Genomic DNA, 121,896 nt, shown 5'->3' on the forward strand with positions numbered 1-121,896 from the left:
TAACGAATTTTGTATTTTACAGAGTCTCGTTTTTGGAATAGTCATTTTATTTTAATTTCTTGTATTGATGATATGTATTGTCTTAATTTTTAATGTATTCATTCCATTTATTATACACTATACATATATTATAGTATACATAAATGAATTGGGATGCTATTGTTAGAATTCCTATGTGTTTAATGTGATTTCTAAGGGATTTTCTACGATGCAGTTCGTCATACTCTCCAAAATGTTACTGCTTCTAGCGGCGACGTAGGACGGGTCACTCCCTTCCCTAAAATATGGTCGAGCGCTACCTGTGGTGTCGGGTTGGTCCTGTTACCAGAAACATCATGCCAATTAAAGGTCCTATCAGATTGCAAATTACTAGTTTAAAAAAATTAAAAATTTAAGTACTGTTAATACTGTCAACGATAGTAGCAGGCAGAAGACAGTATGCTCTAACAGTTATTTATTACATATTGCTTAAAGTGGGCCGGTGAAGAGGAGAACGCACCGCCCAGCGGCGAGGAGGCGAGCGCCCTGGCGGCCGCCGTGCGCGTGCTCAGCGAGCTGGTGGCGCGGCGCCGCCTGGCGCAGCACGCGCTGCTCGGGGCCGCGCTGCGCCTGCGCCTCGAGCACCCCGCGCCCGCAGCCGCACCCACCGCCGGGGCGACGCCCGCGCCCGCTGCTGCGCCCGCCGCGACTGGCGCCCTGTACGCGCTGGCGGTCGTCGCGGCAGCCGTGCTGCTGGCGGCCGGGGCGGGCGCAGCGCTGCTGCTGCGAAGACGTCGCGCGGCCGCCGCGGCTGCCGCTGAGTCCTCGCGGCGCCACGACGAGGAGAAGTCCAACAACCTGCAGAACGAGGAGAACCTGCGCCGCTACGCCAACCCGCTGCGCGAGGAGCGCGCCGCGCGAGACGACGGCGAGGAGCTGCCCCGCGCGCACACGCTGTACAAGGCGCAGAACGCGGACGCGCGCAACAACACGCCGCCGCGCGACAAGGAGCTCACGAAGCGCGCGCTGCCGCCGCCCGAGCCGCCGCCCGCGCGGCGCCCGCCGCCCGAGCGGCTCACCGTGCTAGTGTAGTAGTGTAGCACGCGACCCGCCCCACGCTACACGCCTGCGGATCTCAGCTCTAATTTTCGCAAACCTTAATTTATTATATTAACTTGAAGTTTCTGTAAATATGTATGTAATTTTGTAAATAATGTTAATGAAGAATAGTTCGTTTATTAATATTAATATGATTTTGAAGAAGAGAATAATTAATGTGTTATGATTTTGTTTTGTTCAGGAGTGCATCGATGCAGTGAGTTTTTGTATAAATGGTTGTAAAAAATTTAAGAATGAAAAGTGATAATAATGTTTTAATAAAAAATTGTGAAATATTTATTTTTATTTTTATCCGCTCCGAGACCCAGCAAAAAGTGGCGTAATTGCAACAAAAAGGAAGTCAAATATGGTCTTGGACCACACAAGCATAAGCCAAAACAATTAATAATATACCTACAAAGAAGGAAAATAGAAAATAAGGAATATTGTTCCTCTTTGAGTAATTATATGGCCGTTTTCAATATCGTATGTCTAATTAAGGATATATTACTATCACCGTTTAATGACAAGATCTTATCCATCCATAGTTATGTCCAATATAGTTATATTATTAGTTGCTATCTGTCAATAGGTTATTGAAATGTAAGTAAGCGTAAAAGGACAGATTTGTCTACCTCTAGTAAGTTAAACTAAGGATTAATAGGTTATTGAAAACTGTCGTTAATCTAAATATTTCGACAGTCTAGTGATCCACTATAACAAGTAAATTATCTCAATACACTCTCAGATTATGGAATACTTCCAGGTCATCAGGTTGTGAACTAGGGAAAATTCATATTTGGATCATATTATGTTAAAAATAAATAAACAAAAAGTCTCGGCTTTTATCGTCCATATTACATACAACTACAACAGACCACTACACTACATTTTTATGCCTGTCTAAAATTAAACATTTTGTGAGAGCCAATAAGATAAAAACTACAATAGACTATGAAAAGGCTCGAAGTTATTGAAAAGACTTAGGATTACTTGAATTATTTAACTGCACTGATCCGAATGTGTTGAGTGAGCAGCTATTGCAAAAATTATCAGATTCTATAAAAAATAATATTGTAACAGTAAAAATACCAAAGAGCAAACGTATTATTAAGCCGTGGATTAATCCCGGTATTCTTAGATGTATATAAATAACAGAAATAAATTACAAATGCAGTCAAAACATGAGCCTCATAACGAAATTTTAAAAATAGCATAGTAGATACAGAAACTATGTAAATAACTTAATAAAAAAACTAAAAAGGCAATACCAAAGAGATCTCATCGCAAAATCTGTCGCTAACAATAAATTACTCTGGAGAAATATAAAAAACATCACATACTCAAGTCAAACTAAATCTAAGAACACAGAGTTACTAAACACCAAGTCTTCACCATATGAATCAGATAATTTCGTAAACAAGTTCTTTGCAGACATTGGTAAGCAACTTGCAGAACATATAGATCTTTCGCCATCGTACTTCTTGAAATAGACCTTAACGAAGTAGATATTGTATTAAAGAGTCTTAAAACGAACTACTGTTCGAGGAGTACTCTCCTGGGTGGGATGGGATCCCAACTAAGTATTTAAAGTATGTAAAGAATGATATTGTACCAATTATAACCCATCTTGTAAATCTTTGCTTTAGTAAGGGAATCTTCCCTGCCTCATTAAAACAGTCAATTATTACCCCAGTATACAAGAATGGGGACTGAAATGACGTTAATAATTAATTACAGACCAATATCTATCTTGCCTTGCATTAATTTAATATAATATCTCCTTCGCAATTTGGTTTCAGAAAAGGTATATCCACAGAAGACGCTGTAACTGAGCTATCTTCATTAGTAACCGAACATCTTGATCAAAATTCAAAATGTATAACTATATTTCTAGACTTAAAAAAAGCCTTTGACACGGTTTCTGTGAACATATTCCCTATTCTTGTGAACAAGCTGGAAAATATTGGAATCAGAGGTATGCCATTAACTCTTATTAAAGATTATCTTTCTCAAAGAAAACAAAAAGTCAAATTAGAACAGTATTCCAGCGAAGCTACAGAGGTTACATATGGTGTACCTCAGGGTAGCATATTAGGCCCTACTTTATTCCTAATATATATAAACGAAATGTGCAATCTTAAAATCGATAATGCTAAAATTTTCTGGTACGCTGATGATACAGCCGTTGTCTTTTCTGGAAGTGCCTGGGTAGATGTAAAAAATAGCGCTGAAAAAGGAATGGCTCAAATATCTGCTTGGCTGAAGTATAATTTACTCTCATTAAATACTTCTAAAACAAATTATATATATAATTATATATTTATAATAACAGTCAGCCCGATGGCAACTTTACTCTGAAAGTTCATGACTGTAAACTTAGCAAACATAATAACTGTAACTGTCCCCAAATCAATAAAGTAGACAATTTCCAATATCTAGGAGTCATACTGGATCAGGGGCTCTCCTGGTATCATTCATCATATATCCGGTTTGATTTGATCAACTGGCTGAAAGAGTCAGAAAATTAATCTGGGTTTTTCGCTCGCTGAGGTACGTGGTCCCAAAGAATGACAAATCTGAGAACGATAGTGATTCCTCTAACACTCTGCTAAAGAGGATATATACTGCACTAGTTGAATCCATCCTAACCTACTGCATTCCAGTATGGGGAGGTGCTGCAAAAACAAAGTTTTTAGACTTTGAGCGCTCGCAACGAGCATTGATTAAGGCGATGTATTTCAAAAGTTACAGATATTCTACAGAACAACTTTACCTTGAGTGCGGTTTACTCTCTGTGAGGAAACTGTTTCTGAAATATGATTTACTCAAAAAACCTAAAGACGTACCATATCTCATCAATAAAAAACAAAGTAGGAGGCAACCCAACGTAACTATAGTGCCTCGAACCAAAACTAAGTTTTCTAGCGCACAATACAATAGTTTCTCAGCTCAAATTTAAAATAAAATAAATAAGAAGCTACATATCCACTCAAAACAATATTACGACTGTAAAAAAATCGTAGAGAAGTGGTTAAAGTCTCTCGACTATGAGGCAGCGGAGATTTTACTCAAAGAACTTAAATAATGTACAGAATATTATAATTTATCTAACTCGCACTTAACATATACACACATGCACACAAAACTCACACATAGGTACATACATTTATCATTTATGTTTATAATAATAAAAAATGACTTACATGTTCTTTAAGAATTAAAAATTGTAATTGTAAATCTATGTCGCTGTAATTGTTAAGGTGTTCAAAAATAACTTTCCAAATATTTAAATTGTTAATTTATATTCATTTCATAACCTTATTATATTTATTTCATAACTTTATTATTATTCCACCACCATATCAATAAAACTTTTGTTAAAAATAACACATTGCTGAAATGGAAGAGCGGAGACACCTGGTACAGGCATTATTTGCCTAAAAGGTGACTCCGACCACTAGCTGCTGTAAACTATGTTTTTAAGAGAAATAAATTATTATTATTATATTATTATAACACAAAGAAAATAAAAATCATGATACTCTCTGTCCTATTCGGGGATATGAGGTTCAAAGTCAAAGTCAAAAAAAAATTATTCACTGTAAAACTTTATAAGTTATTTAGTGCAAGACAGGATGAAGTACAAAAGTAACAATAGCATTCAAATGAGTATAACAATATTCATTAACAAAATTTAGAACATTAATTCCAACTATCTTTATCATTCAAATAATATTTCACATTATAATAGGCCTTAGATGTTAATTTATTTTTACGACACATTTAAATTTTTAATATGTAATATTTTAATTTCATTTGGGAGTTATTATAAAATATAACACAATCCACTTTAAAAGATTTAGTAATTTTACGGAGCCTAGTAGATGGAATTGCGAGTTTATATTTGTTTCAAGTATTGACACTGTGTACATCACTATTCTTTTTAAATTGGGTAATATTTTTATGAACGTATAGGAGGTTCTCATATATGCACTGGCAGTGTACTGTCATAATATTTATTTCACTAAACTTTTCTCTCAATGAATCCCTTGAACGCATTTTATAGACTGCTCGAATTGCTCTTTTCTGCAGCACAAATATGTTTTCAATATCTGCAGCCCTACCCCACAATATAATTCCGTAAGACATGACACTATGAAAGTAACTGAAATATACAAGTCTAGCCGTTTCAACATCTGTCACCTGCCTAATTTTTTTTATCGCAAATACTGCAGAGCTAAGTCGATTACATAAGATTTTTATATGAGGAGTAGTGTAGTGTGTGTGTCCCCAGTGTAGCTTAAAGTCTAATGTAATGCCTAGGAATGCTGTCGTTTCTACTACATCAAGTTTTGTCATTATTAATTTTTATAGGTTTTGGTTGGTGCTTTATATTTGGAAGTGTAAACCTTACACATTTTGTTTTCCTTTCCTTTAAAAGTAAGTTATTAACATTAAACCAATTTACTACTTCAGCAATGTCGTCGTCAACCTGACAGAAATTTTTTTGCTGGCGTTTTATTTTAAATAACAAAGATGTGTCGTCAGCAAACAGTATAATATCATGTTTATTTTGAATAAGGTATGGTAAATCATTGACGTAAACCAGGAACAAAAAAGGACCCAAGATTGAGCCCTGCGATACACCCATCGATATGATAGAACCAGTTGATCTTTTTCCATTAATGTCTACCCTTTGAATCCTATTACGCAAGTACGATTTTATTAAATCTAGTGAAACATCTCTAACCCCATAGTGGTGAAAGTTTTGAAGTAAGGTTTCATGATGGACGCAGTCGAATGCCTTGGATAAATCACAAAACACTCCTAACGCATCACATGAATCCTCCCAAGCATCCAAAATATTTCTTATTAACTCGATACTAGCATCTGTGGTTGAAAAACCATGAGTAAAACCATATTGTTTATTATGCATGAGGTTATAACTGTAAAAATGGTTAATTAATTGCGTTAACATATTTTTTTCGAATCTCTCTAAAGGTTGGTAGTACTGATATGGGTCTAAAATTGGTGCGGTCAGCTTTATCTCCCGACCTAAATAGAGGAGTGATCTTGCTCTGTTTCATTTGGTTTGGAAATATACCGCAATCTACACACTTATTGAAAATAAAAGCTAAGTCTGTGGCTACAATTTCTATTACAGATTTCACTACGTTAACAGAGATCTTTAGTTTTCTTAACGCTAATTAGTCTAAACGTTTTAATAATCTCTATGCGATCAACATGCTGTTGTCGGCCATATTATATTTCGGTGTACGAGTATTTATTCGCGCGAACATTGGCCGAAATGGAGAGAGCCTCGGCAAACTATTATTAAGTTACAAGAACTGCTAGAATGTCAATTAAAGAGTGTAAAAAGAAAACTAGCGTAGGTGTTCAGCTTGGGGTAGGGAGTGGGAGGCTCCTTTGCACATGATGCCGGCTAGATTTTGGGTACCACAACGGCGCCTATTTCTGAAATGAAGCAGTAATGTGTAAACATTACTGTGTTTCGGCCTGAAGGGCGTCGTAGCTAGTGAAATTACTGGGCAAATGAAACTTAACATCTTGTCGCATCGAGAATGCTCGAGGAAGGAATCCCCGACTGTGGCAGAACTGGTATCCTTCTGGGGTAAAATCTCTTAAAGGACCGCTTTCATCTTATTGTGGTGGAGGGAGGCTGGGCATCGATTCTCGATATTAAACTACGTGAAACATGGCTATAATAGGCCGCTACTAGTGTAGTAATAACCCGGACAGTCAGGCCTGTTCATGATGTTGTCATAGGACGGCTGCACCACTGTCCCACATCGAATAGTTCTTGGTCGCCATTTACGACACCATTGGACCTGAAATTGCCCTATTTATTTTACGCCCGGGGGTAACACAGGGCATTCAATAATGGTTTCAAATGAAAAGTACAAATAAATTATAATTAATTTTTTTTATTTCCTTCAAATATTTATTTTAATTCTGTATATACATTACATTATTCATATTATGTAAATAATAATTACATTATAATCTATATTTTAACAATAACACATTTTATTGTCATTATTGGAACTAGTCTCAAAGTCATGACGTGGGTTCTGATTATTATTATATACTTTAGGAATATAGGGAGGAACTTTTCAACTATAGGAATGCAACACTTCAAATACAACAAAAACATATTATTCCAATTTCCGATGCCCATTAGCACTAAACACTATTTGAAGCCCACGTCGTAACTACCTGGAAACACCACATGTGTGGTGTGCAGCATGTGGAAATCACCTTTGGACACTATGTAGTAACACCAAACATCTAGATGGTTATGATGATATTTAAGTCTCTTACATTATTACACAATAAAAGCTAACAAAAATAGGTATATTTCTTGTAAAAAAACACGAGCGGCCTTTGCTTGTGGTTGCGAGTTCACACGCACACTGTGGTAGTGTGAGTGTCTCTAGCCGGCGGGCAAGCCAGCCGCGGCGCTCGTCACCTCTGCTTGTTAACGCGACACTGAGGCGAAGCGTGTGCTGAGACGCAGGTCCACACAGCACAGGGCAGAGTAGATTTCGTAATATCTGTACGTACTAAGAGCTACGTACGGCGCAGACATGTGTCTGTCCTGCTCTGCGTCTCGTTGCAGCGCCGGCACAGATTTCTGCGCGATGCGTGCATGTTTTTACCGCTAATCCTTAATTTTGTTGCAATTACAGATCATTTAATTGAATTGGTGCGTTGTCAACCTTATTTCTATGATTCTAACCATCCAGAATATTCAAAAAAGATATTTAAAGAGTTATTATGGGTAATTAATTATAGCCAAGAAATAACGTTTTATTAATCATTATTTGCCAAGTAGTACATAATACATTGGATTTTTGTTTAACTTGAACTTTATGTCGTTGCGAACAGGTATAACAGAGCCTTTACAAACTGTACAATCTCTGAACCTCCCAACTTGGACTCGCCGTAAACACGATCGACAAATGTTATAGGAACTTCGCCGATCGTGAAGTTGAGCTGTCTTCCCCTGAAACAAACACAACCGACCAATTGAAATATATGATCAAGCACCACAGAAGACATTTTTTTTATGAAAATAAGGAACGAGACGAGCAGGACGTTCAGCTGATGGTAACTGATACACCCTGCCCATCACAATGCAGTGCCGCTCAGGATTCTTGAAAAAACCTAAATATTCTGAGCGGCACTAAAACTGCGCTACTCACATTGAGACATAAGATGTTAAGTCTCATTTGCCCAGTAATTTCAGTAGCTACGGGGCCCTTCAGACCGAAACACAGTAATGCTTACACATTACTGCTTCAAGGTAGAAATAGGCGCCGTTGTGGTACCCATAATGTAGCCGGCATCCTATGCAAAGGAGCCTCCCACTGGTAGGAAATTTGTGACAACAAGTAGCACTGGTACTATATTTTATTATGAGGATTTATAGGGCCACTGCCTGTGTGTTTATTGAAGTTGAATGTTTAACAATAATAAATTTACTTTAGATAATACTACTACTGCCTAATGCCCAACGTCCCGTTAACTAATACTCTACCCCAGAAAGAGTGAGAAACTAAAATATGTGAGAGATTATCAATCCTCAGACGTGGAAGAGAAATATTGCAATGTCTACTATATGTGGGTGGTGTGAAAAGTTTCCGACCTAACAAACACACAAGACATTTTTTCTGATTTCATTTTGAGGTTTCCGTAGCCAGATAGCAAAAAACGGAACCCTTATGGATTCGTCATGTCTGTATATCTGTCCGTCTGTATGTCACAACCACTTTCTCCAAAACTATAAGAACTGTACTATTGAAACTTGGTAAGAAGATGTTGTTCTGTGAACCGCATTAAGATTTTTTTATTTAACTATTTTAATTTTATTTATATTATTGCCTTTCAAAAATAACATATTTAATGACAGCTCGATAATCGATTTTGTCCATTTTCGCTAAAACAATCACATCAACTCCCTCAAACAACTATTAGGTAATCCAAAATGGCTGAAACTATGGTGAGCAGGTAACTGATCAAGAAATGAACAATAAAATTCACTAGTTTTTATGTACGAGTGCTGCCATCTTCATGTTGTGGTCAGAATCTTTTCAGACCAAGCTAAAAGAAATTGTATAAAGATATTGGAACCTTATAATCATCTCCATTTGGAACACGTAGCCTTTAGAAACACAGCTATCAACCAACTTTTGTAGTACATCTTTCTTGTATAATCTGTAAACAAAATAGACTTTAATATTAAGTTTACATCTTCATCTCGGGCTGCAGCAGGCATGTTACCTTTCATATATTATAAATAAAAGTAGATTTATAGCAAAATACTAAAACACCACACATAATTTTATCAAAAAAAAATTAAAAAATAAAACAGTGAACAAAATAAAAAAAACAGCACTATATTATATAATGGAAAAGAAGTAAAAACATTGTGCGGGCCGTGATTTATTTATTATATTTATTTATGAGGCACATCAACAGCATACAAATTAATACATTTGCAAATATAAACTTTACATTATTTACAATTTGAATATACAGACCGTACACCTATAAGTGTTTCATAACTAAGTACAAATGAAAGTTAACTAAGTTAAAATTAATTTAAGTTACTAGGTATAAAGTGCCAAACTATAAATTAATAGTTTGACTAAAAAGTATGTTAGTATTTTATTTTTAAGTGAGCCAAGAGAATATATAGAATACATATGAGTGTTTCCTAACAAGCATGTTATTATTGTTCACCAGCTCTGATAAAATAAAATCATATTAAGACTTTATACTTAATTAAATTATTATACATATATTATAAATGGGAATAGGTACTGTATAATATATAACTGTAATATAATTTATAAATATAATATAATGCATACTATAAAAATAAATATTACCTATTTTGCTTCATGGTAACAATGCATACATTATTGTATAAATACTCCAAAATATTTTTCTTTTATTAAAATCTAAAACTTAATATTTTTAATATTTCTAATTGGTGTAGGTCAATTAATTAAGCACTTGGTGTCTAGGCACTGCCAATATCTGCGAGGCAGATCTGGTTTTTATTTTCATTGCTTTACTTGAATAGACCATATACCGAATTGAAACGGTTCGGTTTCAATAAATCTAAATAAGGAATCTCAAATAGTACATGGTTCATCAGGTTTCTTCAGTGAGCTCCTATGACATGAGTTTGTTGTGTACAGAGCTCTTTTCAAATTTTCAAAACTCTAATATAAATATTAACAAATATAGGCAATTATGGTTAATCTACATTCACTGACATATTGAGTGAAGACCAACATACTAACCTAAATGATCCTGTTAAATCTGAGACACCAGGTCTTAGCAGCAGTTGAGTTATAAAATTGGCACCTCTTGATATTAGCTTTCTTTTGAAGTCCCAACCATACACCCCTCCACCACCAACATAACGAGTGCCAGTTACAATATCATAATCTTTGCTTTTTTGTTTCTCAATAAATTGTGGAATAAATTTAGGCTAGAAATAAAATTAACATTGCTAAGTGTTATACAAAATAGAGGGAAATATAAAATGAACAATTGTAGTACTAAATTTATTATATGGCTAATGTATATTTGAAAAGAACAATTCTCAACTACGCTAGTTGAGCAGATCCCCAGAGTATGAAAAGGCATCCGAAATACATTTGACAATAAAGAATACTGTTCATTTGTATTTCTGGATATTAAACAGGCATTTGACTGAGTTAAGCTTATGGGCTTGCTAATAAATATATAAGATCAAAACACTCCTAACGTGGTAGGAGTCCTTTGATATTCCTGTCAAATGGGCAGTCGAGGGCTAGCTATCTTCAAGCAATCCAAAATCTATGCTTGTATTTTACAAATTATTATCCAAGTCGGTTGAAATAAATGATTTTTATTTTAAATACAAGCACGATTTCAGAAATGCCATCCAGCCCGCTCGACTTACTTCCTCTCGCAACTCAAGATAAGAACCTGTCTGTCCACATTATGCCACTAAAGAACTCTTTCGTATTTTGGCCACATAATACGAAGGGGTAATGAGAGCCTGGAGAAATTGATCGTAGTTGGGAACATAAATGGCAAGTGAGCTCGCAGCTGATCTCCTACCAAATAGACTTCAGGTCCCTGAGGTTTAGCTCCATTGCCAAGGCCATGATGTACAGAAGCTGATGGAAACAAATAGTTCACTCCAAGTGTGGACCACTTGTTGATGTTGTTGTTGACCACGATCCTCAGTCTTGAGGGAAGTCTTGAGAGAGAGAATAACTTTAAAACAAATGAGAGTATATGTCATGTGTGTTAACACTTGCATTGGCGACAGTACTAAAGCACATGCATGTGTTGTTGCAATGCTGGTAAGAGGAGCAAACACATTCACATAAGATCTTATGAAGGTAAGTTTATAGAACCAATAATATGCCTCACAAATCAATTAACATTTTTTACACAAAATGAATTATAGTACATAATTGGTTAATAATTTATACCACAACTGTTGTTTTAACAAATAAGACTACTCACATGATGGCTAAGATCTGCATCCATAATTATGATATAGTTTCCTGTAGCATGTTTTATTCCATGTATATAAGCCGTACCAAGACCTAATTTTTTCTCACGGGGACGAAGAACTATTCTATAGGAACCATAGATTTTCTGTAACTGTTTTGCTACATCAAGAGTACCATCAGGACTGCCGTCATCGATTATCACCACTTCGTAGTCAATTCCACTATAATAACACACATTGTTAAAATGAAACATGAAACCATGTATGCGAAAAAGAAAATACATGAGGTATCTAAATTACCTTCCATCCAAATAATTAATAATAAGCCAAATAATTATGGGTAAATTCTCTCTTTCATTATACGTCGGTAATAATATTGAATATTTATCACTTCTTGTTATTTCAGAATCAAGAGAACTCCCCGTCATGGCAATAAAATATTTTTGCTAATATTAACAAATAGATGAATCATGAAGAAATTAAATTGATTTTGAAAGTTGGCCCAGGCTCGAATCAAAAAATATCTCTCGACAAAAATATCAGCAAATAACCAACAACATCACAAACAGGGGTGGGACCAAAGAGTATAATAATATATAGGGAAAAGAGAGCCCTCTCTACGCATTATGAGCTGTCTATTTGAAAACTAGCGCCATCTGGAAATTGGCACCGAAAATAACTATATATAAGCTCAAAATTATAAAATTAATTTTTAATGTTGTGACGCAATTAAATAACTAACTCTACTTTGAAATGTAGGTATTGCAATTTTTTACCATGTTGAAATAAAAAGCAATGTTTGCATATTATTTTTTATTTTTATAATGTTTATGTTTATCATAATATTGTTAGGCAGCTGTTTTTATTTCGTCTTCACCCACATATGTTAATTTTCCGGACAAAATTCGATTGATTGATCTGCACCAACTACCTATACAAAATAACATTTATAGTTGTGTTATTAAAATATTGCTTTAACTTTTCTCTATGTGTGGTGCAGTTAAAAGGATAATCTACCATCACATCTGCTATTTATATATTATGCTTTTTTATATATTTTTTGGGTATATCTGTTTTTAAGAACCCAGTTATTATATTTTGAATGTCATGGAAGCAATTTTCTCATTCTTGATTTGGTTAACATAATCATTTTTTATTATTGAATTCTTTTGCTTTTATATAATCATTGTTATTTCTATCATATTTGGGTTTTTTGATGCTTGCAACTGCATACTTAAAAATAATTGAGCTGGTTTCTTAAATTTCATAGCAAAATGTTGAAATACATTGCTGCTGGACAAATCTTCAGCACCTTTTAACCTTGCTTTGAAAGATTGTCCTTTTTTCGCAAGCACGATATTTCTGCTTGAAGATGCTTGATCTTTGTGCGCTGTGGAGCCATTAGATCTGTGAAAGAATGTTTCATTTACAAATTGTATAGTAGATTCAGTCTTAAAGTCTATATATGTATATATGTATATATATATATATATATAAATGAATTGCTGTTCGTTAGTCTTGCTAAAACTCGAGAATGGCTGGATCGATTTGGCTAATTTTGGTCTTGAATTTTTTGTGGAAGTCCAGTAAAGGTTTTGATAAGAAGTAGAATTTAATATGTACAGCACGGCGTCTGTCGGGTCAGCTAGTAATGAATAAAAATATATTCAAAATTGAATTCCCACACGGACATTAGCTGTTCTCAATCCTATCAGGTATCAATGCAGCCTTCATCAAAAATGACATTTGGCTAAATAGTCTTATGTCATGTCATGCATTAAACTGCTGTTATAAAATTACTGTCACATTTATGGTTAATGTTTGTTAAATAAAGACCTTTCTAATTTCTTATTATGTTTAATTTCTTATGTGTGTTGTAATATTACATCAAAGCCTGCCATCATCAGGTGTGCTACTACCTAACTTTGCTGACTCACATACTACAAAATAAATGATGGGCCATTACAAAAATCTAAGTAAATAATGTAACTAAGTAAATAAGTTTTAAAAATTATTTACGACGGACACACTGAAATGATCGGGAATAGAATATTTCCGATTGAGTTACAATAAAACCTTTTTTTAGAATTTAAATACTGGCCTCTTAGAACCTTAATGACATTCATACAATTTAAAAAAAAGTTCAAATACAAAAACTATGTTGGTTTAAAGTTGACACGTCGTTGACAGAAATGGAGCTCACGCGTAAACATTTTCGTGCCATAATTCATCACAATTTTCGTCGCGGCTTATCTCAAGATAAATGTCTCAGCGAACTTGTTTCGATTTATGATGTTGAAGCACCGAGTCAAACGACAATATACCGCTGGTATACCGAGTTCCGTCGCGGTCGTGTGTCGCTCAGCACTGTTTCTTCTGCAGGTCGACCAAGAACAGCGGTCACGCCTGAAAGCATCGCAGCTGTGCGAACTATTATATTATTTGACCGTCATGTGACATACGAGCAGATTCAGGCTGTTATCAGTATCGGAATGAATGCAATTCAATCGATATTACATAATTAACTTTGTGTAAGAAAGCTAGTTGCCCGATGGGTACCCCACAATTTGTCCGAAGAGCAAAATGCGGCTCGTGTAGATTGGTGCCGAAATACTCTGCAACGCTTCAACGGAGGGAAGTCAAATACCGTTTATAATATCGTCTCATGTGATTAATCATGGATTTATTCATACGAACCTGAAAGAAAACATCAGTCAGAAGTTTGGGTCTTCGAAGACGAGGTCTAACCAACGAAAGTGGTTCGCTCCCGCAGCGTGTCAAAGAAAATGTTCGCTACTTTTGTCTCGAAAAAGGGGCATGTTGCTACAATTCCTTTACAGGATCGCAGAACGGTTACTGCTGAGTGGTACATCATGGTTCGTTTGCCAGTAATGATATCTGAACTCCGAAAAATTAACCCGAAACGTCGCATCATCGTGATGTAAGCATCACGAAAAGTTGATTACGATTTCTGTGTCTGTCAGAAAAGTGTATATATCACAAATTCTCTTCTTCTTATAATATTCAAAATCAGATGTTACAGGGTTTCCACCAACAAGACTGACCCAAGTTTTAAACTGCTCAGGAAATTTGACAGCATCTGGAAAATGATGCATTGGAATCTCTGAAAATAATAAATAACATTATTAAATAAATTGAGTGACTATTAAAGCCATCAGACAAATTGTGATAACCTAGTGCTATGACCATTGGGCTAGTATTAGATTTTGGACTCATATATTGACTTTCTCTTGATAAAAACGGTGTCAGAAGCCAGCACAGCTGTCAATTATTATTAAGTGTGTTAAACCATATAAGTCAGGGGGAGTCTGAAGTCTGACATAAGGTGATTTGAGGGATTGGAGTTTAATCTTTGGGGCAAGATAAAGAAAACCGGTATGTTTATAATAGTTTTAACCATGATTGCCAATTCAATCCACGGACCGGTAATAGAACCTGAGAGTACAACCAACCTTATATGATACTTTATTTATCACTAGATTAGTCAATAAACTATACTGTTAATATTTAAGAGAATAATTTACTTACCACGGAGCGCACAACCGAAAGCACAACGTCTCGGCATTACACCAAAGTTCATAAATTCCACAAACAAAAGTGTATTTATCACAAAAAGTAGAAATTCACAGAAGAAGGAGATTTTTGGAGTGAATTCGCAACAGCAAGGCGGAGGAACACAAGGCTCGACTTGACGCACTTACACTTCGATTTCAATACCAAAAATATGCAAAATGGAACACGAGAGCTACATACATGCGCCAACGCTAGAAGTAGCCGCCATTTTATGACCAGTGGGCAGGTTTCAAAGCGAGTGACAGCTGACAAAGCTTTAATTTTGGGGCCAACTAACAGATGGCACTACAGTTTTCTGAAATCGTCACTTTAAGCCTTTTTAAAACTCCCACCTGTCGCCAATTTCCAATTTCAGATGCATCTCAACAATTTGCTTCAGCAATGTGCTTGATGCTGGATCATAATTATAGTGTTATTAGCAAGCCTAAAAGAACAGCTGGAAAAGGTATTAATATTATTATACTAATATTACAAATGGGAAAGATTCTGATTTCTTTTAAAAATATTGTTTTTATACTTTTTTATCCAAAAAGTGCTGAATAAATTTTTATGAAATTTGGCATAAATTTTTAAAATTAAATCTTTTGGGTGGGCAAAGTAGTTCCCTCATAGTCCCGGAGCTGGGGACAAAAATCAGCAACATTTTTGTAATGGCCCATCATTTATTTTGTAGTATGTGAGTCAGCAAAGTTAGGGAGTAGCACACCTGATGATGGCGGGCTTTGATGTAATATTACAACACACATAAGAAATTAAACATAATAAGAAATTCGAAAGGTCTTTATTTAACAAACGTTAACCATACTTGTGACAGTAATTTTATAACAGCATATTAATGCATTACATGACATAAGACTATTTATCCAAATGTCATTTTTGATGAAGGCTGCATTGGTACATGATATGATTGAGAACAGCTAATGTCCGAATGGGAATTCAATTTTGAATATATTTTTATTCATCACTAGCTGACCCGACAGACGCCGTGCTGTACATATTAAATTCTTCTTCGTATCAAAACCTTTACTGGACTTCCACAAAAAATTCAAGCCTAAAATTAGCCAAATCGATCCAGCCATTCTCGAGTTTTAGCAAGACAAACGAACAGCAATTCATTTATATATATATAGACTTTAAGACTGAATCTACTATACAATTTGTAAATGAAACATTCTTTCACAGATCTAATGGCTGCACAGCGCACAAAGATCAAGCAGTAATATCGCGCTTGCGAAATAAGGACAATCTTTCAAAGCAAAGCAAGGTTAAAAGGTGCTGAAGATTTGTCCAGCAGCAATGTGTTTCAACATTTTGCTATGAAATTTAAAAAACCAGCTCAATTATTTTTAAGTATGCAGTTGCAAGCATCAAAAAACCCAAATATGATAGAAAAAAAATGATTATATAAAAGCAAAAGAATACAATAATAAAAAATGGTTATGTTATCCAAATTAATATTTTTATGTAGTTATATTTTTTTTTGTTTCATTTAAAAAACAAACAATAATGAATAAATAATGTAAATTGTAAACTGATCTGTGATCACATATTCTATTCTATTCTATTCTTTCTAGTGGCTTCTGTGGAAGGGGCACCACAACTCGCCAATGTCACGTTTCAGTAGACCAACAAGCTTAGTGTGTCATTTGATCGGTGTAAACGAATTTATAAGTGATTATAGTAATGACCGGTGCCCAGAATCAAAACAGATTTATTTTCTTATTATACCTGAAACAAATATACATGCTGTTAGATTATAATGGACAAACACTGATAATATTACTTATATAAAACATTTATTGTGTTAGTTATAACTTAATATTATTCTGTTTAATATATTTACATAAAGTATTTACAAAAGGAGTGAAAACAAAGGTGAGGAGGCATTTCATGGAGGTGGGGCGGGGGATTTCAGGAGGTATAAAGTTGTACAAGGAAGACTTCATTAAAGGGCAATTAAAGAATAAATGGTCTACATTTCCCTCATCAAGTCCACAGTCACATAGAGAATGGTCTCTAATTCTTAATTTGGCTAGGAATACTGGAGTGCAAGAGTGGTTTAAGCGTAACCGGCAAACTGTTGATATTATTGATTTATTGGGGAATCTAAATTTCGAGAACCACGGTTTTAAAGGGATTACAGGTTGTTTATCACCATAAAAGACGCCTTTAGCAGTTTTGGAAACCTGCCAGATGTTTGACCACCTCTCAAACATATTTATTTTCAAGGTGGAGCACAAGTCATGAGAGAAGATTTGAGAATGTTGTTGGGAACCTGTATGAGCAGCTGACCTGGCACAAGCATCAGCATTTTCATGCCCGATTATACCTGCATGGCCTGGTATCCATGCTAGAACTATGTTGATGTTGAGATCATAGCACTCTTTCAAGTTTTCTCTTTTCTTAAGTATAACTGGAATCCTACTTTTTGAGCGAAATGGATTTGAGAGGATGGATTGAAGGCAGCTTTTGGAGTCTGATAATATAATAGAATTGTTTAGGCCATGGAACTTAATGAAAAAAATAGCTTCAAGTATAGCAATTGCTTCCCCTCTGAATACCGAAGTGACAGTTGGGCAGGTATAACTTAATACAATTCTTGTGGAGGGGATCCATACTGCAACACCAACTGGGCTTATATGTGTTTTAGAAGCATCAGTGAAAATCTTATGCCAATTTTGGAAATCTGAATGCATAACATGAGAAAATTTTTTGTTAGCTTCTATGGTGAACTTATTAATGCCCAGATCTAAAATTATTAAGGGTTGGAAAGTGAGTGCGTTGAAAGGCATTGAGAATAGGGGTAATTTCGAAAGTTGAAAAAAAGGGGTTAGGGAGTTGAGAGTACAATAGGTAACTATGGGCAAGACATGATCTCTTATCTTGAGAAATTTGGTTATTGTTGTATAGGCCAACTAATTGATCTAATTTATGCAGCAAAGGGTGATCCCGGAATTCCGCTAATTTAAAAAACAGTTTATTAGCGAGGAACTTTCGATGAAGCGAGAGTGGAGGTTCTACACACTCGACCTGCATAGCATTAATAGGACTAGATTTCATAGCTCCTAATGAAATGAAATGAAATATATCTTTATTGCACACCACAAAATAATGAAACATAACAAAAATCGAGACTACAAAAAGCAATAGGCGGCCTTATCGCTTAAGAGCGATTTCTACCAGGCAACCTGTAATGAATCAGTTATAGTTGAAAAGATAACAGAAGGTGGTGTTATCGATATGCATATAATTTAAACATACAGTAAATAATTCCAAGAAAAGAACTAGTATTGAATTTTCCCAGTAATAAATAATAATTATGGAGCATTGTTTTGAAAGATTGGAGAGTTTGAGCCTTTCTGATTTCAGAGGGAAAAGAATTCCATAGGCTAACAGCTTGCACAGCAAATGAATTGTTAAAAAGGAAGTTTTATGAACAGGTGTGCAAAGCAAGAGATTATGGACAGACCGAAGATATAGTTGGTGAGAACTTAATGGTGAAAATTTTTCCTTGAGATATATAGGAGTTTTAGGATCAAATATGACACGATAGAGATGTATAAGTATATGGGAATTTCTACGCAAGCGGATAGGGAGCCATTTGAGCTTTTTGCGAAATTCAGACACGTGGTCATACTTACGTAGTCCAAATATAAAACGAATACACATGTTCTGCAATCGTTCAAGCTTATCCAACTGGAGTTCGGTTAAATCGACATATGAAATGTCAGCGTAGTCAAGAATGGACAGGAGAAGGGATTAAGCGAGTAAAGTTTTCGTGGGAATAGGAAGAAAATTTTGGAGTTTTTTTAATGAGTGAGAGGCAGCATAGAGCTTCCTACTAACTTCTTTTAATTGATGGTGCCAAGACAAATTGCGATCAATGAATACGCCCAAGCTCTTAACAGAGCAACTAAAAGGAATAAGAGTTCCACCTACACAAATGGGAGGTAGATTACCCCACTCAATGTTATGGGTTAGTTGTGAGCTACCAACAATAATACATTGAGTTTTCGACGGATTCACATTTAGACCATGGGCAGTACATGGAGTACTTAGGATCACGATTGTAGTTAAGTCTTTGTTAGTGTTTTTAATAGCTAAAGCCAAACCCTCGAGAGAAGATTGTGAGTATATCTGGAGATCGTCTGCATACATATGATACCAGGAAGTTAAATTTTTAGTTATAGAGTTAATATAAATTGCAAAAAGAAGAGGAGACAGTACACCGCCTTGTGGAACTCCAGCGGAAAGGTTAGACCAGCTTGAAGTGTTATCATCAATCTTAGTCCTTTGCCGACGCCCACATAGATAGCTCCTAATATAATGCGCAAACATTTTGCCTATAATTTGTCTAACTTATCTAAACCTGCCTTATTGCCTGGAAACAAAAGTAACGTGCCATAATCCATGTGGCTACGAATTATGGCATTGTAAAGCAATCTTTGGGTGAAGGGGTGAGCCCCCCACCAAACGCCAGATAATGAGCGAAGGATATTAATATTTTTCTCACACTTTTGGGAGATGTAGTTAAAGTGCTTTACACCTGTCAATTTTTGATCCAACCATACACCCAAGAACTTTTATCGACAAAAGGAACTTAAATATTGTAAATTTTGACTTTGATTACAGGGAGACGTCTTTTGTTGGTGAATAAAACTACCCTACTTTTGGAGGGTGATAGTGTTAGCCCATGTTGCAAGAGGTATGATATTCTAGAGCATGACTCAAACGATTAGAAGAAGCCTGTATAGACTTATCAGAAGTATAGAACAATATCATCTGCATATTGCAAGATTTGGCAAAAGGGGCTAACTGTGCTAGTAATATCAGAGGTATACAGCTTGTATAGTAAAGGACTGAGAACAGAACCTTGAGGTAAACCTTTCCAAACTGTTTTAGGAGGTAGGTATGAGGATGGGCCTTTAATGATAATTGTTCGCTCCATTAGCATATTGCAAATGAATCGGGTTAACTTCGCTGGAATACTCAGCTGAATGAGTTTGCTCCTGAGCAGAGGAAGAGACACGTTATCATATGCGGATTCTATATCTAGAAAAACTGCCAAAAGAGGTTCTTTTTGGAAAAGTGCTAATCTTATATCAGTGGTAAGGATACCCAAGCTATCTAATGAGCTCTTCCCCTTTCTGAATCCATACTGGGAATCGGAAATGAGGTTATTGTATTCAACAAACCACTCAAGTCGATGTTTGATCATATGTTCACATATTTTTGCAAGAGCAGATAGGGCAATTGGTCTATAACTGGTGGCTTTAGATGGACTCTGACCTGGTTTGAGTATAGGAATGATCACTTGATTTTTCCAAGATGGAGATATGGCACCGACATCAAATAGGTTATTGATAATTTTGAGATAGTATTCTTGGGATCTGATTGAAGATTGTTTAAGGAAAGAATATGGGATGCCATCGGCCCCGGGAGAAGTGTCAACTAAGCCATCCAATGCCAGAAGAAGTTCTGAAAAAGAGAAAGGGGAGTCTAAACTATGAGTTGATGAGAGAGGGATTGGAGGTGAAGGGAGATAGTCTTCATTAGGAACTGAAGGGGGTGACGACCTATCTGCAAAGGATTCAAGCCATACAGATGGATCTACACTTGAGTCATGCTCCGAAGGATTGTAAGAACCCCTAAATTTTTTAACTTGTTTTCATACAATTGTAGATGGAGTACAGGGAGATAAGCTCTGGCAAAAATTGATCCAACCTTGTTTTTTCTTTTTGGCAAATAAATTAGTGGCCTTGGCAGCAGCATTTTTATAATTAATGAAGTTGGTCAAAGTCATGCTCCTATTATGTTTTTTCTGCTAATTTTCTATCCTTAGCAGCCTTGGTGCAATATGAATTCCACCAAGGAGTTGAAATTTTACTATTGGATGGTTTTTTTATGGGAAAATTTTGGTCAGCACTAAATATCCTCTGCTAATTTATTATAATTTTCAACAGCATTTGAATGGTTAGGATTGGGAAAGCATAAAATTTTTTCATCAAGGCAAGTGGAAAATTGCTGCCAATTAGCATTTGTTAATCTGTATTTGAGAGAAGGGGAAAAATTTTGAGCAGGGATTACTTTACCAGGTAATGAAATGATAATAGGATAGTGATCACTGCCATTGGAATTTTGAAGGATGTTCAAGAAATAAGAGAAGCAAGACAAGGAGAACATAGGGTCAGGTCAACTGCACTTTTTGGATTTTGAGAAGGAGCAATCCTGCGGGTTGGAAAGCCACCATTTATTATGCAGAGATTACATTCATCAAAAATATCAAGAAGGGAAAGAGAAAAAAAATCAGTAGTGCTAGAGCCCCAAGACATGTTATGTGCAGTAAAATCTCCCATTAGAATCATAGGAGAGGGAATAGACGAGATTAAATGGAGGATGTCTGCAATCATAGTTAAATGAGGTTGAGGGATGTATACAGAGACCATGGAGATGTTCAAAACTTTTGCAGCAACAATATTTATACCAAGATGTTGGTTTGGAAGGATTATTGGGGAATAGGGAAGGGTGCGTCTTATAAATAAGGCACTGCCTGCGCCAACACCATCTGCTCGATCATCCCTGAGGCATGCATAGCCCGGGACCCTGAAGTGTGATCCAGGGGCCAGCCATGTCTCAGGTACGGCGATGGCAGAGGGAAGGTATTTATTTATAAGATGAATAAGGCTTGGTTTCCTAGGACGTAGGCTTCTGGTGTTCCATTGAAGGATGGACACTGGGGCCATGATTGTTACAAAGGGATAAGATGTGAGATAGTTTATGGACAACGTTGGACGGTATGTTAAGAGTGTTACTTGATATGAGAGTTAGAATTAGTGAAAGGAGAACCTCCAGGAGGTTTTCATTCTGTACTGTAGAGGAGGGAATAGACTGATGCATTAATGCTGAGCCATTGGGGAACACTGAAGGTACCTCAGCAATAATGGCCTGATGAGCAGCTTTATCATAGGACTTGCTTAATGGGGCTCTAGAGTGTGGAAGAGAAGTAACAGTTTTCCTATATGAGGTAGTGGGAGCAGAAGGAATACTAGTCTGGCTCATGTGGGTTGTAGGGGCATTATGGGATGAGGAAGGATTACTGAGAATTTCTGTGAATGGCCTAGTATATTTTGGGCAACGCTTTGCTGCCTCTACATAAGAGATGTTCTCTTGCGACATTATTATTTTAATTGTTCTTTGCCTACCATGTTCAGGACAACCGTCCACCAATCGTGGAAAAATGTTGTCCAGAATAATTAATACAATTTGCATCTTTTTCTAGTATATTACATGAGTCACCATAGTGGGATTGGGCACATTTATAACACCTTGAGTTGGATCTGCATGTAGTTTTAATGTGTCCAAATCTGCAGCAGTTCTGACATTGAATGGTGGGGAAAAGGTAAGTTTCTACTGGAAGGGAGTTATGAAATAGGAATATTCTGGTACGGAGTGATTGTCCTTGGAAAGTAATAACTATAGTTTGGGTTGGGATCCAAGAAACTTTATTATCCTCAATAACTTTTCTATTGAGTCTGCGAGCTTTTAAAATCTTTCCACAACCTGTGGGAAGATCAACTGACTCGACAAACTCATTCATGGATAAGTCCACCGGAATCTGGCGAACAATACCCATCTTTGTAATATTATAATTAGGTATATTTGCTTCATATTTCTTTGCAGTTAAAAGTGGGTTATCTAAAAATTTGTTGGCATCTGAAGCTGATTTGAAGATTACTGCTATTTTATTCCTACCAACTTTTTTAATACCATCCGGGCATATATTGGCAACTTTATGTCTGTGTAAAAGATGGCCAAATTTTATAGGTCTTATTGTTAAACCTGAAGAGGGATCTTCCTCAGTGCGGGAAAAATGAATAATAAATGGACCTTTATCTAATGAGGTGTATTCTTTAATCCCCACAACTAAAGTTGGGTGATTATATATATTCTGTATGGATGCAGAAGCCATATCAGTATCAATAATTGTCTTTTTAGAGACTGCATTTGCGTTATGTGTTGCGCTGTCCTGTAAACGACGTTTCGATCCAGGTAATGGAATATCCGGAGGATCCGGAGGTTCTGGGGGGGGTTATATCCATAATGGATAAGTTGGTAGTAAGTCTAAGTTAGTAAGCACGCAATAAGATATCTATGTTAAATTGTTAATAAATACTTACTAGTAAAAAATACTCCACCACCAATAAGATAATAAAAACTGCTATACACAAGTTATTAATAGGCACTGTAAGAAAATGTAATTATAAACTGTAATAACACTCGACTCACGCGTGTTAGCTACCTAATCCCAAGATGAAATCCAACGTGATCACATATTATTACTTTAAAGTTTCGAACTCAGATTGACATTTGACAGAGTTGTCAACTTGTCAGTCAGAACTTTAGAAACTTCAGAAATTGACAAGATAATACATTATCTTGTTTACTCAGTCTACGCATTAGTTACTATATAATTATCTTTAAGGCGACGTCACCAAATGGCCCAACGGAAGACCAGCGCTGGTTTTCAAACCAACAAATATGCTGAGTTGAGACCACTTTGTGACGTATAGAAAATAATATTTCTCAATTTTGTTTTATGTTTTATTGTACTATATCGTCATGAATAAACTTTTTTTTCTTTCTTTCTTTCTTCTTTCAAATCAAGAATTAGAAAATTGCTTCCATAACATTCAAAATATCATAACTGGGTTCTTAAAAACAGATATAACCAAAAAATATATAAAAAAGCATATTATATAAATAGCAGATGTGATGGTAGATTATCCTTTTAATTGCACCACACATAAAGATAAGTTGAAACAATATTTTAATAACACAACTGTTATTTTGTATAGTTGGTGCAGATCGATCAATCGAATTTTGTCCGGAAAATTAACATATGTGGGTGAAGTTGAAACAAAAACAGCTGCCCAACAATATTATGATAAACATAAACATTATAAAAATAAAAAATAATATGCAAACATTGCTTTTTATTTCTCCCTCCCAATTACCTTAATTATTCATGCCAACACTACTCAATCCTATCCTTTATGTTCTATGTTGTGACAAAATTAAATAACTAACTCTACGCGCAATTTCAACATGGTAAAAAATTGCAATACCTACATTAAAAAGTAGAGTTAGTTATTTAATTGCGTCACAACATTAAAAATTAATTTTATAATTTTGAGCTTATATATAGTTATTTTCGGGGCCAATCTTCAGATGACGCTAGTCTTCAAATAGACAGCGTAGAGAGGGCTCTCTTTTCCCTATACATTATTATACTCTTTGATCACAAATAACAACTATTCACAGTTGACAGAATATTTAATATTCTGTGATTGGCATATTGGCAATTGGAAAAACAAGCAAAGAGAATTTAACCACTACATTCAATTACAAGGTAGTAGGTACCTTTCGTCTGGCGAGTCCTTAAGGGTATAAAATATTAAGCTCGCGCCAGGACACGTTGCCTGATCGAAAAATCATAAGAAAGTCGTTGAATTTATGGATGATAGATTTATACTTCTACCTAATTATAGTTCGGCTATTTCAATTTAATTAAATAAATTGGACCAATAGTTCTCAAGTGTGAAATTTAATATGGAATATAAATAGTCAATTTTATGTACGGTAGCGCAATAAAATGAACATGTTTTTTTTTGTTTTTTTTTATGGAATAGGAGGACAAACGAGCGTACGGGTCACCTGGTGTTAAGTGATCACCGCCGCCCACATTCTCTTGCAACACCAGAGGAATCACAAGAGCGTTGCCGGCCTTTAAGGAAGGTGTAAGCGCTTTTTTTGAAGGTACCCATGTCGTATCGTCCCGGAAACACCGCACAAGGAAGCTCATTCCACAGCTTTGTAGTACGTGGAAGCAAGCTCCTTGAAAACCGCACTGTAGAGGACACATCCAGGTGGTGATGATGATTGTGGCGTGTCGTGCGAAGGTGGAATTCGGCGGCAGGAATCACGTGAAACAGCTCTTCGCAACACTGCCCGTGATAAATGCGGTAGAAGACACACAATGAAGCGACGTCTCTACGCAACGCCAAATGATCCAGCCGTTCACAGAGCACTGGGTCCCCGACAATTCAAGCTGCTCTGCGTTGCACGCGGTCAAATGGATCGAGCTGATACTGGGGTGCGCCAGACCAGAGATGACAGCAATACTCCATGTGTGGCCGGACATGCGCTTTGTAGAGCGCTAGAATATGGGCCGGCTTGAAGTAGTGCCGTGCTCTATTGATGACGCCCAGCTTCTTCGAAGCCAATTTGGCTTTGCCCTCCAGATACTAGGTGAGGCTTTAAGGGAAGTGTTATCGAAGAGCGGTAATACGACAAATGGTTTTTTTAGTGGTAAACGCGCAAACTTGAGTCTCCTGGGGGTTAAATTGGACAAGGTTCAATTTACCCCATTCCGCGACCTTCTCGAGAGAGGACTCGATAGAAGACACAAGTTTCTCCCGGCACTGGTCGACGTTTTCCCGAGAGAGACCTGCATGGCCCGTGTATACGGCATCACCAGTGCTGTCGTCATAGATGCACAGCAATGTATGTTGGAGGTGTCCAACATATCACTGATATGCAGAAGAAACAGCGTGAGAGATAGCACACAGCCTTGGGGCACTCCAGCGTTCACGGGCTTGGGATTCGAGCAAAAACCGTCGACAACGACTTGTATGCTGCGCCCAGTGAGGAAGCTGGAGGTCCACTTGCATAAGCTCTCGGGAAGCCCAAATGATGGAAGTTTAGAGAGGAGCGCCTTGTGCCATACACGATGAAAGGCCTTCGATATACCCAGGCTAACTGTCAGGCCTTCCTCCTTGCTTTCAATAGCCGCCGCCCATCTATGTGTTAGGTATACCAGAAGATTACCTGCCGACCGACCATGGCGAAAGCCGTACTGTCGGGCGTTGATCAACTGGTGACCCTCTAGGTATACCAAAAGTTGGCGGCTAATTATGCTCTAAATGATTTTGGAGTGTAATACTCCATGTGTGGCCAGACCTGCGCATTGTAGAGCGCTAGAATATGGGCCGGCTTAAAGTCGTGCCGTGCTCTATTGATGACGCCCAGCTTCTTCGAAAACAATTTGGCTTTGCCCTCCAATTACTAGGCGAGGCTTTAAGGGAAGTGTTATCGAAGAGCGGTGATACGACAAATGGTTTTTTTTAGTGGTAAACGCGCCAACTTGAGTCTCCTGGGGGTTAAATTGGACAAGGTTCAATTTACCCCATTCCGCGACCTTCTCGAGAGAGCACTCGATAGAAGACACAAGTTTCTCCCGGCACTGGTCGACGTTTTCCCGAGAGAGACCTGCATGGCCCGTGTATACGGCATCACCAGTGCTATCGTCATAGATGCATAGCAATGTATGTTGGAGGTGTCCAACATATCATTGATATGCAGAAGAAACAGCGTGGGAGATAGCACACAGCCTTGGGGCACTCCAGCGTTCACGGGCTTGGGATTCGAGCAAAAACCGTTGACAACGACTTGTATACTGCACCCAGTCAAGAAGCTGGAGGTCCACTTGCATAAGCTCTCGGGAAGCCCAAATGATGGAAGTTTAGGGAGGAGCGCCTTGTGCCATACACGATCAAAGGCCTTCGCTATATCCAGGCTAACTGTCAGGCCTTCCCCTTTGCTTTCAATAGCCACCGCCCATCTATGTGTTAGGTATACCAGAAGATTATCTGCCGACCGACCATGGCGAAAGCCGTATCGTCGGTCGTTGATCAACTGGTGACCCTCTAGGTATACCAAAAGTTGGCGGCTAATTATGCTCTCCATGATTTTGGAGAGCATAAATTGGATCGGATCCAAATTGTCTCCTTTTTTTGGATCGGATGGACAAGGGCTGTCTTCCATGAGTCAGGGACTACGCCTTTGCAATAAGAGTGCTGGAATAAACGTGTTAGCACCGGCGTCAACTCAGGGGCACACGCTCTAAGCACGATTGGAGAAATGCCATCTGGCCCGCTCGACTTCCTGACGTTCAACGAAAACAGAGCTCGCCTAACAGTTTTCTGTCTGAACTGTACTTCAGGCATAGAGCTCTGACACCGCGGGATGGTCGGCGGTGTTTTTCCGTTGTCGTCAAGAGTCGAGTTGGAGGCAAAAGAGCGCACAGGAGATTGGCTTTCTCTTTTGCCGTATGGGCCAGGGTGTCATTCCTCATGTGCACCGGCAATGGTCGGACGTTCCGAGAGGGGCGTCGACAGAGACCTGGTAACTATCGGGATTTGTAGTCAGCAGAAGATCGAATAAGGACGGCATGTGGCTGTCCACATCCGGGAGCCGCGATTCGCGACACTAACCTATGCGAAACATGGCGGCACTAGGCCGTTACTTCACGCCGGTATTCTGTGCGATTGTGGTAAGTAACCCGGACGAGTCTGGCCCGATTGTGCTTACGTCAAAAGACGATAGCGTGACTCTCACACTTTCAATAAGCCCGTAGTCGCCTCTTACGACACCCTAGGGCCTGGGACTACCCTATTCTTTTTACGCCCCGGGGAAGCAGCATTTTAACCACATCAATGCTTTAACTTTTATACTGACAACCCTGTGTAACCCGTATTTTGTATTTTTCCAGTAAGGTAGTGCTTGCCACTATTATCATTAAATTAATGTAGCTCTTAATCTTGATATTAGGATGGAATGTATAGCTTATAGCATATGGATGTGTGGCGGTCCTCCACAGTGCGGTTTTCAAGGAGCTTTCTTCCTCGTACCACGAAGCTGTGGAATGAGCTTCCTTGTGCGGTGTTTCCGGGACGATACCACATGGGTACCTTCAAGAAAAGCGCGTACACCTTCCTTAAAGGCCGGCAACGCTCTTGTGATTCCTCTGGTGTTGCAGGAGAGTGTGGGCGGCGGTGATCACTTAACACCAGGTGACCCGTACGCTCGTTTGTCCTCCTATTCCATTAGAAAAAAAGTCTTTATTTGCTTGTATATCAATAAATAAATTTCAATTTTAATACGAAATTTAAATTATATTTATTCTATTATAAGAACTTATTTTTATACTTATTTACATGCTATAGTATTGAGTATCATCGTCATCAGCCGGAAGACGTCCACTGCTGGACAAAGGCCTCCCCCAAATATTTGTATTATTAGGCCATACACAGTATGGATTGCATCCATATGAAAAAAATTAAAATACAAGTCATACTGATTCACAGAAGTATAGTAAAAATAATTATTAAATTAAAATCCCTAAATTAAAGAAGTGAAATTTTCAAACAAAATAAATATCATAATTGAACTAGAAAAAAAGAAAACAGTCTGCTTAGACAACGTACTTTGACCCCGAAGAGCGACAAAATAGCACACAAGCGTCGAATCGGCTGTTACTTCTCTTCTCGTAAACAAGCTCTTAACAATTAGTGAATAAATGAAAATTGATTTAATCATTTCACTTGATAGTTGATACATAACCACCTTTAGATAGTTAAATGAATAAATACAGTCAATCACTTAAAACAATCGCGCCCTGCGTAAGACACCCACTTGATTCACACTGTGACAGATCGTACACACCTCCCGGAAGCAAACGGAAAACTAATTAGTGAGTACTGATTCAACAAACTAAAATGGCGAAAAAAATAAAGGCATAAATACCGCACAATTCTAGTTTAACGATACTTTATTTACAAGTACTAAACTACAACCTAAAAATGGCATTTCAAACTAGTATTTTGTGTTATTCGAATAATATTTTTAACAATTAATAAAATAATGAATGGATAAGCTTTGTAAAATAATAGTTTATTTTTGTAAGTTAATACTTACGAAACCACTGTTTTCTGAGTGATTTCCTGAGCAGCGAACAAGTAAGTTGGTACGATTTTTATAAGGTTGCTTTAAAATTACAAACAAGTAATAAATTGTTATTGTTTCATTCTTCCTTATTCACAATCACTATCTCTAAACTACTTCATAATTTCTAAAATTTACGAAGCTGTTTAGTTTTAAATACCTAGGGTGTAGTAGATTTACAATAATCATTACAGAATTATTTCAAAATTATAAAAAAAACACAATTATATAAAACTATATAAAACTTAAACAGCTTATTGCTTATCGACTACAACGTGTATTTTAAAGCCTAAACACATGGTCGGAATAGTACGGGCCGACCATAGGACGGTCCGTACTATCCATAACTACGGCATGATGAGGTAAGTAATATTTCTTTGTGTTTCTCTCTTTATATTGTGTTTCATTTATTTCTTGCTTTTCAGGTGCTGAGTTGGCTGCTTGAAAGATTATTTCCATACGGCCTTGTGCCTTATATAGTCGCAAGATCTGACTATATCTGTCTTTGAAATCGGGATTACGCGCGAATTTCTTTTCCATCTGAAAGATGATCAGAGGATTTTGTGCTGCAACAGATAGCGTACCCATATTAATTCTATGGAAGTTGAAACTTACATACCTCCATGAATACTACGTTGATTGCAGTTGGCTGAGAGATTCTCCTGAAGGAGTCAACTTCAAATAATGTTATTGTCCTAAATACTATTGCATTCACTGGTGTCTGCCAATATTACTGCTAGAACTCTTTTCTCCGGAACTATACATGAAATTCCAACCATAATGGCATATGTAAATAATTACACTAAGAATATTTATATATCTCTTAGGTGGCCCACATACAAGAGCCCATACAAATGTCTAGTTAATTGCTTTGAAACTGCAATTTTTTATGATACAAAGTTAAAATTAACTAAATGTATTAAGATAGGTAATAATTGCAGTATGTTTACTGCAGAATATTATGCTATATTATCTGCTTTAACATATATAAATAGCTCTGTGAATAGTGTAAGAACATTAATAGTTAGCTACTCTAAAAGTATTTAACATGTTTATGTAATTGTAATTTAGCATATAAACACAATTATCTCATACTTAGAATTAATGAGGAAATGTTACAGCTCATAAAACAAACAAAGCACATAGAAATTCTATGGGTCCCCTCACATAGTGGCATACACAGCAATGAGGTTGTAGATTTTGCAACTCATTAGGATCATGACGTGGATCACTCCAAGTTCCATTTATTGATTGCTATGATTTCATTAAAGGCAACTCTCGTAAGATGTAGAAGGAATATTGGAATATCAGCATTTCTCAATGCAAAGAAAAGTGGTAAGAAAAGAAAAGTGGTATGCAGAAATACGAGACATACCATCAAAACCTTAGTATAATCAGTTCAAGTTTTATGACAGGAATTTTATTACAATACATAAACGTCTTCGCTTTAGTCATTGTCAAGTACCAACTTATCTCTTTAGATTTAAAATTATTGAAGACAATAAATGTAACCATTGCTCTAAGTGGGATGCTGACATGAACCACATTATTTTTGAATACGTAGCTTTCAATTTCCAACGGCTCATACTTGCTGGTGATATAAGTGACATAGCACAACAAAATTCTCTTAGTGATCCTCGCCGTACGTAGGACTTGTTGTCCAACATGGCTTTTTACAAACAATTATAATGGCATAAACTCTAAATACTGTATAGAAAATATAGTGCAACTTGTATAAATATTTTTGTCAGGTTATTCTTTTCCGATTTGGTATCCGATGAGAGCTGGCCTCTAACGAAATCGGGATCTGTGGAGTAGCTTAGTGTATCGCCTATATGTGTTTTCATGATATGTGTATATTTAAACCATCTATTATATAATAGTTTTGTTTTATGTATAACAAACGCTCTATACATATACACGTCATATAAAATCAAAACCGAAATATGGCACATGCCACAATGACGCTTAGACAGCTATTTCTATACATTTCTGCATTTACTACAGTGGTTTAAAATATAATTGGTCAATAGGCAGCAATGTAAACACTTTTTTGTACACAACTTTGATTCTGATTTGGACAGTGACGTCAGTGGAGTAGCAGTTAGGTTTTTTTTTAAACCAAGACGAAAAAGAGGGTTGCGATAAGTTCTAAGTTTGTCAGTCTGTCCCTATTTTCTGATCAAAATTTTTTCAGTCGGAGGTTTTTTACGTTTTTAATAAAAAATCACACTCATATTAAAAAGGCGAAAGTTTGTATATTTCTTTGTAATTCCTTAACGCTCTAAATGTATTTGGATCTAATAAGTTAACCTTTGAAAGGGAACCTATAATGAGAGAGGCAAACACTCAAATATGACATGACATGTAGTGTCATTATTCTAAGTTTGACCCTTAGAATATAGACCAAGTACATCAATAAAAAAAAATCGATGATTGACAATATAGTAGTACTTTTTTTTCCTTCTTTTGGCAATAGCGTTTACTTTTTTTTTTATAACGTAAATTAAAAGATTGGGAAACTAATTTAAAAAAGGATACGGAACACGGGAAAGGATCAGATAAGTAAAAGAGGATTGAAACGGATATTAAAAATTTCATAAATATACATATATACTTGCTACTTACACAACATTACAAATATTTAAACTTTGATATGATTCTGAAGAATGAAAGATGACAATATTTTATAAAATTTACATGGATACATAATTAGACAGGATATACAGGTAGGAAAAGGAACATTAAGAGATATTAGATCATTCAGGAATGAGGAGCGGTCGTATAGAGAACATGAAAAGAAAATGTGATCTAGATCACATTTATCGGATTCACATTCACACATGTCAGTAGATACAATGCCTAATCTATTAAGATGAACAGGAGTGCAAACATGACCCAAACGCATTCTTATGAAAGAAGAACATACTAACTTATTGCATTTGGCACGGAAAAACCATGGTTTAAATGAAATAAGTGGCTGAAGGTTAAAATATTTCCTGCCTTTTGATTGACCAGTTTCAGTCCAAAGTCTTCCAACAATCCTGAAGGTGAACTATAGGAAGAGCACCTAGATCCTGGCAAAAAACTTTATAAGGGAAAATGTCGCCATCGACCACGGCTTCATTAGCTAGTTGGTCTGCTTTTATATTACCAGGAATGTCTCTATGGCTGGGGATCCATACAAACAACACAGAAAGACCAAAGTGATTGCATTTATTTAATAGATTTCTTATTTCTATGACAACAGAAGAAATGTTTTTTGATTTCAATGGGAACCTATTAAGAGACTGTAAGGCACTTTTTGAATTAGAGAAAATTATTGTTTTTGGAAGTTTAAATAGAATAATATATTCAATAGCCTTAAAAATACCATAACATTCCCCAGTAAACACCGATGTTTCCGGAGGAAGTTTAATTTTCTGTGATATTTTAAATTGAGCGTGATAGACACCTACACCAACGGGATCCGAGGAGGAATGTTTAGACGCGTCTGTGTAAATATGATGGTAATCAACCCAAACAGTAGTTTTAAGAAGATTAAACGAAAAATTTGTACTAATATCGTGCTTATTTAAATCGTTGTTGTGTTATAGAAGAACTAGCTTTTTCAATAGAAATATCACGACAGTAAATTAATAGATCATCAGCATACTGAAGAACATTTACACTGTTAAGTGATGATTTTAAATCGTGTGTATAAATATTATACAATATTGGGCTAAGTACTGATCCCTGGGGGAGGCCCTTTGAAACAAGTCGAGTAATTGACTTCCTGTCATCTAGTTTCAGGATTATGTATCTTTCGGAAAGCATGTTTATGATAAAATTTGTTAATAGCAGAGGTATATTAAGTTGTAAAAGCTTACTCTTTAAAATACTTATTACGACATTATCATAGGCACAATTTATATCTAAGAACGCAGCTATTACTGATTTATTATTTGAAAATGATAATTGAATATCAGAAATGAATATACTTAAGCTATCAATAGTACTTTTCCCACGTCTGAAACCGAATTGGGATTCACATAATAGACCGTTATGCTCAACAAACCATTCTAAACGATTTTTTATAAGATGTTCTGTAATTTTCATCAAAACAGAAGAAAGTGCGATTGGGCGATAGGCAGAATGGTCTGAAGAACACCTATTAGGTTTCAGTACGGGAATTATTTCTTGACGTTTCCACGTGGAGGGGATGTTACCAGATGTCACTATGGAATTTATAAGAGATAAATAATAAAATAAAGCATCATCATCTAAATGAGAGATAAAGGAATACGGAATACCGTCCAGTCCAGGAGCAGAATCCTTAACATGAGACAATACACCTTTTAGTTCAGTGAGAGAAAATATACTGTTTAAACCAAAACAGTTATCATTATTTATATTTATTACAGGGTAACCAATTATTAAGTCTTCAGGAACGAAAGGTGGAGCCAATTTATCTAAAAAGCTATTAACTAAATGAAAAGGGATTGATTTTGGGGATGAATCTTTGTATGCAGATATAAACCTTCTTATATTTTGCCATACAAGAGATGGTTTGACATCAGGTGATATTGAATAGCAGAAATTTTTCCAGCCATCAAATTTCTTTTTCTTTAGAAATTTTGAAGTTTCTGACATACTCTTTGTAAGAATTTCAAAATTCTCATCAGTGGAACATTGACAGTATGTAATTTCAGCATATTTTCTTCTCTTTACTGCCACAGTACATTCGTTATCCCACCAAGGAGGAGAAGGAATAAAACCCAAAGAGCTATTTTTACTTGGAAATATCTCATTGGCAACCTCAATAAAGATTCTTGCTAAAGAATCTGCACACTGAGATTCTGTACCTGGATTAATTTTTGGAAGTGTAATAATTTTGTTTTTTATTAGATCTTTATATAAATCCCAATCAACATCATTAAGCTTATATTTTAAACGAGGAGAATAAGTTTTATGTAATACTTTATTGTTATTATTGCAGGTTGGAAATGATAATAATAGTGGGAAGTGATCACTACCAAAAGTAGATCGTAATGGATCCCAGGACAAAGAAGAAGCAAGATTAGGTGTAGTGACTGTTAAATCTGGAGCACTTGGGCCCTCGTCAGGATGAGAACGTCGTGTAGGACGACCATCATTTAATATACACAAATTCACTGAATCAAATATATCTATTAATGTGTTACCATAACTATTAGAAGATAAGTAACCCCAGGATTCATGGCGACAGTTAAAATCACCAAGGATCATAAAAGGCTTCGGAAGAATGGAAATAATATCTTTAATTTCATTTAAGATTGCAGAAGAAGGATGAGGTATATAAATAGATACATAACAGATATTTTCAACTAAAGCAGCAATAATAGAAAAATCATTACTGTGAGAAGGAATAGAGAAGAGAGAAAAGGAAAGAGGGTGTTTCACAAGCATGGCTACTCCGCCATGCCCATCCACACGATCTTCTCTGAGACATGAATAGCCACGAATCTTAAATAAAGATCCTGGTTTCAACCATGTCTCTTGAAGAGCACAGATATAAGGTTTATATTTATTTAATAAATAAATAAGATCACTTTTTTTAGGAGTGATGCTTTGACAATTCCATTGAAGAACTTTGTCCATTATTTGGTTTATAAATTTGAGTAATTGCAGAAACTAATAAGGCAGCGTTGGACGGTGAAAATTCATTCGATTGACTAAGAGATTTTATAAGAGAAATAATTAAATCAATTACTGAGGATTCCAAAGGATTTTCATTTTCTTTGTTAATTAATGCACATCCATTAGAGGGTTGGGGAATATTAAAATCCCTTAAAATTTCTTGGTGAGCAGATTTGTCATATCCTTTGCTAAGTGTAGGTGGAGGCTTTGGTTTAACAAAAATAGTTTTTTTTATATGAAGTATTGTTTATAGCTTTAGGTGTTTAATGTTGATGCTGGGTTGGAAAAGTAGTAGGAGTGATGTTAGGTGATGAGAGTAATGTATCTGCATATGAAATTCGAGAGACAGATGGATGTATCTTTGAAGCTTCTGAATAGGAAATACAGTTTTTAGCCATTGATTCCTTTATAGCTCTTTGTCTTTCATATTCTAAACATTTTTTATCAGTTGCAATATGGGAACCTTTACATAAACAACAAGATATAAAATCATCTTGAACAGAGCAGTTATCACCACTATGTCCTTGACCACATCTAAAACATCTTGGTTTAGATCTGCATTGAGATTTCACATGACCAAACCGACAACAATTGTAGCATTGAATAGTAGGATATATATACAAGTCTACAGTAAGAGAAGTGTAGCACATATATACTCGTTTAGGCAAAAACTGTCCATCAAAAGTAAATACCACAGACTCAGTACATTTAAGATGGTTTTGTCCATCAATCATCATCTTTCGTTTTATTCTCCTAATTTTTATGATTGGACCACAGAATAGGAACAGAAACATTATCTTTTATTTCCTCTTCAGACCACTCAGCTGGTACTCCTCTGACTATTTCTATTCTACTCACAGAAAATGATGGAATAAAAGCCTTATATGTTTCATTTTCTAAATTTTTGTTTTCAACAAAGTCATTTGCATCTTGGTACTTAGAAAAAGAAATAGATAACCTATTCCGGCCTATCCTTTTTAAACTTCCATTCACAATATTTTTAATAGAATTTCTTTTGAGAAAACGACCAAATGTAACTGGATGTAAAGTAACATTATCATCGGGAGATGAATACTGTTTCTGAATGTGTACAACAAAAGGAGCAGCATCTAATGAGTTATATAACAGCCTTGCAACAGGGGGCTGTGGCTGTTGTGGAGTGTCTGTGTTATTTTTTTGTATTGTCTCTACTACTATAGAAGAATTATTGCAGGAATCGACTTTGGAAAGAATTTGTTTGTCACTAATGTCTACACATTTGCAATTACTTTCCTTAATATCTTTCTTATCACCACGGTGTTTTCGTCGTCTTTTATTACAGTGTCTGCATATTCTGGGTCGAGCTGACACTCTTTTACGGCCACTAGATGTCCGAGACACAGAACCATCTGTATCCATAGTGCTACCTTCGTCATTATTAGAAATTGTCACTACATGACCTATATCAGGGGCTGTTCCCCCAGGATCATCCGGGGGGTCCATCATATCATAGAAAAGTGAAGAAAAGAAGACTTACCAATAGGATGAAATTTACACAAATTAACACTTTAATAAAAACTAACTACTAAAATATATACAAACTACAACTTATCTGATCAAAATATCTAAATATTTACATGAAATTTAAAAATAAAATGAAAAATTATTAAAATTACGTGCGACCGATCTTAAGTTTCCCGCCCTTTATTTTTTTTTCTTTTTTTTTTTCATAGTAGTACTTACGAACTCTTTGATGTTGTCAACTTGACAAGAGAATTTGTATTCATTTCTCCAATCAGTTTTCTCATTTGTTTCTATTGTCTTGTGATTGTGCAAACTGCATTTCTAGTTAGTTTGTTTGATTACTGATTGTGTATGATAATGTTTAATTTATCATTATAGATAAATAATAGTTATTATATTCGTTAATACGTGTCTTATAAATTTGTTATGTTTGCCTTATGAACGATGTTGGGCCAATTCGAAAACGTTGGTGCATTTATTCGTAATTGCAGTGCGAAAACATTACGATATGATCAAGCATGTTTGGAGTTAATAACAGATGAGCCCATTACTTTTTGGAGTCAATATGAAGAATGTGAGAATTGCATGTTATTGGAGACTGCAAAATTATCAAAAACGGGAAACATCATTCTTGAAACCATAAGCCCTTTGCATTATGCTATTAAAAGTGGCAATGGAGAAATATGTAATGGTATGATCATAATGTATTCATATTTAGTCATACTTACTACACCTGATTAATGCAATTATGAAGGCTAATCTATTATAAAGTAACTAACATAAATTATTCATAGTTCAATTATAAGTTTTTAGTAGATAGTAGATATTTTTATCTTTGCTATTGTGTCTATGAGTCATCACTCCAACATTTCAACAAAAGCTGATTTAAGCAATTGTCAGATATTACTTGAATTATAAAATAATTAAATGGATATCCAATTAATTATTTGATATGCCTACAAAATAAATGCATATAGTTCACAGCAATAAGTGATTTTGGCTTTAAAATCTAAATTTTTTAATATATTTTACTCTAGTAATTTATGACTTGAGTATTGTTGGTGCATCACTTTGTCTAGATTGTGTAAATAAATATTGTTTTAATGCAATGATAATGAATAGCATGCCACTTCTTATTAAATCTCACCTTATAAGAAATTTTATTTTAATAATAAAATATTAATCTTAAAATTTAAAATATTGTTGGGAGCTTGGGATTCATGGATAGAAAAGTAATTGAACTCAAAGGATTTATTAAGAAAATTTAAGAGGAATTTAAAAAACACCCGGTAGATAGACGAATATGGCACACACAAAATACTGACAATTACCCTAATTTATACATACTTGACACTCACTCCATAATTAATCACTGGTTGGAATATTCACACTTTTATCTATTTGAAGTTTTTCTCTTGGTATCTCGTAACTGAACTACCTGGCTGTGTTCCCACCTGCTTATATATATCTAAGTTACAATATTCATGAACTTTCTAGGCAAGCCGAGTCAATGTTTTATTTTGATACATAAGTGTGGTACATTATAAATCAAACATTCTAGGGATAAATCATATGTCTAGAATGTTTGATCGATTCATCCAGACATTTGGTCCTTTTTGCAAAATTCTAGAATGTTAGCTCAAGCTTAGCTTCGTGCTTCTAGAATGTTCTTATCTTCATTCCCTCTCACACATGTCATAATTGTCATGCATTCAAGAATTTTCACTCTCCCATTCTCTCACGTTCCTTCACAGAAGGAGTTTAACCAGTCCTGAAAATGCCTGATGGAGGTTTCCTGAATATTGTACCCTTTAACCGCAAGTGCCCTCGCGCCACAGTATGCCATAGATCGGCGCCATTCTGGCTCGGGCGCAGCGTCTATTTTATCGCATTTATTTTATGTTTACTAATTGATTGCTTATAATTAGATGATACGAGAGAATATATAAGAAAACTATTGAAAGAAGCATCTTAAAAACAAAATGAATGTGAAAACTTGTTCAGGGCGTAGTGTGCTAAACCGCACTTCCGATTATAGTGTATATGAAAGATAACTAGTGCTAAAGAGCTAAAACTTTTTACGTTTAATAATAGCCATTGGGGTAGTAGTCCTCAAATGGTGACCACATACTGGAAGACATAGTCTTGGTAGGCCCCCTACAACTACAAGATAGGATGGACAAGAGGCTGGATGAGGGCAGAGAGAGATGGGCGAGCTTTATGCCTCAAGTACATTTGAGAGAAAAACTTTTTAGACATTAAGAAGTTGTGTAGACCAGGTAGCACTTTTCTATGTTGCCAAAAATTTGTATGTATAATTGCATTTTTTTGACACTCAATGAAAAGGCAAGTTTCAATCTGTGGCTCATTTCATCCGCATACATAAACAGTGAATATAAAGATTTCAGTACTTTTAATGTTAAACAAGTTTTATCATTCTTTATGATCATGAAATTTTAAATATATGAGTGGTGATATATAAATGAACCTCGAGGAAATGAGTCGAGCAATTGCCACTCGACTTAATTGGTTTATAATTGTAATTCTTCTTCTTTATCTTGCAACTACTTCGGGTATGTAAACAGCTGAAAAAGTTTTGCAGATTTAATATGTCTGTGATACCATGTAAATAGTACTAGTTTGAAATTGTTCACTTTATTGTAAGCTGTTCATATTCACTGGCAATGACTTTCTGTGCACATAATACAATATTGTTCTAAGGGCTTTTAAAAAGCGAATCTATCGGCAAGGTCTTTCCGTACACAAAATTCGATATTGCTACTTATTGTTCACTGGGCCTTTAAAAAAAGAGCGACTCTATAGTTTAAATTTCTGACTGTGTGCTTGTCGCGTCTTTTCATCTGTCAATAATTAATGATGTGATTAAGGATGTGAATACTTGTCAATAATTGTACCATATTTAATAAAAAAATATTTGTTTTACTAAATTATTTACGCTTTTTGGCAACCAGTCTTATATAAATAAAATAAACTTACCGATAATAAGTCACACCATCTTTTATTTGCGTTGCTAATGGATTATTTGAGCACTTTTATAGCACACTTTGGCTTGTTGATTGACGCGCAGTTGACACACGACTAAGGAGAAAAGTGTGCTTACATTGTCTCTAAACACACTTTTTCCGTTCCGCTATCAGACTGCAAATGATATGTCCATATGTATAGAACGTCATTACTAGTGTTATATATTTATCATAAGTAATGATATTAAACAGGAACCTATAAGTTTGAGGAGTATGGACAGTACAGCATTAATGTGACCGAGGTTGTAAAAGATGAGTGCCTCCCTCGCATGACAGCGGAACCAGACGCAGCCTACCTGCCGATACTTACTGCTGTTGTAGTGCTGCTGTCGATGGCAACTCTGTGGTATATTGTAAAAGGAATTGGAAAGAGGGTTGTTGCTGGACGTCTTTATGCGAGATATTTTGCGAGGTATGTTACAATTACTTTAATTATTGTATTTTATGCAACAGTTGTATAATGAGTATTGAGAGCAAATGGGATAGATTATGGGTTCTGGGCTCGGCAGTTTATATTGCAAAAATTTGTTGTTAGAATTCCACGACTAGATTGGTCAGAAGGCAAGTTTATTATCGTTGTTAAATTGTGAACACACGTTTTTGAAACATATTTATCTAGCCTACTGTTTTCTGTAGTAGTGTAATTGTATTGTTAACTGAGTGGGTTGGTATAGGCAGTCTTATTATGAGTTCATATCAAAAGTTTTTAACAGGTATTTAACGTAAGCTAAAACTTACTGGGTGGGTATTCAATAGAAATTTGGTAACAGAATAACGCGACTAAATTTACTTTAACACTAGTGGTATATATTAAGTTAGGTTCTCATTAACGCAATGCAAATAAGCAATGCATACCGCATTGCTTATTTGCGTACATGGAAGGCACGCCCCTGCTCCCACATTTGCAATGCCAGTCCTATAGCACAGTTCCGTATTTCTAATGCTTGAAGTTAGCTTGACTCTCAGAATACTGCGCTCCATAGGTGACAAACCTGGAGTTTGGGCTTCTGATTTTCTGTAAGTGACCATGTCTGTCCACCAATAACTTTCGCGATCTGATCCCTCTTACCTTCAACTCAGACTAAGAAGAACCCCTTGATCGTCCTTGAAATGCGAGATCGCTTACGTATGATATAAAATGTAACTATGCTATGTTTGGACAAAATAACTACTAAAATATATTTTACGATATTTTTCAAGTAGAGTAAAAATATATTTCAACATATTCCAAATCAATTCTCTGGTTTCCATTTATATCGCTCTTCCTATTCTCTTATTGGGATACTTAAACGCACATCACACCCCATGGGGTTCTAGTATCTATGATAATTTCGCTCTTTCCCTTCTTAATATTTTTGATGAAACTAATCTCTGTATTCCCTTTATAATGGTTCACCGACCCGCAGAGTTTCGCCTCTACAAAACCCCAAAAGTGTATATTGTACCTGTCCTTATTCCACACCTTGTCTGGCCTTCCTTCTATCATGAAACATTCTGACTGATTTATATGGTAGTGACCATTACTCTATTAAAATACATATGCCTCACAGCTACCCCTTGTTAAAACTTTTTCCCCATCCCTTAAATACAGATCATCCAATGTCAATTGGCATGTTTTCGCCGCAGATCTTGATCAAAAAATAAAGTCCTCCCGTTTATCAAATTCAAATAATGTTATAGTGAAAATCTAGTAGAGGCAATCTGTGCAGTGTGCAGATAATAATTTTCCTTTAAAAAAAACCTAACACTACAATTTCTACTCCTTGGTGGGATGCTGAATGTACACAGGCGGCCAGTCTGGTCCTCGACACTAACCTATGCGAAACATAGCGGCACTATGCCGCTACTTCACGCCGGTTATCTATGCCGAGTTTGGTACTTAATCCGTACTTAATAATATGATTCGCAGGCATGTAGGTAAGGACCAAGTGTCTAAGATATAAAACTTAGAAGACTTCATATAGTAGGTTTCTGTGATGCGCACACAAATGAAAACCTCTTTCATTTATTTATATATAACATATTATATATAGGCAAAACGCAAAAAGTACTGAAAAAGACTAAATAACATTGTCTTTGAATTATTAACTAAAAAGAGGTCGGGACAGCATTAGGCTACATATTATTATGACGCTAGAATCAGACAGCATTTTTTTTTAATGAAAATAAGGGACGAGACGAGCAGGACGTTCAGCTGATGGTAATTGATAGGCCCTGCCCATTACAATGCAGTGGCGCAGGATCAGGATTCTTGAAAAACCCAAAAAATTCTGAGCGGCACTACAATTGCGCTCGTCACCTGGAGACATAAGATGTTAAGTCTCATTTGCCCAGTAATTTCACTAGCTACGGCGCCCTTCAGACCGAAACACAGTAATACTTACACATTACTGCTTCACGGGAGAAATAGGCGCCGTTGTGGTACCCATAACCTAGCCGGCATCCTGTGCAAAGGAGACTCCCACTGTTGTATTATATTGTTGCTCGCAGTCCACGCACAATACAATACAATAGTACAATATAATTTTGAATTCGTTCTCAGCCTCCCCAAGAACCTCTGAAACTATATTCAGACTGTGGTAATGGTAAGACTCATCACAAACTCTTTCTATACTTACCCCCTATCTGACGATCTTAAAACTATATCCATATTCCATATTGTTACATTAATAATTATAATGATAGTAAGGATGTTCAGCGGTGCCCATCTTGGATTCCACAAATCCCAAATTTATTCTACGCCATGCCGAGTAACTGCATTTATAGCCTCCTTTAAGTGTCGTTGTATCTGGAACTGTTGAAAATTTTGCAAAAAAAAGTACCTTTTCCAGTAGGTACCTCTGACAATTACGTGTGTGGAAAATATCATAATAACCAGTTGAGTAGTCGGGGCGGGCAAGCGTAACAAAGTAACATTCACATTTATAATATATAAATATAATAATAAGATACATTATAGCTTTAAGGGTAAATGTATACACTTTTATAATAAACTCTCAGCCACTGTTCAGGCATTATCTTTAAAGAAGTTTACATGTTTTAATAATAGATGGCGCTGTCGTAAATATTATAACTCCACAGCTGAATATATAAGTGATCCGACATCTAAGTGATTAGTTTATAACAATATTAGCAATGACAGTACAATATTGTATACCTATTTCATTAAAAAGAGCGCAAAAAAAATACTGCGAGAGTTTCTTGCGCCGCTTCTCTCTCAAAGCACCATTTGCTTCCGAAGCGGTAGTAGTATGTAGTATATTAGAAATGACATCAAAAACAATTCTTATGGAATCAATTTTGAGAAAAAAATGTGGTGTTGGTATGAGATACATCATAATATAAGACACATACTATTGTTTCTCAGAGAAGCTTTTGTATTTTTGATAAAAATGCGATCTTTTTACTTATTTTTCTTACCAAATTATTTTACAATAAAGAGTCAGGTAAGCTGGCTTTGTATCTTCAGAGTTACATTGAAATCATAACATATCATCAAGGACTCTTGGCACTGTATCCCACAGGATATATATGTTTTTTTTTAAAACTCGGAATTTTTTCTATATTTTTCTAACAAAAATTACACCATATGAAAATTATTTTGATATTCAAAGATTTTTTCTCTGACACGGTGCGGTTGTTAATAGTCATTGTTTCCAGAGAGGACAACGAGTTGGGCTCCGAAACCCGCGTGCTGACCACCGAGGATAGCGTACCACGCGCCCCGCCTCGCTCCCGTCTTCGCTCTCTGGACATATTCAGAGGATTCTCCATCGCGCTCATGGTAACCAGCCTTTATATCTCAATATACATATATTTTTTGAGAAGGGCGGTGATGGCCAAGTCGGAAACTACGAGACTTGAGGAAAGTTGTGAAAGGAGAGACCAATAACTGCATATTTAGTTTTTTAAATTTTTTTGAACTTTTGACGGAAATCGACCGGGACTGATTTTCAAAAAAAATTACATCCTGTATTATTGGACCGACGGACTTTGTTGCTGATAAGGATCAATTATTGCAAAGAAATGTATTACTTAAAATGAAAGTAAATACCAAATTTTTTGTTTTATTATTTTTACACGGAAGAAAACTCACCTTCTATTCAAACTTTTTGAATAGAAGGTGAGTTTTGTTTTCCTAATCTTACTTTTTTTCTTGATATTCTATCGAGGATAAATCCTGTCATGGTATCAAATTTAGCAAGGTCATTAGAGAGATGTATAAACTTATGCATTGTAGTCAACGGAAACCATTTTGAGCAATTTATAATTTGGTAAAAGTGAGATATTTAAGGCAATTTGTAAAAAAAATCTATATTAATAATGTGTTTTCTTATAAGTCGAGGGCATGTCTCGTTTTACGACTTTTCTCTAAGACTCGTAGTTTCCGACTTGGCCATCACCGCCCTTCTCAATAAAACCACCTTGTATATAATTTACGTGTCACGTTGTTTGTCCACTCCAAACTAATGAACGGATTTTAACGGGGATTACTTCATGGAGTGCAGTTTAGACCAACTTGAGATATAGGATAGTACTTATTTCGATTTGGGACCCATAATTATTTTTATTTTCAATATTTGTTTTGTATGGATATTTTTTCTATGAGAGAATTTAGTGACGCACGGTTTGACAGTTCCACTGTGGAACAGTTTCATTATAACAACAGAGAGCATTTTTTACGAAATAATTCTTGATGTTTTGAAATATTATTGGCAAATTATAAAACAGTATTTTTTTATTATCTACAGAACAACGTCTGTCGGGTTAGCTAGTATTTATATAAAGCACACGTTTGATATGACTAGAGACCGGATTATATGCAAATGCATATTGCATATTTAGTACCGTTTCAGCGGTAGTTGCATATTTTAGAAAAAAAAATATTGTGCATATTTACGCTCGATCTCGCCCATCGTTCGATGCTTTTCATAGTACGCCCAAACATTGCACTCAAAAAATTCTGCCCAGTAACCTCAGTAGACGCAGAACGCTCCTTTTCCGCTTACAAAAATTTACTAAGCGATCATAGACACAATTTGTCTACAGAACATTTAGAACAGTACTTAGTAGTACATATTTTTAAAGCTAAATCTTAAATCTTATTGTTACCTAAGTAGGTATGTCTTGTAATAGTTTCTTTCACAAATACGATTGTCAGTACAAGCTTTTATAAAATAAACTAAAAATAAGACTTTATTTTTTCCTGTTTAATTGTATGCATATTTATCGATTTTCGTGCATATTTTAGTTATTTTACTTACATACTTTGGTCATTTTTTGTAGCATATAATCCGGTCTCTAGATATGACTCTTTAGAAGAGCAACAGCTCGTCTTTCAATTTGCTTCACTAGGCTTTTTCGATGTTTCCGGGTCGATACGACATGGATACCTTCAAAAAAAGCGCGTACACGTTCCTTAAAGGCTAGCAGCTATCATGTCATTCCTCTGGTGTTGCAAGTGAATGTGGGCGGCGGTGATCACTTAACACCAGGTGACCCGTACGCTCGTTTGTCCTCCTTTTCCATAAAAAAAAGGTAGTGCCGCCACTCGTAACGCCCCCACCCCACCTTCCATGTCGGCATCCTCACCTCTGGCTGGTCTGTGCGGCGGACGCAGTGCGAGATCCCGGCGAGGAACGTATTGTTAGGTTATCAGCCATCGGCAAGCAGAATGATGATATCAAGTATGCAATGGTGGTACTGCCAAAAACTATGGCATTTGAGTTTCCAAACATATTTGAAAAGAAAAAAGGAGATTTGGAGGATGATACTCAATCTCTAGAGGAAACTAAGAAAACATTTAAAAAATACATTAAATGTAATAAGGATAGACCAGTTGTGCTAAGCTGGTTTTCTATTTAAGTCTTGGATTAGGATGAACTTTGTAAGGTATAGATATAAAATATAAAAAAAGTAAACTTAGAATCTGGCAATGTTACCAAGAGCAGATGTGCCAAGCTGGTTTTCTATTTAAATCTTGTATTAGGATGAATCCGCCATTATCTGGCAATGTTACCAGCACGCCCCAGCCTCGGTACCGCACCACCAGAACGTTAAGGGAGCACTGATAACCACAAGTACTTACCGAGTGAATTCATCCGAGTAGTTTATACACAAGAACAGTTAGCTCAGTTGGCATAGCACTGGCACGGAACGCCAGAGGTCGTGGGTTCGAGTCTCGCATCGTCCATAAAATGTTGTTTTCGAATTTTATTTGTGTATTAATCCTAGAAGTGATGGTTATCACTTTAAAAACATAACAATTCGTCGAGTAGTTTGTTTCTTGGTGGTCATTCTGTTGATAGCTACCAATGTTGATATGACATTATTTTGTTTTTCAGATATTCGTGAACTCGGGCGGCGGCGGGTACCGAGTCTTCGCCCACTCCGTGTGGAACGGCATCAGTGTGGCCGACGTGGTGTTCCCCTGGTTCGCTTTCACCATGGGAGAGTCACTGGTGCTCTCGTTGAACGCGAGGCTCAGGACTTCCCTGCCGAGGATGACCGCCTTGAGACAAGTGAGATACCACTACTAATACCACTAGCACTCGTTAAATGATCCCACGATTTATGAGTGACTTGTGTCAGCTTCATGTGTTAACAAGCGCTACCAACGTCATGAACTGTCATAACATATCCCAATTAATAATTACATTCATTTAACTACTGTTAATATTTAAATGCTATTTAATATAATTATTATGATTATAATTAGAAATAACTATAATAGCATATAATATTTAGATCTTTAGTTAACTTGATTCGTGTAAGTAAGTTGGCACTACAGCAGTGCCAACTGTACAAGTGTAACTTTGTAATATAATATTCTTAAGGAACATTTTTTCAATTATGAAATTCAAAGTAAAATTTGTCACGAAATAACCACTAGTAAAATCACAAAAAAACACTTAAAAACAGTCTTATAACATTTATGATTCGCGCACAGCACAATATTTTGTTCCTCGGCTATTAGATGATATTGATCCATCTTTGAAAAATAGCATCACAAACAAAAGTTTTAGAGATAAGTTAAATTTGCACTTTTTGAACATCGTGTAGCTTACATTCTAAGTGGGTCAAACATCGGGTTCTATGTCACCGCCCACCGGCCGAGCGAATAGCGCGATCGGCTGAATGCGATCCTGGGCACCTATTACGAAAATCGAAATACGTAGTTTCGGTCCGAAACGAAAGAACGACGAACTTCGATTTAAATCCTATTACCAAAGTACTTCGGATCCGTATAGTGCGGACGTAATTCGTTTCGGAACTATAGACATAAAAAAATTGTACAAAGATGATATGAATGTACATACTTATATTACCGGTAAATCGTGCCAAAACCGATAACAAATTAGAAATTTACAAATAAGTTTTTCGTTATGTTAACATGTATTTAAATAATGGAATTGCTTTATATTCCGTTTAAATTATCTATTTAAAAAATAATCCTATTTTACTGCAAGAAAATATGCTTTATTAGTTAAATTAAATTTGACGTATCATGTCATCTATTGCATTATATTTTTATTTAGTCTGTGGTAGTTTAACATACTTTCGCGGTTTTTTAGTTTAAATTTTTTCTGAAGTAAAGTGAAAGTTATATATATGCGAGTAAGTATTATTTAGAATAGAATAGAATAGAAACATTTATAGTGGCTTTATTAGTATAATCTCTTCACAAAGTTTTTCAAATAAAGTATGATTATGGCGATAATTCATAACAATTTAGGGAATCAACCATCGGGAATTTGTTTATTTAATAAATATTGCCGGAGTCGACGTCGCTCTCTTGCTCTTTCAAGGTTTTCTTCGTACAAGAAGACCTCTTCGTACATTAAAAAACGTACCATTTTATAATAAAATAAATATGTTTTATCTAAAACGAAACATATAAGTCTGTCGTTAAAAGTGACGTTGTTGTTACGACCATAACAATGTCAAACAACGAAAACGTATGTGTCGAGTGAATTTAGGAATAAGCTAAACGAAAGACAAAATGTCTAATCTCGAACTTCGTTTCGATCTTCGGATTCGAAACACTTTCGTAATAGAAAAATGTACGATCCGTCAACCGAAACTTCGTATTTCGATTTTCGTAATAGGGCTCCTGGTCTAATTATGCTTTGTTTGTAATCTTTGTGTATGTATTTAATTAAGTTTTTCTATTCTTAATTTTATTTATTTAAACGAACTGAACTCGTGTTAGCAATCCGGACTAGGGCTTCCAATCCCGCGGCCTGTATTCAATCTCGGCATTTGCGGGACTACGAATTTTCAATCCCGCGGGATCTCGGTATTTGCGGGATCCTGCATACCGAGATTTCGGTATTGCGGGATTAGAAGCACTAATCCGGACAAATCCTCGTGATTTTTGGTTTGCGATATTGATGTAAATTTGTAACGTTATTAATAAATATATTTAAATAAAATTATTTTACCGCGTGTCGGTCAATATTTCAATCAAATCCGTGTATTTACACACCTGTGTTCAATATGTATACATCCTTTTTTTTTCAATAACAATAACATCTTCTTTCTTTTCTTTTCTAACTTCGATAGGACACGGGTTCCTTAAACAAAATTCCATCTCAAGGACTGGCAACCTCTTATTATTTGTTCAAATTCTAATAGTTTTATTCAAAGTACGATTTTAAATCACTTATAAAATGTTAAAAATTATTACCAACCATTCGAAAAGAATGCCTCAGACCTGAGAAGAACGGACGCAAGAAACTCAGCGGGATTGTTATTTTTAAATAGAATTACGTTACAGTAATATATAGGTACGTTCTAATTAAATAGCCTGACGGCGGCCGCTCCATTCCCGATCTGTGGTATCATTAAGAAAGTTATTTATGCTATAGTAACCTTTACCACATAAAGGTTTATTAACAATTCTTTTGAATTTCGTAACACATTTGTTTTCTACATTTTCTGGGATCATGTTTTTAAAATTGGTATATTTTTTATAATCGCTGATAAAACGCTCGCAAAATATCTTTATCTATTTACTGTGTGTGTTGAATGTTGATGATGCAACTACTGTACTCAATAACTCTTGTTTTTACATATTAATTTTCATTTACTTTCTTGACTTACTCATGTAGGGCATTGAGAATTCTTGTTCCATCAATTTACATATAATTGTAATTGAAACTTTTTATAAAAAGATGAAGGTGTAAATGTTGATTAAAAGAGTAACAAAGGGGTTCATTTCCGGCGTGGCGTTTGATACATAAAAAGACACATGACCTTGACTCACATGAATAAAGTGATTTTGATATATCGCCCCACAAAAGACTTTGACTTGATAGAGTACTAGGAATAACAAATTTTTATTAGTTCCTAGTGTTAACATATGGAGTTTCTATAAAATTCATTAAGGTGCCTATGTAGTGTACATGTTACCGGCCAAATCAGTTCAATATCTAGGCGACACTTTACTACAAAGCTGTGAAATGAACTTCCTTGCGCGGTGTTTCCGGGACGATACGACATGGGTACACCTTCCTTAAAGGCCGGCAACGCTCCTGTGATTCCTCTGGTGTTGCAAGAGATTGTGGGCGGCGGTGATCACTTAACACCAGGTGACCCGTACGCTCGTTTGTCCTCCTATTCCATAAAAAAAGGCGATAGGATAAACGGGTACTGACTATAGTCTATTTTTCTTACGTGTCTTAAATAGTAAACAAATATGACGTAAAGGGAACCAAATATAATTAATTGAGATGGGAAGACCATCGAACGAATGAACGACTGAACTTAATGCAACCGAATAAGTCGATGCAACCTACATTCTAAATCCACAAAAATTTCATTTTTAGTATAACATATTTTTGCAAAGATTGATCCTTATCAACAACAGAGTCTATTGGTTCAATAATACAGGTTGTAATTTTTTTTTAAATCATTCGGATCGATTTCTGTCAAAAGTTCAAGAAATTTTAAAAAACTCAATATGCAGTCATTGGTTTCTTATAAACCGAGGGCATGACTCCATTCACAACTTTTCTCTAAATCTCGTAGTTTCCGACTTGACCTTCACCGCTCAAAAAACTACCCTGTATATTCACAAGCTTAGTTATGATCTAGTAAACGAGAAATTATGCCTCCATTTTCTTATGAGTTATCTACGATACCATCACTTTCATTCTTTGCATCATCAGTCCGTGAAGATGGAGCAGTTGTATTAATATTATGCAGTGAAAAAGAATACATTAAGACTGACGTTTGTACTGACGTTTTTAAGTGTTTCGTGTTCGTGTTCTAACACAGTTTCCTTATTTAAACGATTTTTATTCCAATTGGCACAACAATTTCCGAAAGTTGCCTTTTAGTAGTTTGGCATTAGGGTTATCATTATAACCACCATGCATACATATAGCCCCAATAAAAATTTTGCCCGGCGGCCATCTTGGATATCAAAAATGATCCCAAATTCTTTCTCTGCACCTTCGAGAACTTCGGATACGATGTCCATATTGTTGAAATCATAATATTTGTGCGGCGGCCATCTTTGATGTCAAAAATTATTCCAAATTCGTTTTCTGCACCTTCGATTCACCAATATAAACGTATTTTAAATGCTTTAAACTAAAAAAACAAATTTCCTGTGGGGATATCCGAGCGATCAAGAGCGAAGTCTCACTCCATTTTAATAAACAGTGCAATACGATACAAAATAATAATAATTAAAAATAACAAAACAGTGACAATTAAATAATAAGTATAATATATGGTATTATTCTCTCACTTAATATGACACATGTCACAACACTGAACTCTTTGGTTGTTGTCCTCAAAGGTAATATACAGATCGCTGGCACTATCTCTCATCGGTATCTGCCTGGGCTCTGTCAATGTGTCTTGGGGGGATGTCCGACTGCCCGGAGTGTTGCAACGTTTGGCAGCTATGTACCTCATCGTGGGAGCCCTGGAGTGTGCCTTCATGAGAACCAGCCAGAACATAGTCCCAGGTAATCCATAAATGAAATTTTCCATTATTAAAGCGCTTAAACCAAAATCGCACGGTGCGTTCATTAGCAGTCCTCTCCAAACGCAACATTGATATTGCGAGCTGTTTCTGCCGCGATAGTAGCGCGTCGGAACTCGTATTCAAAAATCATTCGAAGTATCCATCTTTCCTGTCAAACGGCCGTTTTCAATACCATATCTCCGTGCTATCACCGTTTTACGACAAGATCTTATCTATCCATAGTTATGTCCTATATAGTTTGTTATTAGTTACAGTCCAATGCTAGCTGTCGATACATTATTGAAATGTACCTAAGTAAGTGTAAAATGATATATTAACACCTATAGAAAGTTAAAAGAAATTAGAAGTGAATAAAAAAAACAACTGAAAGTCGATAATCGAATGTTGCACATTTTTAAAAGAAGAATGAATGAAGGTTCTATGTCAATTCGAAGTACCAATTACAATAAAACGGCAATTTCGTACTTTAACCCCTATTAGAACCGCCCGCTTCTGAACATGTTCATTCCAATGTTTTATTGGGGGAATATAGTTTTTTCCTAGGATTACCATTACCATATAATAATAAGGGAGCGTACATTTCATGTCCGTTTCGTGAATATTAATATAAAGACACAGGATGTTTCAAAAAACGTAGTGCCAGATAGTCTGTCAACGTTTGATTCTAACATAATAGTTTCTGAAATATAATAAATAAGTATTTAATGGGATGGAAACAAAATGCGTTAGCTATAAATTATAACTAATATATTTACCTCTAAATAACACGCATAATTAAATGAAGAGATAGTCATGAAAACCAACAATTCGTTTTTTTCCACCCTGTATGACATCGCCATGACATATTGTACGCTCCCTGATAATAATAATTAAAATTGATTGACAGTTATCTTTATTATAATGTCTTGCATGTATAGCTTCCCTTCACTACGGCACTTGCACACAATGATCTAGCCACAAAGCAGACACAGCCTGTGCTATGTCTGCCGAACACTGTTGTTAAAACAGTATGTACACTCATACTTACATATAATAATAGGTCGGCGAAAAGGGTTTTTAAATTTTCTCTTTTCAATAATGTATACATTATACTTTAGTTTTTGTAGACGTACTATTCGTATATGGCTGGTTGTAAACGCAAAGAAACATTTTCCCGAAACGAACATACACTCAAATAGAAACGTTGTAACATCATACAACAGAATGTAGAGACGTTACTCCGACGTTGGCAACTGTTTATATAACACTTATTATTATTATTATTAGTTATTGTATCTGTATCTGTAGTAATGTGTTCAGGTCGGTCACTGGTGCGGGACCTGGCGGCGGGCTGGCAACAGTGGCTCGCCACGTGTCTTCTGGTGGCGGTGCAGGTGGGTGATGCCTGTGTTTCGTTTATTAATATGATATTCGATTTATTTTGGAAAATGGTTACAAATGATTTACTCTTGACCAGATCGTCAGTCCATCTTGTGGGGGCCTACAAACACTGCGTCTTCCGTTTAACGGAAGAACGGTTAGCTCAGTTGGCAGAGCACTCGCACGGAACGCGAAAGGTCGTGGGTTCCAGACCCGCATCGTTCATAAAATTTTGTTTTGAAATTTTATTTGTATACTACAACAGCATTTGATTCGTCGGTATTTTAAGACTCGCCAACCACTAGCTGTTGTTCCGTCACATTACAAACTAACAACAAAATTCTATCAGCCGCTATATTATAAAATTATCATGCAAGCCTAAATCTCTGTTCTGTTCTGTACCGTCATGTACCGCTTATTCATTTCGCTCTCTGTATTAAAGCAAAAATATGTTTTTCTTTCGATAAATTATTCGATATAATAGGTATCATTATATATTATATAGGTAGGTGACACACCTCCTATAATACTTCTGCCTGTTGCACTCCTGTACCTACATGCTACAGTATTATATTAGATTAATGACATAATAGCTATTAAAGGTTTGTTGTGTGAAAATCAGCAAAGTTGTATCAAAAGGGGCGGTTCTTCTTATACATCAGCTTGCGTCCTCAGCTAAAGTAGAGTAACAATCAACTTATTTCTGCCAGGTGTGTATCACACTAACAGTAGCGGCCCCAGGCTGTCCCCGGGGGTATTCCGGCCCGGGAGGCCTACATCGCACTGCCTTAGGAGACTTCTCACTGCAGAACTGCACGGCTGGCATTGCGGGGTATATTGACAGGTATGTTTTTATGATTTAATATGTTTTTAAGGAATAAAAAATAAAAAGAAGCTTTGTATCTTATTTTTCCATTTTAACTCAATTACCACATAAAAGGGCGAGGATGATGAAGGCGAATGTTCCAAGTATATCAAGAAGCAATTTGAGTGTATTTTTCCTTTTCGAATCATGTAAATGAAGTGAATTCCGTTAATTGTTAAGTTTTGGTACAATACAGTAGGTACCAGTCTCCCAAACTACAGGGTGGACCAAAAGTCCGTTTATAATTGGAATGATGATTAAAAAAAACTAATTACAGTAGATCAAAATTGTTTATTGTTTTCGATAGTAAACAAAAGGGGAATTTATTTCTTAAAAATCACATCATCCATATGCAATAGGCATTGCTGCAATCTAGAGCGGAAATTTTCGATGACATCTTTACATATTTCTGTTGAGATGTTTTGGATTTCTGTGCGAATACGATCCTTTAATTCATCAAGAGTTACGCGGTTGGTTGGCTGGAATGCAGGGGTTTTTAATCACCATGACATAGTGTCACTCCAATAACGACAATTTTGTCTATTAACATGCCCATTTACGTGGAAGTGTGCCTTGTTGAGAAAAAAATGTTTGTAAAACTGGTGAATCGCTCTACCATTTCGTTCGCAAACTGCAACCTAGTGGCATGGTCCTGAGGCCTTAATTCCTGCACCATTTGGATTTTATAGGAATGCAGACTAAATCTTTCTTGAGAATGCGGTTTACTACGTCATTATCTTGGCACGTTAAAGACAGCAGACCGCTTTCGAGTTGATATCCACGGTTGGTCACGAACAGACGATTTTACTCGCTCCACGTTTTCGGGGTCCCTTGACGTTCTAGGCCGGCCAGATCGACGTAAATACGTTGTTGAACTCGTCTTCTAAATATTGAGCACCCATTTTTTAATTAACACACCTGATAGAGCTTGATTTTTGTGTCGTATCTTGTAATTATTGCAAAACTTTCGTTGAGCTAAGGTCGCAGAATCGTTGTTTCGATAGTACTCGCGTACACAAAATGCACGTTGAGTACCGCTAAACGACGCCATGGTACTAAATTCCCATTGGCCGCTCTTGCAATGCGTAACCCTTCCACCCCCCTCCGCCGCCGCTGCTAGACGCGGCAACCGATTCAAATGTAAACGGACTTTTGGTCCACCCTGTAATTTAACAACGGACTGACAGCAGACCTCATAAGAAGAAATTGGAAAAAAAAAGTAATTTTGAGGTAAACCCTTAAATTGACTAACTTACCGCCGCACTCATATAAACTCTTAGTGCTAAGGAATACTGAGATAAGTATACATTAATCTAGTAAGGTTAGTTCTATCCCAGAGAAGTCACTTTTGGTTTCCCTAGCAAAGGAAACATTTAAGTAAGCATATAGCTGAACTTTCATCATCGACAGGATATCGATAAATTATTTCCCAAACATACCCTTAGTATACTACTGTAATAGACGAACCCTGTGTGACAGTGAGATAACTCTCCTTACATAAAAACCTAGGTGTGAGACAGAGAAGTAATAGATGAAGACCATGTAACCATTTTGAAACAATTTAGTGTCCATTAGTCTCTTGTCTAATTGGACCGCGTTTTAATTTTAGTGTTTTATCGTATTTAGTCTGCGGCTTAACGGATATCAATTAAAATATATAATGGCGTCGTATTCTGTGTAAGATTGTGTTGTTATTAACAGCAACAAACCAAATAAAGAAACATTTCACAGGTAAATACTGATTCTTATATACTGCTTTCGTGGTGTTCATTTTCGTAGAACATATTCACGAAAATACTTCGTATTACATTTTATATACGCAGTAAATCTAAAGATTATATAATTTTTTTCTCTTTAAAGATCAATTTAAATATATTGATTTTTAAGTTTTGAACACAAACAACAAATTTCATTTTTTTTATTTAAAAGGAGGACAAACGAGCCTACGGGTCACCTGGTGTTAAGTGATTTTTTCACATTTTCTTGCAACACAAGAAGAATCATAGGAGCGTTGCCGGCCTTTAAGGAAAGTGTACGCGCTTTTTTTTGAAGGCACCAATGTCGTATCGTCCCGGAAACACAGAAGGCACAAGGAAGTTCATAGGTACGTGGAAGAAAGCTCCTTGAAAACCGCTCTGTGGAGGACCGCCACACATCCAGATGGTGGGGATGATGTCCTAACTTGTGGCGTGATATGCTTGGAACCTTCAATCGAAGCAGCCTTCAGCGCTGTTATTTCTCTGGTGTTGTTCGTTAGCAGACGCGGACGCAATTAAATTACTTAAAGATGACACACAGGCTCGTTTTCCCCTAAATCCATAAAATATACTGAAAACTCCATTGACAGCAGCGTTATCATTGGTCAACCCTTATAACAACAGGAGTGTTGAGGCAATGGCGTCTTATATTGGTGTGATCTATATATAGTCTAATAAGACTGCGTCAGAATAAAAACAATTTTTTTCTTTTGATTAAATACATATGAAGAGTTTCTTTGTTAGACAAAAAAAAACCTTCTATGAGATGAGCTTGATATCTTGAAAATTGAGCTGGCGCATGGAAGGGGCCCCATTTAAAATACATTGTAAAAAATACTTTTTTCTTTATTTTCATTGTAAATCGACACGAAAGATATAATAAAGTAAAGATTTTTACGAAATAAAATAATTCCTTGGTTTTTTTATAATTTTCGTTTTTTAAATCCCTGTATAAAAAATGAATAAAATTTAATTTATTGCCTTTTAAAATTCGCCCAGCGAAGCGGGTGGAACGTCTATTTAATTATTAATAATAAAAATGACACTCTTACTAATACACTTAATTTTAATTGCTTTGATTATACTTAATTTACATATTACAACGGAGGTCACTAATTTAGGTAGCTAATACTCAACGCCGGAATTAAAAGGAAGTTAATGAAATTGAAATGGCGGCAAGCGGCGATGACGCAACACATCAAATGTCACAGCGACGATTTAGCGAGCGTTCCAGAAACTCATGCTAGGCGTTAACAGGAAGGTTTTCATTGGTCCCCGTTTGTTATTCAAATTCAAATATTTTTATTCAAAATCATTTATTAAACCGCAAAAACTACCACCCATTCAAAATAGACTGCCTCAGACCTGAGAAGAACGGGCGCAAGAATATATTTATATATAAAAATATGGATTACAATGTGATATCGTACAATAAACATTTATAATTAAAGAGCCTGAGGGTGTTCGCTTCGTTCCCACTCTGTGGTGTCATTAAGAAAATCGTTTATAACAATTGTTTTAAATTTCGCAACACATTTGTTCTGTACATTTTCTGGGATCATATTGTAGAAGCATATACATCGTCCAATAAAAGACTTACTTACTCGACTTAACCGAGTAGAAGGCATAACAGGTTTAGGTTTGTTTCTCGTGTTAACATTATGAAAAAATTGCTCAATGTGCTTTAGTCTGATTATGTTTAAGTCTGACGTCATTTTGTGAAATAAACAACTAGTATGTTATTTACAGATTAATCTTGGGTCCGACTCATCTGTACCAAAGAGGTACCTTCCGCAGCGTATACCACACTGTTGAGCCCCACGACCCTGAGGGTCTGCTGGGTATACTGTCCGGAGTGCTAGTCGTGCAGGCGGGTGCACATGCCATGAGGATCATGCTAGCCTACAACCACGCCAGGTAAGCCACCCGTGTGTGTCAAAGTCAAAAGTCATTTTATCATCCGTAGGATCTTTAACCGGCCAGCTGGGAAAACGGCGCCTTGGTCTGCTGTTAGCGAATGTAGTGGCCTCAGTGTTTTTTAATGAAAATACGGGACGAGAGGAGCAGGACGTTCAGCTGATGGTTATAGGTACGCCCTGCCCATTATGCAGTGCCGCTCAGGATTCTTGAAAAACCTAAAACACCAAGTCACCTTGAGACATAAGATCTTAAGTCTCATTTGCCCACTAATTTCACTAGCTACGGCGCCCTTCAGACCGAAACACAGTATTGCTTACACATTACTGCTTCACGGCGGAAATAGGCGGTTGTGGTACCCATAATCTATCCTTCATCCTGTGAAAAGGAGCCTCCCACTGGTGAAGACAATCGATGTTATATCTGTCCTTGTATCTAGCTTCACGCTTGTTCTACAGAACAGAAAAAAGAAGGGATCGCATTGAATTGTGTAAACACAGGTCACTGAAAAGAAAGCATTTTCTCGTCTGTATTTGATATAGAATTTGAGATTTACACCAAAAGAGTACAAAAATTATTTACGAATGGATGTAAGGCCTTCCACTTCACAATAGAAAAATGCGAATGCCAACACGCCGAAGCCGTACGCCACTTAATACGACGCGTAAATGCGCCAATAACTGTACAGCTTTATGACATAAACACTAAGTTTGCCTGTGAGTGATGCATGCATGTTTAACTGTAATCAACTAACTTGTTTTTGAATACCATTTTGCTCTTGGGTCAATCCTGAAATTTTTTGATTAAGTACTGATTGAATATGAAGCCACAACCTGAGAGGTGAACAATATATACCAAAATTTATAAACGATACGTTACTCGAACGGTTAGGTCAGTGAAAGAGCGCTTGTGGGTTCGAGTCCCGCATCGTTAATAATTTTTGTTTTCAAATTACATTTGTGTAATACTACAGTACAGTACTCAATTTTTTTTGCACGCTGTAGGTACTGCAACGTGTGTCAGTATGTGTATAGCTGAAAGCGTAATAGTAATAAGTGGCAAATAATGATAAGCGATGCAATTTTGAATCAGTTTATTTACTGAATGGATTAATAACACCACCCTGAAACAACAACACTCGCGTAAACCAAGCGGAGAGTGCGAAGAGAGCGCCACCATCGGCGCGAAATGTAACAACTTCATGATCGACCCAGTGATCAGCTGGCAATATCGACAAATACTTTGTTATCGTCGATCCGCCCGACTGTTTACTGGGCACATCGCGACATGGCCGGTCAAAACCCGAAGTGCCCAGCCATTAGGGATGTAAAAACTACCCTCTTCAAAACTTTCTGCCTAGGCATGTACACCTGTCAGCTGTGGGTAACATTTACACACAAAGCATTTAGAAGGATAAGGGTCCAGAATAATGATACATACAGGGTTCTTAAAATATAATAAAATCCTCATGGCTATTGGCTACTAATTTTTATATTTTGGCCACCACTGTGATGGTTTTCTAGTTTTTAAGTTTACTTTAAATTAGAATAAGCAAACTATGGAATGGAATTGGCCCACTACCTATGTATTATAAGTAGGGCGTTTTGCAGAGCGCGGATAATGCGGTGGGTGTTCTGGTCGGTGGTGTTCGGCACAGCGGGTGGAGCGCTCTGCTCCTTCTCCAAGAACGGAGGTGTTCTGCCCATCAACAAGAACCTGTGGTCGCTCTCCTACTGCCTGGTGACGGCCGGGATGGCTTTCTTCGTGCAGGCCACACTGTACTTCCTGGTGGACTTGAAGACGAAGTGGGGCGGGCGCCCTCTGTACTACGCCGGTATGGAAGCTGTATTATTTTATAATATGAATCTATCTGTGAAGTATGTGTCTTGCTTGTGACTAATTAGCTCGGCTTAAATAAGTACTATATGAGCTGAATATATTTATAATAAGAAACACGTCTTAAGGCGCGGACTGACTTGGATTGTAAACGCTACAACCAACCCTACAATATTTGTGTTGATCATGTGGCTAAGCTGCAAATGGGCATTTATTTTACAGATTTTCTTTAGTTTATTCAATATCTACATATAAAATTGAAAAATTGTTCGGTTTGAGTTTTAGAAAAGTAATAATTCTATTAAATTCTTTATAAAAATTATGTTTTTATAGCTGAAAATTGGGAGATTTTTGACTCCAATGTTAATTTTTGGGAAGCAACTTCCAAATTTTTTATTGGATATTTCAAATTATATATAGATATTAATTTCGGTTCGTAATTTTCTTTGCGTACTTCTTTGTGCACTGTATATTTTGCGTCGGAATATTTTCATTGCGTTATGTTGTAATCGACTCTCTAAGAAACCAATGAAATTGAACGAATAATTCAATTTCATCGCAACAGCCTGTAATATCAAAGCAAATTAAAATCACTTTATTCATTTAGGTTTGTCAATAAAATGACACTTATGTCATGTCAAAAGATACTATTTTTTGCTTGGGGCAATAAAATAATGGAAACATGAAATTTAGTCCTATTAATGCCATGCAAGTCGAGTGTAAGGAATCTTGCCTTAATTTTTTCCTCAAATTAGCTGAATGCTGTGGACATCTTTTGCTTCAAAAATTAGACCAACTAGTTAATTTGTACAAGAAGCTCTTTTGTACACGAATTTGTGAAAACCCCTCTTCCTAATTCTTGGGTATAAGTAATAGATAAGTATTCTATAGAAGCCAATAAAACTATCGCTTATATAATGCACTCACATTTCCAAAATTGGCATAAGAGCTTCACGGATGCTTCAAAAACAGACATGAGTCCGGTTGGTGTTGCAATATTCGGATTCCCACTACTAGAATTATACTGAGTTATAGCTGCCCATCTGTCACTTCTGTTTTTACTGCGGAAACAATGGGCTTTTTACCAAAGTAAAATACATGCAAATAAATCTCCAAAAAATGACGAGAAAACTGTGGTTTTACTTTTTTTTATATATCCCAATAAATGACTAAGATAGTTACGATTAAAGTGTGTATTTCCGGCCGAAGGTTTTAAAAATGCGGGCGGGCGCTCACTAGTCAATGACGTCACACCCCCGGTCGCGCTTTCGTTCGCACCTCGTTCTGTGTGCTAGAAATGGAAGATAAATACTGTATTGTACTTCAGTGTTTCAATTCATCAGTAAAATCACCTGATAAAATACAGGCGCATCCTGTACAAGATGCTCATAAATGAAGTTAAATCTGTTTGAATGAATGATGGTTGTGTGAAGTGCGCCCACTGTCTGTTGCAGGTCAGAACGCTCTGCTGCTGTACGTGGGCAGCGAGCTCCTGAAGCGCCACTTCCCGCTGTACTGGCACCTGGCTGCTCCCTCGCACACCCAGCTGCTGACGGCCCACGCGGCCGCCATGCTGATTTGGCTCGCGGTCGGCGTCGCCCTCCACAGAAAGAGAATTTTCATCACGCTGTGATGATCCTCTGCTTTCGTTATTGCCCATATAATATATCGATCTACTATCTTGAATAGGCGTGATGACAGATTTTGGATTCCCCTTGTATGAAGTCCCGGTGCACGGCTACTACTTCCAAATTTTACCACTGGAAGGCTCCTTTGCACAGGATGTCGGATTGATTATGGGTGCCTATGCCACAACGGCGCCTATTTGTGCCGTGAAGCAGAACGTACTGTGTTTCGGTCTGAAGGACGCCGTAGCTAGTGAAATTACTGGGCAAATTATACTTAACATCTTATGTCTCAAGGTGACGAGCGCAATTGTAGTGCCGCTCAGAATTTATGGGCTTTTCCAGAATCCTTAGGGGCACTGCATTGTAATGGGCAGGGCGTATCAATTACCGTCTCGTCCCGTATTTTTATTAAAAAAATATTTTGAGCTATAAGTTGCTGAATTACGCACGATGACGCTCGTAAGAGTCACGGTGGCTGCCTATGACGTCATTTTCTGATCGCAACTCGTGTGATCTTGAGTCTCGGATGGCTTGGAAACTGAAAACCAACAATACAAGAACTTGGAAAATGAAACAACTTGGTTACACTTATATTACGTATATCAATGAAGTACATTGACCGCGTCTGAGCACATTACGTAATAGTTAGTAACAAAACCGCACGAAATGAACGGACGCTTCCGCGAGCTCACTTCTCGGTAGGTACGCTTGTCTTGATTCATTTAATAAGATAATTATCATATCATTTCATAAAACAACTCCCTTAAGAGTTATACTACGAAAGAAATAAAAATAGATGCAAACCGTTCCAAGCCTTGCGCTCAACATTATTGAGCCGTGACGTCATTATCTCTGATTTGTGCTTCACTAAACATTTAATTTTTTTTCTTATATCTCGATACTCTCAATGTTTTAATCACAACTGAGTAAAATTTTGATAGGTAATCCATTTATCAGAATTTGAAAACCATTTATTATTCGATTCATATTGTCATCATGCCCATTGTGTAACTTGTCTATACTTTCTAACAGAATTTATTGTATATTGAGAACGTAGAAATATATTTTTAGCAAAAATTTGCGTCAAATGTGGTCCTATCGCTGATTACATAATCACATCAATGCCTTGTTCAACCTCCAAAATAATGCATGATGGAAGTTGTTTGTAAAACTGTATATAATGTTTATATGATAGGTTTATTTTGCAGCGTTCATTCTATTTATATATTAATTAAATTTTATTTTTAATGTTTACATATACGACGGTAAATAAATAATAACGCAATTAAACTTATTTTGAATTTTGATGGCTGAATGCATAAAAACTTCCGTGTTTAAAAAAAGTAGCACCCACGATATTTTGTTGTTACTTGAATTTTCAAAAAATTGCGTCTTGTATTTATTGTGATGATGTTAATGTGGCGTTATTCGTAAATGTATTAATAATGTCGTTCGATGAACGTTTGACGTTCTCAGTTCCACTCGTACTTATTTGATTAGTTGAGAAACGATTTAGTGCAATATTTGTTTGTTATAGACTATCACAGAAATAACACGATTGAGAAAGATAGTCGTGGCTATTTGGAGCTCCCTTGCTGCAACACGTATGGTTTACTTACTTGTTTTGAGACCAGCATAGAGTAACACGGTCCACCGAGAGAAGAAGCCACAGCGTTTTTTCTGTAACTGTAACTGTCTGTCATTTTTGGTGGGGAGAAATCTGCGTCACGCACACTATCTCAGACTCCCACACAAAAACAATCGTCTATCACTACGAAACTCACACGTTAAACTTACAACAGTAATTTCTCAAACACGTGATACATTCTGCGTTATAACAGTGTAATAAAGCGACGCCACTACATGACAAGCTATGCTAGACGTAGCATTATTATCGATAAATTCCAGAATTTTTCGATACTACGTTTCGACAGTTCACAAAAAAAATTGTGGGGCGACTACTCAAACCCGCGACTAGATTTAGTCTAGGGAGGTGTGCGGCTTCAATTAGTTCTATTAAATTCGCATAGCTGCGTGGACTTGTACTCTGACAACTCCTAGTTATGCGGAGTCTACTCCCCTCCGATCCGCCGGTGGTCCGTGTTGATCTATGTTTGAAGCTGTCTGCCGAGTCTGCAATAAAACATCGATAATATACACATAACATAACACACACGGACGATGATAAAACCAGAACTTTTGCTGGCGGTACGACATTAGAACGCAAGTTGATTACAACAAAATAAGTTTGACATGCATCTAAATTTAGAATTGTCTGTTGCAACGATGTAGGATGCGTCCGTCCTTTGTGAGAACACGTGCGTCATGTTGGCTCATAGTAAATGATCACCGACCGGAATTTTTTTTTACTTCACAACCGTAATAAAACAGCTTATTTTGATAAAAAATATAAGATCTTAATTGATATTGGTAGAGATTAGTTGATATTGTTAAGTTAGTGTTTTGTTGTTAATATTAGTTTGTGTGAGATGTGTATCGTAGTCCTGTCATGTACGTGTCTCCTTTGAATACAAACTGTGTCGCTATGTATGATCCGAGAGTATGACAAGTAATACAGTCAGCAATGTAGCCCAGAGAGTACAGAACAGTCTGCAGGTCCGTTGTAGTGAACTCCGGACGTGGTTCAATATGGCGTGTCTATTGACGTCTCCACTCGTTTAATTACTCCATTGGCACAACAAACTGAATGATACGAAAACACACAATTATTAAAACGGTCACTAAAATGAATTGTCATTGATTACCTTTTTTCGTGTGATTTTTTTTACTCTTTTCGCAAGTGACGGAGTATTTTTTTGTTAATTTTACAATAGCAGTATAATATCTATGATATCATGGGGTATTGTATATTATATATTATGTTATATATATAACTGTAACATTGTTCACCTAAATATTCGTCTCACGGGGTGTAGCGTACCAAAACTAAATTGCGTATTAGTAAGACTTAATTATTATATAATATTTTGAGATTTGGCACATTACATGAGGTTGAAGTATGGTTTGTCAGATGTATGGAAAAGAAATTAATTTAACGTAGATTATTCATTCTAAATGACATTGTTAAACCGCATTAAAGATGACACCAACAAGAGATTGTCGCAAAATAAATTATATAAAAAATATTGAATTATGGTTGGCGAGGACGACGTGAAGTAACTTGTTTCAATTTTGTTTAAAACAGACCAACGGTTGAAGCCCATACAGCCAGTGTTTGATCTGATATCTAATGGTAATCATGCAGTTTTTATACAACCCCTCTCACGCTCGGTTAGGACTGATTTGGCTGTCATTCTTTTTAGTTTTTATTATACTTAGCTATTAGCTGAATATTATTGTAAAGGCGTTATAGCGAACATAGACAATGTAGCTATAAACTATACATAAAATTATTATAATATCAAACTAACCATGTACGAAACATTTATAACAAATAAACTATGTTATCTACTGTATTGTTTTATTTACGTTAAAAATCCATAGTTTAGTTCAATTAACCTCAACAAACATGTCTCAAAAATGTTAAAGTGCTTTTGTGCCTGTTTGATATTCGCCATTTTGGCGCTGTTGGCCATGTAGCGGGCTTATTGAGAATCAAAACTACCACCCATTCAAAAATGAATGCCTCAGACCTGAGAAGAACGGGCGCAAAAAACTCAGTGGGCTTCTTTTTCACCGAAAAAATATGTTTACAAAGTAATATTGTACCATTTAACTTATTATTTAATAGCCTGAGGGTGGTCACTCCATTCCCTATCTGTTGTTTCATTAAGAAAGTCATTTATGTTATAATAACCTTTACCACACAAACATTTTTTAACAATTCTTTTGTTTTGAACATTTTCTGGGATCTTGTTGTAAAAGTATATACATCGCCCCACAAAAGACTTACTAACTCGGCTTAGCCGAGTAGTAGGCATTATAAGGTTATGTCTGTTCCTGGTGTTAACATTATGGTTATGACAGTTTCTATAAAATTCACTTATGTGCCCATGAACATACATTACATTATCAAGAATATATTGAGAAGCAACAGTCAAGATGTTAATTTCTTTGAATTTTGCTCTCAATGATTCTCCAGGACCTAGGTTATAAATAGCATGAATAGCCCTCTTCTGCAGCACAAATATTGTATTAATATCGGCAGCGTTGCCCCATAGCAATATACCATAGGTCATAATACTATGGAAATAACTAAAGCATACCAGTCGCGCCGTATCTATGTCAGTTAATTGTCTAATCTTTTTAACCGCGTATGCTGCAGAACTAAGGCAGAACTATTCGCCAATCCTTCAATATGGGGGCCCATTGTAATTTGGAATCTAGAGTTATGCCGAGAAATATAGCAGATTCCACCGGTTCTATCACCTCTCCGTTTAACAAAACACTTGCATCTACATTTTTGACAATTGGTACGGTAGATTTAATGTATTTAGTTTTCTTGCTATTGAACAACAGGTTATTAGCACTAAACCAGTACACGATGTCAGATAGAATATCGTTCACTTCGTCATTCACAATTTGTGTGAGTGTGCGTGCATTACACAAAATAGAGAACTCAGTTTTTTTGTACGTTTTCGCATCTAAGCCTCGAAGTAGATATGCCGTATGCGTTTGTTTCGTCACAGTAAAAGTCCCCTTAAACACAGAGAATCATAAAAAAATTGAAATAAAAAAAATCTAACTGATACATTTCGGATTGCTCCTCGATTTTAGAGCCACAAAATAACTATGAAGCGTGAAAATGTGGTCTTTCTGTCTTGTACGCGCGTTTTTGCCCTGAGTATGATTTAAATTTATTAATCTTAGGTATTAAATTGGCATATAAAGTAGCTATATCTTTTAAAGGTTCTTTAAACTTCTGTAACTAGGCACACTAGGATCTAAATTAATACCTACTATTACATAATAAGATTTTTGTCACTTTATTGTTGTGATATAAAATAAACAATATTCGTTATTCAAATTAATATATTCTTACTAGCTTGAACTTACTTTACTATGAACGGAACGTAAATAACCTTCAGATGTCATTGGAATGTCAAAAAAAGTAGTGATTACTGAGTTAGTAAGATTACTTTCGACGTTCGTAAGGAAAAGTCATTATAAAAGTTTGAAAATGGAACCAAAAGTAAATTTAAAAAGAGACCCGGCGTTTCAAAAACTCCAGGAATATTACAATGCCAACGGAAATAAAATCAACATACAGCAACTTTTTCAACAAGATGCGAACCGTTTTAATAAATACAGGTTTGTACGCTTAAATATTTACTAGAACTCTTATTTTGAATTGTTTCTTAATATTTTAAAATCCCTACCTTATTTAAAATACAACCTTATTGAAAAGATTAAAACATCGGCTAAAAAACCTTTTAAATTAGTTTGGAACATTATTCGTCATCTAGGAAACGTAACTATTATTCAATGTCAGTGTCGGCTCTTTTGTTTTGAATAAGTATATACAAAAAAGTAATGCATTTTTTTTTAAATATACTTATTGTATTCGTTCATTTAACAACATATTATATTTGTCTAATTGTTGTATGCCTTGTGAAATGTCAACAAAATGAACTCATGACCTTTGAATTGACCTCAACAAATTATGAAACTCCCGATCTAAGATCAATTCTAGATAATCTGAAATTATATTTTTTTCTAATGTAATGTTGTAATATTTGAAAAGTAGACTAATTATATAAATTGACTTACATACCATTCCAATAAATAAAATAAAAAACAAAACTACAATATGGAAATATTATTCTGATGATTATTATTTGATGTTCAACAACAAATCCCTTAATCCTTGTAAACCATAGTTCTATCATACAAGTTGATACAATCATTAGTTACCACATATTGATAAGAATGTGTGTTAGATACACCACTTGCCTGTCACACTGGCAACATATCAAGGTGAATGTTGCTATGACTGAAGACTTGGACACCCTCCCCCCATGCAAGTGAATGAGCTTCCTTTTTAGATAGTTTAATATCTCACCATGTCTCTTTACCCACATGCTTCCTTATATGGTATTCCATATTAGTATTGTAATGTAATTCTTAAATATTTTTACCAACTTTAAACTCTCATTCAAATCCTATAACCAAATTCCACTTTGGCCAACTCAGATGGCTTCTTTCTTAGGTCCATGATGGTCATAGCTTTCATCTTCTCCATTGATAATAATTATAGTGAACTGATAACTTGAGGCAGGAGATGCATATAATTTGTGAATGAAATGTAAAATAATAATTGAGAAAAATGAAATTGTTCACTTTTTTACTTATCTTTACACTATAAACTTTGGAAACCATGGTAAGTCTCACGCAGAACCATAGATACAGATCTGTACTGCCCATAACTGATGAGATAAAAGTATGAACTTGATTGAAAGTGGCTGGATTTAATCAATAATTATTATTATTTATTTATTTGTACTATTAATAGTTTACAGAAAGAATCATAAGCTAACATAGTCCCGCAAAACTGTTTGGATAGTTTGTCTGCAGGATTAAGTCTCTTGTAATGCATTAATGCTTATAAGAACATTTTTTACTCAGAATTCCAATGTCCACAGCAATGGGATCATGTCACTACCTATGAGAGTAAAAAAGTCATTGAACTAAAACACTACAATTAAAAGTAATTTTACTTTGAAAACTAAAATGAGTTGACTTGTCATATAAAATGTGAAGAAAATTTTTCCCCATATATTAATTACATAATATTATAAAGTATATTCATGTACAATGAGAGTTGTTATAATACTAAAAGTAATAGTTAATTTGTGCATGTTTAATTCAATATATTTTGAAATTAATTCTGTCTTTGTTTGACTCATTTAATAAACAATGAGGTTGGGAACTTTCTTCTCTCTAAACTTTCACGGTGATTATGATTTCTTTTAATTATTTTGCAGTCTTATCATCCCCACTCCTAATGATGGAGACATTCTCTTTGACTACTCAAAAAACAGAATCGATGACACCACATTTGCTTTGCTTCTAAATCTAGCGAAGTCAAGAGAAGTAGAAAAAGCAAGAGATGCTATGTTTACAGGTAAAGTGGTTGTTCAATTTGGTGTTTCATGTTAAGTAGCTATAAGAAGAGCAACATGGGGCACAAGTGGAAACGGCAAGTGTTTTTATGTTCCTATGCTACCACATCCACATGGAAACAGCAAGACAAAAAACTGCCAATATCTACTTATCCGTAGACAAAAACACCACAGATAATTTTTTACCAGATTCATTATTAATTATAATTTTATTTCTTGTTCAACTCTGAAAGAGCGGCAATATTACAGCATGAATCTATCACAAATCACGTTTATCTAGTAACCGTAACATAAGCCGCATAATGATACCTCAGCTAATGTAAACACAAGTGGCTAAAGCATCTCAAGTGACTGTGCCTGCGGGTTATGTCTGTGGGTGCACGTATGTACAGCATAGCTTAGGGTAATACACCTACATAGTAGCGGTAGATATAGATCGTGCCAGATAAAAAGAGCACATAGGGTGGTGGTATGTCTGTGCATGTGTACGAAGCTCTCCTGTTTCTCTGTCTGTTTGGCAATTCACAGGTACATTGCCAGTTCTCGTGGCGGGAACTAAGATTATGTATAAAATAGAGAGTGTGTCTAGCCACAAACTATCGCGCGTAAGTTAAATGAAATAAAAATAGACAAATATTTCGAGCTTCAGATGTTAATTAAAATCACTTCATTCATGTAGGTCATATATTACACTTAAGAATGTTAAAAGTTTACTTTTTTTTTGTGAAAATAAGGGATGAGACGATCAGGACGCTCAGCTGATGGTAATTGATACGCCGATACAGTATATATTACAATACAGTGTCGCACAGAGTTCTTGAAAAACCCAAAAATTCTGAGTGGAACTACAGTTGCACTCGTCACGTTGAGACATAAGATGTTGTCTCATTTGCCCAGTAATTTCAGCTACGGCGCCCTTTAGACCGAAACACAATAATGTTTGCGTCACGGCAGAAATGTGTTAAATGTTGTGGAGCCTCCCACTGGTACCGCCAGTTCGTTAAAGGTAGAGCATTAGTGAGCAGAAGCGGCAAGAAACTCATTGCCACTCTTTAAAATCAACAAGATGTAAATCTTCATCGTTTTACAAATCATTTGAATAACAATTTATTATGTAAAGTGATACATCAAAAATATTCAAATGTCGAATAGTCAATGCCTTACAAATTTTGTAGGTAAAAAAAGTAAAAATGTTAATTAATACAATCGATCCGACCTCAAGTAAGATATGCGCTCCCTTAAATCTTAAAAATTTCGGGATAAATAGTATCCTATGTCCTTATCTGTACCCCTGAATATATATCTTCTTAATATATATATAAATCCAGTGTCCTGATGTTTGTTCCCAGTCAACTCCTTAAGTAATGAACGGATTTTGATGGGAGTGCAGTTTAGTCCAACTTGATAGATAGGATAGTTTTTTTTTCGAATTGGGATCCATAATTATTTTCTGACGCATGGCTTAACAGTTTTGCTGTGAAACAATTTCATCAACAACAACAGGGAGTATATTTTACGAAATAATTCTTAATGTTATGTAATATTATTGACAAATTCATAAATAAAAACAGTATTTTATTTAATAGGTATCTACAAAACAACGTCAGTCAGGACAGCTAGTGAGGATATATAGAGATACAGAATATGTTCAAAATTTAATGATCGGTTAAGGTGTGAAAGCGCAATAAACTGTCAAACAAACTAACTCAAATTTGCATATATGATATATCTATAAATATTAGTAAGGATGTGGTGAACTATGATTAATAAACGGCATTTATTTTCTCAAAATTTATCCCTTTAATATTCTTTTTGAAATCATTTCTAATATATTAGATACTACTACTATTTCTTCGGAAACAAATAGTGCCCTGAGAGAGAAGAAGCGGCGCAAGAAACTCTCCCAGCATTATTTTTTGCGCTCTTTTAATAAAAATATACAATATTGTACTGTCATTGCTATTGCTATAAAATAATCATAATCTAGTCCCAGGCTGTCCGATCACTTAGATATTCAGCTATGGAGTAATAGAATTTACGACAAAGCTATTATTTAATAAAACATTTATATTTATTTATAGATAATGCCTGAACAGGGGCTGGGACTTTATTATAAAAGTGTATACATTTACCCTTAAAGCTATTATGTATCTTATGAAGCCTACCAGAATTAGTTACAAGCAATCCCTTATTTCTAGTGTTATAATAATGAAAATCACTATTAAGAGCAATTAACTAATTGAGTCAATTACAGGTGAGAAAATAAACTTCACGGAAGACAGAGCCGTCCTGCACGTGGCGCTGCGAAACAGACAGAACAGACCGATATTGGTGAACGGAAAAGATATCACACCTGATGTCAACGGAGTGCTGGCTCATATGAAACAGTTTTCACAGCAAGTTATTGGTGGCTCGTGGAAGGGGTAAGGTCTTCTGGTTATTCATTTACCAGCTGTTACCCGCGACTTCATCCGCGTTACATCCGTATCGTACTCCCACGGGAACTCTTAATAAATGTGTCACTTTAACGTTACCACGTTAAACTAAAGAAATAAATAAGCAACATGAAAATATTTGAGTTAGACCTTCGTTTCATAAAAAACCATGCATGCGCCCCCAAAAGTCGTAGTTTAATATTGAAAGAGATAAAGAAAGATATTTATTTAAAACAAACACAATATTTATTAAATAAAATAGAACACTATATACAAAACAAATTACATGCCAGCACGTGTTTGTCACACTTCAGCATAATGCTGATTACGATCGCAAGAAGCTCTGATCTCCCCCGTGGGATCAAATATATTCGATAACGTATCTATCCAGGGACACTACCCAAAAAACAGATTAAAAAAATTTCTTCATTTAGAGTCTTGCCGCCAAAAAGAGTTGCAAAGCATGTTATTTATTTTAGTTTTCGTAAATGCTGAATACCTCGAAAACCGAAGAACTTTTACTAAATATGAAACATATTTTGGTGAAGTGCCACATCGTTCTCTGCCCGCAGGTAGTACATTAACCATTTATTTCGCCAGACCGCAGCTGATGCATCTACTCACTTCTTACTCGAAGAACTTACTAAGAAGAACCTATGCTTGTTAGAGAATACTGCGACGTGTATTTTGCGACGACTATGAAAAAAAGGGACGAGACGAGCAGGACGTTCAGCTGACGGTAATTGATACGCCCAGCCCATTAAATTCCAGTGCCGCTCAGGATTCTTGAACGACCCCAAAAATTCTAAGCGGCACTACAACTGCGCTCGTCACCTTGAGACATAAGATCTGTCTCATTTGCCCAGTAATTTCACTAGCTACGGCGCCCTTCAGATCGAAACACAGTATTGCTTACACATTACTGCTTCACGGCAGAAACAGGCGCTGTTGTGGTACCAATAATCTAGCCGGCATCCTGTGCAAAGGAGCCTCCCGCTGGTAGAGTCCATAAATTATGTGCGGAATTATATCTAGTGGTATTTCACGAACCCTGTCCTTATGCTGATAAGTAACAGTATCAGTAATGTCATATATATGAAAATTGTTTCAGATACACCGGCAAGTCAATCACAGACATTGTCAATATTGGTATTGGTGGGTCAGACCTTGGACCGCTCATGGTCACCGAAGCGCTGAAGCCATATGCTAACCATTTGAAGGTAAATAATTTAACTTTTCTTAATGAATATTTCTAAATCTTAATGCTAGCCAAGTCTTGGAAACCGAAAACAATCGGTTACCGTGTAAGTACACAGGGAACTTTATATTTAATTGTGATCTACCTTTTATCCACATTGTTAAGATTTTTTGGTTATTTAATTTAATCATAAAGTTTATTTTGAGTAACTCATGCCGAACGGTTTTGACCGATCTTTTTCGCCTAGTCATCAAATACAGCAAAGATTCAGTTTTATGATAATTACCGCCATTAGCCGCACGAGTCGAGCGAGCGATAACCTGGTGCTGTGTGAGGCGCGCTCGCATCGCTTGACTCTGGCGGATCATCCAGTTGGCAATAGCAACAAAACACTCCCTTAACTTCCAACGAAATAACCGATACAAATCATTACCGTCAAATTTACGGGTTCCAAGCCTTGAGGCTAGCTAGGCTACCAAACAGTCAAGAGAGGCCCCACGGGGATCCAAGCTGAAAGCGGCCCAGTTCAATGGTGGAGTGGCTAGTATAAACAGGTTAAAGTCATGGGATTTTAAAATGGCATGGCATGGTACATTTAATTGAAACTTTCTTATTTAATTTTGTAGGTGTAAACGGTATATTATATAGTTATTTTTTGCTATTTAAGCTACTCCTAAGCTGTTTCCGTCGATTCAAAATAAAACCAAATGTGTAATATTTAGAAATATTGTTTTCCTTCCTTCGCTGAATACGTTGAACGCTGGCTTGACGTCAAGATTGTCACAATAATTAGTTATGTTGTTGGAAAGCATGTTTAAAGTAGAATGTGTTGTGGCACGACAACACAATACTCTAGTCACTAGAGCAACTAATTTCGTATACTCGACGTATACTCACGACACGCCTCAATACGATTACCGATTTGCAATTGAATGAATCGGTAGGAAAGTAGCGGGCGGCAAGATGGACGCCGCCCTAACGCACCTCATCGTTGTTGTCTAGTGATCAAGTTGAATCACCATTTGCATTGATTACCTACACATAAATGATAACGATATCCGCATTTTTAAATCTATTTTAATTATTGAACTATTTTCTCCTTCTCTGTTGAACTTTATTCAAGTCTACAGAGAGGTTTCAAAGTTTTTAAAAATGAAACTGTAAATATAAATTATCACATTGTGGCAATACCAACCGTAACAGCTCGAGTGACCATTTGTAATCGTGCTTGTAGCGAACACATCAGAATTAGGAAGCACATAATACAGATTCAACGATCACTATAACAGGATGATTAGTCACCACAAGCACTGGTTAACGTGTATCGGGGCATGGACTAGCCATCGTTTGAGCGATATTGATATTTTTGCGAGCATGACGAGAATTCGCAAATCCTGTTGAAGATTGTTTTCATTTTCGATAAAACCAAATGTTTCCACACACACAGGTACACTTTGTATCAAATATCGACGGGACCCACTTAGCTGAGGTGCTCAAACGTCTGAACCCCGAAACAGCGCTATTCATAATTGCATCGAAGACTTTCACTACCCAGGAAACCATCACTAATGCTACTTCAGCGAAGGACTGGTTCCTGAAGGCAGCGAAAGAGGTATGTATATCAATAGTACTTTTGACTCCCCCTATTTACGGAAATAAACAATTTGGTTGATTGATTTATTGAATTAGGCCCATTTCTGTGTTCAATTGTAATCACTCGTGGCAATCCGAGATTGTTATTTAGGTACATGTTTCTTTTAATGATTTTCTACTTCTTTACAAAGAGGCTGACTGAGTGAACCTTCTGTGCCACTCCTAGGCCGCGCCGCATCTCTCGCGCTACTGTCGCTCCGGTCTTTACTTTCCACCAGACGATTTCCAATACAAATGTATTAGAGTCTCGTAGTGCGATGTGGTCATGTTCTATCTGTCAGGTTGTATCTCGGTCTGCTACACCGTACTGTCAGTTGGTGGGACATGTTCAAATTCATGTATTTTTATTCAAATAATATTTTAAACACTTATTGATCGTCCAAACCCACCACCCACACTAATAATCAACTCATCCTTAACACTTAGATGTGTGAATAAAGATATGAATAGAATATATTGATTTCTTTGGATTAGTTTTAATCGAGATGCACATGAAACAGTCATTAGTTATTATACAAGAACAACAATCATGTTTTAATAGCAGCGATCACAGAGAAAACAAGATGGCCGGCACACAGAGTATAGACAAGTACAATATGTCAACCAGAGACACAAGTGTTGGTAGACTTATTTTATATCAAACGTTTACAAACTTTATATGGCGTTCCACAATACGGTTTTAAAGAGACTTTCTTCGACGTACAATCAAACCGCGACATGAGCGTCCTTGAGCGAATGTCCAGGCATCTTCAAAGAAACGTGTACTCCTAAAGGACAGCAACGCTCCTATACATGTTCTGTTCAAAGTCAAATAAACTTTATTCAATCAGGCTGAAACTAAGCTCTTTTGAATACTATATGTTCGTAAAAAGTTGAGCTCGTGAGAAGAACATATAAGAAACTCAACGGCCACTCTTTTCAATCAAATAGAGTAATTTATTTACTATGTAAGGTGCTGCATCCAATATATGAGTTCTCTTTAAATGATATAAACTATTTCAAAGTTATATAGAATTAACTGTATGAATATAAATTATCGTATATTGGATGCATCAACCTTTAGGGCTTGAATTCATTGTTTGTTTAAGGATGCTTCGTAAACATGATGGTACAAATACAATGATTTATTAACTTTAACAGGTCGACATGGCACCACAAGCAGCACCCGTTCACAGGTTGACATGACACCACAAGCAGCACCAATTCACAAGTTGACGCATGGACCAGCCATCGTTCCCCTCGCACATATTTGAGCGAAGCCGCAAGCAATGCCATTCAGTGAGCATGACGAACCATGTCATAGCATACATACGCATGATAACTAAAAATTACAAAATTAATGCTCACAAAGCAAGCCTTGCTGTAGCAATAGCCTCCTGTTCCCTACATCAATAACACCTGCAGTCATCTCTCACGGCTTGTTTCGTTCCAGCCGTCGGCCGTGTCCAAACATTTCGTCGCGCTCTCGACGAACTCCGAGAAGGTGACCGCGTTCGGGATAGATCCCGACAACATGTTCGGATTCTGGGACTGGGTGGGAGGAAGGTATGTTAGCAGTTACTATAAGTAATATACTTTTAGACGATGAAAACGGTTTCAGTTAAAATACAACCAGCCGTCACACGTTGACCCGTGATTTACTTTTCCAAGAATTCATAATTAATTTTACAAATAATTACAAGTTATTTGTTGCACACGTTCCTGGAAATTGGATTTTACTTTTATTTTCAAATACAATGAAGTGTTATTAAAATTGTTCTTACTAGCGTAACTTTATTAATGGCCTTGGTACTAAACAATGTAATACCCAATTATTTACATAGACTAAGAAATTACATAAAACATTACGTGAAAAAGGTACTCAAAGTTTTTAAACTACAAATATTCACTAGAAAAAACATTTGCACTTATATAATAAACTTACCGATCGAGTTACTTAGCCCGTTACAAAAGAAGTATTATTAAATAAAGTACAACAAAAAGATTTGAATCTACCCTCCGCACTAGTTTTAAAAACTGTTTAGCGGCGGTTATTGTAAGATATAAAGCTATATTATCCTCGGTCGCGGCTTCACGCATGCAGCTAATTATTGAATCCAGTCTACGACGTGCTCAATTACAGTGATACAAAACAATGACGTGAAATTTTCGAACTGACTGTCTGTCAGTTCACTTCATCATGGTGAGTGTATTGTAGTGAAGGACCTCCGAATGGTCCGAAACTAGTCGGTACCCACACCGATAAATCGTGAGTGAAGCCGTATTAACAAATAAGTTAACAATGTCTTCGAAAGTTTTAATAATTTAATTATTAATTTGTCTATATATCTGCCCTTCATCATCAGCTGGAAGACGTGCTGGACAAAGGCCTCCCCCAAAGATTTCTACGACGATCGGTCCTGCGCTGCCCTCATCCAACGTATTCCGGCGACCTTGACCATTTCGCCGGTCTATTTTGTGGGGGGCCTACCAACACTGCGTCTTCCGGTACGTGGTCGCTATTCGAGGACTTTACTGCCCCAACGGCCATCTGTGCATCGAGCTATGTGCCCTGCCCACTGTCACTTCAGTTTCGCAATCATTTGGACTAAGTCGGTAACTTTGGTTCTCCTACGGATCTCCTCATTTCTTATTCGATCTGACAGGGAAGCTTTCTCATAAGGCCTATAGTTAGGGACCACGTCTGCGTACAGTAAGTCATCACTGGCAACACAACACACACTGGATGAAAACCTTCGTCTTGGGACACTGTGGTATTTGGGACGATTTTACGGAGCTTCCCGAACGCTTCCCATCCGAGTTGGATTCGACCGACGAGTGACCTCTTTCGCGGAATTGGACCTGCCTAACTGGATTGTTTATCTTAATATCTGCCCTTACTAGTTTATAATATAACTCACAAATGTCTGTATATGAACTGTGCTCAGGTACTCCCTGTGGTCTGCCATCGGTCTGTCCATCGCGCTCTACATCGGCTTTGATAACTTCGAGAAGCTTCTAGACGGGGCCAATTTTATGGACGAACACTTCACAACAGCGCCACTAGAGAAAAATGTATGTATCGTAAATTATAATAATTATTCAAGCATTTTATCGCAACTTATCTACCCCTACAGCTTGTAATGTGCGTACCAGACAACGATATATTTTATTTTAATATATAAACATACATATATAACACTGTATATTATTGCATAGACGTAAGCACCATTTTTACATTGTTTAGTTAATTTGTTGTTATTGTTAACAAGCGCTACCAACGTCATGGACTCATAAGTTATAACAATTAATAATTACATTCTCTCTTCTTAGCAGCACTTTGCAAAACATTCTCCCACTCTTCGATACAACTTTGAATAGGAAGAGAACTTTGTTCCATTGAAGGTCCATGCTTAGCTCAGCTAAGAGCTCAATAAAAAAAAAATCGATATATTATGCAAAAAAAAGTGGTTAAATGCAGAAATTCCGACGGAATAAACATTGTAAACAATCTGAACGTTCATTTAGTAGCTGATGAATATTCGAACATTTAAACTCAAACTTGGAATTGTGGTACACTATTGTGTACTCTTTATTATTTAAATGGCACACCGTATCAGGTGGAAGCACTAGGTCTTGTGTTGACTTCTCCTTCCTCACCAGTACCACGGCCTACCCGAGCTCTAGTCAAGAATCAAGTACGCCTCTGTATACACTTTTAAGGATTATTCTCGAGTGATGTTAAACAATTGCGGAAATAATAAAGAAGAAAATAAATAGTAAACAGGTTGTTTATGTAACAGTACACTATAGCATACTGAACCTTAGAATGTGTGTCATAAAATTGATATTCCCTTACAGTGTGTTATTCATACAAATGAAATATTAATTAGAAATTGTTTTGTACTTGACAGGCCCCGGTGATACTGGCGCTGCTGGGGGTGTGGTACGGCAACTTGTATGGCGCGGAGACTCACGCCCTCTTGCCCTACGACCAGTACTTACACAGGTCAGACACGCGGGACTCAGTTACTAACTCAGGCCCAAACCACATAATACATTCGGTGATTGATAAGCAACATTATCGATATTTCTGGCTAGACATGTAGTTAGCTGTGACGGCAGATGTTCGAAGTAATCTTAGTATGGAAGTGAAACCAAGCGATAGATTGTAACGACTGATAAACGCATTTATTTTCAAAATTGATTCCTTTAGAATTCACTTTGATGTCTGTGCTAAATTGATAAATAGCGCTCCGAGAAAGAAGAAGCGGTGCACGAAACTTTCCAAGCATTCTTTTTTTGCGCTCTTTTGAATGAGATATACAATATTGTACTGTCATTGTTATTGCTATAAAATAATTATAATCTAGTCCCAGGCTGTCGGATCACTTAGATATTAAGCTATTAACGACATTATTTAATAAAACATTTATATTTATTTATAGATAATGCTTGTACAGTGGCTGGGACTTTAGTATAAAAGTGTATACATTTACCCTTAAATGAAGCCTACTAAAATTAGTTACAAGCAATCCCTTATTATAATGGTGTTGGTGTTATAATAATGAAAATCACTATTAAGAGCAAAAAGGCGACGAATTTTGTGATGTTCTGATAATTTGTGTTATCAACGTCAATTTGTATTTGGGACAGGTTTGCCGCGTACTTCCAACAAGGAGACATGGAGAGTAACGGCAAGTACGTGACACGTGCGGGCGCCGCCGTGGACTACAGCACCGGGCCCGTGCTGTGGGGGGAGCCCGGGACTAACGGACAACACGCCTTCTACCAGCTCATACACCAGGGGACCAGGTCAGATATACAGAGTTACCATCAGCCTAACTACTGACGTCACGCAAACGTTAATATTACAATGTGACACGGCTGCAGCTACAGCATCGGGTGGATCAATTAATAATAATATTGACACATTTAGACACAAATTATCTTGCCCCAAACTAGGTATAGCCTGTGCTATGGGTACAAGACAACGATAAAAACATATATAAATATATAATATTCATGGCTCGAAAAGAAACATCTACATTCATCATATAAATGATCACACCTACCGGGATTCAAACCCTGGACCTCTAGCTTATTAGTCAGGGTCACTAACCATTTGGCTATATGGGTCGACATTAATGAAGTAAGCCATAGCATATCCAACCGGCCGGTTCCTGAGCATGTCACGAACATAATATAGATTCGATTGAACTAATTAAATTGTAATATGAGTCGCGTTTTATCCTAAAAATGATCGATAAGGTGTAGAAGTTTACCAGTGGATTATGGGTACCACAACGACGATTTTTGCCGTGAAGCAGTAATGTGTACCGTGTTTCGGTCTGAAGGTCGCCGTAGCTAGTGAAATTACTGGGCAAATAAAACCTTAACATCTTATGTCTCAACGTGACGAGCGCAGTTGTAGTGTGCTGAGAATTTTTGGGTATTTCAAGAATCCTGAGCGGCACTGCATTGTAATGGGCAGGGTGTATCAATTACCATCAGCTGAACGTCCTGCTCGTCTCGCCCCTTCTTGTCATAGAAAAAGTGAACACTGCTTGAGGCGCGCTCACCACTTCATGGTGTGGGAGTTGAATAGCTCTCTGTAATGCTCGATCGGGTAAAGTCAGCTCGCGTCGACCGAGAGAGACAAGCCCGGTGAACTTTAGCCACCCCAAACCTGTTAAATATTATTGATGTCACTTCCGTGTTACATCCAGGTTGATCCCGTGCGACTTCATCGCGGCCGCGGTGAGCCACAACCCGCTCTCGAACAACGCCCACCACAAGATACTCCTGGCCAACTTCCTGGCGCAGACAGAGGCCCTCATGAAGGGCAAGACGGAGGATGAGGTAACTTTATTGACAAACACAAAGAGAGTAGCCGTAATTAGAGACAAAACGATTCCTTCATTGAATATACTTTAAAATTTAATTACAAAATATTTGACCATCATTCTATTCTTCTTACTGTGGCTTCAGTCTGTGGTTAACTGACATTTCAATGTCACGCGTCATCTGTCAACATTAACTATTAATGTCATGTGATTACAATATGTAGAAGGAATTATTATTATTATTACAATATTATATTAGACAGATACTTTGTAAAGCAGTAAGGGAAAATAAAAACAGAATTCCAACACAAACCACTGCATTATGTACAGATTTTATAATTATAACGTTTTTGTATATACTCACGGAATTATTTAACAACACTAACACTGCAGAAAAATTAATTTAATCCCGAGCAAGGCATTATATACCCTTCGCCACCCCTCCACGACTCTCCTCACACTTCACACCGCTACACTAGCGCCACCTCTCAGACACCCACAGCTCACTTAATTTGACTCGTTACAATTCGATCTGTGGTCGGCCCCAACTATTATTGTTTACAATTACAGTGAATCTTCTCCACCAGTGGCCAGTGGCCTGCACTGATACCTACTGCTGTTCAGTTTGTTCATGATATTAATGTTGGCAATTAATTCGTGGTTCACGTAACAGGTGTTACAGAGCTATGAAACAATAGAGTGCTTATTGTAAGTGTGTCAGCAAAAGTTGAGTGATCACCGTCGCTCATATTCTGCTGCAAAACCAAACAAATCACAGGAGCGTTGCCTTCCTGTTAGAAATGTGTGCGTGCTTTGTCTGAAGGTGTAGGTGGTCACCGGCGGCTATTACAGGTGATTGGTTGATTCATAAACTAATTTTTCTACTCCTCTACTTTTATCTGTTTACTTTACTATAGTGTCGCCATAAAAGTTTGTCACGCCACAGTTGTTTTTGTGCCACAGACTACAAAATCTAGGTTAGGTGCGGTAGGTTCATAGAACGATTAAATAATACGTAGTACATAATAAATATTAAACTAAACATTTTAACGTCAACTTACGAAAAAAAACTATTATTATGTTTTGTAATTTTCAATTTTCTCGCGTTGGTTGTATTGTACCTTTGCCATTCCTTGAAGGAAAAATGAAACCCCTCACTAGAGAAGTATGTATACAATATATTTCCCGCCCATTTAAGCACATAGGTAACTCGAAAACTTGTGATATACTTTGTTTAATTTTGTTTTATTTAAAATAACCTAGTCGTCGAAAAATATAGTATCTACCTAAGCGACACGTTGTATAAACTAGGTGAAAAAACGGTCGTGGCGTCATTCATTGCAACCCACGCCATTCGTGTTTTTGACCCTCATTATACAACTGTTGCATAAAATACTATTACGATGCGCCGACGATAGATATTTTACAAGTTATAGGCGTGTTTGGATGATGATGGTGATGACGCGCACTTTCAAGATAAATTAACTTAACAAGTAACACTGTCAATACGAACAACACATAGCAGGACAGAGCAGTACATGCAGCTTTTTGTTCAAAATAAGTTTAACTTTTTATTCTCCGCGAAGATATGCGCTATCTTGACACACCTGGGGGTCCGAGAGACTCTAGCGGACCAGGTTTGTTCTACTCAGTCTGCTTTGAATCTACTACTCTCGAAGTCGAAGACATATTTATTATCAGGCAAAATAAGAAGATTATATTTTTGTTTGCAGGCAAAATGTGAGCTGGTGAAGTCGGGAATGTCTGCGGAAGCCATTGAAAAGATCCTGCCACATAAAGTATTTGTGGGGAACCGGCCCACTAACTCTATCGTGGTGAAGAAAGTGACGCCCTTCACACTGGGGGCCCTTATCGGTGAGTTACTTACGAACGACGACTTTTGTGTTTAATATTTAAATTAGATGTAGCTGTGAGCCAGCCTGAAGCCCGTCAACTTTATTATTATTTCATTTTAAAATGTCCAGTTTACACTAAACAGGCAATGTTAAGTGATCACTGCTGCTTACATTCTCCTGCAACACCAAAGAAAGGACACAGGAGCGTTGCCGACCTTCTTGAGAAGTGTACGCGCTTTTTTGAAAGTAAGACATGTCGTATCGTCCCGGAAACACCGCGCAAGCTCATTCCATAGTTAAGTTGTATGTAGAAGAAATTATTAATTACCGTAACCCAAGTTATTATAAGATATCCGTACACTTAGATATATTTTTGCATTTAATGTATGTAGTTTATGTATTAGTGTGCAATTGTTGTTTCGGAATAAATAAATGCGGCATCTCCAGCATATCTCATAGCAATGCTTGTTGGACATGTCCAACATATCATTGATATGCAGAAGAAATAGTGTAGGAGATAACACACTGCCTTGGGGCACTGCAGCGTTTACGGGTTTTGAGTAATATCCGTCATCCTGTTGCATACAGTGAGGAAGCAGGTGTTCTTCTTGCATTAACTCGTGGAATACCTTGGGAACCTGTCAGGCCTTCATCCTTGCTTTTTCTTGCTTGCCAGCCGACCGACTATAGCGAAAGCCGTACCTTCGGTCGTTGATTAACTGTTGACCCTCTAGGTACCTCAAGAGCTGGCGGTTAATGATGTCTTCCTTTATTTTGGAAAGCACGGAGGTAATAGCAATAGGCCTATAGTTCACCCAATCGAAGCTGTCTGACCTTTGTTTATGATCGAATAAACAAGAGATTTCCGTGAGTCCGCAACTACGCCTATATTCTCCAACTTGTTTTTTATAGTCTGTGAAATGTTAACAAATTATTATTTTTATTTCAGCTATGTATGAGCACAAAATCTTTACCCAGGGTGTGATCTGGGACATCAACTCATTCGACCAATGGGGCGTCGAGCTCGGCAAACAATTAGCCAAAGCTATTGAACCAGAACTGCAGGACAACAAACCGGTGACATCTCATGACGCCTCCACGAACGGCCTCATTAACTTCTTGAAAAAAAACTTTTAAGATCCCTTCATACTCACTATATTTTGCAGACCGTAGGCCACAGCACGGATCTTGAGTTACAACTAGAACAATGATGTCACCACCCTTTATACTTCGGTGAAATCAGTGACACCGCTCGAGGCCGTGCCTGGGCCTACAATATTATATAACTATGTCAATCCTATGTTGTAGACATATAAATTTTCTAATTATGTGATGGTGTATTATTTAATTATTGGCTATTTAAAATATTATAATTATTATCTTCTGCATCGAACACACTGTCAGGTCCTGCATGTCTGGGCAATAGACAATCCATCCAACCAATTAAAAACATTATTATTATATTATGTATATTCTTTACATAGTTAAATATTGATTTAAAAATTTTTTATTTAAAAAATAAAGAATCGATGAAAAATATTTAATTTGGTCTAGTGTTAAAGGTCACGAAATTCTGCATGTGTTGTCCTTAATTTTAAATTGTTAGGTGTTGTCACTGTTAGGGGTAATAAGTTATAGATATATATAAATATAAATTGCTGTTGCTTGATTGTTGTAAGATTATTTTAATGTTATGCTTTATTGTGAGAGATAATTAAAATTTTATTTGAATATGGAGTTCTTTATTATTTAGTAAATGTTTGAAGCTTATTTTATTCCGTTTCATCCGTAAAATATCAACCCTAATGCTCGTAAAGTTTTAATTAAAAATCGTAACAATATAGTAGGTAGGGGTTGGTATCTTCATTCATCATGTCTGTTGTTACAAATACAGCAGACATAGAGGAGTTGGCGTCGTAGTGATACTCACTTCGGTAGCTTGAAGCTGCCGAAAATATGACTAATTTATGTTTTTTTAATGAAAATAAGATGGTAATTGATGCGCCCTGCCCATTGCAGTGCCGCTCAGGATTCTTGAAAAACCCAAAAATTCTGAGCGGCACTACAATAATTGCGCTCGTCACCCTGAGACAAAAGATGTTAAGTCTCATTTGCCCAGTAATTTCACTAGCTACGACGCCCTTCAGGCCGAAACACAGTAATGTTTACACATTACTGCTTCACGGCAGAAATAGGCGCCCGCCGTTGTGATACCCATAGCCGGCATCCTGTGCAAAGGATCCTCCCACTGGTAATCTCGCGGTGGGGCCCATCACGGGCCGTGGAATCACCGCGCTGTCACCTTTGATTTGTAACGGACTGGGGGAAGTGGTAGAACTGGAAACAAACGGGTATACTAAGGGAGAACCGGATGTATGTTAGATTGTCCAACGCTCGGGTCTTCTGGACACAACTTGCACAGGATTGAGAAATTAGGAGGACACCCTTCACCCATTCAGGGGTCTCCGTAGAATAGTTACAAATATTTAATTTATACCGATAACAAGATTATACACATTAGATACAAATATTGTTTCGTACTTGATAGATCAGTTGTCAGTGGCGTGCACAGGGTTTCAGGACAGGGCCATCGAGATGAGACCAAGAAAGGCCAAGAGGGGTTTATGTATGCAATATCGAAAGTACACTGGCCAATGACTATTCATAAGAAAACATAAATTCAAAATAATTTTAATAGACTGTTACCGCGCGCTTGTTCCTGTCCGCCATCGCGCCGGCGCCGGTGGGTGGTATATATATTAAGATACACTTTCATTAATAACTATTTTATTCATAATTTTTGAAATGTTTTACAATGTAATAATTTTGTAATTTCTATTTTATAAGCCTATAATAATTATTCAGTAATTATAAATTTGTTGTTGGTTATCCATGTTTATCTACACCCATGCTTTAAATCCTCTATTAAAGGTACGAGTGTTGTAATATTGTACTGAATTTCATCACAACACTCGTTTGGATGATGTAATGGCAATTAGGACATTCGGTGTTTTAATGTTGGCAATAAGCTAACTGTTTTAGAATCATACACATACAGGATTCATATTATGGCTATAGATAAAGTCTTGTATGCAACTGTTGATAATAAGGTATTAAAACACTCATGTGATATACTATTATCACACTCAGCTTCGCGTCGTGTGCAGCCCACATTCGTGTTTTAATACAAGGGGATTATTAGTAGGTTCAGATTTAAGTGATTCAACATTTCAGTGAAACAATTTAACTCAATTACGTGAAAATCTAGCACAGCTGATATCACAAAAACGATAAAAAATGTTAACTCTTATAAAAACAAGAAATTATTTAGGCTTGCGTCCCCTGCCGCCACCGGTTTTAGCTTTCTTATTGGTATTCTTCTTGTCTTCCTCAGCTTTACGTTTTGGATTTGGCGTTGTGGAGATCTGAAAATGATTCATCAATCAAAATGTCATCAGATTAATATTACTCCATTTCGCTTTTAGGGAGAAGAAGCTTTAATACAATTTGGTACAAAAGCTATTTCGATGATTTCAATGAAATGCCGAAAATTGAATGTTGATGAATCTTTTGAAACTTAAAGACAAAAACTAAAATATTTAACAAATAAAGTAAAATTTCAATCGGTGTGGAAGACTGCCTTTATTTCGTAGCAGAAAATGTGACAAAGGCGAATGGCAGGGTTCAGTGGAAGTCTCGTACACTAAAAAAAAGTCGTGTTGAAACATGAAATATTTACATTTAATAGATCATTTTATAAGAATATGTGGAATTAATTTCCTTTTTTTTTATAAAGTTGGGAGTCATAAGTTAAGTTTGTTTTTTTAAGAAGTTTTGGGGTTATGTTACGACCTCGTTTGCTTGACTGTTAGAGATCAATACCTACACAAATAATTGAAACAAAATCATTCTAATACACAGACGTACATACATATGTATATGTATAAACAAACGGTCAGATAAAAAAGCAAGAAACATAATTGAACCAAAATATATACATACGCGTCGAATTGAGAACCTCTTCCTTTTTTGAAGTCTGTTTAATACTAGCAACAGCGGTTTTCTTCGTGTAAAACCACAATTTTCTCAGGTTCTATGATACTTTAGAACTCCCACCAGGCAGTCTACTACTACTACATAATATACTACTTGCATATTTTGAATAACAAAAACAACTTTTTCATTAAATGGTGTTTATTGAGACAGATCTTATCTACATGTAGTATAGAAACTTATGGATAGCGGCGCCTTTTCAATCAACGTCACTCTTAAAATAACGTCATCCAAAAAGTTAGCTGGTCGCGTCACTCCCTCATGGCGAGCATAGCCCAGGTACCAGATGATACTCATCACATGGGAGCAACACCCTTCAGTTCTCAGCCCTACAATGCAGTTGCAATAATAACTTATTATTGCTTCTCTGCCACGATTACCGCGTGCAGTTACAATAACAACAAAGTATGTTTTTCCTGAAAAGTGGCGAGACTATTTTTGCCCGAAGCAGCATTGAATTTATTCCCTGCAATCCAGGTATTTGGTCACGGCTCACTTCTAATACCGTGATACCTGAAATGGTCACCGACATATGAACGCGCCTGCTTTATTTGATAGGTGCCACAAGCAAAAAGAATCAAGTCGGCCATAGTTTGAAGCAAATAATTGGAACTCTTCTGAGTGTATAAGTATGTTACGTCTGCGATCGTAAAGGCTGGTTTTTGCTCTGACGGAAGATCAGGGTCCCCAACAGTACCATCTGCAACAATTAAATTTTTTGCTGCCACTTGCTCTCTGCCACACGCACGATCAGCATTTTTGCTGCAATAGTTAAGATTCGAATCCACAATCCAAAATAAGACGTATCAACACAACACAGCGTCCTTTTCGCAAAATCAAAACAACGTAATAAGCGTCCTTTCGCAAACTGTACAGTTTTTTGAACGAAGGAGCACAAACTCAACTCAACGTCGTTGGGAAAAGATGTAGTAATAAATAAGCCAATGTTTCAAAAAACACACAGTACACTACATAAAACAGCTAGTAAATAGAGTTTCACGTTTTTGCAAATGTGAAATTCAAATACCCTGATTTTCACTTTGACGTGACAGTTGCTCTTCTTTTGGCTTTCAAGATTTAATTAATCGATGGGCATCCCCTAAAACGGTTGTAAAATAATTTAAATAATGGCGTCCCGTTTCTGTTTGTAAATTGAGTTTTATTTAATTATTTTCTTCCCCCTACTTTAAAAAAATATTTGAAAAACTGAAAAAAGAGCCAGTTGCGAAATACTAAAGTTGGGAAAATATAAACCCAAAACATTCTTTTAATAGGGCGGTGTCACCAGATGCCGTTCTCATTTGGTCTTATTGACATTTAAGAGTGAGGAGAGTTGTGGTCAACCACCTCATTCATGACGGTAGTTGAGGCATACTCCCAGTTGAGACAAGTTTCAATCCATTCCCGAACATGAATCATGAATCATGAACCGAACATCAGAGCGGAAGTGTCATGTTCCGTCCACTTCCACCTGGAGACGGCGAATCCGGCGCTGCTCTTTTTAATCGATACACAGATATCCTCTCTGGCTACATCTTACCTCTCCTACCAATAATAATAATGGGTATAATCTAGAACACTCCTTTATATCACAGGTTGTCAGGGAGGACCGCTCTGGCATATCGTCAGACACAACTGGCTATTGCGTCGACGCGAATCCTAGATTCCGTGGTGGCAGATCAGTTTTTCGCTGGATGATACAGATGCCGCTGCTGAAGCCTGGCAGGTCACAACCATGGTTTGACCGCTCCTCCAAAATGGCCTCTCGCCGAAAGCAGGAGTGGTATCAGGCTCGGGTCAATACAATTATAATCATGCCTTCATGTCCCTCAAAAAAGTGATTGCTGACGCGAAGTCGAAGCACATTGGCAGATTTGGCGAGACTTGCACGCTTTCGCTCGGGAACTCTTGCGTTCTGGTCACTCGCCAAGACTGTCTAAGGAAACTTCTGCCAGCCAGCCATTATGCCACTGCACAGGGGCGATGAATCGCTGGCCCAAAACGAGAAGGTGAAAATCTTCTGGGCTCCCTCTTTTCGTCCAACTCGACACCGCATATTACGCGATGCGTGTCATACATGCCGGAGGTAAGATTCCGGAATGGCGCCGTTCTGAAGGCGCTTTTCACCTTGGACATTAACAAATCGATTGGGCCCGATAGTGCTGCGGATATGTGCTCCGGAATTGGCCGTCTTTTTCGGCTCTCATACTCATCAAGCGTAGTCCCGAAATAATGGAAGACGGCTGTAGTGTATCCGATCCCCAAGAAAAGCCTCGAAAAGGTACACTACCGCCTCATTACCATTTTCTTCAAAGTTATGGAGGTGATAATAAACCGCCAGCCTTTGGGATACGTAGAGGAGCACCAGCTGATCAGCGACTGCCAGTACGGTTTCGGTCAGGGTCGCTCAGCTGATGATCTTCTTGCATACCTTACCCATAAATAGGCGCAAGCGGTTGAGTCGAAGGGAGAGGCGTTGGCTATGAGTTTGAACATAGCGAAGGCCTTCGATCTGGTGTGGCACAAAGGGCTTATAACAGAAATGCCATCCTATTGGCTTCCTGAGAGGTTGTGGAAATGGGTCACACAGTCTGTAATTGGAGATGTCCTTGATCCCCTCCAGACTTACAAGATAGAGTGGACAACTGAAAACAACAGGAAAATTCCTATTGCAAAATAGGTGGAAGAAAGTTATGTGAAAACCGCATTGTGGAGAAATGCCACACATATAGATTGTGAGTTCGATGATTGGAAATTTTATATAATTTTAAAAGTAGACTTTACAAACCTTAAAGAAACCATCAAGTCTTCCTTGTGTAGTTCCAGTCCTTGCTTTTATCAGTTTCTTGGCTCCATTCCTCACTCTTTCTTCGTTAAACTGTTTGTCTCCACAGAGGAATTTCACTAAGCCTTCCTCGTCCGGATCTGTCCATTTTAACTGTTGACATTATAATAAATAAAATAGAAGTAAACTGTTTATTGATCTAAACTAGCTTAATATATATTACATAATATATTTTATTGAACTGACGCCCAACGTGCGTGCTATCGTCGTAGGACGGCAGAATATGTCCATATCGGAAAGCCCTTAGTCTCCATTCGTCCCTCAACGACACCCTTGGGTCTACGTTGAACTGTATTAAAGCCGCTTTACCAACCACAACCATAAGGGTAGGATGCATCATACTGACTTGTAGTGCCAAATGCAGCTGGCGTTCTGCGACGAGGCCGTTTCAAGAGGGGTCTTGACAGAGACCTAGTAACTACCGCGATGTGTAGTCAGCAAAGATCTCTAATAAGGACGGCATGGGGCTCAACCAAATGTGACAGACCATATACCAACGCAAAATTATGCACAGATCTCCTGCGTAGTCTGTGGTGCGCGATGCCCATGCCTTTTGGCAATATGTATATTGAAGTCACCGAATGATTTCAGCGGAGAGAATCAGTACAAACACATCGCGAATTGTCGTTTGAATGCAGACTATGGGATTATCCGTTTCTGTGTTACCTATGGGCCCTGCAGACAAACGCATAGATGCTTATGTGGTCTTAAAAAATCTACAGACAATCAGAGAGTAGACAGGTCCCTTCCCTCAAAATTACATTATCCTCCCTAATTAACACACATACACTCCTTCCCTCGTACACATGAGGCAAAAATCATGCGAAATTTTGTATCTGGGATATGTTAAATATGATGTGTCGCTAGATCGAGATAAATGCGTCCCCGTAAGGAATAACAAACCCACCTACACCATATTAAGATGGTGGTGGACGGTATTTGAAGTGAAGTGGACTCCCCTAACTTAGCAAAAGACAATATTAAGAATTAATTGGAGTGTCACAAAGCATGTTCGCTAAGGCCGGAGTACCAGACTTCGTCGCGATCATAAGATCACGAACAGCATCTGTTTGGAGTCGTCTCCGTACTTCTAGTAACGAGATTCTCAGTACATTCGCGGAGGATTTGGACTGTTCCATTTTCAGGCACTGGCACGCAGTGCACCGGGAGGCGAACAAAAAATAGCCCTGATACATACCAAACAGGTAGGTACGACCAATTTGCATTAAGAGTGACGACAAAATTTTAATTATGATAAGCTTATTACCATTGGCAATTTTTAATTAATTAATTATTAATTTTTATTTAATTTTTTAAGCAGCATATTTTGTATTGGGTATATACCTTTTAATAAAGACTATTATTATTAAAACAAATATCAATAAAATTCAAGCTTACTTCAATGTTGGTGGCATCAGTGACTTCAGGCTCAGTGAACAGTCTCCTTGCATCGGTATAGTCCCAGTTGTCAGGTGGCTGGTATTTCTTGGTGTCAATATTCTTGAGCACCTCCTCAAGGGAACGATGCTGCTTTATAAGTTCTATTGCTCTTTTGGGCCCAATACCTCTGATAGAGCCGCAGTAGTCACAACCCAATAGTATGCACAGGTCAATGAACTGAAACATATAACATATTATTAAGGCCTCACATAATACGACTACGGTACGACTTGGAAACCATTAAGCAAAGAGCATAGTCTATGAATGTAAGTATTGCAGTTGGATATGATCAGCAGTGGCAGGCTCCTTTGCACTGGATGCCGGCTAGATTATGGGTACCACAACGGCGCCTATTTTTGCCGTGAAACATTAATGTGTTAGCATTACTGTATTTCGTTCTGAAGGGCGCCGTAGCTAGTGAACTGGGCAAATGAGACTTGCCATCTTATGTCTCAAGGCGACGAGCGCAGTTGTAGTGCCGCTCAGAATTTTTGGGTTTTTCAATAATCTTGAGCGGCGCTGCATTGTAATCCATCCAACCATCAGCTGAACGTCCTGCCCTTCTCGTCCCTGATTTCTCATAAAAAAAGTACTGTAAAGAAGAAATTCTCGCAGTATTCTGTTTTTCCACTGTTTTAATAATATTTCTATTATTACACTACATAAGTTTTTGCGAAACACATTATCAAGTCCCAGGCTGACCTGAATTAAACTGCAGTTGAGAAATGAATTTGCTAAACATAAAATATTAGATTTTAATTGATTTTCAGGCAAAATCTGAATATCCGATTTTTCATCTGAAATTCCTTGTGTCTCATGTTGTAGTTATCAAAATCACAATTTTTAGCAAAATTCAGGGGGATTTTTTATTTAAATGTGTGAAGCTGCATGACTCCAAGAAATAAATAAACATATTATTTATAATCAATACATCTTCATAAACTTCATATCATCATACAATCAATACATCATGGTCTAATATTTATAATAAAAATATCGATTTTTTCAACCCCCTATATCTTGCGGTTCCACGTACTGCAGGGCAGGGCAGAAGCAGATTTTGTAGGACATTTAATATTTTGAGAGTATGTACACCTTTCTATGCCATAAAGCCTGTTTTTATAAATAATTATCTCAAAATATTGCTGCACTGACAGTATATTTCATTAAATCAATAATTGATGACATAATTACCTCACTATGATTGAGTTCAAGTCCACTCAGCACTTGGTTAAGATGGAACTCCTGGACTGGCATCTTCCGAGCCTCAGAGAATGTAAGATGTCGTAGTAAGACATCAGCGCCAAAAGTTAAGGCATCCATATCTTCCGTGGCTACTGCGAAAACCTTGCCGGCTTTTACCTGAAATTACATTTTACGTTTAAACAATGGATTAGTAGTCAAATAGAACTATCATCAAAATAATGATAGGGACAATAACGCTACACTCAATGAAACAAACATTTAATGTCTGCTGCCACAGATAGTCCTCTACTTAGATCTTAGACAATGTTTTAGTATTGAAGAGTCAGGGTTGATGACAAAACACCAAACTGGGAGAGGCCTGTGCCCAAGAGGAAACCCGAGGAGAGAAAGTCACATTTACCATCCCTTTTACTTATATTACAATAGCTGCTAATTCTGCTATTGCGCCTTCTTGGAAGCAAGGCCTCTGTAGCCGCCACTGACTCACCAGAGTCTCTACAAATCTTTAGTAGATATAGAGGTGGGAAGACAGCCACCAACCACTGAGTTGAGACAGCATAGAATCAAATCAACTGCTTCCATAAAGCCTGTCCTCTAGTAATACTGGTTTTACTAGGGGTATATCCAAGGGCTGGTTAGGCAGAGTGTAAAAAACTACGAACAAAACTAAGGAGAATCTTCAATAGAGCAATGAATACAAGCGCTGATTTAGATTTTGGGATGCCTACTAGGAGATAAAAAATAAAAAAAATATTGTGTTGTTTTAAACACCTTTGTGGATTTAACAATTTGCTAGTTAGCTAGTTTGGCAGTGTTATAGACAGATGGACCCATTATCTAAACTGACTTCTCCGATCTCCGCAGCTTATGATCTGGCGTGTCCAGTAAGTCTGCGATATTGTTGCTGCGTTGAGATCTGGATGTATCAACACCTTTCTGCCGGAAGAGGTTTATATTAAAAAACATGTACAGCACTATTTGATAAATCAGCTTGTAAGGTAGAGGCATGATTTTTAGTTCTCTTAACCTCTGAAAATTTAATATGCCTTTCAAAACAAATTAATCCTACCATTGCCATCCTATTTATTGATATAGAGGGCCCTTTGACAAAATCTTTACCAGCATAAATACAGGGCCCTCAGATATAGGTGTACTTTGGTAGTGAACGATCTGATCATCAAGCTTAACAATCAATATGTTTAAAAAGTTGGGTATGCTTATGATTTAACCATAAACACAGACAATATGAGTATGATGGGCTACAAGCAGCTCTCTTCCTTGTTTAAGAATGTTGTAAAGACTACAAGCTCTCTGTTAACCTACAACAAAAAAAACACATACTGACAAACAAAACATTGGTTGGGAAACATACAGTGCACACCACCTTCAATACTCCAGTTATCAAAGTTACAACAAACTGTACTGGAGCATGGCTTCTATAACACAAATTCCACACTGCTACTGGCACATGTCAATGCCTCAAGATGATTGACAAGCAATGGGACCTTCTACCCAAGTTCACCTTATGGCTTTACACAGCAGTGGTAAGACCAATGCTTACAACTTGCTTCACCAAATTTAAAAAATTTCGAAGTATGCTTGCTGCAATGAGGTGACAACATGCACGAGAACAACACCTGAGCATCCCTTCACTGCATGAACAGATGCAGATGATTTCAAGAAGCATTGGCGGAAAGAAGATTGAAACACCTGAAAACACAAAAAAATTACAAAGTACACCTTAGCATAGTGGCCAATGCAATTGTAGCTAGAGATGTTCAAGATCACATAATACTCTCTGTTACCAAATCGGACCAGAACACTTGTGTTTTAACACTCATCATTTTAATATAGATTTTACATACAGTCCCTTACGCACAGGCTGTGTAGAAGTTCAAACAGTACCTTCACTTCAGAAACAAATGGCACTCTGAGAGAGAAGTCAAATGTATACATTTGATGCCAATGAATATTGAATTTTCATTTTAAAAACAGAAGAAACAGCCACCCCTGTTATGCTGGAATGCAGAGAGTTGGCAATCTATAAGCACCTGGGCTCACCAAGCTCTCTTCAAAAATTCTTTGGCAATGGTAAGAAGTTGGGTGACTACCTGCAGGAGCTTGGCTTGTTCGAGTAGTCTTTACCACACACAAAAAGCCACCTATGAAGTTAATTTGCGAAAACACTTGTTGGAAGATGATGAAGAAGATAGTTGTATGGGCTTACCAAAGCAGCACACTGGGCCTCTGCCTCACATGGTGCTTCTACAACAGGAACTCCCATGAGCTTCAGTAGTTCCCTCGCTTCCTCACCATGCTGCTTAGTAACTTTCACTAACCTACGATTGAACTTCTCCATAGATGCTGTGTCACCTTTTAAAAATAAAAAAAATATTAATATTATAGCAAACAACGAGCTTGGTTTATATATTTGTTAGAGTATATATAGAAATAAACAAGTAACTCATGTAAGTATCTCTACTCATAGTTCTCAAATATTTTAAGTATAAACTATGAGGTAATATTTATAATAGTTGGGGTTGATACTCTGATGTCATTATAATATCTTTATTATATTATTTATTAATTATCTTTAATTACATAAAATAATTATTTTTACCAATATTTATAGAATCTAATTTAATACTGTTTTTGTGACTAATGCAGAATCTACAAACACCTCAAAATGCTCACAGTGAGGAAGAAATTACAAACATCAAGACTGGATACAGCCTAAAGGTTTTATCGACCCCGATACCTTTCCATAACAGCTCATATTACCCAGATATGTTAAATACCTTAATGAAGAACAGAACCTATTGTGTAAAGAATAATAAGTCATCTTCTGGCTAGAAGACACTCTTAATGAGAGAAGTACAACACATCCTGCTAAAACTGAATGCACATATTATAATTGTAAAATCACCCAAGTGGTATACAGCATTCAAGGAACCTCTTATGTCAAAGTATATATCAAATTGAGTTGTCATATTTCATTGTCTTATCTTCCACCATTCTCATCAACACTTCGTTATAAGCACTCTTGTTCATTGTATTATTTACCTGACCCCTGAAAATGGAATATCCCCGATCTAAATAAGTGGGATGTATACATGGCCAACCAAGATGTACCAATGGATGAACAGCATCCACCATCAATCACTCTTTAAATTTGTGCACCTAATCTACTTTGATGCATATTTGTTACATGATTAAACAATGTCAACATGATTCTGTTTCTCAATATATCTTACAAATTAGTATTTCTCATATTATGATAATATAGTTTTTAAGTACCAGCTTCTGTTGCCTTTTGAAGCTCCTTCTCAGCTTCCTCCCTCCGCTCAGCTCTTTTATTCAACTGATGAGATTTCATTTCTGGTGGTTTACCATCAAATACATACACTGGCTTTATACCATTCTCAACTAGCCGTATGGTCCTATAAAATGTTCCCATCAAGTGGGATGTGGTTTCCCCATCAACAGATGTAAGTTGTGCACCTGAAACATAAATTTGATACAATTAACACAGTATTCCTATAAGTGATCAACAGAGATCGAATCTTATTAGTATTATATTTAAGCAATAATGTATATTGCCACAAATAAATTTATAAGTATATATTGCGACTTACCTTCACTCCGAACCGCAATTAAAAATTGGTACAAGCTCATCGATGCATCAATTGCAACTTTACGTCCTAAAATTTATAAAACAACAGGAATTATAACATACTTTAGAAAGTTAACCTGTTAACAATTACAGAAATAGCTAAACTTCGTACCAAAATAGTTTTTTATTTCCATTTCTTTTACGGCATGTGGTGCAATATCAGCAATAAGCTTAGATAAACCCAAAATTCCCATCTTATATTCCGCCACCTACTTATTGTATTGAATACTCTATTGAATTGAATTGAATAACTTTTATGGTAAATGATCGTTATAGAATAGCAATAGTAACAAGATTAACGATTATTACTCAGAACACGATTACTCTAACGAGCGCTAAAGGCTAGGACGATCAGAGAATTTTTCTTTTGTACTCTGTTTATTTATCTATTAATAAATTATTAATTATTAAATCATTTTAATTTTAAAATATGAACTGTGACCGGAGAGTCTAAATTTGGCGCGAAAATTGACTGATCACTGATACGCTTACATTTTTTTGAGACAGGCAAAGGGTTCAAGCCCATACAGCCATGTCTTCGGCGTTAACATTCTCACTTTACACATATGCCAATAGAGTTATTGTTGAAGTGGAGAGGCGCATTCACAAGCTCAACCGTGAAAATGCGATTGTTTTGTTGTATTCTAAGGCCTTGTCTACATACAGTGAACGAAAATCAGCAAAAGATCTCCCTTCTCTTTCCCATGCCTCGCCAAACACACTGTTTGTCTTTGGTTTCGTCATAAAAGGCATTAAGGTATTTATTTTCTCAAAATTGATTCCTTTAGAGTTCTTTTGATGTCATTTCTAATATATTAAATACTACTACCACTTCGGCAACAAATGGTGCTCTGAGAGAGAAGAAGCGGCGCAAGAAACTCTCCCAGCATTCTTTTTATGCGCTCTTTTCAATAAAAATATACAATATTGTACAGTCATTTCTATCACTATAAAACAATCATAATCTAGTCCCAGGCTGTCCGATCACTTAGATATTCAGCTGTGGAGTAGTAGGATTTACGACAGAGCCATTTTTTAACAAAACATTTAAATTTATTTATAGATGCCTAAACAGTTGCTGGGACTTAATTATAGAAGTGTTTATATTTACCCTTAAAGCTATTATGTATCAAAGTATTATGAAGCCTACTAGAATTAGTTACAAGCAATCCCTTATCGTTTGATATATCTAAAACCGGCCTATTGTAACCATAGCAAAGTTTGTTATACTGTTAAATACCTACAAAATCGAGGCATAAACATCATAAAATTATGTTGTTTCATTTTGACTAATTGAAAAGCAAATGCACCTTAAAACTTCAAATTAAAGACAACATTCTTTTGGGAATATCATAAATTATTCATATCTTGGCTGCATCGGGCCACCTCATCACTTTCTCACATAGTAAATTATGTTTGGATTGAAATATTTTAGACGTTTTGTACAAACTATGTAAGTATTAAAATTAATAATAATTATGTCTTACTTGTCAGCTATCAACTTAAAGTATACCCTCATTCTTTGCAAATAAGAGCGATTTAAGAAAAACAGCGGCAGATTATTCAGTCGAATTTGTCAAATTCTTTTTTGTTAACATGGTAGTATGTTATTGATGTTTCTGATCCTATCTTTGTTTTTATTTAGAAACGTATTTTCTTAGAACGTTAACTTTAGCCATATTTTCCAAGTAAATCGAGAAAAATTTACATTATCGTCAAAATTAAATTGTTTCGAGAAAGCATCATAGATAGAATGCAGTCTGGCATGGCAGAAAGCCAAGATATTTTACTTTCAAAGTCACTACAGTTAGTTACTTTTGATTAATTTGAATTTATCAAAGAAATTAAATACATGTGAATAGAAATAACAAACAACACAATATTATATTTCCTGATCATTATTAGAGTTCTGACTGTAGTACATGATAGTACAAGTAGTTATGGTCCTATAATAAAGAAATAATTATCTTCTTCTTAACGTGCCGTCTCCTTGCGAAGGTTGGCAATCATTAGGGCAATTTCAACTTTCGACACAGCTGCTCTAAATAAAGATCTTGTGCTCTTCCCAAACCATTGGCGCAAGTTTTTAAGCCATGATATCCTTCTGCGGCCAGGCCTCCTCCTGCCTGCCACTTTCCCTTGCATGATTAGTTGAAGGAGTTCATATTTCTTGGCATTACGCATCACATGTCCAAAATATTCTAACTTTCGTTCCTTAATAGACGTAAGTATCTCTGTAGCCTTTCCCATTCTCTCTAACACGATGCTATTCCGTACGCGCTCTGTCCAAGAAATTCTCAGCATACGTCTGTACACCCACATCTCGAACGCTTCCAGTTTTTTTGTCATAGCTTCTGTCAGCGTCCAAGCTTGTACGCCGTATAGGAGTACAGAAAAGACATAGCACCGCGCTATGCGTGTACGAAGAGAGATGTTTAGGTTCCGGTCACAAAGTACTTTTTTCATTTTTGAAAAGGCGTTGCGTGCTTGCTCTATTCTGCATCGTATTTCGCTGTGATCTCCTGAGTCGTCAACCATTGTGCCTAGATATCTGAACTTGGCAACCCTTTCAAGACTTTGACCATTGAGGGATAAAGAAGTGGTAAGCTCAGGTGTACGGCTTATTACCATTTGCATTACTTCGTCTTTTTGGTGTTGATGTACCATACTCAGCACTGACAGAAGCTACGGAATTGACTAGTCTTTGAAGGCCCTCAAGACTGTCCGCGATTAATATCGTGTCGTCTGCGTACCTAATATTTTTCAACATTTTGCCATTAATTGATATTCCGTCTGTGCTGTTATCAAGCGCTTCCGAAAATATGGCTTCAGCATACAAATTAAAAAGTAAGGGTGACAAAATACAGCCTTGTCGTACGCCCCTTTCTATCTCGATGTATGATGAAAGTTTCCCGTTGAACCTAATGTTTGCACGCTGTTTCCAATATAAGTTTCTGATGAATCGACAGTCTTTAAAGTCCAAGCCAATTTTCTGGAGCACTTCCATCAATTTCACATGTTGAACTCGGTCAAAGGCCTTTTCATAGTCAATGAAGCAGACAAATAGATCTCTATTCATATCCCAGCATCTTTGTACCAGCAAGTGATAGCCGAAAAGTGCATCTCTTGTAACCAAACCGCTTCTAAAACCAAACTGGGTATATGATAGTAAGGACTCACATTTCGAGTAAATTCTGCTATGCAGTACTTTTAAAAAGAGCTTCAAAACGTGACTCATGAGTGAAATTGTGCGGTAATCACTGCATTTTTTGGGATTATTGATTTTTGGTAGGGTGATAAATATCGATTTGAGCCAGTCAGAAGGAATCGTGCCCGAGTCGTAGATAGCATTAAAGAGGTTAACGAGATAATCTAGATTACACTCTTCGATTTCTTTAATAATCTCGACTGGTATGTCATCGGGACCACAAGCTTTTCTTGTTTTTGCATTTCTTATGGCATGATAGACTTCACTTTTCGTAATGGCTGGTCCCGTGTCATCACAAACGAAATCTACAGGATCAGATCGAGTGTCATGAAACAGCTCAGTAACATATTGTTCCCGTGTTACTAACATGTCATCGGTGGAAGATGCATAATTGCCATATTTATTGAGAAGAGTTACTTGTCTGCGTCCTTGATGTTTAGGAGATATAAGCCCTTTAATCTTCTTATGCATATTAAAACAGTCAAACTTCTTATCCAGTTTCTCTATCTCAGAACAAAGATCACCATACCATGTTTTTTTTTGCCTGTCTTATTTTTTTCCGTATTAAAAGTTTTATTGTGTCATACTTTTCTTTGTTCGTTTTATTTTCACGTCTTTTATCCATTAAATCCAATATTTCGTCAGTAATCCATTTCTTTTTCTACGTTCGTGGCGTCGACGTCAAGATCTTTTCACTTGTGTCAAGTATTGTCGTCTTAAAACTATGCCACGATTGTTCCATGTCCGAGAAACCAGGATTAGTATTGTTTCGTTTTAGCCTACACATGTCGTCATTGCTGGCTAAATGAAGTTGTTTTTTGGATTCAGGGTTTTTCAATTTGTCAAGGTCTATTCTGGTGATTTTTGGTTGTTGTTGGATTTTCTTTAACTGAACCTTTATTACGGCCACAATAAGATTGTGGTCAGATCCAATATCGGCTCCGGGATATGTTTTAGCATTAACAAATAATTATCATTGCATGTTTATTATTTTGTTTATTTTATTTATATTCCCGATCATCTGTTGAGTATGTGACATTATATCATACAATTTAATGCCGTAAGGGGTAAAGGAAAATGGTATGGCCACATACAAGAAAACATACCTGTCAGACCCTGGTACAATCAACCGAAGTATTGCAACAGAGATTTTATTACCACGATAAATAGATTGCGTCTTGGACATAATACTGCACCGTCACACCTTTCAAGTTTGGGTATTGTTGAGAATAAAATTTGCCCACATTCCAATTCAAATGAAGGAAATATGGACCACCTTATTTTCGACTGCCAAACATTTTTGATTAACAGACTTTTGCTGGCTAGTGAAATCAGTGACTCCAAAATTTTATGTGATTCTTCATCCCGACCGCCTCCACTTGATCAGTTATTAAGAGACACAAGAAGTTATAAACCATTATTTAAATATATTATTAAGAATACAATTCTTACAATATAACATAAAGTGAAGCGATAAGTGACATGTTAAATGAAAAGTATACATACATGTTTAGATAATAAAAAAAGACTTGACTTAAAGGTCTTAGTTACCAGATCATAAAATCCCAACAAAACAAAAAAAACATTTCAATGTACAACGATCGATTATTTATTTACAAATTAGTAAATTATTAGTTTATTGTTTGTTTGTCTGAAAAAAAGATTACGGAAGAAAATATAATATGCCAATGACTCAAAGGTGATAAATTATAGGCGAATATAAACGCAGACTGTGGTACTGTGGAAATAATTATTACTAAAACTTACCTTATTTTTTATATTAATAATAATGGGAAGTTTAATATCAATTAACATAGAAGAATATTATAAGAAGAATGAAAAATTCTTACAAAGCCTGAATGAAATTGCAGTGAGTATGCTTAAAAGTATGAATTTTATTGAGTAGTATTAATTATACAAGTATTATTGCATTTATCCAAGATTCACATTAAATGTAACTTGTGTTTTAACTTCTAACGTCGGGTCTGACTCGACTCAGTGAAAATGTGAGTTAGGTTAAAGCGTTTTAAATAATATGATACCTTCATTAAAAACAATGATGGTTGTTTTTTTTTTGCAAAACTGTAGACACCAATACTTATGCACTAACCAGTAGATCTTTCTACTCTAATTCATTTATGTTGCCAACAAAAGTTTGATTAACTGACTGTTTGTTCAAAATTTTAACCTTAATTTAACAAAAACCAAAGATATCTTCTTTTGATGTTTTAAGAATGCTTATAATCTCTATGTGAAAAACATAGAAGCAACCAGCGCCCCATGCGCAATCCATTTAATATTAGTGAAATTTCTGACTTAGAGTTTGTAGGAAACTGAAATTAATTATAGCCTGCTTTGTTTAACATAAGTAATATATAATAGGTGGTATTGATATAACCTACTTGACAGAAGATGAACTCAAATATGAAAGAAGCTGGCAGGTGATTGAGAGGGACAATCAGCAGCTTCTTCACCTCAAGCCCTACAGGAAGTTCAAAGGGCATGAGCTGCATTAGTACAACTGCTAGAAAGGATAACTTATTCCTTTCTAACAGTAGTGGTATTCCTATCTTTAGTGACATTTATAACAAGTTTCATAATATTTTTTCTTTTTCTTAGTATGTAAAGAACAAAATTATTTTTTACTTTATTTTCTTATAATAGCTTACAAAGAGTATTCAGACATATAAATGAAAAGGTATAATTTCATATGCAGCCATTTCAAAGTATCTATACATACATCACACTAAAAGTTTTGCGTAACTTAAAAAACAACATGTTTTAACGAAAATATTATCTTTATTGCTTTTCAAAATATTGCCTTTACATTTTAAAACATATAACCATGAGTAGGTTATTAACTGTAAAGTAGATCCTGTAGATGAAGCCACAACCTGAGAGTTGAATAAAGCATACAAGATTTTATCAACAAAACATCACTCAATTGAACGGAATGCGAGAGGTCACTGGTTCGAGTCCCCCATCGTTCATAAAAAATATTTGTGAAATTAATCCCAGAAGTGAGGGTTATCACTTTTAAACATATCAAATTCTTTTGATATTATCTCTTATGAAAATTATGGGGGAACATACCTATGATCTATATTTATTCCATTGTTTTAGATTGAGAGGCAGATCCAGCTACAGAACCAAATGGCAGAAAGACAGAGAGCTACAGCACTAGCCAAGAGTAGAGATATATTTCTATGGTTTAGTACATTTTATGTCACATCAGCAGCTGGTTTGTTAACTGGGTATGCTATAAATGTCATAACGTTGATGATTCTTCAATACCATTTAATGTAATATTTGCAATTGTGCGTAACTATATGACAACTTTACAGAACCTGTTGATCTACTATTTGTAATAGTGCATAACTACATTAATGACAACCTTATAAGGCACAAAGAGATTTTATAAAAATTTAATACATACTATAATATGCAAAAAAACTTCTCCAATATAATATGTAATGTTTCAGATTCCGAAGAACTAAAAGGGCTTACTTCCTGATACCACTTATACCACTGACTTTTGTTGATTTGTATTACTGGGATCTTGCTTACGGGAATAAGCTACACAGAATAAGAAGTAAGTAATTAGGCTATCTACTTATTGTGGTTATCATCATAAAGTTGCCATGTCAGTCATTACTTGTGCGATATTTGCTATACCTTTATCACTTACTTATAAAAAATCAGAAAAATATTTTACGTTGCTTTCGTAGTTCATTTTAAGACGCTTTTACGCACTTGTTTTTGTAATGGAAACATATTCTGACTAAATAGTCAGAATATGTTTCTCTGTTTATAAGTCTTTGTAAATACAAAGACTTATAAGTTTACGTAAATAAAAAAAATAATTTCATTTTCAATTCAAAGGGTAAGAGGGTCACATGATGGGAAATGGTGAAGAGATTTTTACAGTGGTAGGCTCCCTTGCACAGGATGCCGGCTAGATTATGGGTACCACAACGGCGCCTATTTCTGCCGTGAAGCAGTTATATATAAGCATTATTGTGTTTCGGTTTGAAGGGCGCCAAAGCTAGTGAAATTACTGGGCAAATGAGACTTAACATCTTATGTCTCAAGTTGACGAGCGTAGTTGTAGTGCCGCTTAGAGTTTTTGGATCTTTCAAGAGTCCTGAGCGGCACTGCATTGTAATGGGCTGGGCGTATCAATTATCGTTAGCTGAACGTCGTGCTCGTCTCGTCCCTTTCTTTCTTAAAAAAAACTATTAATGTTTTTTTCAAATGTTTGACAGTGGAAGCGGAACACATTATGGCTCACGAGGCGGATGTCCTGAGAGTGCCGTGCGGGCTACCGACCCCGTCCTCAATAGACCAGGGCCGGCTGTGTGAAGAGGAATCAAAAAAAATCCACCCTCCAATGCCTTAAGTATCCAACGCACAGTTCCTAAGATTAATGCTTTATAGTTTGATAAGGATACAGTTGTAGCAGTAACACATAATCTTGATATTTAAAATGTAATTGTTGTGGCAAACACTTCAAATGAAACTGTTACTAGTTTTAAATGCTTAAATATGCCGTCAGCTATGGATGCTGTAAATAGTTGAAATATTCTTTTTTTTTATAAAAATAAAGGACGAGACGAGCAGGATGTTCAGCTGATAGTAATTGGTACGCCTGCCCATTACAACGCAGTGCCAATCAGGATTACTGAAAAACCCAAAAATTCTGAGCAGTGACTGAGTTCGTCACCTTGTGACATAAGTTGTCAAGTCTCATTTGCCCAGTAATTTCACTAGCTACGGCGCCCTTCAGACCGAAAAACAGTAATGCTTACATATTACTGCTTCACGGCAGAAATAGGCGCCAAATTCAAAGTCAGATAACTTGACCGGGGGAAAAAATGAATATTACGTCCATGACCTAGATCCATCATTAAAGTGGTTTTGATTTGATGATTGTTGTTGATGCCGTTGCATGTCTAACAGAAGTAATGGGCAATAATTGTTAGTGACATTACTGGCCTGATGAGAGTTCACGTGTTATATCTCAAAAGAATATTTAAAAAATTATAGACTAAAAACCTATTAATTTATTTCGTCTCAATAATGTACTACTATTTATGTTTGCGTCTTAAAACATATGAATAAAATAAAATATTTAACTGTTTTTTTTGCTCCCAGTACCGTGTGGGTAGTGGGGACATAATAGAAAATATTTATTCAGTATGATAAATACATGAAAATAATATAAATAAGTAAGGGATAGGCAATTATAAAATTTGTAATACTTTCTAATTTAGATCACTATGGCTCACTGATGTAGGTGACTTATAGTGATATCAACAAGTTTCAACAGTCGCCATCAATATGAGAATCTAATAAATAAGTATATTCGGATGTTGATCATGATTGTTCTTTCCATTTAGGGTTGCCAGCTCTTTGACGGTCAATAATAGTAGTTCTAAAATTGTTACCTACAAAAATAGTAAATAACGAAAAGATGGAAAAAAAATATTGTAGGTTCCAAATTAGGTAACTAACCTACTTACTTAATTGCTTAACAGAATAATTTTTGCTACTTTAAGCTTTTATTAATAATTTTATTGCATATCTCATAGTTATTCATTTTGCCAGTTACAGAAAATATATTGAGCGAAGAAATTATATTATTATTTTTAAAGAAATCTACATTACTGAGATTTTGTTGCCATTCTTCAACTGTAGTAGTGTCTAGTAATACCACTGCTATTATTAACATTGTTTTTATCAACACTTAATCATTTTTGAAATAGAAAATATTCAAGTTCTGCTCTTCAATAATTCCTTTTGTGGAAGAGACAGAAATATAGTTGTTGGGCCTGTAATACAGTAGGATACTATATTAAATAGTAGGGTTGGCAATTCTATTTCGACCCCGGATATAATTACAATATATTTCTACTTTTTAGAGGAGTAAATAAATTGTTGCATTTTGAAATATTATTATATTACTTTTGTTATTCATTTATGTATTTAAGTGTGATAAATAATGTCTATCTTATTATGAAAGGAAAATAAAATAATGTAATCGTGTTTATAAGCTGAAATTTACACCGCCTACCGAAAGTAAAAGCTTACTATTACCTTATTACCAAACGGTAAGCGCATCAATTATAATATTATGTTCCTGAGACACTTGTCCCACCAGGTACCAGGCACCAGTCAAGGCCTACGATGTCGTCATCGTAACGTCATGTCATCGCTCGCTAGTGCGTGTAGATCCGATAGTTTTGTGTCTGCCATGCTATGGTAACTTACAACATTCATTTTTTCACTGAAACTAACGCCATCTGTATGCGGATATAGAAACGGAGTTTGAAAGTTTGACAGTTCTTACTTCTTATACGTTTTAAGTACAATATTTTATTTATTGCAAATGGCGTCTGCTTGAGAGCAGCTACTGCTTACTTGTGCTTTTCGCATTTTGAAATACATAAACTCCTTGTTACGTGGATTAACTCAGAGTACTTTTAGTTAGACAACAAAATAGAAAATAGGAAAAACAATGCAAATTTTGCAACAATATTTAGATAAATTACTCACGCATTCATGTAGACTGTAATATACACACATAGGAAAAGTTGCACTATCCGACTTCCAGATGGCGCTAACGGGTAAGTAAATTTCAAGTGCCGAATTGCCTATGTATGTCAGCATATTATTATTACTCTTATCTATGGTGTCTGCCGGTCATAGTTCACAATGTGGTCGGTTGCTTTGAGTGTTTCCGACCGCCACGCGACCATTATCTCTAACGGAGCAGTAAAAGGCATAAAAGGCATTTATTTTCTCAAAATTGATTTCTTTAGAATTCTTTTTGATGTCATGTCTGATATAGTAGATACTGCTACCGCTTCAGAAACAAATGGCGCTCTGAGAGAGAAGAAGCGGCGCAAGAAACTATTAGCATTCTTTTTTTACGCTCTTTTTAATGAAATATACAATATTTAACTGTCATTGCTATTGCTATAAAATAATCATAAACTAGTCCCAGGCTGTCGGAGAAGTAGTAGTTTTTACGACAGATCCTTTTTTTAATAAAACATTTAAATTCATTTATAGCTAATGCATGAACATTGGCTGGGACTTTATTATAAAAGTGTATACATTTACCCTTAAAGCAATTATGTATCTTATGAAGTTGAGTAGTTGTCGGCAGTGTGAACAGTCAGCGATAAACTATTAATATGCGTGTCTCCTTTATTCACACGGGATCTTAATCTGTTGTGCGTGTCCTTAGCGAGATAATAGTTGACATGATAGTTGTCGCAATAGTTGACATCATATTTGTTGCAACGGTTGACATGATATTTGTTGCAATAGTTGACACGATAGTTGTTGCAATAGTTTACATGATAGTTGTTGAAATAGTCGACATGATTGTTGTAATGATAGTTTTCGCAATAGTTGACATGATAGTTGTTGCAATAGTTGACATGATAGTTGTTGCAATAGTCGACATGATTGTTGTAAAAATAGTTTTTGCAATAGTTGACTTGATAGTTGTTGCAATAGTTGAGATAATATTTGTTGCAATAGTTGACATGATAGTTGTTGCAATAGTTGACATGATATTTGTTGCAATAGTTGACATGATATTTGTTGCAATAGTTGACATGATAGTTGTTGCAATAGTCGACATGATTGTTGTAAATATAGTTTTTGCAATAGTTGACTTGATAGTTGTTGCAATAGTTGAGATAATATTTGTTGCAATAGTTGACATGATAGTTGTTGCAATAGTTGACATGATATTTGTTGCAATAGTTGACATGATATTTGTTGCAATAGTTGACATGATAGTTGTTGCAATAGTCGACATGATTGTTGTAAATATAGTTTTTGCAATAGTTGACTTGATAGTTGTTGCAATAGTTGAGATGATATTTGTTGCAATAGTTGAGATGATATTTGTTGCAATAGTTGACATGATATTTGTTGCAATAGTTGACATGATAGTTGTTGCAATAGTTGACATGATAGTTGTTGCAATAGTTGACATGATAGTTGTTGCAATAGTTGACTTGATAGTTGTTGCAATAGTTGAGATGATATTTGTTGCAATAGTTGACATGATATTTGTTGCAATAGTTGACATGATAGTTGTTGAAATAGTCGACATGATTGTTGTAAAAATAGTTTTTGCAATAGTTGACATGATAGTTGTTGCAATAGTTGACATGATAGTTGTTGCAATAGTCGACATGATTGTTGTAAAAATAGTTTTTGCAATAGTTGACTTGATAGTTGTTGCAATAGTTGAGATAATATTTGTTGCAATAGTTGACATGATAGTTGTTGCAACAGTTGACATGATATTTGTTGCAATAGTTGACATGATATTTGTTGCAATAGTTGACATGATAGTTGTTGCAATAGTCGACATGATTGTTGTAAATATAGTTTTTGCAATAGTTGACTTGATAGTTGTTGCAATAGTTGAGATGATATTTGTTGCAATAGTTGAGATGATAGTTGTTGCAATAGTTGACTTGATAGTTGTTGCAATAGTTGACATGATAGTTGTTGCAATAGTTGACTTGATAGTTGTTGCAATAGTTGAGATGATATTTGTTGCAATAGTTGACATGATATTTGTTGCAATAGTTGACATGATAGTTGTTGCAACAGTTGACATGATAGTTGTTGCAATAGTTGACATGATAGTTGTTGCAATAGTCGACATGATTGTTTTAATGATAGTTTTTGCAATAGTTGACATGATAGTTGTTGCAATAGTCGACATGATTGTTGTAAAAATAGTTTTTGCAATCGTTGACTTGATAGTTGTTGCAATAGTTAAGATGATATTTGTTGCAATAGTTGACATGATAGTTGTTGCAATAGTTGACATGATATTTGTTGCAATAGTTGACATGATAGTTGTTGCAACAGTTGACATGATAGTTGTTGCAATAGTTGACATGATAGTTGTTGCAATAGTTGACATGATAGTTGTTGCAATAGTTGTTATGATAGTTGTTGCAATATTTGATATGATAGTTATTGCAATAGTTGAAATGATAGTTGTTGCAATAGTTGATATGATAGTTGTTCCTTTCTCGCCGACGCGCCGGTGGGACAAGTGACTTAGAATAAAAAGCAATAATCATGTAAATATAAATATTATCTTTTACTTGATATTCTGTATGTCTATCATGAGAGAAATTCTATTGATCATTTTTGTAACTTTTAAAATCAATAAACTTATACAAATACTGTTTTCGGCAGGTTATGTTATATTAACTGTGATTATATTAAATCTATAGAACAGTAATATTAATATATTATATTAACTAGATTAATTTATTTTTATTTTGTATTAGCTAGGTTATGATTGTTCATAGCATTACTTTATAAAGTGCTTTATAAATACTTAATGCTTATATAAAGTGTATTTATAGTACACCGTAGTAAAGTGGTATGAATGGCCATTTGCCACGTGACTTGGCGGGTTAGACTCTTGTGTAGACCCACTTAGAACGAGTCCTTTATTAATTTGTAATTTTTTTTAAAGTGATAACTCTTACTTCTGGGATTAAATACACAAATAAAATTTGAAAACAAGATTTAAGAACGATGCTGGACTCAAACCGCTACCTCTTGCGCTCGGTGCGAGTTCTCTTCCAACTGAGCCAACCGTTCGAGTGACGGAGTATCGTTGATAAATCTTGTGTGCCTTGTTCTCAGGTTGAGGCTTATGGTTCGAGTCCCGCATCATTCATAAATTTCTATTTTCTTTTTTTGGCTATTTAATTGTGACGTAAAATGACACAAATTTTATATAAAAACCGTTATAATATTTGTTTAAGGAACTTATTACCTACCGTTAAAAGATTGTCAAGAACTTTGAAATAGTTCTCATGTATTCAATTATAAAGTTGATTGTTATTTGGTAAAGTTTTATTAATTTGTTTTTTTATTTCCTCGTTAAGTAAGTAGTTCCAATCACTATGTATCACGTGCGAGGAAGGGCGATGTCCCAACTCAAGTGTATCGAGGCCCTCGGCTCCACCTTGTGCCAACTAATAACACCCTCGTATCAATCGCTACCATTCTCCCCTTTGTGATTAATGTAGTATAATAACTATTGTGTATGTTCGTATTGATAATTATATCTATCACATGTACCTTTTGAACTAATTCGTCATAAATTATTTTGTTTCAAAACGCAATGTAGAACGTACAATGGCACTCCATACAAACCCAAGTGTTAAATGGATGTTTATGTATTAGTTAATTACAGTAAATTTTGTATTTATTATTATTTAATGTAAATATTAATGTCGTTTGTTTGTAATTAATTACTTAAATAATAAATCGAGTGCTATTGTATGGTATTTTCCTTAATGTTTCTTACAATAAATAAAAATAAGTATATGTATTTAATTAAGCAAATGTTTCATATGTGTTTATCAAAAATGTCCAGATAAGACATATAATATGTAAGTGTCTTGTTGTTATTGATTTATTATAGTATTTGTTCTGTGATATTGTTAAATGTATATTGTAGTGCAATTGATATTAAAATAACTATAGTCGTTGGAATATTAATGTAGCGGCGAGCCGCCAGTAGGACGTGACTTTAATAGACGTGATGACAGATATTGGATTCCTCGTCTAGAATCACAGTACACGTTTTCTTTAAAAAAAAACAGTAATAAAATATTCAGTGATATATGATATGATACATCATATACATAAAATTGTTTTAAATAAAAATATACCGTCGAATTGAGAACATCCTCCTTTTTTGAAGTCGGTTAAATAGTGGTTTTTAATAAAGTATCGATGTGACAAGTCATTAAAGTTAAACTAGCCAAAATCTTGGTCGAATTAACCAGTGGACACGAAACACAAGAAGACTGCTTTCCGGGTTAAAGGGTGACTAAACCAGTCCAATACTGACAGCAGTGCTTCGAAATCTAGTTAAGAAATATAAATTACTTACTCATCATTTTTGACAAATGTACCTAAATGTACAATGAGTACTTTTTAAATTGACTTATTATTTTTTCTTATTACCAAATGTTAAAAGACACAAACATTTTTATGATTATGATTTACTTCATGATCCCGTGTCATACTGACAACACGATATTGCTTACTGAGGCTATAAACACAGTAATCTTTCTATACAGTAGTCTATCTTCATACAAACGGCCGGAACGTAAGATATCTCTACGGCTTGAGTTCGGTAGACACTCGGTACACCAGAGAGTCGCGAGTGCGCCGCAGTGACGAATGCACATGTGATGGTATTGTGAGACCGACCAGACGTTTAAGGTCTTATTATTAATCTACTGCCGAAAAATTAGAAATAATTAATATTATAGGTACCATTTTAGGTATTCATCATTCATTTGATGATTTTGGTCAATGGAGAATAACAAATTATTGACTAAAAAATACAACTATTTTTTTATTTAAAAATACTTATATATTTTTTTACATTAACAAAACAAGAAAGAATGAGTAGATATTGAAATTAAAATGCTCCGGCTTGGCGGACAGCCCTATCGCTGTTTAACTAGCACGCGGCCGCACGCCGCCTTAGGTAATAATTACAAAGACCTGGCGGAGTTACAATACTGTGTGATAACCTACCATGCTATAGGCCCGGTTAGTGGCTAGAAGGGTAAAGCCTCCTCTCCACTATCGGCGATGCTAGTTACTTGATCGTATGTCATCGGCAAGTTTATCGTTGATCATCGTGCAAGCATCTACACGATCGTCCGTGAACATTTATTGAGTGGCACTCCTTCAAGATGGACGTGGAGTTTATGACTGCTGCTACCATGAATTCAATTTCAGTATACAATATTTATGTTTGGGTTCCATATTTCTGGGTAGTTCTGTTATAGTTATATGAATTTAAATTTCTTTTGACCACCCCGTTGTGATTGTAAAGTCTGTACTTGTGCTAAGGAAAACAAAATAACGCCGCGATGACGACGTGAAGTACGTATGGCTTCGCTCACTGTCCAGTTTTCTCCATTAAATGAATAACCGGATCGCGCACGCAACTACACGCGAATTCCCTTTGATGCGTGCTCGAAAAACCGACAAGTCACCGATCGCCGCGATCTCTATGACGATTATAGACGAAAATCGGCGACTAGAAGCGAGTAAGTCCTCCACACGATCGTGCTCGCATGTAATCGCCGATTGTGAAGAGGCGACATAAAGGTAAATACGCTCTCGCTACGGGTCCAGTGGTTAATTCTTCGAAGGCCACTCGGCCTTGAAACTAAAATATATAAGTAAAATTTTTATAGTATTAGTATTAAAAGCATAAGAACATTGTAATTGTTCAAATACCTACCTAGCTTCTATTCATATTTAAAGTTCAATAAATCATTAAAACTTTAATATTCTTTTAATCTTAGATCATTTATACGTCTAGATGGGCTATGACAGCTGTGAAAACGTCGAAAAAATAGACTTTTAAACTAACCTCTATTTTGAGCAATTCACGCACACTAACACAAAGTGTCATACAAATCGCGAGTGTAAGACGTAGCTTGTCTATTCTTGGCCTGTTTTATCGATTGTCTAACAGGAACAGACTCTATCTAGACGTATAAATTATCTAAGCTTTTAATCTCGTTTCAGTACGTTTTTATAAAGGTGAGTCCAGATTATGTAAAAAAAAATCAAACAAAGTTTTTGCAAAAGCAATCAATAGATCTGGGTGAAACGTGGCAATTATACCTACATGGTATATAAAGAAGAGTCGTAGCTTCTCCAAGTCAAAAAGGTAGGTATTATAAGCAGAAATTATCTGAGGCAACTAGTGAACTCATATAAAACTAAGAAGCATTACTCATGCTTTAAAAAGGCGCAACTATAGCGTAGTGGGCAGGGCATACAAACTGTACCGTCACCCGGTTCAGTGCGGTTAAGTGAGTGAGCACGATCGGATCCCCCACAGAAGAGATTTTTAGGACAAATAAAAGAAGGGTTTTTTTAATTAAAACTGCATTGAGGTGTTAAGTTGTGAGAAGAAATCAAAAAGATCATTGTTCCAAGGACAATGAAATCTCTTTTCAGGTGTAATTACAGTGTATTACACGTGTCAAATACACGTTTCATTTTTAGTAATACATTTATTTGCAAAGAAGATCCTGATCAGCAACAGAGTCCATTAGTCCAATAATACAGGCTGTATTTTTTTTTTGAAAAATCATTCTTGGATAAAAACGTCCTTCATTTTCGTGACACTTTATTTCGTTTCATCCGTAAAGATTTTACCCACAGCGCGGCGGCCATCTTGGATTTCAAAAATGATCCCAAAATCGTTCTCTGCACCCTCGAGAACCTCGGATACGATACCCATATTGCTGAAATCATAATTGTTCGCGGTGGGCATCTGGGATTTAAAAAAAACTGCGCTTACTGCACACGACGTTATGCGACAGAATTGCCATCTAAAGTTCTAATATTTAACTACTAAACGAATACATCAACCAATTATCAAAAATACATAGGTATTAAAAAAAACAAAATTCAAACTTGCTAAAGTATCAAATTCATTTGATTCCCGCAATTAACTTTAAGTACGTGTATGTGTTTGAGCGGAGTCAGTGTAGTGGTGCGATTCGATACCTCTCTGTTTTGAGAACGCGTCCTTAAAGACGATAGATGAAAATTATATGATGTAACAAATATATTATTTTGAAAATAAAAAAAATTGAATAATTTACCAAATTAATGTATTGTCAACGGTCTTCGATAAATCTACGAAATTTGAACGAAATCTGGCCGTTTAAAGTCGGTTACAAACAAACATACAGGTGAAGCTAATAAAAAGCGTGTAAAAAACAACCCTCGCGGGTGGAATTTCGTAAAACCTGTTCTTACCTGACAACTGAGAATATATAGATGGAAATCTCTTCTATATATATAGATTATAAGTCCATGTTCAATTATACGTCATCAATGTCGGTAGCAGCAGTTGTCATGGCAACGAGCGAGTTGTTTTGGTGGAGTAAACAAATGAATTTCATCGAGTGCAGCGGAGTCAGACTCTGTTTGAAGTTGTGTTTATACAAAATATACGTATACCACTGCCAACTAAATTTGAATATGCTTTCTACACAAATATATTAACTACGTAAGTATCTATTAATAAGTAACAGAAATTAAATCATGCTTATTTCATTATTTCGGTTGCTTAGTGTAGGTACAATCAATAAATATATTTAAAATTCAGTTCGTCATGCTATGTTATTCAAATGGCTTTGACAATTATCGTAAACTCATTTCGGAATGATCGCGTTTCAAATGTCAATAAACCGAATGATTTATAGTTTCAGTGGCTTTTGAATAATGAGCCAAAATCAAGCAACTCTCAAACGAACTGATGAACAAAAAAAGAAAGATGGAAACGCCCAGAAGAAAAGTCCGGAAAAGAATATGTCGGAGATCGACGAACACATACTAAAGAGATTTGATATAAAGAAAAGGCTTGGAAAGGGTGCGTATGGAATAGTTTGGAAGGCCATCGACAGAAAGACCAAAGATGTCGTGGCGATCAAGAAGATATTCGACGCATTTAGAAATCAAACTGACGCGCAAAGAACATTCAGAGAGATTATATTCCTGCAGTCGTTCCGTAATCACCCCAATATTGTGAAGCTTCACAGCATACACAGGTAGGTAATAATTTTAATTGTATGATTTATATAAGACACGGCCGTCATAAATATAACAGGTTGCCGGTTTTAAAGTTTCAAAATCAAAGTCAGATAAACTTTATTCAATTAGGCTTAAACGAAGCGTTTTTGAATCGTCACTACAAATATTTCTTTTAAATTACTGAATCTACCATATTTTCGGAAGAAACTCAACGGCCACTCTTTTCAATCAAATAGAGTATTTTACAATGGCTTTAATATATAAAACAAATTGGTTTGTAACGTGCTGCATCAAATATATGAGTCGTGTTTTAATAGTATAAATTATTTCATAAAAAGTAATAAAGAATAAACTATATAAATATAAATTATCGTATATTGGATGCTTCAACCTTTAGACTTTAGAGCTTGAATTTATTGTTTGTGTAAGGATGCTTCGTGAACACGATGATCGTTATTACTGTCATAATAAGTAATTACATCCGACAAATACAATGATTTATTAACTACAAAAGGTCGACCTAGCACTACCGGGTGGTGCATCCCGTTCACGAGTTGACGAATGGACCAACCATCGTTCCCTTCGCACATTTGGGCGTGCGTGCGTCTCCCGACAATACAGCAAAGTCTCTATGCAACGACCAGTTTTAGCTATGTATTAAACGAGATCAGTCTGATCAATGGTTCGAGCTACTGGGCTGAACCAGGCTAGAGATGGAGAAGTTCTCTACAATATGTGGCTGGATCTGCGACTTATAGAAGTTTCGGGGTTACATTGCATATTTGTGTTGGTACTGTTACTATAAATTATTTGATTATTTATAATCCAGGGCACTCAACAATCGTGACATTTACCTCGGCTTTGAGTACATGGAGACAGACCTGCACAACGTCATCAAACGAGGGAACATACTGAAGGATATCCACAAACGGTACATCATGTACCAGATGCTCAAGGCTACCAAATACATTCACTCCGGCAACGTTATACACAGGGATCAGAAACCGAGCAATGTACTCATCGACAGTGCGTGCAGGTGAGGAGGAACAGCCATCATAGCTACTTACGTAATTATTAAATGACACGTGACATAGACAAATATGTGCCTAAATTAAATCTTATCAAGCACCTTGGTTCTACAAAAAACTTATTAAATTAACAAGGGAATAATATACAAATATTACGCACCTAGGGAGAAAAGCAGGTCATTCTCACTTGCGGAATATTGACAATCGCGGCTAACAATGTCCTACCTATCTCACGTGATGCGTATACGTTTTTTTTCCCACCTGGATGAAAAACTGCCTTTTAGTCCCTGGTATGAGGGACAAAAGTCGTCTTGCCGGGAGAGAATCGGCCACTTTTCATCGAGGTGGGAAAAAATTAAATTACTTCATAAATTCAACGTTATTAAAAAACCCATTAGATGAAATATATAAATCTTAGGTAAAAGGTGTAATATATGGCTAACTTACAATTATCATTACGTTGCCAGTGTTAAGGACAATATCAGAGTAAGCCCAAAATATTTCTATACTTACCTAAAAAACAAAAGTAATAATGAATTCCAAATATCCCAAATTATTATGGTTCTAAACAAAACGGAGGACTCGGATGTTCCGGGGGATTTTTATTTGCAGGATACTTTTCTTCCACGTTTGTTAACCCCTTAGGCCATTTTGGTGCCGCTATTGAAACTACTTTTAACACTAATCGTATTGGAGGAATACATCTTGCGCAATGTAACGTCACTAAGCACTTAAAGGGACTAGACATGTATAAAGTACACGGCTATTTCAGGTGTTCCCCAGGGCTCTTGTCTTGGTCCTTAGTTAGTCAACTTGTTCATAACCGACATTCGAATTATTTTAATATCCACAGAAAAATTATCAGAGGCTGTAGTTATAAACGACAGTTTTCTCTTAACTCCTCCACCATGTCTATCACAGTGCAGGTGTTAATTATCGCTCAGATATTTCCGAACTACTGGTGTACACAAGGCCGACACAATGGCAGCCCGGCCGCACTCCAAGAACCCTGTGAAACCTCACTAGGTTCTGCGCTTTTGGTTCTATGAATTATAATAATAATAACTAGTTTTTGAGCTCAAAGTAATTTGTAGGAAATAGTAGATTTCACAACGAGTGCACAAAACGAACCATTTTTATCCGAGACTTCGGCTCGGGCTGATAGTAAAATCGAGTCGATCGAATCGAGAGATTGGTTTTGTGGACGAGTTATAAGCTCTGCTCTTCATTTCGATTGCGAGGAAATAAAACAGTAGTAATATAACATGGACATTTTTAACAATTTTAGCAAATTCGAAGAAATTAATAAACGCACGGAAAAACAAGACCTGTTTTCCGCCGCTTTTTTTAAATCTTACGACATCGATATTAGGCGATATTGGCTCCAGACCTATACAGCCTACTATTAAATAAATTTTGTAATATATATTTTTTTAATTAATTAAATAACCTACCGTATTTTAATATATTTTATGTCTTAAAAACACAAGAGGCAAATAAATTAAAGTAAATATTATAAAATTACAAATTCTATTTATGAACATTTTATTGTGTTTGGCTGTATGGCTCATTTCTTTGCCTCAATATAGATACATTTATGAGTAGATACGTTTATGCACTTGTGCACAAAAATCTGTTTTGTGCAGCCTATATTGTACACAAATAGGCAATTTTAGAGCATGAGAAGTGAAAAAATTTTTTTGTTGAGACCTTTATGATAAACAAATGAAGCGGTGCTTTTGTTTTTTATTCCATATTCTTTATGTTTAAGCTTTGTTTTGTACGGCTTTTGATATTACAGGGTAAAAATAGCGGATTTTGGACTCGCTAGATCAGTCTCTTCTCTTTATTCTGGTGGAGAAGAAGGTGCCGACCCGTGCTTGACAGACTATGTGGCGACGCGGTGGTACAGAGCCCCCGAAATACTAATCGCTAGCAAGAAGTAAGTTCAAAGTTCTGAAAGCCTACCATCAACTTTTAACTAGCGATTCAAATCCGATGCAGTTCAGTTTAGGTACCTAAACTGAATCGCTAAGATTCGTACCATGAAGTGCCTATAACTGAATAGCGTTTGAATCGCATAAGGGAGAATGAACGAAAGAAATTTGTAGTCCGCGGTGTGATGAAGAGATGAAGCTGTAGAATCGTTGCATAAGTCTGTCTCTCTTAGTCGAACTACACTGGCCTGCAAAAGTAAGTATCACACTTTTCAAATTATTTTTTTTTCTTAACTATAGAAGGTAGAGATTTAAGATTAAAAACGTTTTGTTGCAAATTTTATAGGCTTTAATCCTTAGAAACTAAAATTATACATTAGTAACATTTTTAACTTATAAAAGATAAAACAATGAAAATAGACATTTTTAGTTTAGTGTTAAAAAATTCAGCTAAAATGTATTACATGTTATTTAATTTTTAATAACTGGTATTGGCCTCCTCGAGCTCTGATTACAGCTTCGAGCCGGTTTTACAGAACACTAGGTTTCGGAGCCGATGTTGGGGAATATTCTCCCATTCTTCTACCAGGGCCTGCTTTAGTGCCCTGAGGGTGGTGGTCTACGATTTCTGACTAGCCTCCCAAGCTCATCCCAGGCGTGTTCAATCGGGTTGAGATCAGGACTTCTTGATGGCCAAGCCATCACGCTGATACCGACCTCCTGAATATACTCTTGTACGATATGAGCCGTGTGTGGCCGGGCATTATCATGCATCAGCATCGATCCATCACCCATATTTGCTAAATACGGCCCTGCATACTCATTGAGAATCTCTTGAGCATAGCTTTGCCCAGTGAGGGTGCCATTTTCTATGGCTACTAGTTCTGTGCGACCTTCTGAAGATATGCCAGCCCATACATGTACACTGGCTCCACCGTATTGGAGTCTTTCTGAGATGCAGGCTTGAAGGTATCCCTCACCAGGTCGCCTGTAAACACTTCCATCAGAAGTATAAAGGGAGAATCGAGACTCATCTGCAAATAAAATTCTTGACCATGCTTCTTCGTCCCACTGCATGTGTTCACGGGCGTATCGCAGTCTCGCTACTTGATGCTGTCTCTCGAGTTTTGGGCCACTCGCTGGTCTTCGGGGTTTCAAATTTGCTTCAGCAAGTCTTCTTCTCACTGTACTGTCACTAATGTAGTCTCTCCGGGTCTGAAGTAGCTGTTGCTGGACTTCAACTGCATTATGGTGGCGATTTCTTAACACAGTGGAAATAATATAACGATCTTCTCGGGCACTGGTACACCTGGGTCTGCCATTACAAGTTCTCCTCAGATGGTGTCCAGTCTCTTCGTACCTTCGCTTTACCTTCTGGACGCATACTGATGCGTACTATACTGCAAGAATGGAGGGTGTGACGGTACGAATGTGCTAGGATCATGGCTTTTCTGGAACTAGGCATACTGATGCCTAGTTCCTAGCACATTCTTCAACTGAAAGAGGCATGATAAATATATGTTATGTGCTTTTTAGCATAAATTTTTAAAACAAGACCCATCGATCTTGAAAAATTTTAAAACAGAAAGAAAAATGTGAATGGTAAAATTGTAATTCGAAAACGTCCACTTTGAAAAAGGAATGGTTTTGTTTATGAAGTTTTTTTTCTGCCAATTCTTAAAAGAAGGTTACCAACTATAAAGTTTTTATGTACAAAATTAAATTCTCTTTGGAGTCCTTTTTATTTCGAAAGTATATCTTGTGAACTTAAAACGTTATCCCAATTTTAAAAGTGTGATACTTACTTTTGAAGGCCAGTGTATATGCGTTGCGTTTCGAACCTTTAATCATATGATTTAAGAGGTTTTTTGCGTAGAAATTACATTAACATTTATCGCGTCAAATTATAAACAACTTTTTAGTTCTTTTTAAACACAGTTTGTGGTGTTCGAGTCGCCACAGATAATTATCAGAAATTTATGGATAATATAAAAATATAAACATTTTAATGTGGCTGTAGAATTTGAAGTTGTTAATCCTAATACGAAGCATCAGACGCAAGAGCATAATACTTACCTCGAGTGCCCACAAATTATAATATACCTACATAACAATTATTGTGAATATTCAGGAAATATTAGGAAATTAAGAATAACATAAGGCAAATAGAAAAAGAAAACAATAAAGAGAGAAACATTAATTGTTTTTTGCAAATAAATCATTGGTTAATGATTTTTAAAGGTTCTTACTGCCTGATGATCAGTATTAATGTTAGCCAATGGCAGATGAGTTTCTTGTGCTGTATAAACTCGGCATTACCAGGCCTGTCTTACTCCCCGTGTAGGTATCGAATTCGTAAGTACGCACGGGGGTCTCTACGTATGCCAGCCAGTAGGGAACCACGCGTGAGCTTTGTTAGTCTATTAGTAAGCGAGCCGACTGATCTTTTAGAAATAGAGAAACATAAATAAAGCAAAGCATATTTAAGGTCATCGCGATCAAAATCTTAATTTTTTAAGCTTCCTAATGACGCTGAAACAATCAAATTTAGAGCAAATTGTTTTTATGTATTATTTCCTATACTAAGTAGGTTTGACGACGAAAGAATGTTGATTTAATATTACGATTGGGTACCTATTTATATTATACAAAAATCTGAGCTAATTTTATAAGATTATCTTATAAATAGCTCAGATTATTATTATATTTTATTATTATCAGATAGACAACCCTAATGTCGTCAGAAGAGGCAAAAGTCACGCGGTAGAAAGAGAGGCAACTTCTAGGTGAATAAAAATGTAGGTTAATAGCGCTGTGCGATCTGAATTACACCTTTTGTATGGCCGCAAGCGTTCCTATTTCTTTAATTGATTTAACGGACTGAGACTTCTGTACTTGTACTATTATATATTCCTTGCATTACTAATTTCTTCTCTGCCAGGTTTTCCTTCACTCAATGTTAAATTTTTCAACAGTTATACGAAGGGTATAGATATGTGGTCGCTGGGCTGTATTCTGGGCGAGATGCTCACTGGGTCGCCGCTGTTCCCCGGTACTTCCACCGTCAACCAGATCGAGAGAATAATGTCCGCCTTGCCGCGACCATCGCCTGAAGGTAACATTTTGTCAATTTTATCAATGACAATAATATAATGTTAAACAAGTAGCGCTATAATTTTGCGGGCAGTTTTGGTTCTATTAAAAGATCGCTAAATTATGGTACCAAGATTTAAAAATATCAAGGAAATAGGACAATCCGACAAAAATGATTAATGAGTTAATAGGAACTATCAACGGTTCCCAATTTTTATTAAAGTCCGGCTATGTCTTAAATATGAATTTGGACTAAACTTTTTTAAGCACCACAACACTTTATAAATGTGCCAATAGTATTCTTAATGATAAAACCTCTTTTGGTATTGTATTTTCTTAAGGGGCGGAAAAAACAAAAACCGACCCTTCTTTTTCAAATGAGTATATTGTCGTCTAAGCTAACTAGACAGTAAATGTTGGTCATGAAAGAGCTTAGAGGAACACGTTAAAATATGTTTACTGTAAAAAGGCATAAAAGGCATTTATTTTCTCAAAATTGATTCCTTTAGAATTCTTTTTGATGTCATTTCTTATACTACTAGATACTACTACCGCTTCGGAAACAAATGGCGCTCTGAGAGAGAAGAAGCGGCGCAAGAAACTCTCCCAGCATTCCTTTTTTTTGCGCTCTTTTCAATAAAAATATACAATATTGTACAGTCGCTATAAAATAATCTAGTCCCAGGCTGTCCGATCATTTAGATATTCAGCAGTCGAGTAATAGGATTTACGACAGAGCCATTTTTTTATAAAACATTTAAATTTATTTATAGATAATGAACAGTGGCTGGGACTTTATTGTAGAAGTGTATACATTTACCCTTAAAGCTATTATGTATCTTATGAAGCCTACTAGAATTAGTTACAAGGATGCAATTTTAGTCTAACAATACGATTCTTTTTTATAACATATTTAATATAAAATATCATTTGTCTCTGTGCATAGATATATCAGCAGTTTGTACTGGGTACGGGTCGTCTCTGATCCGTGAACAAGCTGCTACTAAGGGAGCCGGCGCGTGTCTGAAGACTCTCCTCTCCTGCGCTCCGAGAGACGCGGCTGAACTGGTGCAGCAGTTGCTGGTGTTCAATCCAGCGAAGAGGTTGAGCGCCGAACGAGCGCTACACCATGACTATGTGGCCAAGTATGGATTATTTATGAGAACATGTAATGAACTAGATTGTGTCTCCATGACGTAACATCATGCCCGCACGATGAGACGGTGACAGGCCGCCAGCACAGTGACGTCAGCTCCGGGCATTCATAACGTCAATCACCGATGAAAGGTACCGTTCAACAATTGACGACTGCCAACTGACGTCACGCAAACGTTAATTTGACGGTTCCGTCCGTGTTCGAGGCGTTGGGGCTAAGACCGCTATACATTATGTGCACATCACATGTACATCATGTAAGGTTACATGCTATACAATATTTTCCATACATTTTAATATGTTCGCAAGTGCACTCCGACCCAATGTGCGCACGTTGCGTTGGTGTTTAACGCCGTCATATCGGGGTTCTATCATGGTACTTTTTGTATTCCCTCGAGTCCTTTCTTAGGAACGCGGAATGGGGTAAAATGAACCTTGTCCAATTTAACCCCTAGAATCCGGCGTTTCGTAGAGACGCCACTTCATTGTGTTTTCTACCGCATCTATGACGGGGAATGTTCTGAAGAGCTGTTTGACCTGATTCATCTGATTCTAACAGGGACGCAGCCTTATCATGGTTACTTCTGCGTCACGTCGGGGCGCAGTCGACAGAAAATAGTGTATTGTGGTTTTTGGTGTGTATGCCTGAACGTCACTTAGGTGGTCGCCAGTTTCCATCTACCTGCGCGGGCGTTATATCCCTTACACATCGCTAGATAGAGTTATTACTTTAAATATTTACTGTTCTTAATAGATTCCATCGGGAACGGGATGAGCCAGCCCTATCCTCCGACGTATTACTTCCACTCCGAGATGACAAACAAGTGTCCGTGAACGACTACAGGAATAAGCTATACAGCATCATGGCGAAAGGTTTTCAGAACTCAAGCCCTCTGAGAAAGAATCATTCAAGGTAATAGGACAGTAATTTAATATGATATTAGATTTAAGTATTATGTCATTTAGTTCGTTAAGTCCAGATTCGACCAAACGGAAATTATAACATACCAGGGATTTATCTGCTCCGCGATGGTATGAATCTCAACAATAGCTGTGGTTGGAGCAACTATACGCAGGGGACAGATTGACGATCCAATGTTGTGCCCGGCAATAAGCTTTTTCAATTTTAAAATAACAGATTGTGGAGTATGAAATTGTTGGAAGGAGTGATTCCTACAGGGGTCCGACGGACATCTTGAATGACTCGAGTCCGACTGGTTAGTTGAATCATTTGGATGTTGCCAATTGATGCAAATGTTGCAGAGCCCATTAATAGTCTTTTAAAAATAATTTATTAAGAAGGATGCTGTAACTATCGTTGACCATCAAAGTGGCAGCCAGTGCGCGCAGATTGTTTTACTAGGTTATTTACCTCCTCAAACATTATCTTGAGAACGCAAATCTCAAGTTATTGCGGTTTTTGAATTTGTTCCCATTCAGTAGTAGGAGTGAAATTAAAACATCAGTTTCTCGACCTTCGAGGTTGCGGTATTGGCGCTAGCTCTGGCATATATCCAGAGGAGTGTTATCAGCTCCCTGGTGGATGGTTGGCGCCGAGTCGACTTGGTTGGGTCATCCATATGTTTGATTGCGGCCTCTGCTATAGATGCCTCAGAGGCGGTAACCGAGGCTTAGCCTTCAACTCTAGAGGTCTACTCGCAAAATCAACAACGATATAGTCGGAACGATACGATAATACCCCGAATATATCGCACCTACCCTACTCTAACAAATATTCGTATTCCATATCGTTTATCGTAACAGCATCGTAACCATAGACTAATATTATGATTTTTTTAATGATATTAGAGTGAATGAATAATTATGCGCAAACCTTGAAAAACTAATTATTATCTGTCCTATGTCGCTGTGTTAAACGATAGTTTAGGCGCTAAGGACTATGCCCGACTATGCACCACCAATTTGCATCACATACACAAAATGTATATATTCAAAAATTATGTAATGAATATAATATGATCATTTAAAATTGAATAAACCATACAAAATTTGCAAATAATAAAATGAAAAGTAAAGTAAAGGGTTGACCCTTCTCGTCGACTTCTTATTTCTCAAGCGGCCATTTGCATTACTTTCTACGCATAAACGATCAACAAAATGACTTATATTACTTGGTAGTAAAAATCCTGTTGAATAGTAAATCACATATAATTATTTAAATTTTATTTATTAAGTATGTATATTGTATGGGAAATATATCTATACAACTTGAAACGATAATCTCAACGACAGCCTAGAAGGTGTCGTTGAGATTATCTTAAAAGTGACGTTTGAGATTGTTTGTCAAGTTCGAATATTCGTCTCTGACATTTTCAACTAAGAGTAGGGTTAGGACCGTTAATATCGAAAAATTTTTCGTTCGTTCAATCATCGTTTCGACATTTAATACGATGTAACTAAGAGTAGGATTCACCACAACTAATGTCATGATATAAAATCGAATATCGATTTAAGGAGTAGGTGCTCTGGTTTCTGCTTGTTCCTGGCGCGGTTTAGAGGGCGGCGCTCTGGTGGCAACAGTGCTCGCCATCTTGTTTCTCGCTTCATCCTTGAACACCCGACAAGATGTATTGAGAACGGGGTGCGTTTGGCAGGCCCTATTAAACAAGAAAAAATTCTCCTCTCACATTTTATTATTGAATCGCATTCAGTAAAAAACAAAATACTTCCCAATTGAATCACTTATTAATTTTATTTTAACACGAAATGAGTTAGAAATGAACATAAACCTTTATTTTCCAGCATCAAATCCCAAGTCTTATCAACCCCAGTCAAAAGCAAAAGTTTCCAGGAGCATTCGGAGGTGAAACACAATAAAGTAAAGCTCAGTGCCTCAGCCGATGCGAAGTTAAGGATGAGGTCGTCGAAAACCATCGAGAAACCGCTCAAATCTTATCAAAGTATTGGTGAACCCTCACAGAAAACGAAGCCGGTAAAAGCAACAAAACTCTTCGAACCCGACTGGACGGGGCTGACAAAGGGCCACGGTGACTATTTTGATTCGAAGGAGGATAGAAGGTATGACGTTACTTGCAAGGATGTGTTCCAACCAGTCAGACTGAGTCATAACTCAGCAGACACGAAGAGGCAACTGCAGCAGCGCCGAAACTCCACGTCATTTTCAACAATAAGTATTGGCGATACGGAACTTTCAGACTTCGGTAGAAAGAGACACGGCGTTATCACCGCCAGCGCTCTGATGGATCTTAGAACTAGTATTCGATGAAGTTAGTTATTGACGTGATTTGATATTATTTGAGTGATTATTGTTTTGATTTATGTTGGTGTGAATTAATTTACTATTCTTGATTATATTGATGATAGCAATGGGTGACAAACTAAATTAGATAAAAAAAATAATGCGGTGATTTTGAAGGTTGTATCAAATTTTATGCAGAAAAGTCTTTAATATAACACGTTAATGTAACAGGAGAAAATCACCTATGTCAAGCACATTAACACGAAAATAGATTAATGGTATCTAAATTGTTTATTTTTAAACTATTTCGACATCTAGCTAATAATTGTGACAAAAATTATTGATTCAAATATTGTTTTAGTTTTTACTGATGTAATTAAATATTTTCCTCAATTAAGCATTCTAGTCAAAAGTACAATGTGTTATTGTATGTACGAGTTTTCTGAAAAATTTACTATAACGTGAAAACGTTAACGTAACTGAAAAGTTAACGTAGAAATATTAATGTAATGTAAATATAATCGGCCCACGATCAGAATGCGATATGACCATTTCTATCAGCCGCCAGCCGGCCATAACTTAGACGAAGGACCTCGCGTTGAACCCCTGGAGACAAAGTAAAGCATGCGCTACACTTTTTTGGTTTTTGAGCATAAGAAGTATCCAGTGGGAGGCTCCTTTGCACAGGATGCCGGCTAGATTTTGG

At 36.4% G+C, this 121,896-nt stretch overlaps 6 protein-coding genes and 1 long non-coding RNA gene across 7 annotated transcripts; 5 read left to right on the forward strand and 2 right to left on the reverse strand.

Annotated features, from left to right (window-relative positions):
- Positions 1-7,005: 7,005 nt before the first annotated feature.
- On the reverse strand, positions 7,006-12,202 carry LOC126969757 (dolichol-phosphate mannosyltransferase subunit 1). Its single transcript, XM_050815317.1, has 5 exons — positions 11,927-12,202; positions 11,638-11,848; positions 10,416-10,606; positions 9,235-9,318; positions 7,006-8,107 (listed from the first exon to the last, which is right to left on the reverse strand). Exons 1-5 carry the CDS (start codon positions 12,052-12,054, stop codon positions 7,972-7,974), a joined length of 750 nt encoding a protein of 249 aa, XP_050671274.1. The 5' UTR covers positions 12,055-12,202; the 3' UTR covers positions 7,006-7,971.
- A 21,425-nt stretch (positions 12,203-33,627) lies between these two features.
- Positions 33,628-34,806, forward strand: LOC126969762 (uncharacterized). Its single transcript, XR_007730445.1, has 2 exons — positions 33,628-33,926; positions 34,041-34,806. It is a non-coding gene; the product is annotated as an uncharacterized LOC126969762 (long non-coding RNA).
- Positions 34,807-36,509: 1,703 nt separating this feature from the next.
- On the forward strand, positions 36,510-63,102 carry LOC126969751 (heparan-alpha-glucosaminide N-acetyltransferase-like). The gene is made up of 10 exons (XM_050815312.1): positions 36,510-36,914; positions 39,460-39,679; positions 42,928-43,051; positions 45,612-45,788; positions 50,078-50,249; positions 51,569-51,642; positions 52,339-52,472; positions 56,000-56,167; positions 57,778-58,001; positions 59,458-63,102. The coding sequence occupies exons 1-10, from the start codon at positions 36,668-36,670 to the stop codon at positions 59,634-59,636; spliced, it is 1,719 nt and encodes a 572-aa protein (XP_050671269.1). The 5' UTR covers positions 36,510-36,667; the 3' UTR covers positions 59,637-63,102.
- A 1,606-nt stretch (positions 63,103-64,708) lies between these two features.
- On the forward strand, positions 64,709-81,411 carry LOC126969750 (glucose-6-phosphate isomerase). Its single transcript, XM_050815310.1, has 12 exons — positions 64,709-64,902; positions 66,576-66,715; positions 68,968-69,136; positions 70,260-70,368; positions 71,794-71,958; positions 73,432-73,544; positions 74,927-75,053; positions 75,893-75,987; positions 76,635-76,793; positions 77,708-77,840; positions 79,558-79,699; positions 80,630-81,411. Exons 1-12 carry the CDS (start codon positions 64,772-64,774, stop codon positions 80,815-80,817), a joined length of 1,671 nt encoding a protein of 556 aa, XP_050671267.1. The 5' UTR covers positions 64,709-64,771; the 3' UTR covers positions 80,818-81,411.
- A 1,039-nt stretch (positions 81,412-82,450) lies between these two features.
- On the reverse strand, positions 82,451-93,352 carry LOC126969756 (flap endonuclease 1). Its single transcript, XM_050815316.1, has 8 exons — positions 93,010-93,352; positions 92,860-92,925; positions 92,522-92,725; positions 91,452-91,597; positions 89,213-89,380; positions 87,977-88,195; positions 86,522-86,671; positions 82,451-83,105 (listed from the first exon to the last, which is right to left on the reverse strand). Exons 1-8 carry the CDS (start codon positions 93,089-93,091, stop codon positions 83,004-83,006), a joined length of 1,137 nt encoding a protein of 378 aa, XP_050671273.1. The 5' UTR covers positions 93,092-93,352; the 3' UTR covers positions 82,451-83,003.
- Positions 93,353-97,699: 4,347 nt separating this feature from the next.
- LOC126969760 (plasminogen receptor (KT)) lies at positions 97,700-108,489 on the forward strand. Its single transcript, XM_050815321.1, has 4 exons — positions 97,700-97,975; positions 99,229-99,359; positions 99,588-99,697; positions 100,371-108,489. Exons 1-4 carry the CDS (start codon positions 97,895-97,897, stop codon positions 100,502-100,504), a joined length of 456 nt encoding a protein of 151 aa, XP_050671278.1. The 5' UTR covers positions 97,700-97,894; the 3' UTR covers positions 100,505-108,489.
- Positions 108,490-110,119: 1,630 nt separating this feature from the next.
- Positions 110,120-121,647, forward strand: LOC126970045 (extracellular signal-regulated kinase 2). The gene is made up of 8 exons (XM_050815719.1): positions 110,120-110,233; positions 110,430-110,774; positions 111,587-111,793; positions 113,587-113,727; positions 116,698-116,837; positions 117,762-117,960; positions 118,725-118,883; positions 120,734-121,647. The coding sequence occupies exons 2-8, from the start codon at positions 110,449-110,451 to the stop codon at positions 121,215-121,217; spliced, it is 1,656 nt and encodes a 551-aa protein (XP_050671676.1). The 5' UTR covers positions 110,120-110,233; positions 110,430-110,448; the 3' UTR covers positions 121,218-121,647.
- The last annotated feature ends 249 nt before the right edge of the window (positions 121,648-121,896 follow it).

The sequence above is a fragment of the Leptidea sinapis genome, chromosome 19 (assembly GCF_905404315.1).
Source record: "Leptidea sinapis chromosome 19, ilLepSina1.1, whole genome shotgun sequence".
NCBI lineage: Eukaryota > Metazoa > Arthropoda > Insecta > Lepidoptera > Pieridae > Leptidea > Leptidea sinapis.

Coding starts and splice junctions, on each gene's coding strand:
- LOC126970045 (XM_050815719.1), top strand. CDS start 110,449: ATGAGCCAAAATCAAGCAACTCTCAAACGAACTGATGAACAAAAAAAG. Junction 110,775..111,586: donor AAGCTTCACAGCATACACAG/GTAGGTAATAAT, acceptor TTTATAATCCAG/GGCACTCAACAATCGTGACA. Junction 111,794..113,586: donor CTCATCGACAGTGCGTGCAG/GTGAGGAGGAAC, acceptor TTGATATTACAG/GGTAAAAATAGCGGATTTTG.
- LOC126969750 (XM_050815310.1), top strand. CDS start 64,772: ATGGAACCAAAAGTAAATTTAAAAAGAGACCCGGCGTTTCAAAAACTC. Junction 69,137..70,259: donor ATTGGTGGCTCGTGGAAGGG/GTAAGGTCTTCT, acceptor AAATTGTTTCAG/ATACACCGGCAAGTCAATCA. Junction 71,959..73,431: donor TCCTGAAGGCAGCGAAAGAG/GTATGTATATCA, acceptor GTTTCGTTCCAG/CCGTCGGCCGTGTCCAAACA.
- LOC126969751 (XM_050815312.1), top strand. CDS start 36,668: ATGTTGGGCCAATTCGAAAACGTTGGTGCATTTATTCGTAATTGCAGT. Junction 45,789..50,077: donor GGATGACCGCCTTGAGACAA/GTGAGATACCAC, acceptor TTGTCCTCAAAG/GTAATATACAGATCGCTGGC. Junction 50,250..51,568: donor CAGCCAGAACATAGTCCCAG/GTAATCCATAAA, acceptor TAATGTGTTCAG/GTCGGTCACTGGTGCGGGAC.
- LOC126969756 (XM_050815316.1), bottom strand. CDS start 93,091: ATGGGAATTTTGGGTTTATCTAAGCTTATTGCTGATATTGCACCACAT. Junction 92,926..93,009: donor GGAAATAAAAAACTATTTTG/GTACGAAGTTTA, acceptor TATAAATTTTAG/GACGTAAAGTTGCAATTGAT. Junction 83,106..86,521: donor GACTTGATGGTTTCTTTAAG/GTTTGTAAAGTC, acceptor AATCATTTTCAG/ATCTCCACAACGCCAAATCC.
- LOC126969757 (XM_050815317.1), bottom strand. CDS start 12,054: ATGACGGGGAGTTCTCTTGATTCTGAAATAACAAGAAGTGATAAATAT. Junction 9,319..10,415: donor GATTTAACAGGATCATTTAG/GTTAGTATGTTG, acceptor TTTTGTTTACAG/ATTATACAAGAAAGATGTAC. Junction 8,108..9,234: donor CAAATGGAGATGATTATAAG/GTTCCAATATCT, acceptor TGTTTGTTTCAG/GGGAAGACAGCTCAACTTCA.
- LOC126969760 (XM_050815321.1), top strand. CDS start 97,895: ATGGGAAGTTTAATATCAATTAACATAGAAGAATATTATAAGAAGAAT. Junction 99,360..99,587: donor GCAGCTGGTTTGTTAACTGG/GTATGCTATAAA, acceptor GTAATGTTTCAG/ATTCCGAAGAACTAAAAGGG. Junction 99,698..100,370: donor TAAGCTACACAGAATAAGAA/GTAAGTAATTAG, acceptor AATGTTTGACAG/TGGAAGCGGAACACATTATG.